The sequence below is a fragment of the Strix aluco genome, chromosome 13 (genome assembly GCF_031877795.1).
Source record: "Strix aluco isolate bStrAlu1 chromosome 13, bStrAlu1.hap1, whole genome shotgun sequence".
NCBI classification, from domain to species: domain Eukaryota; kingdom Metazoa; phylum Chordata; class Aves; order Strigiformes; family Strigidae; genus Strix; species Strix aluco.
Window position 1 is genome coordinate 6,854,270 of NC_133943.1, and position 132,290 is coordinate 6,986,559.

At 57.8% G+C, this 132,290-nt stretch overlaps 11 protein-coding genes across 21 annotated transcripts in view; 6 read left to right on the forward strand and 5 right to left on the reverse strand.

Annotated features, from left to right (window-relative positions):
• The first annotated feature begins 9,298 nt into the window (after positions 1–9,298).
• On the forward strand, positions 9,299–23,162 carry SYNPO (synaptopodin). The gene is made up of 7 exons (XM_074838355.1): positions 9,299–9,543; positions 9,685–9,866; positions 9,975–10,171; positions 10,549–10,742; positions 11,075–11,358; positions 17,633–19,530; positions 20,835–23,162. Exons 1-7 carry the CDS (start codon positions 9,299–9,301, stop codon positions 21,612–21,614), a joined length of 3,780 nt encoding a protein of 1,259 aa, XP_074694456.1. The 3' UTR covers positions 21,615–23,162.
• Positions 23,163–23,539: 377 nt separating this feature from the next.
• On the forward strand, positions 23,540–30,999 carry MYOZ3 (myozenin 3). 2 transcript variants are annotated; one of them, XM_074838858.1, is made up of 7 exons: positions 23,540–23,828; positions 24,799–24,885; positions 25,296–25,450; positions 25,724–25,798; positions 25,899–26,046; positions 26,318–26,489; positions 29,334–30,999. In XM_074838858.1, the coding sequence occupies exons 2-7, from the start codon at positions 24,855–24,857 to the stop codon at positions 29,494–29,496; spliced, it is 744 nt and encodes a 247-aa protein (XP_074694959.1). In that variant the 5' UTR covers positions 23,540–23,828; positions 24,799–24,854; the 3' UTR covers positions 29,497–30,999. The 2 variants fall into 2 exon arrangements, with proteins under 2 accessions (XP_074694959.1, XP_074694960.1); XM_074838859.1 differs by having other exon boundaries at positions 26,318–26,434.
• A 405-nt stretch (positions 31,000–31,404) lies between these two features.
• On the reverse strand, positions 31,405–39,588 carry RBM22 (RNA binding motif protein 22). Of its 2 annotated transcripts, XM_074838127.1 has the most exons (12): positions 39,448–39,588; positions 38,717–38,770; positions 37,742–37,771; positions 36,566–36,698; positions 36,186–36,286; positions 35,874–36,046; positions 35,115–35,315; positions 34,435–34,599; positions 33,934–34,022; positions 33,278–33,409; positions 32,422–32,578; positions 31,405–31,626 (listed from the first exon to the last, which is right to left on the reverse strand). In XM_074838127.1, exons 1-11 carry the CDS (start codon positions 39,499–39,501, stop codon positions 32,448–32,450), a joined length of 1,263 nt encoding a protein of 420 aa, XP_074694228.1. In that variant the 5' UTR covers positions 39,502–39,588; the 3' UTR covers positions 31,405–31,626; positions 32,422–32,447. The 2 variants fall into 2 exon arrangements, with proteins under 2 accessions (XP_074694228.1, XP_074694227.1); XM_074838126.1 differs by having other exon boundaries at positions 31,405–32,578.
• A 245-nt stretch (positions 39,589–39,833) lies between these two features.
• DCTN4 (dynactin subunit 4) lies at positions 39,834–53,048 on the reverse strand. 2 transcript variants are annotated; one of them, XM_074838131.1, is made up of 14 exons: positions 52,716–53,048; positions 51,058–51,128; positions 50,465–50,643; positions 49,529–49,572; positions 48,673–48,780; positions 48,048–48,068; positions 47,026–47,099; positions 46,560–46,672; positions 45,093–45,202; positions 44,072–44,145; positions 43,794–43,848; positions 43,210–43,317; positions 42,720–42,817; positions 39,834–41,999 (listed from the first exon to the last, which is right to left on the reverse strand). In XM_074838131.1, exons 1-14 carry the CDS (start codon positions 52,848–52,850, stop codon positions 41,786–41,788), a joined length of 1,404 nt encoding a protein of 467 aa, XP_074694232.1. In that variant the 5' UTR covers positions 52,851–53,048; the 3' UTR covers positions 39,834–41,785. The 2 variants fall into 2 exon arrangements, with proteins under 2 accessions (XP_074694232.1, XP_074694233.1); XM_074838132.1 differs by lacking the exon at positions 48,048–48,068 and having other exon boundaries at positions 52,716–53,036.
• A 2,293-nt stretch (positions 53,049–55,341) lies between these two features.
• Positions 55,342–57,221, forward strand: SMIM3 (small integral membrane protein 3). Its single transcript, XM_074838133.1, has 2 exons — positions 55,342–55,466; positions 56,180–57,221. The coding sequence occupies exon 2, from the start codon at positions 56,181–56,183 to the stop codon at positions 56,358–56,360; it is 180 nt and encodes a 59-aa protein (XP_074694234.1). The 5' UTR covers positions 55,342–55,466; position 56,180; the 3' UTR covers positions 56,361–57,221.
• A 5,250-nt stretch (positions 57,222–62,471) lies between these two features.
• Positions 62,472–65,530, forward strand: GPX3 (glutathione peroxidase 3). 2 transcript variants are annotated; one of them, XM_074839037.1, is made up of 5 exons: positions 62,472–62,749; positions 63,886–64,039; positions 64,258–64,375; positions 64,526–64,625; positions 64,723–65,530. In XM_074839037.1, the coding sequence occupies exons 1-5, from the start codon at positions 62,663–62,665 to the stop codon at positions 64,960–64,962; spliced, it is 699 nt and encodes a 232-aa protein (XP_074695138.1). In that variant the 5' UTR covers positions 62,472–62,662; the 3' UTR covers positions 64,963–65,530. The 2 variants fall into 2 exon arrangements, with proteins under 2 accessions (XP_074695138.1, XP_074695139.1); XM_074839038.1 differs by lacking the exon at positions 62,472–62,749 and adding an exon at positions 63,631–63,801.
• Positions 65,531–66,186: 656 nt separating this feature from the next.
• On the reverse strand, positions 66,187–82,412 carry TNIP1 (TNFAIP3 interacting protein 1). 6 transcript variants are annotated; one of them, XM_074839031.1, is made up of 18 exons: positions 82,298–82,412; positions 74,680–74,850; positions 73,542–73,664; positions 73,160–73,242; positions 72,874–72,942; positions 70,625–70,816; positions 70,353–70,447; positions 70,193–70,274; positions 69,862–69,951; positions 69,550–69,615; positions 69,257–69,388; positions 69,046–69,174; positions 68,605–68,727; positions 68,181–68,306; positions 67,789–67,869; positions 67,430–67,624; positions 67,066–67,156; positions 66,187–66,709 (listed from the first exon to the last, which is right to left on the reverse strand). In XM_074839031.1, the coding sequence occupies exons 2-18, from the start codon at positions 74,810–74,812 to the stop codon at positions 66,645–66,647; spliced, it is 1,875 nt and encodes a 624-aa protein (XP_074695132.1). In that variant the 5' UTR covers positions 74,813–74,850; positions 82,298–82,412; the 3' UTR covers positions 66,187–66,644. The 6 variants fall into 6 exon arrangements, with proteins under 6 accessions (XP_074695132.1, XP_074695130.1, XP_074695136.1 ...); XM_074839029.1 differs by having other exon boundaries at positions 69,862–69,954; XM_074839035.1 differs by having other exon boundaries at positions 66,187–66,714; positions 82,298–82,411.
• A 5,907-nt stretch (positions 82,413–88,319) lies between these two features.
• Positions 88,320–106,030, reverse strand: ANXA6 (annexin A6). 2 transcript variants are annotated; one of them, XM_074838093.1, is made up of 26 exons: positions 105,868–106,027; positions 103,424–103,484; positions 100,230–100,314; positions 99,843–99,937; positions 99,571–99,684; positions 99,395–99,485; positions 99,205–99,284; positions 99,072–99,128; positions 98,797–98,890; positions 98,618–98,713; positions 98,319–98,377; positions 97,923–98,045; positions 97,641–97,699; positions 97,147–97,225; positions 96,170–96,251; positions 95,817–95,911; positions 95,270–95,383; positions 94,609–94,699; positions 93,797–93,876; positions 93,564–93,617; positions 92,240–92,257; positions 91,183–91,279; positions 90,179–90,274; positions 89,844–89,902; positions 88,971–89,093; positions 88,320–88,685 (listed from the first exon to the last, which is right to left on the reverse strand). In XM_074838093.1, exons 2-26 carry the CDS (start codon positions 103,439–103,441, stop codon positions 88,626–88,628), a joined length of 2,019 nt encoding a protein of 672 aa, XP_074694194.1. In that variant the 5' UTR covers positions 103,442–103,484; positions 105,868–106,027; the 3' UTR covers positions 88,320–88,625. The 2 variants fall into 2 exon arrangements, with proteins under 2 accessions (XP_074694194.1, XP_074694195.1); XM_074838094.1 differs by lacking the exon at positions 92,240–92,257 and having other exon boundaries at positions 105,868–106,030.
• A 3,978-nt stretch (positions 106,031–110,008) lies between these two features.
• On the forward strand, positions 110,009–115,440 carry LOC141929177 (cationic amino acid transporter 2-like). The gene is made up of 11 exons (XM_074838356.1): positions 110,009–110,381; positions 110,495–110,650; positions 110,914–111,082; positions 111,348–111,484; positions 111,816–112,038; positions 112,513–112,649; positions 113,039–113,141; positions 113,262–113,404; positions 113,790–113,956; positions 114,609–114,717; positions 114,990–115,440. The coding sequence occupies exons 1-11, from the start codon at positions 110,009–110,011 to the stop codon at positions 115,106–115,108; spliced, it is 1,836 nt and encodes a 611-aa protein (XP_074694457.1). The 3' UTR covers positions 115,109–115,440.
• A 1,134-nt stretch (positions 115,441–116,574) lies between these two features.
• Positions 116,575–125,915, reverse strand: CCDC69 (coiled-coil domain containing 69). Its single transcript, XM_074838095.1, has 9 exons — positions 125,583–125,915; positions 120,290–120,359; positions 119,724–119,869; positions 119,411–119,486; positions 119,153–119,226; positions 118,825–118,926; positions 118,349–118,468; positions 118,004–118,101; positions 116,575–117,815 (listed from the first exon to the last, which is right to left on the reverse strand). The coding sequence occupies exons 1-9, from the start codon at positions 125,628–125,630 to the stop codon at positions 117,647–117,649; spliced, it is 903 nt and encodes a 300-aa protein (XP_074694196.1). The 5' UTR covers positions 125,631–125,915; the 3' UTR covers positions 116,575–117,646.
• A 4,657-nt stretch (positions 125,916–130,572) lies between these two features.
• GM2A (ganglioside GM2 activator) overlaps positions 130,573–132,290 on the forward strand; it is a 4,956-nt gene continuing 3,238 nt past the window's right edge. The window contains exon 1 of the mRNA XM_074838727.1: positions 130,573–130,879. Within this exon, the coding sequence (XP_074694828.1) occupies positions 130,796–130,879 (84 nt within the window). The 5' untranslated portion in view covers positions 130,573–130,795. The remainder of the gene's footprint in view (positions 130,880–132,290) is intronic.

Sequence of the window (132,290 nt, forward strand, 5' to 3'; positions counted from 1 at the left end):
CCATGACAGGGGCTCTCTTGGCTCCTCAGTCCTGCCTGGGACGGGTGTCTCCCTGACAGTATCCAGCCTGCCCTTGGCCGGGGTGGGCTGGGGGGTTGGAAGGGGGAGCAGCCCTTTTCCCCAGGATCCCCCCGTAGCTGCTGGGGAGAGGATGAGCTGCTGTGAGACTACGCTGGAGGGGAGAGAAGAGGTGAGGAAAGAAAAGGGAGAGCAGTGCTGGGCAGGGAGCTTGGTGGCAGCAGAGCCACCCCAGGGAGGCAGCCCGGTGCCCTGGGGGGACCCAGGCACCCCATCGGTGTCCCCTTGCAGGGACAGCCCTTCCCTGTGGCCTGGGGGTCCACAGGGTTTGGCTCCAGCAGCTCCCAGGGCTGCCAGTGCTGGTCCCCTGGGCTCCTGAAGGGGTTAAGAGAGGAAAGGAAAAGCAGAGAAAGAAAACAGAGTTGGGAGAGAGCGGGTCGGTCAGGGGCTGTTTGCACTGGCTTGGATGTATCCTCGGCATGTTTATTCCTACTGCACAAGCACTTTTGCCAGAGTGAGAGCCAGACTGCTGAGCACGCTGCACACACACGCTGCTTCTGTTGCTCACGCATGCACAGCCCCATCCTAAAATGCTTCCCAGTCGCACCCTTCTTCTACCTTCTGCCCATTTCCCCATGTTACAGATAGCTTGGGGACCCCTCTGAGGAGCGATGGCTGGTGGCTGTGCCCCAGCCTCAGGGACCCCCAGAGCCCAGCCGAGTGACAGGGCTGCTCTCCTGCCCCCACCCTGCCTGTCCTGGCTGGGCTCGCAGCCTTGGGTGAGCTGGATGGAAGCAAACCTCATGTCCCAAGGCCACCAGCCCGCTGTGCCGCTGGAGCCAAGGCCTGGGAATGGGCATGTGCTGGGGTTTGGCTGCTTTCCTGGGCTGGAAATAAAACACCCCCCTCCCCAGGATGCTCTTTGTTTCCCATGGACTGACCCGAGCTCTGCCTGTGGGGCTCAGAGGGGCCAGACCCTCTGCTGGGGTGCACTCAGTCCCTGTCTCCTCACTGTGCTGCTAAAATGTCCTTGATCCTCGTCGTGGTTGTCCCCAGGCTGTGTGCATCTCTCTCTCCTCTCAGGTCCCATCCTGCATCTTTGGGATCAGAGCTGGGCACCAAGGGACTGGCCAGGGCTGCGGATGCGGGAGCTGGTGGGCAGCTGCTCCCCCTCTCTTAGCAGCACCATCCTGTTCCCCATCCGCTTCCTCCAGGTTTTAGGGCTTCAGGGATGCCTGGGGGGGGTGTCACAGTGGGGAGGATGGGGCTGCCAGGGCTCAGCAAACCTCGGCTGAGCCGCTGGCTCTGCCATTGACCTTACATCTACACGTGGGCAGGTCGAGTGCCGTGATCCCGGCAGCCCTGGGTCGTGGCCCCTCGTTTGTCTGCTTGGGGGAAGCTGGGGGGGCTGTGACAGTGGCAGACATCCTGTGAAATCAGGCAGCAGCTCACGCTGTGCCGCCCCCGGGATGGCCCGGGAAGCTCAGCAGGCCCTGGACCCTGGAAGGCTGAGATGCTCTGGCTGTCAGTCATCCCAGCTCAGGCGGCCCCGAATGTGCAGAGGTTGCTGAAACTGGCTTTTCAAGCCCCTGTGGGTTTTTCTGCTTAGTTAATGGGTCCTGTTTTATGTCTGCTGAGGCTGAGCTGCCTGGGGCCAACGCAGCTGCAGGATGAGCCCCAACCCCACTGCAGTATGAGCCCTAACCCCACTGCAGGAGACTGTCCTGCCCTCCCCAACCAGGCAGGTTTTTGGCACAACCGACAACATACACCCTGACAGCCGGGGGTGACCCCATCCCCACCATGCTCGCCTCCAGGAGTGGGATTTTGTTTAATCAGCAAGCATTCATCATCACTCCCCAGCAAATGTTCGGCAGTGTTGCTTGGGAAAGGCGTGAAGGGGCAGTCATGCCAGCCCTCCCTCCAGCATCTGCTGCTGGAGCTCTGCGGGGAAATCTGGGTGTGGGACCTGCTGTGCCGGCGAGCCGGTGGCTGCACGGCCGGGGCTGTTCCCGCGTGATGGGTTATGAAGATGAGCTGCTTGGGGCAGGCAGGGATGAGCAGAGGCAGGGAGCCAGGAGCTGCCTGTATCCATCTCACCAAGCAGGCTCGTTGTGGCATGGTTTGGGTCTGCTGCGCAGCCGTGGAGGTGCCAACCGTGGGGAGAGCCGAGCTGCACTGCCAGCCGGACCACTGGACCCCAACCAGAGTGAGCCTCCCTGCCCTCCCTCCCCCCAGGCCGGCTGCCTCGGCTTCACATGTCCCAGGGCTGGAAGGAGCCCCCAGTTCATCACTCAGCCTTGAGTGGGTTTATAGAAGTGGAGATGGGCTTCCCCACCCCGGCTGCCCCCAGCCCAGAGCTTGGTCTTTAAGGTCGTCTTCTCTCTCAGATCTCCCTGGTTTTACATTTCATTTGAGCTTTGAAAAGGCCGAGATGCATTTCATCCCCGGCTTCCCATAGCGAGCTGACAGGGCTCCAGCTGACCGCCCTGTGTCCCCGAGTTGTGGTGGCCGTGGGTCCCTGGGAACAGCCACCCACCTCGGTGGCACCTTGGGCTTGCACTGGGCTGCAGCCGGTGGGACCCGGGGTCTGCAGCACTTGGCAAACCTGGTGCTTTGCTCCCCAAAACTGCACCGAGAAGGGCTCAAGGCAGCTGTGACAGCTGGGCTGGGGCTGTCCTCAATCCCAGAGACACAGCAGCTGAAGCTGAAGTCAGGGTCCAGGATAAGCAAAGGGCAGGATGGGCTGGGACCTGCCCCGCGCAGGGCTGTGTCGTGCAGCCGGGGTGCGGGCAGCTCCCGGGATGGTCCGGATGGGTCCCCCAGGTCAGATGGCCCTGTTAGGTATGGTGGGAAGGGGTAGACTGACTTCTGAATCCAGCCGGGAGGGCTGAGCAAGGTCAGTGTTGCTCCGCTGGTATACACAGACTAATGTTTGATGGATGTAAATCCCTGTGGAGCATCGGGGTTTGCTGGAGCCCACCCCAGCCTGGGGCTGGGAGGTGGTTTGAATGGTGGGAGGAAGGGAGCGGGTTTGCTGAGTGCCGTAACCTGCCGAAAAACACCCCTGGGAACCAGGGCGGTGGAGCGAGTGCAAACACCCACCGGGGCTTGGTACGGGATGTTTGTGCCAGGGTACAAAATGCATTTCACCCCAAGTCCAGCTCAGCCTGCACGGTGCCGCCCTCCAAGGAACCAGCATCCCCCCAGCCCCCGTCCTCCACCCCAGCCCTCTCTCAGCCTCCTCGGTGCCTGGGAGCAGAGAGGTGAGCTGCCCAGGGCGACTGCTCTCCTCCCGGAACGTGGAGGGACAAGCCCAGGGCCTGCGTGAGGAATCCTACAGCGGTGCAAAGGGCTGCAGAGCAGTGCAAAGGGCTGCCCCTGCAGCCACTGGAAGTGTGGGGTGGAGGAGGGAGAGGACATGGTCCAGCTGTCCGGGATGCCACTGTCCTCCTCTTCCCTTTCTCTGCTCACTGCTTAATAAGGACAATTCCTCTGGTGCCCTGCAGCCCCCGTACCATCCCCGGGCATTTCTCCTGCCGCTTCTCCCCACCAGCTGTGGGCAGGGGATGAGGGCACAGCTTGGTGTGGGCACCCACGTGCCAGGACCAGCAGCCCATGTCCCCACAGGCAGGCTGGGGCGCTGAGGGCTGCGGGGGTTGCACGGGGACAGGCGCTCAGGAATGTTGTTTTTTCCATCCCGGTTTCCGTCAAGGTAGTAAATCAGTGCCGCAAAAGGCTTTTGTTTTTTCCCCAGCACGCTGCCGGCTGCTGTGCCTGCCAACCCCTGCCTCGCCCACAGGAGCCAGGATGCGGCCACCCTTGCCCACACTCCCAGGGCTTGCTCCGGGGACAGGGTCTGTTCTGGCCTGGCAAGGCTGGGGACCTGTCATGCCAAGGGAGGTGACCTGGCATCTCCTCTCTCATCTTGGCAGGGATTTCCAGGGAAGCAATCACATCACATCACATCCCAACTTCCTTGCACCCCTTCCCTGGGTGCTGGATGCCTCACAGAGAGCCCTTGGCCACTGTGGAGAGGGTTTTTCTCCATCCATCCTGCACAGCCCAGCCGCATCCCTCCCGTTGCCATCCCCTCCCAGCTGGGACCAGTCCCATTTTCCCATGGAAGGATGTTGGGGTGGCACAGGGTGACACCGAGCTGGTCCCAGCCCTGCACGGCTTTGGGGTTTAGTGGTGAGGTCCTCGGGCAGTGGGGTCACCCTGCAGGCAGCTTGGCTGTGCCTCCCCCCAGCACGTGGCTCGGCAGCACATCCCGGCCAGGTACCCGGGGAGCTGGGGGGGATATTGGATTGCAGCAGATGGGAGAGTGTCCGGGCACAGGGTGACTCAGGCGCGACTCCAAATGCCTCTGGGTGACAGCTACACCACAAAGACGTCTCCTGTATCAGTTGCGGAGGCAGTGCTCCCTTAAAGAAACACGGGGCCCCCCAGGGACAGGCGGTTGCCCTTCGGGGATGCAGCTGACCCAGGCTCCTTGTCCCATGTAGTGTCACCAGGGGAAGGTGCCACGGGGGGGGAGAAGGTGCCACGAGTGGAGAAGGTGCCCAGCTTCCCCAAGGAGACATTCAGCTGCTGGCACGGGAACGGTGTAAAGATCCCCAGATGTATACGTTGCAGTTGAACTATTTTGGAAAAGGACGGAGTCGATCTTGTGACCAGAGCTGGGGACTGCAAGTCTGGACAGCAGGGTCCTGCCTGAGTGACAGCAACCCGCTGCCTGACCTCGGGGAAACCCGAGAGTCCCCGCTGTGCTGGGGACAGCTTTCACACCCCTTCCCGCCTCCCCGTCCTGACTTGTTTAATGATGATGAAAACCAAGTGTTGGGCAGCGCTGTGGCTGGGGACAAAGCAGGAAACTGGGGACAGAGCCCAGGCTTGGGTGCAAATCTGACCTCCGTGCTATGGCATCCCTGTGGCTGGGCCACCCGTGGTCCCCAGGGCCGTCCCGGAGATGCACCCCATTTTTTTTACAGCTGTGCCACCTCCTGCCCCTGTGCTGTGGCTGGGACAGGAGCAGCCCAGGCCACCATGGTCCCCTGGGTCCCCCAGGCGGGTGCCGGGAGCAGATGGAGACGAAGACTTTCTGCAGGCCCTGTCTCTCTCGGGTTCGACAGCCTGAATGCCAGCAATGCCTGCCAAAAATATTTGTGTGGGAGGTGGAAAGTTAACTTTAGTTTTCCTTTTTTCAATGGTGGGGGGGTGGCAGGGTGTGAGAAAGGCAGGCGGGGGGGGGGGGGCTGCTGTTCATCACCCGCTAGGGAGTGGGCAGGGAAAGATAGCCGAGCAAAAGGTCTCCCTGCTGCCAGATTTCAGCACTTTATGAATTGAAGGATTTTTTTTATTATTCTTCTTCCCTCCTCTGGCACCCTTTTGCAGCTTCTCATAGAGAGTCTCTCTTGCCAGGGAGCGTGAGGTACTTCCCTGGGGGCGCACGGCCACGCAGTGGCTTGTTGGGGCTGTGAGCTGAGCACCAGTGCTCAACTCGAGCATCCCTTGCTCCCCAGTTTGGTGCTGTGCCCCTGAAATGGTCCCTGAAATGACCCTCACGCCCCTTTACAGCCTCATCTTTGCAGGCAGGGGTCTGCACAAGTGAGCACCTCAGCCTGATTTTGTGGATGTGGCTGGTGATGCTGCTCCTCTTTGCTGGTGCAATGATGCATCCAGGGCATATATCCCCATCCTACCCCGCTGGTCGTCTATCAGACAGGGTCAGCTCCACAGCATTTGCTAGAGATGCACATTACCCATAAATATTCCCTCCCCGCGGTGCTTGTGGAGCCCAGGTCTCCGTGTGGTGTCCTGGGGGGAAGGCAGCTCCTCCACTGGCAGCTCAGTCACCACAGAAGTGTGACTCGGTATTTGGGTGGTGTGGGTGGCCCCACGTCCTCAGGGAACGCTGCCGCTCGGGTCTCACCGAGGAGGGGTTTGTCTGGGGAATGCTGGAATCGTGGGCGCCCGTCCTCAGGATATGCCCATCTGCAGAAAGCACTCCCGAGATGGAAGGGGGCGGCTTTGGAAGATGGTTTGCAGGGGTACGGGCTCGCCCAGCAAACTGTCAAGGCAGCTCTGGTGTAGGATGGACAGGAATCGTGCTGCCCGAGAAACCTTCTCCCTACGGATGGGGCAAGGGGGTGGGAGCAGGGAGGTGGCAGAGCCTCTCCCAGAGGATCTCTGCTGACCCGTGCTGGGGCTATTTTTGGGAACTTTCTCTTTGTCCTCATTTGAGATAAGGCAGCACCCTCCAGCTCCCACAACTTGCCGTGTTTCTAAGGAAAGATGTGGGTGGCTCCCCACAACTACTGGGGCCCTGAATTACATAAAGAGCAGGGTAAGATTCCTTTTTCAGAGAGAAACATTGATACTTCCCCCCCCAGGATCTCTTTGCAAATCCATGTTGAATAATTGCAGCAGAGCAAGGCAGAAGGAAGGATTTCAGAAAGGGCAGAAGATTTCCTTTGGGCATTCTCAAAAAAATGCAGCCTTGCATTTGGGAAATGCCCGAGTGCCTGTTCAGCAGCAAAGCTTTCACTGGTTGTTTTCAAATCTGCCTTCGTTTCCAAAATAACCTCGCTAAGGGCAGGAAAAGTTTTGCAGAGAAGCTGTGCAAGCCCCAGATGAAGCTGCAGGGTGTATTCCTGCCCGAGATCAACTTGCAGAGTTGACCTGACGCATTTTTTTTCACTGAAAAACCTTGCAATAACTCAGGGTGGGTTTTGGGTTGAGCAGAAACCTCTTTTCCTCCTCAGCTGGCTTTTAGGCTGGGAAATCCACCTCGGTCCATGTGCCATGGGCTCCGTGGGTCTCCCAGCAGCAGTGATGCCCAGCAGGGGTTTTCCTGGGACCCAGCCCTGCAGCGAGAGGGGCTGGGTGACGCTGTGCTGAGCGACCGCGGAGAACTCACGGCACAGGAATTTCCCTGTATGCTGTAACCCGTATCCTGTCCCGGGAGTGATGAGATCCCCCTTTCCCAGCTGATACCTCGCCTCTCGGCTGTGTCGGCGCGTGCATTCGTCATTCAGCAGGATTTATGCTCGGCAGAAGGGAAGCGGGTCTGTCTGCGCTTGTCCTGGCGCTGCGTGAGTCACTCAATGGTTAAACACAGCTTTGTTAGCTGGATGCTGGGAATTTTGCTTTCCAGTGGGATGGAGGTGAGAGACAGGGTTCCTGCTAACCCTGAGCAAACCCCGTCTGCAGGGAACGGGCTTCTTCCCCAAACGCTCCTACCTCCTGAGCAGCAAGTGTCCCCCAGTGCTGGCCACAAAGGGGGGTGTCCACAGCCATGTCTAGGCTGCAAAAGCAAAGGGAGCTGGGCTCTGTGCTCCAGCCCTGGGTGCTGTCCCCGGCGTGAGGACAGATGGGAGAAGGTGTTGGGGTGGTGAGAGTGGTGCTAGGGGGGCTCCTGGGACGGTGGGGCATTTCCAAATGAGCTGTTAGGGAGCGTTTACATCTCAGGGGGTCCTTTCTCGTGGGGAGCGGTGCTGGGGCTGGAGCCGAGGCTGGGGACACCAGGAGCTGCCCCGCTGGCTGCAGCCGGAGGAAATCAGTGCATGCACAAGCATCCTCACCACTGCCCCTTCCCTTTGCACAGATCTTTAGATGCTGCTCCACTGCCCACCTGGACAAGAGAAATTCCTGCAAATTCCTCCTTGGTGACGCGTGTCCTCCAGGCAAATCCCTTTGGCTGGATCTCCGAAAGCTGCCTGCTCCCGTGGCATCGCGCCTGGTCCTCCTGCCTGCAAGAGGAGTAAAGCTGGGCTCGTGCCCGGCACGTGGCCATCTTCCCTCTCGACGCTGCCCGTCCTCTGAGGGACGCTGCCGGGGAGGAGCTGCCCCCCCGGCGATGTGGAGCGGGTTTGAAAGGCCGTGGAGCGCCAGCCAAGGAAAGTGGCACAGATGCTGAAGGCGAGGCTCCGGCAGCCCTGCCTGCAAACCCAGCCCGGCTGCCCCGCAGCTGGCCAGGCTGCACAAAACCCGTGTGTCTGCGGGATGGCCAAAGGGGACACCGAGGGGGGCACCGGCTGTTGGCAGGAGAGGGGGAGCAGAGGGGGGCAGAGGTGCCGCCAGCTCCAGGATGCTCCTGACTCTGAGATGGTTGACCAGGAGGGATGGACGGGGCTGCTGGGAGGGAAGGCGAGTGAGAGCTGCCAGCGGGAGCCAGGGAGGCTCAACGGGGACGTGCTGGGTCCCTTGTTGGATGACAGGAGCCTGGCCTTGGCGGCTGAGCCTGCAGCCCCCCAAGAATGTCCCGGCTCTGCCCCAGAGCTGCCCCCCACAACAGCCAGCCCCACAGCCGACCCCAGCCAAGAGTGGAAAGTGGTGAAGATCCAACGGGTCCTCATCAACCCTGCCAGCGAGCCGAGGAAAGTGGGTAAGAGAAACCCCCTTTGGCCACTGTCCCCTACCCTGAAAAGTGCTGCTGTGCTCCTGGGGCCGGGGCTGACCACTGCCCAGCCCAGCGGTGGGAAAGCCCGGTTCTTCCCAGGGCAGGACCTCCACTGGGTTAGAGGTCCCAGGCTCCCAGCCGAGCTGCTGGGACTTTTTTAGCTTGATATGATCTCTCTGGCCTTAAAAATAAGGAGGAATTTGTGGCTTGTCTCGGGAGGAGGGTGGGAAGGGAGCAGGCGGGTTCCTGCGGTCTCCAAGAGCTCAACCAAACCCCAAGCAGGGCATGAGCAGGGTGGGCTTCCCGGCCCTCACCCTGGCCATGGGGCTTGGCGGGACCCTGCCAAAATGGGGGTGATCAGGGCCAGTTCCTGAGGTGCTGTCTGGGACAGGGACACCTCTCCCCAGTTGGTCAGGATGGGGATGGTCACAAGCATTCGTTACATGATTTGGGGCCATCTGTCTTCCAGCCCCTGGTTTAAAAATTAAGCGCTTTATTTCAGGCTGGTTGGTTCCTCCGGTCTCTGCCATTCACAGCCCTGTTTCACACCCTCAGTGACTGTCCCTTTGTCACAGTGACACAAATACAGGCACATATCTAGAGTCACCACAGACCTCCCCACCCAGGGGAGATGCTCCCGCAGGATTCGACCCATCCTCTTACAGACACTGGACACATTTTTAATCCCCGCTTCCACCCTTCTTTCTATTTTGCTCCTGCCCAGCTGTTATCTCAGCTGCCATGTGGCGCCGAGGCAGGTGTGTCCCTGTCCCCATGGGATGACGTTATCGGATGCTGCTGCTCTGCTCAGAGCCTGGTTTTCCCAAAGCAGCCCCCAGGATGGGGAGGACGTGGGACCTTCTGGGGATGCTTGACATGAACCTGGTGTCCAGAATCCATCCCCTCCGTTTTGGGGTGTCAAACGTCCTCAAAGCCAGCAGCTCCCTGAACGGGATGAGGACTGGGAAGCTCAGCCAAGCTCCTTGGCTCACTGCTGCCCCAGCAGCTCCCCCGGCCGTACAGGCGTCGTGTTTCAGAGCTCAGCACACAAACCAGATGGACCCAAATAGTCTTCCCATTTCTCACTCTGATCTGGGATGGCAGATCTGTGGCGGGGAAAGGTCAGGCCTGACTCTGTCCAGGCTCAGCATTTTCCTAACCCGCACCGCCATCCAGCACTTTTGCTGCCAGCCTGGAATTTTAAAGTAACTCAACAGGTTTGCTGGAAAGAGTTTGTCTGTCCCGTTTCCTCCCCCTCCAAGTGAGATCACCACCAGCCACTGCCTGTGGGACCCGTCAGACTTTCCAGAGCCTCCAGGCAGGATGTCGCTGAGGGTCCTGAGCGCCGGCAGCAGTGCTGGGACCTTGCAAAAACCCTGCAGGTTTGCAAAGAAGAGGTTTGGTTCAGAGCAGGGATGGCGGCAGAGGAAGGAGGGAAGCGCAGGTGGCATCGGGGCTGCCTCTGCAAGCAGGAGCATCCCCAGAAGGTGTCAGCGATTTGCTCCCCTTCTGCTTATCTGGCTGGGGGTACAGGACCCCCCACCCCATACAGTTCCTGCAAGAGAAAGGGGTGCATCCACCTGCACCCAAAATCATGCAGGGGTGGCCCTGAATGCTGGGAGCCAAGTGGGTGCCCCCCTGAATGGTGCAGACCCAGCCAGGCAGGTCCTAGGTGCCACTTTGGTCCCCATCCAGCAGCCCAAGGCCAGGCTGGCTGCTCCCAAATATCTGGCACAGCGGCCCAGGCTGGTTGGCACCTCTCGGGGCAGGCTGGGGAGTGCAGGAGCCCCGGGTAGAGGCAGCAACTGGGAGATACAGGAGGCAGGACTGGTTTCTCTGTCTGGTGTGCAAATAAACGGAAGGTTTCACTCCCTGGGGGCTGCCGAGCCAGCGCCAGTCTCCCTCAAAAACCAGAAAAGCACAAAAAAGCAAAGAGGGGCAGGAAGAAAGGAAATTAGAAAGGCAAAAAATAAAGCCAAGAGCTCATCCTGCGGTGTGGACAGGCACGGGAAGGGGGTGAGGCTGGTCCCACTCGCAGCAGTGCCTGGGAGCTCGACAGCCGGCGAGGGCTCTGCAGCCCCAGCAGGAGCAGGGGGGCGAGGCGGACGGTGATGCCGGCTCCCCAGGAATCATCTCACCCAGGGCTGTGGTCCCCCCGTCACTGGGAGCAGACCATCCTCGGCAGAGGGCTTTTGGTGCCCTTCCCAGCGGGTCCCCAGGGTGCTGACACTGGTGCTGGATTTTTGCCCTGCTCCGAGTGCCCTAAGTTTTTAGGCACTGGGGAAACTGGCAGCAAGGGGACGCCCTGCTTCCCCCCCGGGTAAGGTGCTGCAGGTCCCCAGCAGTGCTGGGAGGAGAGGAAGGGGGTGAGGGGTGGGGTAAGAGGGATGCTCAGGGCTGGGAAAAAGGGATGTGCTGGACTGGGAAAGGGGGATGCGCAGGGCTGGAAAGGGGGGATGTGCAGGGGTGGGAAGGGGGCATGTGCAGGGGTGGGAAGGGGGGATGTGCAGGGCTGGAACGGGGGATGTGAGCGGCAGGGACAAGGGGGATGCACAGGGCCGGGAAAGGGGGGTGCCCCGGGATGCGATGAGAGGATGCCCCGGTCGGGGTGAGGGGATGCCCCGGCTGCGCTCCCCCCGCCCCCGGGCTCAGGGCAGCCCCAGCCGGGACGGGAAGCGGCGGGCCAGGGCCGCCGGGGGCAGCCGGGGCGGCTGCCGGTGCCGCCGGGGAGGGGGACCCGTCCCGTCCGGTCGGTCTGTCGGGGCGGGCAGGGGCAGGGCCGGCGGGACCCGCCACCCCCCCGGCCCCCGCCCGCCGCCCCCCCGGGCCCGCTCCGAGGGCGGAGCTGCCGCAACTTTCCTGCCCGCCGCCTCCTCCCCGGTGCAGACGGGCTGCGAGGGGCGGCGGCGGCACCGGCACCGGCACCGGCACCGCGGGTAGGGCTGGGGCTGGGGAGGCGGCGGCTGCCCCCGGGCGGGGCTGGGGGGGCCGGGGGGGCGGGGGGGCAGCCGGCCGGGAGGGGGGGCCAGGTCAGGAACCGGGGGGTGCCAGTGAAGAAATGGGGTGGGGGGAGGTGGGAGCGCAGAGGGAGGTGCAAGGAGGGTGGTGGGAGCTGGGGATGTCCGGGGGTGCCGCGGGCTGGGGGGGCACGGGGGGTCCGGGGGTGCACGGGGGGCTGATGGTGGGTGAAGGGCAGGCGAGTGGAGCCCCAGACAGCCCGCAGCGGGGGAGACGAGGGCTGAGCGGGGTGTCTCTCTCTCTAGAAATTATCTGGGCGGGTGTCGGTTCCCTCTGCCCACACGTGGGGTCTGACACGGGGTGTGGGAGGCACAGTGGGGGACGTGGGGGGACGTGGGGGGATGTGGGGGTCCCCCCCAGCGCTCGGCAGGGTCACACCTCCCAGCTCTGCAGATCATCTTCCCAGGCCATGTCCCCTGTCCCCTGCGGTGGGGACGTGATCTCCCCTGGCCGTGCCACCCCGTGCTGGAGACATGAGGTCTGTCCCTCCGGCTTGGCAGCCAGCGGGATGGATCCCTTACGGGTTGTGCAAGGGGCAGGCAAAGGCCTCGTTTCGTGCCGCTCCCCTCCCCACTCCCTCCATCCGACGGGGACAAGCTGAGCCAAATGACCTTTGGTCGCCAGGCCACCGCCTCCGGCTTGTGGCACCAGTCCGGTGTCACCAGGGCCCTGGCAGCCTGGGATGTGTTGTGGCAAGTCCAAGCACCGGTGGGTGTAGGGGGGCTGGGACTCACTTGCCAGGAGGGATGGGGGTCCCCGTGGTACCCAGCCATGGGATGGGCTGGCTCTTCTGTGCTGCGGGTGGATGGATGACAGGGCAGCCTGGAGGAGGTCTGCCTGGCTCTAGACTCTTTTTGCAAAGCTAAAAGCTTAATTTTGGCTGGCTGGGGGAAGGTGCTGCCTCCACTTTTGTGGTAGCAACAGCCTCTTCTTCCCCAGTGTGGATGCACGTGGGGCTGGGGCTGCTCGCTGCACTCCCTCGGCTTGGCATGCCTCAGGAAAGCGGGGCTGGGGTGGGGCAGCCAGCCCCTGTCAAAGAGCAAAAACCCCCCAGCACCTTCTCCTCCTCCCCTTGGGTATCAGATGGGTGCCCCAGGGCTTGATGCTTGGAGACTGTGGGGTGATTTTCAGTAGGATTTGGGTGCTGGGCAAGGCAGGGGCATGGCTGTGAGCTGGGAGGACCGTGGGGAGGCAAACAGCTCCAAATCCAGCAAAGCCTTTGCGAACTGAGCACAGGGAAAACTTGCAAGCGCATCGAATTTTCTCGCTGTGCCAGATTTTGTCACTGGCAAAGGCGCCTGCGAGGAGAGGCCCAGCACAGTGTGCCCTGCCAGGCAGGAGAGCTCGCTCCCACCATGGCACCCACCGCTTGAGCCGGGGCTTTTCGGGTCTGAAGGGCCAGCACGGATAAAAACTTCATGGAGGTTTTATATCTGGGGCATAAGAGGGTTGGAAGCTGGGAATGAGGCAGAAATTTGTCATATTTTTGTCCATATGTTTGAATCATATCTGTTTCTAGCTAGCTTGACTGCCTGTCTGTGCTACCCGCCTTGTTTTCCTAGCAGCAGATTATTTGGGATAACTCTGGGAGCTGGAGGGAAGCGCAGACTTAAATGTGTGCGAGTTAGTGCGCATTGTAAAAAATCCTGCACAGCTGTAGTTGGGGCAAAAGGCCAGTTGGCTCCTCTGCCAAAAAACCTGCTTACATTTCCTCGGTGTCCAAAGCCCTCAATGTTTGGGTGAAAACACGGGATTGCTCCTCCCCAGCACCGCCCGGCTGTAGATGTGCATTTGGGTTCGTGGCAGGGCGGTGGCACGGCGGCAGCGTGTGTCCCTCTGGACAGATGGGGTTTCTCTCGGTTTAATGCTGGGTTTTGCTGGTGGGATTTTGCCAATAAGAGGCACCGTTTGGGTTGACTTGCCTCAGCCCAAGAAATGGTCAGAAGGGGAAAAGTGCCTGCGTGTTACGGACGGTGGCTGCTGCGCTGTGCAAAGGTGGATTTGGGGTTTCAGGTCCGTGCTCTGCCTGGCCCTGGACAGCCATGGGGTGGGCGGGAGGCCTGGTGGGACATCCTGAGCATCCTCCTGCGAGCTGGCCAAGGTGGGCTGTGATGTTGGGATGGTCAAGCGTCCGACCCGGGAGCAGGCTAGAGCCCAAATCAGAGATTTTGGCGTCGCCTGCCAGCCCTGAGTCCAAGATTTCACATGGCCTGTTGCATCCCACCAGGACTCTGCTACCTCTTGGCTTCTCCGCACAAGGACTTGTCACCACCATGCAACAGCCACCCACACCTGCAAGGTGGCAGCTTCCAAGTCGCTGTTTTTCTTCTTGTGACATCCTGGCCACATCAAGACCAGCAACTTCCACTGAATCTGGCAGCTCAGAGAGCCCTGGGGTATCTCCCCTCCCTGCAATTTGGGGCCAAATCCTTGTCTCATTCCAGCTCTTGGAGTCCCTGTCAGGGCCGGGTGGGCCACAAGCAGGGTCTGATAGTTCCTTCACCATCATTTGGGGTCGGATGGTGACTCCAGCCTTTGCTGGCTGGACTTCAGATGCTCTGCAGTAGCGCTGTGCAGGGGGACCCATCCTTTGCACGGAAAGCTGAGCTGGAAGGATTTTTTTTTTTCCCATCTGGCCAGGAGGGGAGAGCAACAAAAATGCCTTTCATCACCCTCGTCATCCTCACTCTGGAGGAGAGAGCACAGTACGTGCTGCGGGAAGGATGACTGACAGCTCAGTAAGAAGCTGTTAAGCCCTGCACTTGGGGGATGTTGCTGGAAGTCACCCCTGGAGCAACAGGAAACCTACAGAGCAAGTGCCTATATAAATATAGAGATCTATAGGCTCCCCTGGCCAGAGCTGAAGTGCTTTGCACTGAAACAGCACTCGGGGGCTGTTGGCCGGCTGCTCACGTGCACGGGGGGTCCAGTGGTCCTGCGGGGCACAGGGAGCATCTCCTTCTCTGGCATCCCTGGACCACAGGGCTGGGGGCTGCCAGGGACCACCCGACGTGGGGACATGGCAGCAGAGAGGGCTGGCGGGGCTGGATTCATTGTTCTTGGAAGAAGCCAGGACATTTGGAGAGGGGAGACATTTCCTTTCTGAAGGGCAGTGCAGTGGTGAGCCGGTGTGTGGCGTGGGAAGGAAGGAAGGAAGAGTGGAAGAGCGCGAGAAGAGCTCGTCACCCTTCAGAGTTTGGACTGGACTCCCGTTAATGGGCGGAAGCTGGTTTCCAGTGCTGTGTGAGCTCCCCGCGCCCTCAGCCACGCGTAGTTTTTCTTTTGCCTCCTCCCCACGTTGCTCAGGCTGCCTTCAGCCCCACGCCCCTCCTCCTCCTCCCCAGCAGCTGAACATTTTCAGCGTGTTGAGCTCCCTCCTGTCTGCCTGGGGCTGGGGGAAGCACCCAGCCAGAGCTTGCCCGAGGCTCCCCGGCTGGCAGAGGATGGCGGGGAAGGATGAAGGGATGTCCCCTGCGGCCAGGAGGAGAGCGAGGGGTGCAGGAGTCACCCGGGGTGACGGTGTCCCTCCGGCCACCACGGCAGATGGCTAAAGGCTCTTGTGCCAGGTTGAATAACCCCATCCCACGGCTCAGGCTGGAGCAGAGGAGGTGGTCCCCGTCCTTTGGCTGGGGATGGCACATCACCCCTGGTCAAGCGATGATGAGCGACTTTTGCAGCGGTGCCTGCAGAGCCGGGTTGCAGGGCTGCAGGGTCCGTCTGTCCGTTTGTCCGTTTGTCCGTCTGCCAGGCTGTGTGTGGCTGTGCAGGCAGGGTGGTGTACGGGGTTGTTCTCTGCAATTTCCTCTGACCTGCTAGAGGCTTCAGTGCTCTCCATCCGTGTGATAAACATTGGATGTGAAGAGCAGTTACTACCCCCAGAATCCTCATTAGTATCCTGAGGGATTCCTTTCCAGCAGGCTCGGGTGGAGCAGCCCAGGAATGGTGGGTACCAGGTGGGCAGTGGCAGAGGGGCTGCTGGAAGAGCATAGGGGATGGGGGTCTGCAGGGCAATGCTGGGAGCAGACGCCAAGCAGGGGATTTCAGGCGGGGGGCTCCCACCTGGCGACACCCCCTGGCCCGGAGGGAGGCCTGTGCCTGGGGCGACAGCAAGGGATGGGGATACCTGGGGGCAAAATCCCCCAGGGACAAATCCCGGCGCTGGTCCTGGCTATGCAGGAGTGTATCCGGCGGCTAGTCCAAGCAGGAATGGGCTGGCCAAGAGCTGAGTCATCCCTCCAGCATGGAGGAGATCCCCCAGGGCCCCTCAGTTGCTGTTAAAAGGCAGTAGCAAGAGCGAGAGGCTGCGAAATGGCTCCGCCGAGAGCTCGGCTTCTTAGGCGGCCTCGGCCTCCGAGGAAGCGGGGATGCTCGGCTTGGAGCACGAAATTCACAGACATCTGGAGCCTGTGGCTTGTTTCTCAACGGCTCCTTGGCTGTATTTCTTCTCCGTTTCAGAGATAAAGGCGGCGAGGGCGACCCCGTGGAGTGGGAGCCGCGGTGCTGGCCGCCCTCCAGCCAGCCCGGCCGGAGGAAACCGCGGCCCCGCTCTGTGCCGCCGCCAAAGCAAATAGAAATGGGGCGTTAAACAATGCCGGGCGCTAACCGGGGGAGATGTTGGCCGCTGGCGTTGCCACTGCAGATGGGCTCCTTGTCTCCAGGAGAGAGTTTCCACTGGCATCTCTGCCTCCTCTCCCCCATGCCCAGCCAAAACCTTCCTGTCAGGCAGCCCAAAAGCTTCATCTGCCCTCCTCCTCCTCTCTGCGGGGAGGCAGGGCCATCCTGCGTGCCTTGGCAGTGCTGGGGCCAGGACAGGGACTTGCTGGATGCTGAGGGAGGCGAGAGGGATGAAGGGTGAGGAAGAGGAGATGCCCAGCTTGCAGCAGCCCTTCTGCTTCACCGTGGGCTTGCTGGAAGGATTTGGTTTAGTCATTTCATCCCTTCCCTCGCTGGTAGGCTGAGCCACTGCTGAAAATATCCTGGAAGGCTCCCAAGCGGCACAGAAGGCAAGAAAATGAGAAACACATGAAGGAAGGGAAGAAGGGAAGGGATGGGAAGGGAAGGGGAGCGGGTGCTGGCAGCGCCCAGGGAAGCAGGGCTCAGGGTGGGCGGCCTTGGCCACCCACCTCCCTGCTGGGGCTGGAGCAGGGACACCCCATCACAGCCATCCCGGCAGCGCCTTTGGGCACCTTTGGGGAGGGGGCTGCACCCTTGTTGGGTGCTGGGGTGATGCTGATGCTCCGCACTGGTGTCTGTCCCCCAGCAGTGGCCTCTGTGGGGTTGAGGATGCTGCCCTTCCCACGGGCGCTTCAGGGCGAGCTTGTAGGAAATTGCTTACCCTGAGAAAATGCATTCCTGGCAGCTCCACATCCTTTTGGCCTTGGGGAAGGGCTGGTGCCCTGACCTTTTGGCCAGCACACGAGAAGCCCAGCGACACTCTGGCTTATGGCTGCGGGGCTTTCGCCGGCTTTTAGCACTTTGCTTTTAGCACTTGCGTAGGCTTCCGAGGCATGAGGTTGGTGCCTTGCTGAAGGCTGTGTCTGTGTCCAGCAGGTCAGGATCTGCACAGTTTCTGTCGGCTGCTGCCATCTCGTGTTGCTCCATAAATCAGTCCCCAGATGGGGCTGGCCACTGGCCTGGCCATGATGAGGTTGTGGCGGGCTGGCATTTCTCCGCTGTCGCTGGATTTGCTTTCCTGCCTGCTCGGGGCTGAGCATGCTGGGACTTGGGGTAAGGGGCTGGGGGACATGAGCTGGCCCCTTCTCTGCCTGCTGCCTCTTTGAGCCGGGGGCCAAAACCATGTGAGCTGCAACCCGAGACCTGCCGAAGCCCTTGGAGAAATTCCTTTCCCATACAGTCACCGCAGCGCAGACCCCAGCCAAAATATGGGGCGGGACAGGAAAGGTACTGAATGCCCCTGGGTGTCCCCTGGGCTTTTCTGTCTGTCCCCCCAGCATGCGGAGCTGCAGCTCAGCATCTCGGCGGGGGCTGCACTGGGTCCCCATCACCCCTGGACTGCGAGATCTCCCCTGTGTACCCCAGCCCCAGAGCATCTCTCCTGCCTTACTCCAGCTGCCAGGGAAGGGGTTGGGATGCTGGGGGATACCTGGAGGAAGGGCTCCGGTCCTAGGTGAGGAAGGCTGAGATCCCACATGCCTGCTGAGCCCCCCCTAACCCCCTCTCCCCTCTGCCCAGGTCTGTCCCGCAGCGCCAGCCTCTCTGAGAAGGAGCTGAAGGAGGCGAAGGCGCGGAGCCGGAGGATCGCGGCGCAGCTCACCACGGCACCCAGCCCCAGCTCCAAGGGTGTTCTGCTCTTCAACCGCCGCAAGCAGCGCGTCGATGGGCTCGCCGAGGCCGGGCACGGTGGGGGGCTGCCGCTGAGCCCTGTGCCCCAGCCTCGGCAAGCAGCCATGGAGGAAGGCAAGGGACAGGGGACAAAGCCGGCGCCTGACCAGCCCAGCACCCTGGGAGAGGGACTGCGGGTGAACGCCTCCACGTGCCGGGAGGTGCCTGCCGAAGCCCAGCAGGTCCCACTTAGCGTCTACCTGAAGGAGAACATGACATCGGCCACCACCAATGGTGTGCAGGAGCGGGCGGCCAGCGGGACGGAGAGCGGGGTGGGGGGGCTCAGGGATGCGGGAGCCCCTGCGGGGCTGAGCACGGTGGCTCTTGTCCTGCCACAGAGCCCCAAGGAGGGGAAGAACAGCGAGGTGCCCAGCGAGGTGCCCAGCGCGCCAGCGGGGACGGCCACAGGGACAGCACCCCCAGCCAGCCAGCAGCAGAACGGGGCGCAGGGCCGGCAGTACTATGAGGTCCATCTCACCCTGGCCAAGCCCAAGCCTGTGAAGAACCGGACGGCTAGACCCTTCGGCACCCAGGCGTCCCCCACCAGCGGCCAGCCCATGGAGGGACCCCCTGCCACCGAGCTGCCCCCGCCACCCACCTACGCAGAGACCCTGAGCAGCCCACCACCGCTCACCCGCGTCCGCTCGCCCCCCGCCTATTCAGCCCTGTACCCCCCCCGGGAGCAGAAGATGCTGCCAGGTCCCCCCCTGAGCTGTGGGGTGAGCGGACCAAACCCCCTGCCCAAAACAGGGATCCTGGAGGAGTCAGCTGCCCGGAGAGCTGGCAAAAAGTCCATGTTCACTTTCGTTGAGAAGCCAAAACTGGGCCCCAACCCTGATCTGCTGGACCTGGTCCAGAGCGTGGACAGCAGGAAGAAGCAGAAGGAGCAGGGGGAGCCCAGTGCTGAGGATGAGCCCTTCGCCCTCGGGGCTGAAGCCGCCAACTTTGTCCCCAACAGTGCACCCAGGGGTGGGCAGCACCTTCTGCCAGCCGACGATGCACCAGCGTGGTCCTCCTGCCTCAAGTCTCCCACCATCCAGCCCAAGCCGAAGCCACAGCCCAGCCACAACCTCAGTGAAGCGAGAGGGAAGGGGGCCGAGCTCTTTGCCCGCCGGCAGTCCAGGATGGAGAAGTTCATCATCGAGGCTCCCTCCCAGCCTGAGCTGCTGCGGTCCCCATCACCTACCATGTCCCTGCCTCCCTCCTGGAAGTACGATGCCAACATTTGCCTGTCACCCATGGTCTCCAGACACCCCTCCAAGAGTCCCTCCAGGCCCTCCAAAACCCCCCCAGCGTCTCTGTATGGCGGCAACCTGATGGAGAACGAGGTCTCCCAGAAGGAGCTGGAGATCTCCAAGCAGCAGCCCTACCAGCTCCAGTCTTCGCTCTTCATCCTCTCCCCATCCAAAGGGCCGGCGAGGTCCGTGCCCCAGGAGGTGCCTCCACCCAGACCCTCTCTCCCTGACGCCTACCCATACTCCCAGCAAACCTCCTGCCCGACCTCTCTGTTGCCTCCTTCCCCCGTTTGGCATCCCCCCACCGTGCCCAGCGCTGGCCAGACCACCTCCAGCCCCTTCCCCAGCACCACCGAGGATCTGCCCCTGACTCACGGCAGCCGTGCCGGTCCCGGAGCCCCGACTGAGGTGCTGCTGGCCTCCCCGTGCCGCCTGCTGCCGCCCCGAGCGAAGGGAGGCTTCCAGGCGCCCCGGCCCTCCTACTCCACCAGGAACGCCGGCATTGAGCCGCAGGTGTGGAAACCTTCTTTTTACTACAAGTAGCCGTGGCGGAGAGAAAAACATGGGGGTTTTAGGCTTCCCTCCGCTGGCCGAGTCCTCCCTATCTGCTCACGGGTGTGCCAAAAGCCAAACCAACCACGAAAAAGGGGGAAAAAAAGAAAAGGAAATAGAAAAAAGAAGTAGCTGGGAGGCTGCAGTGCTGGGACGGTGGGTGAGACAGGTGCTGCCGAGTCCCTGGTGTAACGGGAGCCGAGGGGTCCTGGGGAGGCAGCAGGAGTCGGGGTGTAGAGCCCGCAGGATCACAAAGAGCCGTTGGGATCCTGCCCGTCCCACGGAGCCACCGGCGCTTTCTCTCTTCTCTCACCTGGAAGCTGTATGGAGCATCGCATCTCTGGCTCTGCCCTTTCCTCGCCTCCTGCCTTTCCAGCTCTCACAGCCGGCGGCTGCCGGTTCTGCCCACACACCCACAGCCCCTCTGTCCTGCCGGCTCCTATCTGCCTCCTACCAAAGCAAACCCAGAAGGGACACACGGCCTTCCCGCCTCACTGTGCCTGCTCCTCTCTCTTTTGCTGCTCCTTTGGGATCTGTCCTCATTTGCTTCCACGCTGCAGAGGAAGAGCCACATCCCTGGGGAACAGCAGGGCCCTGTGGTGCCAGGGCTGGGGACACCGTGGGGTTCCTGTCCCTCCCCACGCTCGGTGCTGGAGCTGGGGATGGGCAGCGCAGCTTGGCACGGCCAGGAGCGAGGGATGTGCTGGCCAGGGCTGCTGGGTGATGCTCAGCTCGTGGTCCAGCCGTGCCTCTGCCCATCCCTCGCTCCTGCCACTCTCCTCACAGTAACGAGTTGCCTTTTGACTGTGCTTTTATTTCTCCTGCGTTTTTCTTTTTTTTTTCCCCTCTTTCTGAATACACTCTCTGCGCTGTCAGACCTGGCTCTTCTCTTTCCTGCTGGCTGGGGAGCAGCTGCTGGGCGATGGACCCCTGGAGCGGTGCAGGGGGGAGTCTCCGTGCATCACCCAGAGGGAAGCTTTAGGAAGCTGCAGGTAGTGAGAAGTCCTGGGTCATATTTTGGGCAAGGATGATTAATTACAGGCTCAGCCTGCCCGGACCTCCTTGTCTGGTGGGGGGTGAAGAGGCAAATGCATTTTTGGGGAGCCCTTGCCGGAGGTGCAGTGCATGAAGATGCATCCCCAGTTCCCAGAGGGCTGAGCCAACACAATCTTGCCCCGGCACCAATCCTGCTCCTGTGCCTCTGCTCTGTCCCCTTCATCCCGCCGAGCGGTGCCGGCACTAACCCGCTCTCTGTCCCCCTCCAGGAAAGGCGGCCGTCCCTCCCCGCCTCGCCCACCTGGACACCCCGGTTGGCGCGGCGCCCCGGCAGCCTGGACGGCTGGGCCAGCCCGGCCTCGGTGCCTGAGCTGGACGAGGGACCCCCCATGTCCCCTCCATGGAGCGAGAGGTCCCTGTCCCCGCTGCGGCAGGACGCCGACCCCCGGGCCAGCCGGCAGATGCAAGCGCGGCTCGCCAGGAACATCATCAACGCTGCCCGGAGGAAGAGCTCTTCTCCCAAAGCCGTGGGGCCGGAGGGCTCCCGGCCCTTCACCCCCATCCCTGCTGGCCCCCCCAGTCTGCCCCAGTCCCCCCGGCCGGCACGGCTGGAAGGTTCCAGAGCCCCAGCACCGCAGGCTGCCAGCAGCGTGCTGGGGAGCCTGGGCAGCCCCTCGCCCACCCACAAAAGCCCCCTGCGATCGCCGCGGGCTGACGGCCCCCAGTTCTGTGCCTCCCCCGGGATGCCCCGAGCCGCCTGGGCAGAAGGTCGCCGGCTCCTGCTGCCACCCAGCATGTCCTCCTGCCCCGTCCCCGGGCTGTCCCCCAGCCCCAAGAGCCCCCTGCCATCCCCCGTGGTGGGCGGGCGGTCCCCGGCCAAGCGCTGCACCTCCCGGTCCCCGACGGACTCGGACGTCTCCCTTGACTCCGAAGATTCGGGGACCAAGAGCCCGGGCATCCACAGCTTCAACCTCTGCCCCCGGGGCTGGACCGGCAGCCTGCGGCTGAAGCCGGGGGGGCTGTCCTCGGGGGCTCCCTGCACCTCCTAGACGAGCCAGCCCCGACCAGGTCACCCTCTCCCCAGCCCTGCCAGCCCGGGTGATGCCACCCGCTGACCTCCACACCGGGAACACCCCAACCCTCGGGGCTGAAGCCCCCCAAAAAACAGTGTCCCCGCTCCCCGAGGGAGCTACCACGATCCCTTGGCATGCCAGCGGGGTCAGGTGCCTCCCGCCTGCCCGCCATTCCATGGCCCCACTCTATTTTTACCACCCTAACCTTTTGGGGCAGGACTGCGTGGTCAGCAGGCAGAGCAGGCAGAGCAGGCAGAAGGGGGGAGCCAGCCCCCAGCACCCCCCCACTTCCCTCTGCAGCCCCTGCCCGCCAGTCAGCCCCATGCCACATAGCCAGGATGGGGATGGGCTCGGTGGTCCCCTGCGAGCCCCCTGTCCCCAGCACCAAGGTGTCACCCCGGGATGTCACTGTAGCTCTGCTTTCCTGGGGGTGGCACAGCCAGTGCTGCTGCCCATGGGGTCACGGTCAGGGGTGGGCAGCACCGAGCGGGTGCCACGGCCGGGGACCCTCTCCCAGCCTCCAGATCTGGCTGGTTTCAGTTGAAACCAGATTTTGGGGAGGAAAAGTTAATTTTTTTATTCCAGCCCCACAGTTCCTCATTACTGGTTTTTTTTTTACTTTTGACCGCTTCTTAAAGAAATTCCCCACAAATCCTTCCCTGGTGACCAAAAAGAGAGCCAAAGTTATTTATTGCCATGTCAAGGGGAGTGTTTACAGGTGCCCTCCCGCCCTGCCCAGGCAAAGAGAAACAGCCCCATCCTGTACCCTGTCACTGTCCCCATCCTCAGGCTCACCCCATCCCTGTCCCCACCCCTGAGGGATGGAGGGACACACAGGGACCGGCGGGTGCTGTGGCAGCCAGGGAGGGTGGGGGGCTGTGTTGGGGGGGGTGAAGGAAGTGATGCAGGTTGCAGAGGGTTTGAAGGAGGTGTCGGTGCAGGAAGTGATGCTGAGAGTGTCTTGGGGACAAGCTGGTGTCCCCATGGGGAGCCCCACAAGGGACTGGAGGGGCAGGCAGAGGCCCCCCAAGGGCAGCAGTGTCAGAGGGAGGTGGAGCTGGGGTAATGGGGGGAGGAGGGCATCAGGGTGGACACAGTTATGTTGCAGAGCCTGGGGAGAGCAGTGGGTGCCCAGGAGGGCAATGGGTCCCCAAAGCACTTGTCCCCACCCAGGGGTGAGCAGGAGCCAGTTGGGGTGCCAGGAGGTGCTACAGCAGTGACTGCAGCCACCCCCCCTGAGGACACAGCCTTGGTGCTGGTAGGACCAGCACCGAGAAAGGAGGATGCGTTTGGGCTGCCAGGGCTCTGGCACGTTCCCTGTTCAGGGAGCCCCTGTCACCCCTTCTCTTTCCTTGGGACACGCTGTCGGAGCCAGCCCACCCCTGTTCCCGGGGTCCCCCACCCTGCAGCTTGCCCTTCCCAGGACACAGCGCCCCCCCCCCCCCCCCCCCCCCCACTCCACCAGCCGCCACAACCTGCCTTTACCACACAGTTGTAACTCAGAAATAAACTGCCGTTATCCCACCCGGCCTGGCCTGCCTGGCTCCAATCCGTCCCTGAGGTGGCCTGGGCACATGTGCCACATGGCTACCTCCTGCTGCTGCTGCATGGCCACCATCCTGGTCCCTAAGTGTCAGCCCCGCTCCATGCTGGGGTGGTGGCATCCCGGTCCCCAAGTGTCAGCCCCACTCCGTGCTGGGGTGGTGGCATCCCGGTCCCCAAGTGTCAGCCCTGCTCCGTGCCGGGGTGGTGGCATCCTGGTCCCCAAGTGTCAGCCCTGCTCCGTGCCGGGGTGGTGGCATCCCGGTCCCCAAGTGTCAGCCCTGCTCCGTGCCGGGGTGGTGGCATCCTGGTCCCCAAGTGTCAGCCCTGCTCCGTGCCGGGGTGGTGGCATCCCGGTCCCCAAGGGTCAGCCCTGCTCCGTGACAGGATGACAGCTTACCGGTCCCCAAGGGTCAGCCCCGCTCCGCCCCCTTTCTCAGCCAGAAATAACTGCTGTCCCGTGGCCGGACCTTGGCATCTGGGCTGGAGACCAGCACGGGTCGGGGCGAACAGCAGGGAGCCTGGGGGTGCCACGGAGGGCCAGCTAGAGCCACCGAGCGCTGGTGGCTGCAGCTTGGCGTTGGCCTCATCCCCAGCACAGCAGGAGAGCATCTTCGGTCCCTGTCGCCGGGGCCATCCCCTGGCCAGGTAGGGGAGCTGAGGTCCCACACTGGGGTCAGCAAGTGGGTGGTGCATGGGGCTTGGGGACATCCCAGCCTTGGCGGTGGGGACACTGCCACCGTGGGGGTCAGGGTATGGTCTCCCCAGAGCAGGGGGTCCAGGAAAGGATGGGGTGCAGGTCCCAGGCTCGCCGTGCGGAAGGTTAATGTTGAATTCAGCTGGCAGGGAGCTGCATGCCGGGGACCTGTGGGGACCCCCTGCTCTCCAGGGCTCTTCGGGGAAGGTGCACAGCCTCAGCCTGAGCAGAGGGACATGAGATGCGTCGAACAGGGCTGAGCCTAATGCCGCAGATGTGCAGGAGGGTGCTGCTGTGGGTGGGCAGCCCAGGGGGCTCAGGCCAGGGCTGGGCTCCAGCCGCCTCCCCCCCATAAAGCTGGAAGCTAAGGAGCAGCCCAGCCCTGTAAGGGGGGACAGTGACCCCGCGCCCCGTCTCGCTGCTGCCTGGGCTCACCAGCTCTCCCCGGCAGGGTCAGGGTTGCAGCCCCCGCACTCAGGGCCAGCGGCTGAAAATAGCTCTGCTGGGGCGGAGGTGCTGGGGGGGGGGCAGCCAGGGCCTCTGCTCGCCCAGCAGGCTGCAGGCAGTGGGTGCTGCTCCGAGGGGGCTCAGGATGTGAGGACACCGGCTTGCTGTGGGCAAAGACAGAACTGGGGATGTTTTCTGCCCTAAAGAAAGGCAAAGAGGAAAGATGATAAGCAGGGGCTGACGGGTGGCATGCTTTGGATATTTCCCTACATCTACTGAAGGGAATGGAGAGTAGCGTAGGGATGATGCTGGGCGGGGGGGTGTGTTCAGGGATGATGCTGGCCAGGGGAGGTGTTCAGGGATGAGGCTCTCTGGGGGAGATGCTCAGCCAAAGCCCGGTCTCTCCCTGTGGCACACCTGGGGCTGATGCATCCCCATGCTTGGTGTCACTTCGGGGCTGCCTCTCTCTTCCAGCCAGGAACGATCCATCCCCCTCCCACAGAGCTGCCCCAGGAGCGTGGCAGCAAGTGATGACCATCATGAGACCGGGCCCTGAAGACGGTAAGGGGGGCTGGGGGTGCTGCCGGTCCCAGGGCAGTGCTGCCCCTGTCTAGGGGCCAAACCCAGCTCTGGTTGAAGCCACTGGTCCCACTCCCCAGGGCCACTGTGCCTGCTTTCTTGATCCTCTCTTGCACTACAGCCCCAAGGGGCAGCAACTGCACATCAAAGGCTGGAGGGGTCTGTGCACAGGGGCAGGAGAGGCTGTTTGAGCCTCTGGAGCTGAGAAACTCCCTGACAATTCCCCACACCGAGGAAACACCAGTCCCTGGTGCAGCTCTTGGCATGGGCACATGGCCAAGCCATGCGACAGGGACCCCGGCAAGGGGACACGCTGTCCTTGCGCTGGGCACGGGGGTCCCCAGCACTGCAGCAGCCTCAGCTGTGGCTGTGCTCTCCCCCGGCCTCCCCAGTGCCCCAGCTGGACCTGGGCAAGAAGATGAGCACGCCGCAGGACCTGATGATCGAGGAACTCTCCCTGCGGAACAACCGCGGCTCCCAGCTCTTCCAGCAGCGCCAGAGGCGGATGCAGCGCTTCGTCTTTGAGCATCCCAGCGGCTACAAGGAGGTGGGTCTGTGGCTCATCCCCTGGCTCCGAGCAGGACAGCCCTTCCCAGCTCTCGCAGCCTTTGCAGGGAAGCGATTCCCAGCAGGGCTGGGGGTCTCTCAGCAGGGCCGCCATGCTCAGCTGCCTGCTATGCCGAGATGAAGGGAGAGGAGAGATGGCTTGGTGGGCTGGGCATGGAGATGGGCAAGCGTCAGGTTCAGCATCCACTGAAGAGCAAGGGGATGGCACTGGTTCCCCTCTGCACCCACCAACCCCTCTCCTTGCCTCCTGCAGTTCCCAGAGCCAGGGACGGGTGGCTCACACCGCACAGAGAAAGGTGACCCAGAGGGAACAGCAAATGAGTGGACGGTGAGTAGGTGGAGGAAGCTCCGAGGTGCTTTCGGCAGCCCCCCAAGTCCTGACCAGGGCAGGGGGAGCTCCCTGTGCTCGCTGACTCTCCCCCCCACAGGCAGGGGAGGATGCTGATGGCCAGCAGAGTTATCACTCCGAGCTCCACGTGGCAGCATCGCCCCAGGGCGGCCCCCCTGCAGTGCCCAAGAAGACAGAGAAAGTCTTGCAGATGAGCAAAATCCTCAACCCTGATGCTCTGGCCCCGGGTAAATGCCACTTACACCCCAAAGCCAACGCCGTTGTAACCTCAGTAATGTGAGGCTGGAGGCAACGAGCTGCTGCCTGCCGAAGGGTCCTCTCCAAAACCCTCCCACAGAGTTTTTATATATATAAATATATATATTTATGTTATATATATGTAACCCTGACCCCAGCAGCATGTCCTTCATGTGTTCCCAGCCCCCTCTCCCCTCCTCAACACATTGCCCCAGCCCAGTTGCAGCCGCAGCAGCCCACACTGTCTCTCCCCCCGTGCAGGATACTCAGGCCCCCTCAAAGAAGTTCCCCCAGAGAAGTTCAACATCACTGCCATCCCTAAGGGCTACCGATCCCCATGGCAAGATCTCCTCAGTGACAAGGACAATGCTGTGCATGGTGAGAACCAGCTCCTCATGAGACCCTCTCCATGGGACTTCAGGAGCTTCAACAGGTAACAGTGGCTGAGAGCAGGCACCGCCAGCCTGTCCAGCCCCTGGCCAAGCCCTTCAGCCTCAAGAAGCACCAACCATCCTGGCAGGGAAACGCGATGGTCCATGCCCGCTTTATACAGCACAGGGGAGCAGCAAGGGCTAAGGTTGCTCTTTTCCTGCTCAGGAGCTCCTCCGTGGCTCCTCTGCAAAGGTCCCTGCCTCCAGCAGCTCCCCAGATCTCTTCTCAGCTCCACCACTGGGCCCGCACAGCCCTAAGCATCTCGATCTCACTGGGTAGCCTCAGGGATGAAATTTGGGAGGACTAATTCTCATGCACATGGTCCTGGAGAAGGAATGGCTGCTGTTTGCAGCCGGGCGCAGCTCTGGGCCGAGGGGAGGAATGGCACAGACACTGCCAAGTCTCTCTCCTATCTCCTAATTTCCTTAAGGTATCCAAGCAGCTGCTGGAAGCAGTGGGGGTATAAGGTTAATCTTCCCACAAGGTGCTAAGAGGTCACCAGATTCCTTCCAAACACCTGCTTGAGATTGAAGTCTCCAGGCCAGGGAGTTTCTGGTGGCTCAGCCTGGCAAGCTCCATGCCCTGCAACACCTCCAAATTACACTGGGGTCAAGGTTGGGACCCTGGCATGGAGACTGCCAAGGAAAATCTCCTTTCCAGGAGATGGAGATCTGGTGGTAGCAAAGCACCAGCAGCCCAAAGTAGAATAATGAGAACTGAACGTTTAAGCTGAACATCATCCCAGGGAATCTGCAAACTGAGGTTCTGGCTCTCCTCACTGAAAGCCTCTTTCATGAGGATGAAAGTACATTAGCCTCGGTGGCCTGGCCAAAGTCACCTTCCCTTAGGCAAGCTCCCACTGGAGCTCCTTAGTGGGACACAGCACCGCTCCCCATCAGACCATCTGCCGCTGCACCTCTGCAGACAGCAGCTTTCCTGAGCCCCCGTTGGGGTGAGATTTGAGTCGTGAGGGTCAGGACTTCTGCACTTGGAACACTTGGCGGAAGGGGGACCCCAACCCCTCCGCCTGAGAACGGCATCCCGAAGGGCAGAGACCAGCCCGACCGCCGGCGGAGCAGAGATGCTGCTGCCACCGTCCCTTCGCTGCTCTCCTCTCCCTCGGCCCGGGGGCTTTGCTGGGCGAGGGGCACAGCACAAGGCTGCTGCACACTCAGCCCCACTGCGTTTCCCCTGCTGCACCAGTGAAAGCATGATAGCACACTGGTCCTCACTGGAGTGGGGCTGAGGCAGAGAGGGAGGAGGTGGCGGGGTTAACAGAAGGGACAAGAACCCACAGGCAAGCATGGGGAAGCAAAGGGGCTGCGTTAGCTCTTCCCTCGGGGTCTCCTTCCCAGCTACTCAGCCATCTTGAGCTTTCCTGGAGCAGTCACATCCGAGGAGGTGCCGTAGGAGGAGAACAACGAGCTGCTGCAGACACTTGGCTCTTTTCTTCCAAAATTTAGCCATGTTCCTGCCTCAGTATTTATTTATGGACAGGGACTGAAGCAAGGGCATGTTTCTGAATAATGCTTTACCCCGTACCATTTCTCCCCTCTCACAGGCTGCCTTTCTATTTAAAGTCTTGAACTGTTATTTAATACAGATGGATGCTAATTTAACACCAAGCCTCTTGCCACCTCCTCTAATTCTTCACTGAGGCATGAAGATTCAGAGAGCCAATCTGCTTTTAACTGGGCTTTTCATGATCTTCCAAGCTGCTGGCTTTTAAATCACTTTGCAGTTCATCAAATACCAAACTGCAGAAAAACAAGCTTTTTGGAACAAATGGGCTAGCGAAAAGCCAGCAGTCTTGCCTAAAGCTAGGTGAATCCCCACACAGCTCACATGGGTCACAGGGCAAGGGCGAGTTCACCATCTCAACAGCCACTGCATTAAGGCAGACTGATTTATTCCCAACTTTAAACGTTCAGGCTGTGATGCAAAGACCTTCAGCTACCTTGCTACAGTGTGCTGTCTTATGAGAGAGTGAAAGCCACGCTTTGGAAAGGACTGTCTTTTTCCAGAAGGGAGAAAGTTTCTGGAACAAGCCTCTCTCATTTACCTTTCCCCTCTTATTTCTCCTCTGTTGCAAAACAGTGCCACGTTACTCATGTTCGAGCAGTGCTTCCCAAAGCAAACATTCCCAGCTCTGCCTCGTTGATAGCTCAGTCTCCATGTGCTGCTCCAAAACCAACATTCTTGGCTTTTTGGGGGCTGGCACTCTCTTCCCCAGTCCCTTTCCACATTTCTCCAGAAAGGGATGGCAGTTCTTGCTCCCACACTGCTCCTTCTGTTAGTCACAGTTCAAGAGAAGCTGTCCCAAAAGGCAGCCTGGAGCCAGGGCCAAGAGAAAGACATTTGCCTGCACATGTGCTAGAGCGATCAGGAGGCAGCACCATCAGCCTCGGCCCTCTGCAGAGCACATTAATTGCAGACAACTCACTTTCTAAAGACCAGGAGGTTGTCACCATCACCTGCTCTCATAATCTAACCCCCTTCATGTGCAGCACACCCCTACTGCTGTCAGCAGAGCCCACCAAAAGGCGACAGTAAAGGTAACAACAGGCTCCCTCCCTCCCCGGCACAGCCCCTGATGTGCAGGCACCAAGCCCCAGCCCTGCCAAAGCTTGAGCTGCGGTTGGCTCTGCACAGGAGAAACACCTCCCTGGGCTAGCAGAGGCTCTCACGGCATCCTGGGGAGGAAGAGGAGGGTTGGCACTGGCTGCAGGCATTGCTAAGTTGCTGCTAGGCTCGGTTAGTAAATCCAGACTTGTTTTTTCTATCACTTTTACGAGACGCACAACTTCTCCTCGTGACGTGGTTTCTGCTTCTTCCCGTGCCGCAGGACTCCCACCCCGTTTGACAAAGCGCTGCTCAGCGACCCGTTCTCGGTGCCCACCATGGAGCTGGATAACCTGAGTGTCCTGGAGGTGATCGCCCACAGGCCCAACTTCAACAGGGTGCCACAAGGCTGGGTGCGGGTTCTACCGGAGAGCGACGAGCTGTAGCACACACACGCTCCCTTCGCCATCGCCACGGATGCTTTTCTCGCTAGATTCCAACATACTTCGCAGGGTAGGGGAGAGGGGAGGGAGTATTCTTCCTGAAAACTAGTGGTCTCAGGTTGTCTTCCTCAGCAGGATTCGAACCAGCTCAAGTCTGGGACCATTTTGAATTCCCCTCATCCCAGCCATCATCACAAGGGCATTTAGTGCTAAGCTAACCAGCCAAGTTCTCGTCGTTAATGCAAGCAGATCCCCATAAGCTCCCCTACAAAACATCCCGTACAGCCTGTCCTCTGCCCTGCCTCGTGGAAAACGGCAGGACCACCAGCTGCCACACACCAAGCTGTCTCCCTGCTTCTTCACACACAACCTGCTCTGACAGCTGGTGCCTTTGCAGAGAAATTCCATCTTCAGGCTAACTCTACATCTGTCATTTCAGTCGGGATGGCGAGAGGAGGCGATAATTGAAGAGCAGCAGCAAAACAAGTTACCAGAGGCATTGGCACGTTAAAAGCACTTACCCTGGGCTTGGCTGGACAACAAAAATGAGTGAGGAACGGGGAATCTGCCTGTTTACCAACACAGCACAACCAGGATTTATGGGAGAGGAATGTTGGGAGTTGGAAGCTTGTGCCCTGTTTCCACAAGCTACTGGCTAGCCCTTGGCAGCTGTATTTTCCCCTTCCTACTGCTATTTGCATGCCTCGCTTAAACATCTAAGCCCTCGGATTGACTTACGCCAGATTTGCTTCATAGAACTGGTCACTAAGGATCAGGCCCTGCCTGGACTCACTGCAGAAGGGCACCAGTCTGAAGATCCTGCCAGCATATTCTGACAACGTCAGCAGCAGCGGGAAGGAAAAGCAGCGCAGCCGGGAGTCCAGAGCAAGGGCAGGCTTCCCCGGGAACACAAAAATCAGCAGTGAGGATTCAACTACACAAAGGTTTTCAGCAGTGACACACAGTGGGACATGCCACTAACACCAGTCTTCAGGACAGTCACCAGAACATCTGGAAAACCCTGCTGACAAAAATCTTTAGTTTAATACAGCCTTTCTAGAATTGCTTCTGTCAGGTTCTTAATGTCACCTTTATTTAATCTTGCAAAAGCAGGAGCATCAGGATAAAAGTTTATTTTTCTACCACTGTGGTTAAACTGGGCAAGTAAATTTGGTGGTAAAAATGCAGTTAAACAGCTGCTTCCCTTGGGAAGTGTATTTGCCATGCCGTGCAGACAGATGTGCAGAGCAAATCCCACACAGGGATTCTGCTGCCACAACACACCATTCAGGCAGGAAACTTTCACTGCTGTGTTCTTCCCCCAGAAGCAGGAGGGGACAACCAAATGGAACGAAAAACGGTCTGTTCCTTAAACATTAAGAATTGCTGATGCTCAGCTGCTGTCCTGTTCCAAACCCATCTCTCTCCTCTTTGTCCATCAGCTGAAGAACCCGTGTACCCCTGGGGACCTGGCTCAAAATAATAAATAAATTGTGGTAACGTAAAGGCTGCTTGCATTCGAGATCGGTCTGCACGGTGCTCACGGGCCCCAGCGGCAGAGACTCGGGGCCAGAGCAGCGGCAAACGTTGCGGCGCTCCCCCATCCACCAGCATGCCCCTGCCTGTCCTCCAACACTGCCCGGGGACGGCTCTTACCCGACAAAAGCTAAACTGATCCCCTCTGCCCCCAGCCCAGCTCTCTCTGCAGAGAAAGCCAGCCTGCCTGCCTGCCAGCCATGGCCCCGCCGTGCCACGCCACCTCCAGCAGCACGGCACAGCCCAGCTGCATCGCACAGAGAACTAAAAGTGGACCTGCTGGCATTGCCTGCTCTGCATCTCGGCTTTGGCAGCAGCCAAATAAAAATCAAAATCCTCAGACGCTGGGCTCCAGGAAGCAGGGTCTAAGCAAAGTGTTGAAAAATTCAAATATTTTAATGTTCGGGGTTTTTTTTAAAACAAGCAAATGAAGCTTCAGAACAGGTCCCATCATGTTTTGCTTTACAGAAAGATGTCCACAGATCCATTGCATGAAAGCAGCTGACATACAGATAAATTAAAATCCTCCAGACACGCGTACATACATCTTACTCAACGGCAGGCTCCATGCAGGACACGGCTGCTCCTGGGCAAACACTATAGTTGGAGCACAGAAAGAAAAGTTTCATGTCTTATCGAAACAGTTTACAGTTTGAGACTGTATCCACAGGCCTTGAAAGCCCCAGTTATGCTCCAGTTATGCTGCACCGTGTCCTCCCCCCGCAGCCCTCACCAAGCAAAAAAAGGCAACTGCTAACTGCCACTGCACTTCAGCCTGTGCTACCCAGGGGCTGCTTGTGTGACCTAACACTTATCTTGCTCAGGATGTGCAGGATTAGAAGTGAAGCGTCAAAAAAGGTTGGTTGTTTTTTCTTTAAGCAAGAAGTCGGGCAAAAGGAGGGAGGAAAATTCTGTGGCAATAGTAAGGCAAAGCCATGGGTTTGGCACATCTGATAAGCTTGTTTTTCAACTCTTATTCAGTCCTGGTTTAATACCCCATTAGAATAATAAGTCATTAGTTACCTGACGGAGTCTCTGGTTACATTTAAATAGTCCACAGTGTTCAGACTGAGGATATCAAAGGGGCTTGAAAAAGGTTTGGTTTTGTTTTTCCAGACGTTTATTTCAAAAGTGTGCCAACGGGATACACAGATAGCACTGCGACTCTGGTATACCTGATCCACAGACCCCCGACAGCCCTCCTGTCTGTGCCCCGCCCCCCCAACCCCCCCCTACTAAATGAAAGACCTGGGATGTATCAACAATCCGATCAGCTAGTGGAGACACGGAGCTCAGCTTGCCCGGTGTCTGCAAGCAGGGAAATAAGGCTTCTCTAGCTCACCCACAGCTCAACATATGGTGCTACCATGGTAACTAGAAAATAACATTTACTTTAACGACGAGGGTGGCACGACGTGCTAGGGGCTGCTGTGCTTTCCCGCGTGGGCACCCATCCTCTGGGGATCTTGAGACGGGTAGTGAATGGGCCCCGGGGCTCTCATGAAGGGAGGCGGGGGCCCCATGGCGTGGAACATGTGTGGTCCGAAACCTGCAGAAACAAAGTTGGCAGCTTCAGACAAAGCAACAGAACAACCAGTGCGGATGTGCTACTGCTTGAAATTACTAGCAGAAAGCAGCTGGCTTACAGCTGTGCCTTTGAAAGGTGGACATCTCCCATGATTCTTCAAATCCCCAAACTCCTTCCCCTCTTCCCAGTACAACTGGGGGCAATCCTCACCCAACACACATCCTTACTCACAGATAAAAGCGGGTGGGGGGACTGGACAGGTGTCTGTAATGAAAATCTAAATGCTTTCTACTCAACCGTGGAGCAAAGCAAATACATCCACAAGAGTCTGACATCCCATAAAAAAAAGGGTCTCTGGATAGATATACACATGCAGCCAAACATAGGCTGGCATTCAACCAGCTACAGAATTACCCTTTGAAGTTCAGGTTCATGTGGCATTTACACAGCCAGCAAAAGCACTGAGTAGGTCTCAGTACCAGTAACAGGGATCTCGGACATGCCTGAGAATTTGCAAGTGAATACATACCACAACAGGCAGCTCAGCGTAATTAAACTGTGCTGACAGCTCATTTTAGATCATCGGTTTACACTGTATGATCAGGGATGAGGAAAATCAACTCAGGGCACGCATCAGTGCTACAGCACAGCTGAGCAAGGAGGACTAGATCGTCTAACACCAAAGTCAGACACCCCCACTTGAAGGGGAAACACAAGTACCTGGAGGCGGTGGTGGAGCAATGCCAGGAGGAGGTGGCAAGGCAATGTTAACCACGGCTGGAGGGCCACTTGGAGGTAGGTTGAAGTAATTTGCAGAAGCCTCCTCTTCTGCAGCTGGAGGAGGGGGGAGAGCTGCACAAAAGGTACACAGTAGTTATGGAAAATCGGAGAGCAGGCACAATCAGTTCTTCTACAAGGGCAAACTGCTGCTACTCTCACACATATGAGCCAGAGCGAGAAGCAGGACCACACTGAAACTCTACAACAGTCACTGTTTCTCTTCACTCAAAACCAGTTTTGCTTTTTCCATCTTACAACGCTCAGTGGATTAGGAAAACATAAACCAAGCCTTGAAAAGTGTGGGTTGCCAGTATCTCAGACCTAAACTTTAATTCAGTTTTAACTTTTCACTCATCACATTAAAAAAAAAAAATTAAAAAAAAAAAAAAATCTCTTCACCATGAATTTGCTTCTCGACAAAGCTCACCCCCCGTCCCAGCTGGATCTGCTGCAAACCTACTGTACGTAACTGCTCTGGGCTCACCAGTGCCTCTACTGTCCTGAGCTCTGCTACTGCTCTCAGAGGTTTAACACCAGCCTCTCTCAAGGAAGCAGGTCAGCATTAAGTGTTTCAGAGATGAAAACAACCCCTTTACCTCCAGGAAGTCCTGGAACTGGCTCCAGCTTTATCCCGGATTCTGTAGTACCTTCCTTGTCCTTCTCCTTTCCTCTTGCTGCCTGGGACCTAAATTTGAGAACAAGGATGAGAAAAGGCAGGATAAGCAGATATTCACACCACGATAATTTCACTTCATCTAATCCAGATTCATTGCTTCAGGTCAGAGATAAAAAATTCACAGGACATCAGACACAGCTGGTACAAAGCGTGCAAACAGCACCTACAGGAGATGGATTAGAAGCAAAACTACAGAAACTCATCCATAACCCTCAACCTGGAAATCCGTTACACAATTTGTGCAATCTCCAACCCAGATCCCACTGCAGAAAGAAAAACAAACTGTAAAAGGACCCCATTTACCAAGTCAGTAACTGGAGTTAACTCCAGCGTTAACACCCACTCCTGCTCATCCAGACTGCACCGAGCGGAGAACCTTGTGGCAGTACCCTCATGGCTTCCTTCCTCCCCCCACACTCACCTTCCCCATTTGACATTGAGCCTGCGACCGTTGACAATGAGTTTGTTGAAGGATTTTTCAGCTGCCACTTCCGCAGCTTGCCGGGTGGCAAACTGGATGAAAGCACACTGTTGCCTCTGTACTACAGTTATCGTCCGAATCTCCCCAAACTGGTAGAAGTGATTTCTGTGTGGGGGAAAAATATGGTTATGAAATCCCACTCCTCCTAGCAGCAGGGTACATGGCAGAGTAGGGTCTCATCACATGCTGGAATAGATATGTTCAGATCCTTTCTTTTCTCCATCATCGGTTCAGACTAATCATTAGGAATCAAAGTCTCTTGTCCTTCTGTGCAATTATGGAGCAATAAAAACTCTGCAGCAGCCTTCCTCAGCAGCTAGCTAGAGAAAGGCTGTGGGACTTTCTCGTAAAAAGTGTAACACAGCATCCCCAACAGCTCAGAAGGATGAGTCGTCTTTAAAGAGAGAAATTTTAATCAAAGCTTTTGAAATATGCCTGTTTATCTGTTTCCCAACAAGCTGGCACTTCTCTGCACTTGCCCACCAACTAGTTCCCCACTAAGGAAAACAGAAAACCAGGTTTATTTTTTTTCCTTGCAAGGGAGATTTCCTCACTTGAGGATGAGCAGTAATCAAAGTGTGAAATAAAAAGGCAAGGGCAATACAAATTCACCAACACACCTGAGATCTGATTCAGTGATAGTATCTCCAAGCCCTCCAACATACAGTGTAGTAATAGTCTTGTCATCAGGGGGGTCTAGACGAGGCATGGTTGATGCTCGTTTCAGAAGTTTATCAGCCACAGGATCATTAATTCCATAGTAACGATCTTTGATGTTCTGATCAGCCAGAGGATCGTCTGGATCTGTCGGTTTCTCATGTCTAAGGTTCAGCAAACAAAGCGTTTCATAACACCAGTCACAGCTGCATCAGATTAACACAACTGCTACCTTCCCTTCTAAAGGCCTCTGGTCTTTACGCTTCACTTAAACATACCAAAATGGAACAAAAAGCCCCAAGAACTTAAGTTGCAGCCAGGACTGCCTCACATTCCGAATGAATGGCACTTCTGACAGCTCAGCATTCAACACTACAAAATACAAGAGCTGGATTTCAAATGGCCTCTTGTTTAAACACAAAGATCTCTGATTGAGGGGACTGATGCCACGAAGGGGAAAAATGAACTACGCAGGAGAGGAGCTGCAGTCACTGCTGCGGCAGGCAAAACACTACAAGATCACACAGCTAATTCCTCACAAACGAACTCGCCACAACAAAGATTCATTCACTGGCGCTGCGTGCCAATGGAATGCAAGTTCCACACTGACCCCAGTCACAGTGTTGTCTCCTGCCCACTGCAGCATTTCCCGTTCTTCGAACCCCAAGGGGAGCTGTATCTGACCACGGTGAACGGATTAACTGTTTAAGCTGTGTCTGTACCTGTAGGGACACTCCTCTCCTCTCTTGCATTCTCCTTTCACCCAGAAGGAACAGATGTGAGGGCGGTTACGTTTATAGTAAGGAGTGGTCCGAGCCAGCTTCAGCAGCATGTCGCTGGTAGAAGTAGCTTTTCCTAGCGCACCAACTGGTCTAGTGCCATCAGAATTGGATATCTGAATGGTAGTTAAATCACAAATATTTATGTATATATCATCTTTGAAAACTAATGCACAGAGTCAGAGCTAACAAATGATTTTATGACAAGCTAGGGCATTCCTCCCCTTGCCCATGATTATAACTACACTTTCTTACCTCTCGTTCCATGTTCTGGGTGTAGTACTCTTTATTGACGTCAGACTTAGGCATTTCATCCTTAAGGGAGAGTCCTGCATCCCGGACTTGGATAGGCAAACCTAGAATGAAACAAACAAAAAAGCCAACAAATTCATATGAAAGAGCAGAAATAGTTATTGCAACCTGCACTAGCCCGAGATAACAAATTTACTGCTCAGGTATACCACGCTGCCCCTGATCCTCAGAAGAGATGTGATCATCAAGACTTGTTCTTCTCAAAGACTGTCCAGAGACAACCGTGCCAATTACACGCACGCATTTAAAAACATTTCACCAACTTTCACTTCAGAGGTAAGTAGACCAGCTTCTTCTCTTAGTTTACATTTTTTGGTACACACCATATTCCAGGTCAAGCAGACAGGTTTGACAGACGTTCTTCAGCTTGCTGCATGTCTGGCATACTTCTGTTTTCTTGAAACGCATACGAACACCAGGGCACCAGCGGAATACTGTGAAAGGCCTGGCACAAATCTGAAAGACAAAGTCAACACTCGTATCGCTGTCACACAGCAATGAAGTTACCATTCTGGTTCTTGTGCGGAAACTTAAACTTCAAACACTTCTAGTCTCTTTAAACCTTAAACACAATTTCTTCATCTTAGGGCTCGGATTCAGACCTCAAGAAATATTTGTTTCTATTTGGTGCCTTACGTTGACAGGAGAAAGTTTTAGGAAGGTTTTTTCTTACTGTTTTTTTTTTTAATTTAATTTATTACAATCACCTGAATGCTGAAAGCAGATCTACTCAAAGGAAAAAGAAATTCTCCTTCATTCCAGACGATGTCAGTAAAGAGCTATTAAAGACAAACGACCAATTATGTGTAAATCGGTCACCAGCACACCAACAAGCCCAGTGAGAGGGTATCAGACTTTTGGTCCAGGAGACAACTACTGCTCTCTATCTTATCTGGTGGAATGATGCATCTGCTTCTGCTGCACGTACAGTCTGCAGAAGGGAAGCATGATTTCAACACATACCTTCTCCCTACCTCAGATGACAATCGATAAAAGGGGCAAAACACTCCTTTAATTTCCCTCAGTCAAGACAACACTAAATATTTTGTGTGCTCTCAGAAACAAACACAGCTTATTTCTCAGACAGCTAACACAAATCACCACACAGCCATGAATAACATATTCATAATAAAACCTAAACTCCAGTTATTTATACACCACTAAGGAGTAAAAGCAAACTCACAAGAGAAAATAGGAGATCATTTAAAATGCTGAAATAGAGCACAATAATATTTTCAAAACCTAATTCTGATAAACATGAGCCAATCCTAAGTCTGTCTGAACAGTCTTGAATAATTTTACTATTTTAAGACCAACTGACTTTGTCTAACAAAGCACAGAGTAATTGACCTAAAAACTGATGTAGTTACATAAACATTTTAAGTTGTTAACCCAGATAAGCATTTTTCTGAAGCTGATAGGTTTTTTAACATTAAAATGTATTATTCCTAGATGTGCATCAATTTAGACTTTCTTTCTTCAAAAGACAACAAACATACCTTGCATTCTTTTCCATATTTTTCTTTGGTCTGAAATATAATTAAAAAAAAAATATCATTAATTCAACACAAACCATGAAACATATCACTGACATTATAGCACAGTGGGTTTTTTCCTAATTATGCTGCATTTAGACTCACCTACCCATGTGTTTTGGGCTTACGCCTTGGCAGGTCAACAAGACGAAAAAAAAAAAAGTCTAAAAAACTCTCAATCCTTTTTTGTTTTAGAAACATTCATTAAAAACACAGTACTGTAAGTCCCACCTCATGTACTGATGAAAGGCAAGAATGAAATGGATTATTAATAGCTATTTTTAAACAAAGATGATGTTACATGAAATAAACCACGAAAATAAGCAGCTTTTGAAATATCACCTAGACTGGCAGTAGGGTTATGCTTCACAAAAATATCCTAATCTCTGTCAGCAAACTTGGTGTAATGGAAACGTGAAGAAAAGATAACATACACGTAGGTCATACACAACTAGACTGAGCACAGAGAAAAGCAACATAAAATGGACTGACAGAGGAAACCAAGGTAAACAAACAAGGATTTAAATTACAGTTGGGCAGCCTTCATAAGACAGTTTTAACTTATTTTTACAGGTGCATATTCTTCACATTTTAAAAACTGGGCTAAGCTATTCAGTATTTCAACAGCCCACTGTTCTCCATGTCGCTGATTTACCAGTACCAAAAGTTCTGTCTTCTAGCATTTCCTACGCTCTGGACATTGGACTATATCATCTTGCTCTCCTTTTTGACTGATTTATTCTTAAATCACGCACATAATGCCATATCATCACAGACCAAGAACGGCTGAAACTAAATTCTGTTGTGCAGAACCAACTAATTAGGAGTGCACGTCCACCTCAGCATCCCCTTCTGTAGCCAAGTTTATTTTAGTCCCCAAAACCCAACAGTTCATGGCCAACGCAGAGGAAAGGACCGCACAGTCAAACAGGCACATACCATTCGAATATATGGATTTTCTCCAAGACATGTCTGGCACAGAATAGGGAAGTCCTGAATTGAGCAAGAAAAAGGAAAATCAGGAATTTGCAACAAACTCTATCATCACAACAGCATTCAAATCATCCTCCAAACTAACACTACTGAGTTAAACTAATCAAAATGTTTGAAAGATGCAAAAAAACTCATTCAAAAAGAGTCCAAAGCCCGTATTATGGAAGAACCACAACCTGTTAGCTGTTCCGGTTTGAAGTAAAACTTGGAACAAACAAACAAAAAGCATGTTCTTGAGATCTTCGCTCTTCAGCGACCTGAGTGCAGCAGATGACACCCCCCCCCCCCCCCCCATTATCCCTCAGCATCTATTGTTTGCACTGGGCCCACCCAGGAAAGGCCTCAGCTCTACGGGAGGCGGCCACGGGCACACGACGGGCCCAGCTCAGCCCTCCCAGCTGCCAGGAGCCTTCCCCAGCTGCCAGACACCCCAAATCCCGGCAGGGAGACGAGGCGGGGGCACCCCACGCTTTGCCAGCCAGCGGTGCCCATAAGGAGGGCCCGGGTAATCGCGGCAGCCCCTGCCCGGGCGGGGGGACGGCAGGGACACAGCTCCCCGCGGCAGGTCCCCGCACTGCCCAGCCCCGCGGGCCGCCCCAGCGCGGTCCCCCGCCCTCCTCACGGCAGCGACGTGCCCCCACCGGCCGAGACCCGCCGCGCTCCTCCCCCGCGCTCACCGCGTCCTCCCAGTTCTGCCGGTTGTAGGTGTTGGAGCCCAGCGACGTCGACATGGCGGCGGGGCCCGCGCTCCGCTCCCCTCAGTCACCGGAAGCCGCCGCGCCGCTCCGCCACGATCCCGGCAGGCGGCGGGAGACGGAAATGACGCCACTTCCGCTAGCGACGTACCGGGGCGGGGGAGAGCGAGGCGACGCGGTGACGTCAGCAGCGCGCCGCGGGGGGGCGCTCTAGGCACGGCGAACCGTAGAGCTCAGCTCAAGGGGCGGGTGAAACCCCCGGGAACGGGGGGAGCTGGGCGAGGCCACGGGGAAAAGGGGGGGCGGTTTGCTTTTTTTTAAAATAATTATTTTCTAACGAACCGCAGCGTAAGAACCAACGCAAAGAATCCGAGAGCCACGTTTGCTTTATTGAAGGTCACTACACGACGTCAAGCAGTAAGGCAACAGGCGCCTGTCAGGAAGGGGCAGACAATGGGGACAGACGCGGGGACACACCGACACCTTTCCTATCGCCTACGAGCACCTACGGGGAGGGGAAAAAAACCCAACAAACCTCACCGAGCTAATTTTACCGCTCACAATATCCTAAGTCAATGCACCTTTTTGTTTTCAGTGAGAAACGGAGCATTGAGGAGCAGGACACCAGCCCCAGCATGACCCCGGGCGGCAGCTCGAGGCCTTGGCCAGCCACCGTCCTGTCCCCAAAAGGCTCTTTTCCACGTTAGTGTCACAAGTGTAGCAGCTATTTTGGCTACCGAAGAGAAGTCACAGCCAAAAGTTAAGCACTTTGTTATCTGGACAGGTAAAGCCGCAGCAGGCGCTAGCACTAGACATTAACTACGAACTACAAATCTTAAACTCATGCTGTACTCTGCGTGTAACCTACACGAAGTTGTAAACGTGACGCCGCGCCGAGACCCGCTGCAGGATGTAAGCTGTAAGGCACGCCTCCGCCCGGGCACACCGAGGCAGGTTTCTCATGCTATGGGAGATGTTTTTGGGTGCCACACCACTGCCTCCCCAGAGAGCAGGCAGCCCCACGCCGCCCTCCCGTGCAGGGGGTTTGCAGCTCCGGGCCGGCAGAGCCACGGCATGAGTGTCTCCAGCAATAGAGAGGTGGCTGGCTGGTATATTCAAGCCTTTCCCAGCACATCAAAGCCCATCCAAAACATTTAACAAAGGTCAATGTCTGAACCGGGAACGCTCTGCAGGGAGAGTGATCTCACTCACGTGCACTAAGCTCTGCAGTTAATGGCAATTCAGTATCCTGGATACGCTGCGCTTAATTACTGATTTTAGCTTGGACTACAGCCAGATTACACCCCAGATAAATTACCTTATGGTACAGTGTATGCTAGTTAACATGTAACTGTCTGTCCACCTTTATACCTCCCTCCCACCCTAACTGGAAAAAGACAAGAGTACGAACTCCACCAGCCTCTGTAGTTTTATGTCTACCAGACCTAATCTTAACTCTCCAGGTTTCATACTCTGATCTCTACCCTTATTAACACACATTAATAGATCTGAAGGTTGCCAGGCAGCCTCTCCGGAGCATCTCTGCCTCAGTCAAGAGCTGTAGCAGAACCTGAATTCCCAGCTTGCAGGGCATCATGCTACCACAGCCACCCGTGACACGGCGGGCTGACAGCGGGCTGGGTTGCCAGTCACATCCATGGACACTACAGGACACTATGTTTTTAGTTTAAAGGCAAACTGATCATTTCTTTTGTGAAAACAGATCTATCACCTCAGCTAAGCAAGCTACATACGCCGAAGCAGTAGGGTTGTATGTTCCAACCCCCCACAGCTGAGGTATCCTACGAGGAAGCAGAAAACCAAAAGAGAGCATCGTGCTGCTGCCAGTAACTTGCCAATAATGCAGCAGACACGGCCACCTCCTCAAACGTTTGTTCGGGAAGGGCAGAGCTCTGTGAAAAAGAAGTTGTTCATATGAGTAGGTGACACATCAGCTTTGTAGGCTGACATGAAAAAAAACAAAAGGGTTCTTTTCTGTTGATAAAATTCAGCCAGGTGTAGTGCAAATCTGGAGAAAGCAAGATCTTTCTCTGTGCTGAAACACGTGCTGCAAGTTAAAACGAGCCTGTGGCGGTGTGGGGAAGCAGAGCGGTAGTAAGTGGGCACTACGACAAGAGGAGAGAGAACAAATCATCCCAAACCACAGCACCCTCAGCCACCTCCCTCGCGGCCCGGCTGGGGCCCGTGGCGCACACCCACACATCACACGGGAGCCCTGGCAGAACGTTTCAGCGGGTGCTCTCCTCACTGCGACAGTCCGTCCTGCGGCCAGCCGTCGGGGCACAAGCATCGGGAGCGTTTATGGGAGCACTGGACCGAGGCTGAGCTCCACGTGATGGGTGAGCCAGATGACCTCAGAGGTATGATCGCCTTCCTCGCTGGGCCGGATTGGAGCAGCAAGGTTTTTAAACTCGTGCTTCATCTTGAAACTCACGGTCACTTCGCCCTCTTCTTTCTGTGGGGTGACCTTGATGAAAACTCCCACCTTATTGGCTTTTCTGAAGGCAATAACGCTGCAAGGCAGAAAACAAAAGAACACTGGGTCAGCCAAGTTCTCCCACAATTGTTCTGAGAGATTTATTCTGACATCACGTAAGAGGGATGCTCAGTTTATGGCCTGTGGGCTGAATACGCCCCACCAGAACAGCTGCCTGGGTTTGTAACTTACTCCCTGCTGCTCTTTCTGCAGGGGGCCCACAGCCCCTTCTGCCTCACGATCAGAATGTGGGTACCCCCCTCTATGCTGACCGCTGCTGGCTCATCCATCAAACAAAACATGCTACAGGTGTTATGTACCCAGAGCGCAACAGGGAAGGGCCAGAGTGCACAGGTCTAGCTGCTCTGTAAGAGGCTGCAGGACATATTCCATTTTGAAGGCTGGAAGCAACTCTGTCACACACCCTACTGCGTAGTTCTCACTGCTGCCATGAACCCTCTGCTTGCAAAGGGAAGGATTACAGAGTATTCCTGGACAGAATGAGTACCTCCGTCTATAACTCACACCTTGCCTCAAAGGGAAAAATGTCTCCTGAGTAGTCCAAACCACAAGCAGAAAGATTTGCAGTGCTGATCTCTGACCCCCCCCAAAAATCACCACCACCCCCATAAAGAAAATCTGAAAAAACCCCCAAACCCAAACCGAAACATGCTGAAGACAGAGAGAAGAGTGAGTTACTTAGTTGAAGTGCCAAGTTTTTAAGGGACAGGATCCCCACGAGACAGACAACACTCACTCAGGGTCATCCTGGAAGTCTTGAGGCTCTGCCAGCTCATCATATTCTGCCGCAGCATCTTTGCCAGCCAAAATAAGCTCCTTGGGAGGAACTGCCACCTGGAACAGAGCACGAGGAGAAGAACCTTTCAGCACTGATCACCACCTACACTGCGAGCAGCAGAGAGCCCTCCCCTTCTGCTTTACTATGGCTTAACAGAGAAGTGATTCATCCGCAGTTTCCCTCCACCCCAGTACCACCTGCTTACCCCTCCACCAGTGAAATCATGTATTTCTCCCTTGGGTTCTGGATCTCAATGAACAGACACGATTTCAAAATACTTTATGGGCTGATGTTTACATTGGTGTGTGTCATTTAAGCTCCAAGGAGGAAAATGCATCATAGCCAGCAGGGACTGAAGCACACATAAAAAGTGTGACCTGTGGCAGGATGAATGGGAGTGGAAAGCCTTGGAAGAGGCCAGGGCTCACACAGCAGGAGGGTACAATACCTTGGCAGTGCTGTTGATGTTGTCAGGGTCTCCTTCCTCGCACTCCAGCAGTGTGACATGTGTGATGTTCTCCACTGGATTGGTCAGAGTCAGAAGGACTTGGCTCTCCTGGGGAGATTCAGGAATCACAGTTCAAGAATCACTCTTAAAATTCATTGTTACTGTTAGCACCTCCATCTTCTGTGACTGATCAACACCTTCAAAAATTGCATCACATACACTCAAGGGATGGATAGTGAACACCCCCAGTCTGCAAGAAAGGTGCCAATGCCATGCAGTACTCTTAACATAAGAAATGCATATCTTTGGAATCTAGCCAAGATCTCAACTCCATACCTTTTATTCTTCAGATATTGGCATGTGCTTGTGATGTCAGACGTCACACTGCACACTAATCTACTCACACATAGTGACAAGTACATGCAGTGTTATTCCAACCACTCCCTTAAACCTTGAACTCTCTCTAAATGGAGTGAGTGAAGCCCTCAGGCAGCACCGCACCACGTCATCTTCCAAAAAAAATCCCACATCCACACCTCCCAGCTGTGCCTCACCCTAAGACATTTCTAGAAAAAAGTACTGACCTTCATGTAGCGCAGGTTGGGAATAGACATGATTCTCACTTCAGGGATATAGTTACTACAACAAGAACAAAGCAAGTAACCATGATGGACATTTTAGAAGACCAGGAAGCAAACCTACTACAGATAAGCTGAATAAATTAAAAAGGTGATTACACCACCCTAAGAGATGACACAATCATACAAGAAATCAAATAAAGAGTACAAAAGAAATTAAAATAGAAGGCATTAACTAAACAGGGATAGGTGGTTGTTCTCCCCAGTCCCCATATCTTACTTACACAGCAACCAGCTGGATCTTGAATTTGATAGATGTTGGATTGAATTCTGGTTTGCTCAGGTTATGTTCACATTTCTAGACAAAAAAAATACATTAGTCAGCACCAAAAGACAGTGTCCAGTCACACACCGAAGAATCAGAGCTGCAAGCACCCTGCCACTAGCCATGGCATTACCAGTCTCTAGCACAGTGCACATAAAAACTGCCTTGGGGTGCGTGTAGCCATAGCTGTGTCAAGCTACTGATTTGGAACCAGGCTTAAAAACATTTCGACACTGACTGCAGCAGGAAGAAGGCACAAATACCTGCAAGCCCTTTGATTGACACTCCAGAATCCATTAAAAAAACCCCAAACAGCTGGAACTCAAGACCAATCTCATAGGCTACTCTTCAAATACAGGCTCAGCCTGACATTACTTATTTCTGAGGAAATATCCTGCATTCTGCATCTTAAATGCTTGTAAGATTATTGCTCCATTACTCTGGGAACTAGACAAATATCCCTGCTTCACTGAGAAAGCAAGCAGCTTTTTGAAGACCATGGAGTAAGTCAACAGCAGAACCTGGATTTAATTCTTGCGTATCTTTGCTTCTCAGCCCTCTGCTTTTCTTCTCCAAAATATCCCCTTTCTCTAAGGGCATCTTCAGTACTCTGCACTGCCTCTCACTAATTTTGTTTGTTGACTTGATTTTTGTCTTTAGTAATAGCAGAAATTTTAATTCTGACTGTACTGGCAGTCTTCTCCAATTCCTTGGCTAAGCAAAGCACAGACCCCTATACAAACCCACCTTTCTATCTTTATGCATCTTTGACAATGTTGTCCCCCTTTCACAATCTTCATCACATCAGAGATGTGAGAGCCTCCCTCATCTCCTAGTGCTGTCACCAGTAATTTGGTTGAGAATTTTCAGCAACCAGAAGCATGTGAACAGCTTCTTTTAAAAATACACAGCCCATTTCCTGCAACCCAAGTTCTACGAGCCTAGAAAAAAAGTGCTTTTTTTTGTATTTAATTAGCTACCCGACAGCGCAGCGAACGCTTGATCAGGAGGTGCTTATGACGTGGGTAGAGCTGGGAAGCGCAGATCGGCTGGAAGTCAGGCTGCAGCAGGCGCTGACGCAGAGTCGTCACTGGGTGCACAATGGAAAGCAAGACCAAATTAATGTCTCACTCATGCACTGAAACTCGAGCTAGATTGTACATATATGCTGGCCTAAGAGCAATGTGCCATGCAGACATGCTACAATCTCCAAGAAACTTAATTTCACCTGCACCCAATAATTCAGAAGCCACCTGCAAGCATCACCATATCTAACAGTGAACAAATGGAAGGTAAAAGTTGTATAAAGGACTGCCCTGACTGGGCACAGTAACACGAGAGCAACGTCAGTGCCAGCCCAGGAGAAACAGGGGGCCCTGACCTCTATTCAAAGCTCAATTGGGGTGGAAACAGAATTCTGTAATCATCCAAAAAGTAAGTTCTTTCCCGCCAAGGGCAAATAGTTTTCACAGCTTTGTTACCCTCACAGCTGGGTGCTGCACGAGTAGAGTATACAGCCTCCCAGCAAGGAGTTTGCATAACTCAGTCTCGCACACAGAATTAGTGACTACATAGTTCCCAAGGCAAGGAAGTCCCAGCAGCCAAACTTCCCATGGGTTTCTCCCAAAAAATCAGGCTCCTCACTGTTCCCAGTGTCTAAGAGGCAGTGAGCCACCTGGCAGCCTTTCCCTCATTGCAGGGAACCACGGAAGTTATCTTCTTTACCAGCATCGTACTCTCACAATGCTGACAGTCTCAGGAGAAAAGGAGACCAAGATGATCTACTCCCTTCCATAAACCTTTCATGAATTAATTAATACTGTCAGACTTTGTAGGCCTGCAGGACTATTGAGAACATCTGTCCCACTTAGAGCCACCTCAGCAGGAAGTCCACATTGCTTCCTGTACCTGCTGTTTTATCCCATTTGCTCCCAAGTTTCATTGACTAATTTACAGTATTTGTGATTAAATCATGAGTCAGCTAAATAACTGGCAAGTGTACACAAGCTGTTCCAAGCTGATGTCAATGTAATGCGCAATTGTTACTTAACAGGTCAGTTTTGGTTCCAACTCCCCAGCAGCTCAGCTATGTCCTTGTTTCCTGCTATTATTTGAAAAAGGACGTCAGCTCTTTTCTCCATCCAAAAGTTGACATTTCACATGCAGAAAAATTAAGGTCAGTGAGAAAATGAAACAACTGTTAAGAAGCCTGATGTATTTGGCTCTGAGCTTTCCACATACAACATGAAGCTGAGGGTGCATTCAAAGTTACCATACAAAAAAAAAAAAAAAAAAAAAAAAAAAAATCACAAATTTCCCACCATTTCAATCCCTGCATAAAAATGACTAAAATCTCAGGCCATTAGGAACCCCACAGACAAGTTTCCAGGCACTGCCCATGTTATAAAATGTAAGGGCAAAAAGTGGCAGAACATGAAGGTGTTTACCTTCTGTCAGATTGATTGGTCTTGTGTAGTAATCCTCAGGAAGAGGCTCCACTTCTTCCACTGCATCAGCTGGCTCAATCTTGATCTCCTTCTGGTCCTCTCCTTCTTTCAGGCTGAAGTAAAGTGAGGGACAACTCGGTCATAAAATATGGCACATGTGCTCTGACGGACAGCAACGGCAGCAACCGCATTATAACACAGAAGGCAGCGAGAGCTGAGACTGCAAGACAATACTAACTGCACAGGGACGTGAGCAGTCACTCGTTTCTCTTAGGAGAAAGCAAAGCATCTGGAGCTGCTGCACAGAGACACCCGAGGATCTGACATCTCCCTAACCTCCAAAGAAGAAAGCTCCTTTCACTGCTATCTGGCAATATGTTCATTATCTTTCTGAAGTTGCTTTATTGCTCTCTTGCCTACACCTCCTATCCTTTCCACAAAGGTTAATCCCAACCTTGATACTCACGAGAGTCCAGCGAGGGCACTGATAGGTGCTCCGGGCCTCTGGCGTTGAAGCCTCGTTCCAAGGCCATATTTGTCCTACAAGGAAAAAAAAGCCTGTCAGCTTCAGGCCTGCTTCCTGCAAGGACAAAAAGACCTACTGCAAACTCATCCTTTGAGCTGCATGACAAGCATAGGGAGACAAGCAAAGGAAAGCAAAAAGGGAAAGGTATTCAATGCTTCCCAAGATTTTTTTTTTTCCCTGCTCAAACTGTTAGTAAGGAGAAAGCAATTACCACCGCGCTGCAGACAAGGAGACACAGATGTATGTGGCTACCACTTATAAAGCTTTTGCTCTTTCCTTAAATCACCAGCCTGCACTACTGACACGTTTTCCCTTGATCTTCTCTTCGGAGCAATCGCATGTCAAAGTAGTGCAGAATGAGCTCAACTGCCAGAAGAACTGGGTCGACGTGGGTACGCATCCATCTGAAATGCCCTGTAGCACTACTCGAAGCAGCTGGAAGGTTCAGCCTCCTACAAACCTTGTTACCTACAGGTCTCTCTTGCCAGACAACACCAATTGGCAGGAACAGCTGAGCTGCTCCTCAGCTTTCTACAGCTGAACTGTACACAGGGTGCTTGGAGGCAGAAATCTTCCCTCTGGGCGGGACTGAAAACCTGAATTCTCACCAAACGAGAAATCTGAGCATTAGCCTACCCTGGTGACTTTTCAAGGATCAGAAGATTAATGTTAGTGCCATTTGCCTCAGGCAGACAGATGGCTGTGTCTGAGCCAAGCTTTGTGAAGGACTGCTTTTCAAGTGTACATTACTTACCCAAAGACACTGCCCTGTTTGTAAACTAACAAAAAATACTTTTTTTTGTAACAAATGCTACCCTCTAACTAGTTAGCCTTCACGTGCGTTCGTTCTAGGCACATCCAAGTCAGAGGCCCTGAGGCAAGGTGAAGAGTAGGATCTGTTACTCCCCTTCAGTTGGTACCATGAGAGCTTTAACACCAGCAGAAACTGTGAAAAGACTTACCACTACGTGTATAGTGTGTTGCTGCGGAGAGCCCCCAAAATAGCAGCAGGTAGCAACGGAGACAAAAAATGCAGCCATAAGACACAAGCAAGGGCACAGAGCAAGCACAGTTAATTGAGAAGTAGCAAGCATATGCAGAGTCACCCAGCTAAACAAAGTAAGTAAGCATTTACCTGCCAGTTAAAATAAACAAGTCATTCAGGCCACAACCAAGTCTTAAGGTTAATTTCAGTTGAGACTTCATGCAGAAAAGTGCCAGACAATCCTGATCTAACTGTTCCTGAGCTGTGGCATGCAGCTGTCCTGAGAAAGAGCTACCACTGGTATTGTGAGTGCAGTTGCACTGCATTTCAATGCTGGATAACATACTCCTTTGCACGGCAAGGGTAAAGCCTGCTGGCGTTATCAGAGATGACATCAGAGAGTGAGACAATGTAATACACAACAATGGGTGTAAAGCTACTTGTCCCTAAAGAAACCCATGTGTCCTAGCACATTTTCTTCACACTCTTCTCAATTAAAAAAAAAAAAAAAAAAAGCTGAGCAGCCCTATCATGCTACCAACTATCTAGCTGAGGCTGTTGTGAAACACTTCTGCTCAGAGAGCACTGTACTCCCAGCTCACCGAAAAGGCCAGGGGCATGTAGTTTCGGCGTCGCACCAGCTTCTTCCGGTCCCGCTCAATCTTCTCCTTCTGAGCCAACTGCTGGTAGTATTCAACCAGTTTGTTAATCTGGAGGGATGAAAAGGAACAGATACCCAGTGAATGGGGAACAAATGCCAGACCAGCTGCAGTATTTGTTTGTGAACAAGCTGGGGTTCCTGCTACTTGTTTCACTCTGTTCCTAGAACTAGCTCTATTTTGAAGGATAGACATTAAAGAAGCCTGCGTGTCTTAACCCACACCGTGGGTGACAAACTGACCCTCCTTTGGGAATGACGTCTACCAGAGAGCAGTGTCCAATTCTCACCTTGCAGTTAGGCAACTGAGACTTTGTTCACACATTTGCCATGACTGGACAGAGTTATGTCACGTGGCCAAAACCAAGCAATTTGCATTAGGGGAGAAAACATCATTTCCCCCCCGCCCCGAGGGTGATCACATTTAGTGTAGAGCCTTAACTGGTGACAGGGAAGGGTAGTAAAGGTGCAGTTCTGTTTTCCAGATCCTAGACACGCTCTTGGTCGGAAAACAGCTTCTGTTCACATACATACGCAGCATATTCATTGGTGTTGTTTTAACAGCACTATTAGATATGATGTCTGCAAATGAGTTTCTTCTGAAAAGGAGATTTTATACTACGACATCCATGGGAGAGCCTCTAAGAGGCCTTTCTTCCACTGAATTCAGTCAATGTGGAGATTAAGAACTGGAACTGGTATCTGAAGGATTATACAGACGCAGAAAAAGTGATTGAGAGGGCCTGGGCTCTTCTTAGCTGATTCATCTCAGCCTAAGCTCAGCTTTCCCCTTCACTCACCCTCTGTGTGTGAGGATTCTCCGGCTCCTGCCAGCCACCACTAGCTGCACAAGAAAGAGAAAATAAAGAGTCCTCAGGAGAAGATTTCCAGACTCACACAGAAATCACATCTAACATCCAACTATCTTGGTTTTACTCGTGAAATATAACATTCCCTATTTTTGCTACACTTACCATTGCCATTCTTTGGGTTCATGCCTGCACAAATACACACCTCTGAAAGCTTTTCACAAGCAGGTTTGGGCTAAAGGTGCTTCACCAGCTTTTATACTGTGTTTTTAAACAACTGCTGTTTGAGAGATACTCAGAACAGCACCTAAGAGTCACTTTAGCAGCAGATACATGAGTTTACAAGAACTCTTGTTACTGGCTGTCCATGTCCCTGCATCTTCAGCTCCCAGTCTTCAGTCACATCAACACTGCTTGGTCTACTCAGCCCCATTTCTGGAGACCAACAGATATTTTCTGCATGTCTTATGCACCAAATAGATGAACGCTATGTTCCAGTGCTGTTGTGAAGAGAAAAACCAAGTACACTCACTAGCAACTCTGGAATAAGCCTAAGTGAACACAAGCGACAGAAAATAAATTAGATATTGATGCTGTCAGACTGAGCGGCTTCAAAGACTCTGAAGGTATACAAACAAGATCTCAACTGTGGGAGAATGCACCAACTAAAAAAGCCCTTTGTTTGACAGCTTTATCACTAGTCAGGTACGAGCATGGAAGTGGGTCACATGTTCCACTAACTCATCTCAGCTCTTCAAAGGAAAGTTCAGCATAAACCGTTTTCCTGTGAATTTCAAACTGTGACTCCAAACCTAGACCGTATTATGTATATTGTATAGCCAGAAACTAATCTGATTATCCGTTGCCTTCAAAACACATACTGGGCTCCTGCTGTCACGCAGTTTTCTGTCTTTGACTGTCACTTACCAACAGACTTGTCTGCCATGCCAACATCCCGGGAAGTCCAGCGGCAAAATCCACAGGCCAAATAATATGCTTTCTTCATGGTAGTCTTGGCTGGGTCGTCAGGGAGCGGAGCAGGAATGCTCGTGGCCCGAGTGGAAAGGGTGTGCATGCAGCAGGGGCAGTCAAAGCAGTTAGCACACCTGTAAAGAGGAAGGTCTATAAGACAGTGCTCTGACAAGGGTCCCAGGCTGAGGATAATGTTCTCAACAAGCAAATCAAGATTAAACCAACAGACTTTTTTATCTTATGCAACAGCATTAGGAAAAGGGCAACAGAGCCATCAGTGGGAACAGGAGTGAACATAAGAATGGCAACAGTGAGAAATACTGGGTGATACTAAAAAATCCTTTGTATTATGAGAGCAGGTCATCAAAAAAACCTAAAATACACAAGATACCTCATGGGAAGACACTTATTCCCCAAAACAGACTAAAAGGTAATAAGAAGTGATGTAATTTTTGAAGAGAGTTTCAGATAAACACCGTCAGGTGTTGATTAAAGAAGGAGCTGTATAAAATAGGGAGTCTTAACGAAAAAACCTAAAGCAACCTTACCTATTCTTTTTCAGCTTGGCTTCAGCTGAAGGCATGTTTTCCAGGCAGCTAGGGCAGTAGTGAGAGTCCACCTGATGAACAAGACAGTCACATCATGCTTCCTGGCACACATTTGTCTAGACAGCATGCTGGGAGCAGCCTGAAAGTCTGCCGCACGATTTAACAAGGCTTTCTGTCTGGCGACAGACAGGTGAAGTCAGGGAAGACTTGAGACATTTTTTGGTATCTGAAATCTTAGCCCATCTCAGCCAGATTTTGATCTTTAATAACGTAAATCAGAAGGTTTCTTAAGCCAGGATAGATTAAACTATTCTGCCTAGTAAATGAGAAAAGGATAACTGGGTGTGGACCTTTTGCAGTTACCAGAATTTCATTTTTCAGCTTGAACAACATGCTGTTTTCTATTTATGTCTAAATTTATGCTGCCCTTGTAGTTACACTGGTCAGATACCCAGACATTTCAGAAAACGTTTTGTATCTGTCTGCTGTCACAAACTAATTTTGTCAATTAAAACAGTAGTAAGAAGGGGGTCCTCTTCTTGAAGGGGAAAATAAATCAATTATTAAACATGGAAATGCACAACGACTACACTCCTCACACTATAGCAAATTCACAATGGATGCAGCGTGGGGACTCTTTGGGGGCTTTAACACTTCCAAAGAGATATCTCGTCTGAGATCTGGGTTCCATGGTCATTCTTTTAAGGTTTTTCAAATCTATCATAATTTCTTAATTCACCCAGACTTCCACAAAATCAATTTTACCAATTTCAATATGGCAGCACTCCTGGCAGGCCCCCGCGCACTGGCAGCCTGATGATATTCTGCAGCTTAAGGCTCCAGCCATTCCTGGACAAGGAACAAACCCTCCACAGCAGAAGTCCCACTGTATAACCTGGGGAAATGCTTGTCCAGGTGGAAATAACCTCACACCAAACACTCTCAACCCCGACTCCATTCTCAAAAGCAGTACGATGCTCTCCAGCCTCAGCACACCGCCTTGCCAGAAGCGTGGGTTTTGTTACTTTGCTGCGAATGCCACCACATCCAGCAGATCTCGGGAAGCCTTGGGGGCCGTCCGAGAGCAGTTCTCCCCCCGTGACACAGCACCAGCCCAAGCCCAGTTTTTTTCCCCACGGAGGGGTGTGGGTGGATGGGTGGGTGTCCCTGCCCCTCCCCGGGCGGGCCCGATGGGGATGTGTGTGTGAGGGGATCCTTGTGCCCCACCGGATGGGCCTTACTGAGGGCTGGGGGGGCGGCAGTGTGTCCCTGCTGCCCCGGGCGGGCCCCACGGACGGGCGGCTTCCACCCTACAGGCCCTATGCGGGGGGGGACATCCCCTACGAGGGGAAACCGCCCCTCGAGGCAGCCCCCACCCCTAGGTCGCGCGCCTCAGCCAATCACAACCCGAAGTCCACCGACGGACAGGCGTGCCGAGCCAATCCAACGCAAGGCACCGCCCCTTCCCTCATCCTCTGCCAATCGCCCCGCTCCATGGAGGCACCGCTGTGCCCACCCCTTAGCCGCACCACCGGCCAATAGGAAAGCAGACAGCGCGTGAGCGGCAGAAGAACAACCCAATCGATGCGCGCAGAAAGGGCAACGTCCCGCCCCATCCCACCCGGGCTGCGGGCGCGGCGCGGCCGGGCCGCCGTTACCTCGTGCGAGACGCACTCGAGGGAGCGGAGCTCGCTGCAGTACCGGCAGAAGTACAGCTGCGACAGCGGCGCCCGCATCTCCTTCTCGCCGCGCACCAGGTACAGCACCCGCTCCGACTGCAGCAGCGACGCCATCTTGGGAGGGAGGCGGCCGCCGCCGCGCCGCCGTCAGGCACCGCCGTCAGACGTCACCGCGCCGCCCCGCCCACGTGACCCCGCGGGAGGGGGCGGTGGCTGCAGCCTGTAATGGCGGTCGGTCGGCGAGGGGCCCGGCGGCGGGAGCTCTCCGCCCGTGCTCCAGCCGTCCCGGCGGTCGTGCTTCGCCCCCTCCGCAGCGCTGCCCCTCGGCTGCCCCAGGGCCTGGCGTTGCCCGTGCCCGGGAGGAAGAGCAGCCGTGCCCTGGGCCTGCCCGTGGCGGGGTCCTGGGCCCCTCCCCTGCGAGGCCGAATGCTCCGCCCTGGGCTGGCAGGGGGAGCTGCTGGGCGAGCGGGGCCGGCAGCCTGGCTGCTTCACACACCCCAGCACTGTTTGTAACACCCTTTCCTGCGCTGTTCCTGTTCCCTTTCCCTGAGCCTTTGCTCGCACTTTCTTCGCTGCCCACATTCCCCTCTGAGCCCACAAGGTGCCAGGCTAATTCATACCCCAGAGGTGTCTCACGGTTGCTAAGATGGGATCCTCACAAAAACAAACATCCTTGTGCAGTGGGATCAGCAGAAAAGCATGAGTTCTCCATGCAATCCCAAGCACAAATGCAGGCTGGGTGATGAGTGGATTGAGAGCAGCCCTGTGGAGGAGGACTTGGGGCCATCAGTGGATAGAAAACTGAGCCAGCAATGTGCACTCGCAGCCCAGAAAGCCAACCGTGTCCTGGGCTGCATCAAGAGCAGTGTGGCCAGCAGGTCGAGGGAGGGGATTCTCCCCCTCTTCTCTGCTCCCATGAGACCCCCCACCGCAGTGCTGTATCCAGCTCTGAGGGCATCAACATCAGAAGGACACGGACCTGCTTGAGCGGGTCCAGAGGAGGCCACAAAGATGATCAGGGGCTGGAGCACCTCCCCTGTGAGGACAGGCTGAGAGAGTTGGGAGGGTTCAGCTGGAGAAGAGAAGGCTCCAGGGAGACCTTAGAGCGCCTCCCAGGACTTAAAAGGGCTACAGGAAAGGTGGGGAGGGACTCTATCAGGGGGTGTAGGGATAGGACGAGGGGAATGGTTTTAAACTGAAAGAGGGGAGATTTAGATTAGGTATAAGGAAGAAATTCTTTGCTGTGAGGGTGGTGAGACACTGGCACAGGTTGCCCAGAGAAGCTGTGGCTGCCCCCTCCCTGGAAGGGTTCAAGGCCAGGTTGGACGGGGCTTTGGGCAACCTGGGCTAGTGGAAGGTGTCCCTGCCCACAGCAGGGGAGTTGGAACTGGATGATCGTTAAGGTCCCTTCCAACCCAAGCCATTCTATGATTTCTATGCTGTGCTGTTCTGTGTGTCCAGAGGGCAGAGCCTGCATTAGCAAACCACTCTGGTTTGCTCCTAGGCATGCTGCCCAATCGTCTGTCACGGCCTGGCCTGTGGCATTGTTTCTCCATTCTCACCCCCATACGCTCAGTCCGCACAGAGCCTCAGGCCTCTGCCCGCTGCTTGCCTGTGTGGCTCCAGAGGAAACCCCTGCCCACAAGGTTCCGCTCTGCTTGCGATAAAAACCCCACGTGCTTTTTATCCAATAGCAACAGCTGGAGGGGGACACACTGTTGGGGTGTCAGAGAGGAGGCTGCTGGCTGGCTGCCTGTGCACTGCTCCTGGGGGAGCGGGGAGCTGCATGCCCGGGAAGTGCCCAGAGGCCAGGGGTGTCTGAGGGCATGTGGTAGTGGTTTCTACCACTGGGACTCTGGCAGGTTCCCCCAGGAAAGGCAGGGGTGAAGGGTGCAGTGCATGGGTCCCCCTGCGGGTGACACCAGGCGGGAAAATCAGAGCATCCCACCTTGCTTCCCAGGGCCAGTCAGGAATTGCTGCTGCTGGCTTTGCCCTTCAGCATCACCGACAGAGCAGAATCCTCCACTGAGCAGCGGAAACACCGTTCCCAGCCGGTGGGCCGAGGTCTGCCACGTCCCTGGAGGTGCTCTCTGCTCGTGTCCATGTGTATCAACCCTGCCCCAAAGCCCTGGGGAGCGCTGGCTGGCCCCTTGCTGCTGGGGTTTTATGGAGGCTCTCGGCGTTTTGCTTTTCCCTCCTGCCCCGGGCCTCGGAGCCAAGTGGGTGCATGTGAGCGCTGCTGTTGGTGAGGCAGGAGGGGAACGGGGCAAAGGAAAAGCCCTTTATTCAGCTGTTATGCTGTGAAATGTCCCCACGGTGCTTCCCTGGCACCTGAGACCTCTGGGTTTGGCTCCAGATGGTCTCCCCCAAGTGGGACCCCGTCCTGGGGCGGGGGGTGGGGGGGATGAGCAGGAGTGTGCTCTTGCTTTAGCCCGGTGCAGAAAAAATGGCCTGCCCTGCCCTGCCCTGCCCTCTCCTCTCCTCTCCTCTCCTCTCCTCTCCTCTCCTCTCCTCTCCTCTCCTCTCCTCTCCTCTCCTCTCCTCTCCTCTCCTCTCCTCTCCTCTCCTCTCCTCTCCTCTCCTCCCCCGTCCTCCCTTCCCCTTCTCTCCCTCCCGTCCCCCCTCCCCTGCCGCCCCCCGCGGGCGGGGCCGGGCGAAGGCTCCCTCCCCCGGCGGGGATCCTGCGCTGCCGCCGCTTCTCGCCGGAGCTGGAGCCGGGCAGCGCCGCAGGTAGGGGGGCGCGGGCAGGCAGGGCAGGCAGGGCTGGCAGGGCAAGCAAGGCAGGCAGCTGCTGCCGCCTCTCCCCCGCAACGGGGGCTCGTCCCCCCTCTCCCCGGGCTGCTGGAGCCTGGGGCGGGCGGGGGGGGTGCTCACCCCGGTGCTCTCGGTTGTTTCATTCAGCTGCCCGGCCCCCCCGGCCCGGTGGAGGGCGGTTGGGACCCGTGGAAGGGTGGTGGGAGGAAAGGCAGTGAGGAGAGGTGCCCAGGTCTGTGCCCTGCTGCTAATTAAGTCATTAACACCGTGACTCAGCAGGAGGCACCGCGGAGGGGGGACAGGAGGTGCGAGGCTCCCCCGAGGCGAGGGGGGCTCAGGCTGCCCCGGTCCCATCGTTTCTCCATCCGATGACCCGCTGGTGAGTGACCAGCAGGACGCCCGGTTGTGGCTTTGCTTTATCAGCTCCTTTAACAACGGTAGCAATTAACAGGGAAGTTTTTCCCTGGGCTTTTATCCAGCTGCATCAAAGCACTCTATAAATCCTGGGGCTTCTCGAAGGAGCCTTTACCAAAGCTCTTTGCTCTCAGAGGAGCCCAAGGCCAAGGCTGGACGTGGCCGCAGGGGTCTCCCTGGGGAGAGCAGCGGGGTGCTCAGAGTAATGGGGGGGTTTCTGGCTATGGGAGGGATGGAAGGAACTGCCCCATCACCCCTCTGCTTCTCCCTTGCAGGATGCACCTCCCTGACCCCGCAGGTCCTGCCGCCCTCCCCAAGCACATCCTGGACATCTGGGTCATCGTCTTGATCATCCTGGCCACCATCCTCATCATGACAGCCCTGGTGCTCTGCCCGGCCACCGCCGTCATCATCTACCGGGTACGGACTCACCCCACACGCAATGGCATCGTGTGAGGTGGAGGTGGAGGCAACGAGGGACAGCCAGCTCGCTGGGCAGGGGGCCACAGCTGTGGGACCCTGTACTGGGGACCCCGCAGAGCCCAATGGGGCACCCCGAGAGCTGGGGAGAGATGGGCAGGAGCTGGGGTGGGCCAGTACCCAGCCGCCTGCCCCTGAACCTGGCTCTCACTGGGTGAACCTGTTGCCTCCTATTTACCCACCGCGCTCATGGGGACCGTCAGGGAGATGGTGGCCTGGGCACCAGCAGGGAGATGTGTGACTTTGCAGATATGTTCGGCTAGAAACGACTCGTTCCCATGAGGCAGGCAGGCTGGTCTTGCCTTCACTGGTGACCCTGTCTCATCCCAGACAGGCAGCAACAAGTGGAAATGCCTGGCAAAGTTATTTCTTCTTTGGAGTCCCAGCTGTTGGGGTGGTTGGGAAAGAAGGGTCAGAGCAAGATGGATGTGGCTTCTGGTTGGGCATTCGGAGACTCGGCTAAAAGCATCGGTGACAGAGCCTGTCCTGACTGCACAGCAGATGTGCAGCTGGCATCAGTTTCTCCTCTGTCAGATACCTGCTGAAATTGTACGAAAACACTATGGGATGTTTGGTTCCTCTGGGTCTTGTGGGGCAGACGAGTGTGGGCAGCTCCTGCCAGCTCCTGCCAGCCTGCCTGCCCACACGCCGGCTGCGCTCGCTGCTCCTGCCGATGGTGAGGGCCCACATTGCTGGCCCTGTTGGGGGGGTCTGTATGCCCCTTGCCTTGGTAGGCAAAGCAGGAGGAGCAGAGGGGCTCATGCCCAGGCGGTGGCAGGGGACCATGTGAGCTCCTACATTGCCCCTTCCTATGAAATAAATGGACTTTATTCTACATGTGAGCGAGTCGTGCTGCTCTGTCCACACTGCGGATGGGTCCGGGTGCCCATGTGTAGGATCCAAGATGCTTTGCAGCCTCTCCAGAAACCCTCCCCGTGCTGACCTCCTGCCACCACCTTGGCTCGAGGCCCCCGGGGTTCTTGCCCAGACTTTGAGCCTGCTGGCCGCAGCCCCGTGGGAGGCACACTGCCAGCCCGGCCCCAGCTCCTGGGGTGCAAACCCGAATCTGGCTGCGATAGTGGCAGCAACCGTCAGACAGTGAGCGGGAAGGATCCACAGGGACTTTCTGACAGCAGTGACAGCTGATTTTCTCCTGCTCGGGTGACCAGAATCGCTCCCTCCCTGCCAGCCTCTTGTTCCGGGCTCTGGTGTGCAGCAGGAATCCTGGGGCTGAAACAGCGTCCAGGTGACTCACGGTGATAAGTGTCATGAATAATGCGATGAATATGTCTGGGATGTGGGGAAACACTATGGTGATGCTGGTGGGAATTGTTTAAATTCTCTGCTGGTGTTGGAAATCCTGCGTCCAACCCCTGTACAGCTTGTTCCATGACAGCCGGCATTAGGTTTGCTTTTGGCGTTGGGCTGGAGGGGCAGACGATTCCCAGGGAAGCAGGACCTTGGGCGAATGCCTCCCGTCCTGGGGAGGGAGCCCAGCACGGGGATGCAGCCCCTGGAGAACAAAACTGCCTGCGCTGGAGCCGTGGGCTGCGGTTGTGCTGGGGAGGAAGCAGACATGTATTCCTTGCTTGGCCCAGAAACAAATTTCTGTTTCGAGCTGTTGTCTCTCTCTTCCCCTCTCAAGTTGCGGAATTTGAGGCAAATAACCAGAGTTATTGTCCTGTTGTTCCCCCTCTCTCCCTCCCTCCCTGGCACGGCACTGTGGCGGCAGCTGGAGGAAATTAGGGCTGTGCTGGGTGGGAGCAGCCCCAGCTCTGCCTCCCCCCGCCGTGCTCCACCCCAGCGTCCCTTCCCCGGGGACACCATCGCGTGTGGGGACAGCCAGTGGCATCTGGCACCAGGAACCGGAGCTGAGCCGCTTCGCTGTAAGAGGAATAGGGAAGAAACCACAAATATTGGAGTGGTTTGAGAAGGAAGCCTGGTTTGGAGCAAAACACCCGAGGAAAAGCATGCAATCCCCCCCTGTGCCTGCAGCCATGCCCGGTGGCTGTTTCCACCTCCCCATGCCCCTTGTCATGAGCAACCGGGGGGGCAAGAGGTTTCCTTTCACTGTAGGAGTTTTCTGGGAAGTTTCAAGCCCATGGCAAACATTTCCAGGAAAGGTATTGCAAAGCCTTGGAAAGACGAGCTTGCTCATCACAGCAACAAACTGCATGGAGCAAAACGGCAGTTGGGGGAGAGAGCAGGGAGAAGCTGGGACATTTTTAAAGCATGGAAACTGGGTGTACGATTTAGACTGACGTGCACTGTCGAGTTGGAAATTTGTCCTCCAGGACTAAGCAAGATAAGCAAATCCCCCCGCGGCCCTGACTTTGGTGCCTGAACAGTGCTGGAGCTCAGAGACAGCATTTTGCGTGGTGTTTTGCCGAGGAAAAATGCCTTCTCCTGCCCGTTGGGGAGCGGGTCCTGCAGTGGTGACGCTGCGGCGGGCAGGCGTGATGTGGGTGCTGGGGTGATTCAGCATCCTCCAGGATGCTTCCCTGCCAGCACTGGCGGGTGCTGGAGCGTGGTGGGAACCGGGCGCCGGCCCCTGGGGGCTGCTGCTGGGGGAGGCCGATGCTGGCTGCCCCAGCGGGGAGAAGGTGATGCAGGGTGCTGGCTCTCACCTCACCTCTGGGCAGCGGTGAGGGCCATGCCACGGATGTGAACACCCGGCTCGGCTGCCTTATCCCTGCTGGATGGGACATCGGGGACCCTGTGGTTCGTCAGGAAGGTTGTGGGGAGCCCCAGTGGCAACTGCGCAGCAGGAGCCGACCCTGAACATCTTGGGTGCTGTGAGGGAAGTGTTGCCTGAAGCAACTGCTGATATAGGACCCAAACACAAGCCCCATGGCCCCAAACGGAGATTTGTGGGGTCCCAAACCGCCCTCTGCACTCCAGGATGCAGTGGGGGTTCTGGGAGCACATTGCAAACATTATGGCTGGTGGGCTCATCCTTCCCCAGCCTCAGGGAGGAGCAAATAATTGCAGGAGCACTCAGGGGGGACTTCTCATGTTGGAGGGGAGAGCAGCAGCACTCAGTGGGCACCCATCTCCCCTCCCCTGCTCAGCAGCAGGGGGTCACAGTGTGCCCCTGTCCCCTTTGGGTGGGGGGCATTGGGCCAGGGGCATTTCTGCAGGGAGCAAATCTTTTTCTGGGAGAGGAAGGGATGGGGATGCTGGAGGGGGCAGCACCTGCAGCCGTAGCCAGGGGGGTGCAGGGGCATTTGGGGAGGGGGGATCCACGCTCCAAAGGGCGCTGGGCACCGTGCCCAGCAGGGAGGCTGCCGCCAACCCCAGGCAGCACCTGTGGGAGCACATGGGGGCTGGGGCAGGGTGGGGAGCGCTGGGCGAGCTGCGGAGGTGGCAGTGTGAGGGAAACCTGGCGCTGGAAGAGCTGGGGCCTCTCGCCCGACAAAGCTTGTTTTGCTTTCGCCTCCTGTTGCACACCTAGAACAAAAGTTCAGAGGTTGCCCCGGGATTGATGCCATGCCAGGCTGCCAGAAGGAAAGCAGCGCTGCTGCCAGCTGGGGTGATGCTGCCTGCCGCTGCCTGAGCCCCTCCCTGCCATCCCTGGCATGCTGCTGGCACTGTGCCTGTCACTCTGCATGGAAGAAGCTCCTCACTCAGCTCTGGGCTTGTATGTACCACCAGTACATGGTTCCCACCGCTGGTTTCATGTTCCCTGTGCTCACCATGGCCCTGCAGCCTGGCGTGAGGTCTCTGCAACCCCCGGCCTGTGGTTTGGGGACAGCTGGGGAGGTTGGTGGCAGCGGCAGCATGGCGGCCAGGGGGCTGGAAGCGCCTGACCTCCCGTCCCCGGACTCCTGCCAAACATCTGCAGCAGGCGGGGGCTGGCTCCAGCCCGGCTCTGGTGGAAAAACAACTGAAGAGGGAGGCTCGTACGAGGGTCAGCCCGCCCAGTGTGCCTGCCGTTTGGGGTGGGGGACCCTGATCCATCCGGGTGGAGCAGCACACTGCCCTCGGACAGTCTTGCTGGAGCCCCCGGCACCCTCGGGTCTCCCGTGCTGCCTCTGGCATGGCACGGCATAGCGGGGACACTGGGTGACATGCCCAGGGTCCCATGGAAGCTCAGTGGCAGAGGTGGGGTCCATTGACCGTGTCTTGTTAAATTTTCCCTCGTTCCCCAACTCCACCAAGGCCAATTTGGCACCAGGACCCAAGGAGAGGGGTCTTGGAGAAAGGGTTCCCTTATTTTTATTTTGGTTTTACAAAAACACAATTCAGAAGTGGCTCAGCCTTTTGCTGCGTGTGGTGGGGGTCAGGGACACGTGGAAGGGACACAACTACACTGTGCCACCATTCCACTTGCCGCACTGCTCCTCCTGGCCCCAAGTCCCTGTTAACCACGGGAAAGCCACCAGAGCCCCATGCAGGGAATTAGGGGATATAATTACAAGGGGGTGGCTGTTTCCATGGTGGGAACTACGGGTGGAGGGAGCACAGCCCCAAGCAGCTCCCAGGCTCTGTCCTGGGAGGTGGCTCAAGCCCTGGCCGGGGTCAGCACCGTGAGCTCGCTGGGGAGCATGGCACCGTGCTGAGGAGCGTGGCACCGTGCCGGCCACACACCAGTCCCTGTCAGATGCAAGATGCAGCGAGGTGCAGGCAGCGTGTCAGCCAGGAGCTGCAGCCCCATGGCCCTGTAGCCCTAAATCTCTCCAGAGTCTGGGAAGTGGGTGGGGAGGGTCGAGCCCCTGGTTTTGGCTCCCACAGGCTCCCCGGTTTTGGCAAGGAGCCACCTCATGCCACCCATGGCCACATCTGAGAGAGGGAACTGAAGCATCCCTGCGGCCAGCCCAGCCGTTGACGTGTTGTGTTGGGCTCAGGGCAATCCCCAGGCAGCAGCTGAACATCTCGGGGGTTTGCCTGGACCTTGGGGAGCACCCCATACCACCCGGAGACCCACGCCAGGGCAGGGCTAAGCCACTTCTCCAGTAGCAATGCAGGTTTAAAGCTTTGGGAAACACTGCCCGTGATGGAGGGACCTGCAACTCCGCCGTTCTGTGGGTTCCCCGGGTGCCTGGGGGATGTGCCCGATCCCCAGCCCTCCCATGTCAGCTGAGGCTGTACTCGGAGCCTGAAAACATCATCAGCCTTTCTCAGGACATGGTGTTCCTGCCAGAGAAGGACACGGGATGGGAGATCGCTCCCAGCCTCCCCCAAGCCCACGGCCCCACTCCCCTTCCCTGGCAGCGTCCCCAGCAGCCGGCTCGGTGACAGCGCCCTGGCAGGCCTGGCCCTGCTTTCTAGTAAAGCCAAACCTAGTCCTGGCACCCATGGTCCCCCAGGGGCTCACCCGCTGCCACCCCGTCCTGCCCTCTGTCCCGCACCCAAACCACAGCCTCCCCCCAGCTCTCCTCCAGACAGTTAATTCTCCTATCAACTAATTTTTTTGCAGCATTTCAGGGAATTTACACCTCACCACGGATATTTCCCTTGGAGCCAGCCCAGGGTAAATGTTTGCATTCCCCGGGTATGCAAACAGAGCCCTGGAAACTCCTGCCCCTGGGGCCACCAAGGGCTAAGGGACAGCAGTGCCCTGCCCTTGGCCACAGCGGGGTCACCATGGGGCTACGGCCCCCCCAGCCCCAGCACAGCCCCCCACCCTGGGAGGGATCCTACTCCAGGGGTGCTTCTAGGATCACCCTAATTTTCTGGGCTGCAAAGGACCGAAGCTTCACCAACCCTTCCCCACCTGTGAGCAGCACAGCCGTGGGAGGGGGGGACACCGGACCCCAGCTCAGCCTCCCCAGGGATGCTGCAGGTTTGGTCCCTGCTCCTCGGGTCCCAGCACCCCATTCGGGGTGTGGGGGGGATGTCACCTCATCTGGGTGCCCTGCGCAGGGAGGGAACATTGCCTGGCACCTCTCCCACCGTGTGGGTTTAATCCCCAGGTGCTCAGTTCATAGAACACGTTGCATAAACCCCGGCACATGCGGCTGCCCCGTGTCTTCGCGGGTGTCCCACGTCCCTGCCACGCCGAGGTGCCAGCATGGCACTGTCACCCCCCTCCTCCCCTCACTGCCCCCCCTGTCCCCGCCGGCGTGGTGTCCGTCCCAGGGCCCACACGGTTAACGCAGCCCTCGGCCCGTCCTTCCTCCCGGCGATTGGCTCCCCCCCGGCTCAGCCCAGCAGCTATTTCTCGGCTGTCGGGCTCGGAGGTGGCAGAAGGCGACAGGGAGAGGTGTGTCCTCCCCCCCACCGCTCTCCCCCGGGGGTGTGAGGAGGGGTACCTGCACCCCACGTCCGCCCCGGCCATGGGGGGCTGGTCCCGAAACGCCTGGATTTTGCCCCTTTTCTTGGCTGGGCTCGTCCAGCCGGGGCAGAGCCAGGAGAGGGAGAAGGTAAGAGGAGACGGGGGGGGGAGACCCCCACGGGGGCTGCGGGGAGTGGGGAGGGGGTGTGTGGCACCCTGGGGACCCGCCTGTCCCCAAGGCTTGCTGCAGAGCTCCCAGTGGCAGGAGTGGGGCACGGTGGCCCTGTGACACCCCCCTGGTCCCGGTGCCTGGATCACGGGGGGGATTTTTCTGAGCTAATTCTTGCAAAGGGGGAATTGCTGTCCTGGGGTTGGGGACAGAGGGGGACAGAGCCTTGTCCCCGCCTCCAGTGACCCCCATAGGGGCAGAGCACGGGGCTGTTGTTCCCTGCACAGTGTCCAGGGGGGTGCACCCATGTTTGGAGGGTGCGGGGGCTGCTGTGTTCCCCACAGCCCGGCAGGCAGTGGGCAGAGGTGACTGTCACCCCTGGACCCCCGGCCAGTGAAGCAGAGCCCTGCCACCAGGATCCAGCCCCATGGAGGCTGAGCTCCTCGGGCAGAGCCCCTGTGGCTTTATCTCCTGCCAGCTCCCAGAATAGCCCCTCGGTGGCAACTGGGTGAGCCTGGGTCCCCTGATGGGAACAGGAGATATGGTCCCCTGGGTTAACCCCTGCAGCACCGCAAGCAGAGGCTGCTCCACCCCGGCCCTTCCCTGCACGGGTCTGACCCAGCCTTGATCCTTCTCTTGCTTGGGCCCGGCTTGGCCACAGCACAGCAGCCGGTGCTGCTCCTGGGCACCCCGGGAGGGGTGTGTGCAGGGGTGGTGGGGTCCTGCCAACCCACGGCCCCAGGGAGGCTGGGGCTGGTCTCCCCCTGTGCTGACACACCAGCTCAGGCTGTTTTCCAGCCTCTCGCCTTCCTGCCTGACCCTGGCTGGGTAAACATCCCTCCAGCTGCAGCCAGCCCCCTTGGCCAGGCGTCCACATGTGTGTACACGCATGTGCATGCAGAAGCCAGCCCATCCCACCACGGCGATCTTGGCACGCCGGAGCCTGGCTGCTGCCAGCGGCATTCGGGGAAGGAGACACAACGCCGGCAGCTGCCACCTCAGCCAGCACCAGGGCTGGACCCACGGCTCCGGTGGGCGTGGGTGGCTGTGGGGCGGGTGAGTGGGGTGGTTGGAAGCCCCCAGCTTGATCTCATGGGATGCTCCTCGCCCCACAGGTGAAATGCTACGGCTCGGTGCAAGGCACCATCTACGACTACGGGGCCCTGACCATCGACGGGGACGAGTATGTCCCCTTCAGGAACTACGCGGGGAAGATGGTGCTCTTCGTCAACGTGGCCACGTACTGAGGCCTCACCCTGCAGTACCTTGGTAAGGGTCCCATGGGACACAGGCACCCCGGAGGGACAGGGCAGGCAGCCAAGGAGCAGGCGATGTCACCCAGGCGTGCACCCATGGTCTGTCCTGCCCCGGGGTGCTGGGGGAAGGGGTAATGCCTGCTCCCCAGGGGATGCTCCGAGGCTGTCGGTGCAGATGTGGGGGTAAGGCCAGGCCCCTGCTGACCCATCCCTGGCTCTGCTTGCTTGCAGAACTGAATGCACTACAAAATGAGCTGGGGCCCTACGGGCTCGTTGTCCTGGGCTTCCCCTCCAACCAATTTGGGAAACAGGAACCCGGCCAGAACTCAGAGATCCTCCCCGCGCTGAAGTGAGTACTGTGGCAGGGGCTGCAGGGCACCTGACCCCCCTCCCAACCTGGGGCTGTGGCCCCCAAAAGCACGGGGGACTTGGGGTTCCCCCACTACCCCTGTGCAGCATTGAGCTGCACGTTGCATGACAACCTGCTCATCCCTTGCAGGTATGTCCGGCCCGGGGGTGGCTTCGTCCCCAACTTCCAGCTCTTCCAGAAAGGGGACGTGAATGGGGCCAAGGAGCAGAAGGTCTACACCTTCCTGAAGGTGGGTGCCATGGCAAGGTGGGGATGAGGTGGCAGCACCCAGCTTATTTTTTCAGGGCGGGGGGCACGGCAGTGATGCCCTGGCCCCCTTGTTGCAGAATGCCTGTCCCCCGGTGGCGGAGGAGTTTGGGAACCCCAAGAACCTCTTCTGGGAGCCTCTGCGGAACCACGACATCAAGTGGAACTTCGAGAAGTTTCTGGTGGGCCCCGACGGCGTGCCCGTCATGCGCTGGTACCACCGCGCCAACATCGCCGTCGTGAAGAACGACATCATCGCCTACATGAGGCAGCAGCAGCAGCAGCAGCAGCAGCAGCAGCAGGAGGACCAGGACCAGTAGAGGCTGGGGCCACCAGCCTGAGGGGTGGCTTCTCCCTCCTGCCGGCCTCCCCCCCTGGTTGCTGCAGGGCTGCTCGCTGTCCCATCCCCACCCCAGGATGCTCCCCAGCAGCAGGAGGCAAACACCAAACCCCCACGCTGCCCCCTCCATTGCTCCCATCTCTGGCACCCCCCAGCCGGGATACTGGGCTGGGCAACCCTGTGGCAGAGACCTCAGCAATGGGAGGGGGACGTTTCCCAGTAATCCTGTGTCCCACCTCCACCCCCAGTGCTGACATCTCCTCCTGGCCCCCAGCTTGCCCCCCTGCTCCTCCATCCCGCCTTGCCAGGCAGCGGGAGGACGCAGGGGCTGGCTGCCCCCGGAGCAGACGACCATGTCTCCATGAAGGCTCGGCCCGAAAGCCCCCGGTGTGGGGTGGGCCTGGCCTGATCCTGCCGGGCACGGAGCAGCTCTTCAGTGCATTCAAGCTGCCCGTAGTCCTGGCCCAGAGACGTGCTCCTCTCCTGGCCAGGGGCAGCCAGCCCCTCGCTCCCCACCATAGAAATACCAAATAAAGGCTCTGCAAACACACAGCCCCACTTCTTGGGCAGGGATGGGCGGGGGGAAAAGAGTGGGGGGCAGAGCAGCCAGCCTGGAAAAACTTTTTTTTTTTTTCAGGGCAACTGCAAACAGGGGTTTATCATCACAGCCCAGCCTTTGGGGAGAGGATGGGCAGGTGGTGGGTGCAGAGCACAGCAGGGCAAAAGGGGCTGGGAGGGGGAAGCAGGGCCCAGCCCCCTGTGAGTCACATGCCAGGGTGCTGTGGCTCTGGCTGTCATGCACGTGACAGCCACGCTTACAGAAATAGGGTGGGTGTTGTATTTTTTTCCCCCTCCAGACTTGTTTTCCTGGAGCAAGATTTGCTCTGTGCAATTTGGAAGATGGGGCCTAAGGCCACTGCTGCAGGGCAAGGCAGAAGGGGGAGCAGGGGTTCCCCTGGCCTGGCAAAGGTGGGGGGTAGGAGAGGGGAGGGTGAGGGAGGGATCCCAGCACCCAGTGGGAGATGAGGGGTCTGCACTTGGGGCAATAGATCCTGGGGTGCCCTGGGGTTCTCACTGTGCTGAATCTGGCCCTGCGGCTCCACCTGAGCACATGGGGAGCAGCAGCCCTGGCATCCCTCCCCGTCCCCACACAGAGGCCACCCCTGGGAAAGCAGCTTTGAGGATAAAACCAGAGAGACTCAGCTACACTTCAGTCCTTAAATAAATACAAAGACACCAACCACCCTCAGCCCGGGCCATGGCTGCGGCAGGCACACGCCTGCGAGCATAGGATCTCCCACTGCCGGGAGAGCCCCCGCTGTCACCCACTCCTCCAGGGGCTGAACCGAAGCCTCAGGACAGGGGCAGCTCCTGGCACACTCCTGGGAAACGCCGGCTCCTCTTCCCTTAAGACCTGGCTCGGGTCTACAGCGATGTCGGGCCTGATGCCTTGTTGGGAAGGGGATGGCCGCAGGGGAGTGACCCTGCATTGGCCACCACCACAATGGCACCTCCGATCCCTCCTTCACACTTTCCTCGTGGGGATGCGCTGCCAAGCTGCTCCAGGCCACAGGTGTGGCCACGTCCACTGCATGTCTGCGCACAGGGGTAGGCAGCCGGAGGAAGCTCCTAGATATATACACACGGGCACACACACACACCCTATTCCTCTTCTGCTGGTATGGCAGCGCAGCCGGTCCTTGGCATTAGGGTAATCCGGGACCTGCCTGTTCTGAGACACAAGAGAGGGGCGGCACAGGGTGAGCACAGCTCTTCGTGCCCAGATGAGCCCCATGGGAGAGATGCCTGCCATGGGATGGCTGTTATCCCCGAGCACCGACTGCCATAACCCCACAGGGTGCCAGGGCTCAGGCTCACGTCTGTCTTCACACGCTGGGGGGATGTGACAGGGACCAACCCTGCAGCAGAATCATCCCCTCGGCTGATCAGAGGTGGGGGCTGAAGGGAAATGGCCACTGACTGGCAAGCTGTCCCCCCATCCCTCCCCACAGTGTTCATCCAACCACCCAGGTCTCAGGGCGAAGGCCAGGGGCACTCCCCTCACCGAGGGTCCGAGCCTTACCCAAGTCCTTGGGGACTGGTTTCACCCCGGCCACTGCTTGGGCATTCTGGCTGCGAGCCATGGCACAGGGCGGGCGCCACGGGTACTCGGGCTGCAGATGGAACAGACACAGCAAATTACCAGGGATGTGAATTATGAGGCTGCGCTCCCTATTTGATCACCAGGGCGTGAGGAGGAGGAGGAGGAGGAGGAGGAGGGAAGGAAGAGGGCTGAGCATTCACGTGGCAACAGGACACGTGTGCTGAGCTCCCTGCTCCGTGAGTCAGTGGCCCTGGAGGAGCCCGCGCTTGCTCAGCAGCGAGCCCCAGACCCGCTCACATGGGACCCTCTGCTCCCTGTCGTGCTGGCACAGGTAGACACTCACCGGGGGAAAATGGTGGAAGTTTTGTCCTGGTGTGTGCTCGCCCGGCATCGCTGGCGGGTATCGGATCTGCTGCCACTCGTCGAAGCCGTGGTACATGGGGTGAGCCACAGGGGGACTGTACTGGTACTGGTACATGGGGCAGGCAGGGCCCAGTGGCCCCGGCAGCGGCTCAGGGTGCAGCCTCTCTCCTGAAGCCTGCGAGGAGTCGGGGATGATGCTGGGGAGATCCCCAAGGGTGGCCGCCCACCACCACCCATCACCCGGCTGAGAGCTGCCCCTCCAACAGGAGACGAGGGGCTGGGGCCAGGCCTGCAGCACCCAGGCCCTCTGCCCAAGAAGGGATTTTCCCCCATTCCCACCTGTTTGTGCTGTTTCAGCAGCTTCTTCAGCTTCTCCTTCTCCTCCTTCTCCCTCTGGCAGTCGTCCTTGGAGGCTCGCAGCTGGGAGTAAGGGGGGGGTTAGTGCAGAGCCCACCCCGCACTCCCTGTGTCTGTGGGTGAGGGTTGCTGCAGTGCCCTGCAAGAATGTCTGCACTGCTCCCCCCATCAGATCCCCAGGAGAGGGGCAGAAGGAAGAAACAAGTGAAAGGAGATGCTCTGGCAGGGACCAGCAGCAGCAAAACCACTGCTCTGGCCTTTCTGTCCCTGCTCTGAGATGGGTACGGGGGCTGTGACACTGGGATGACCACCTCTGACACACCCAGGGTGGACATGGGGCTCCTAGAATGCTGGTGGCACCCAGCGCTGCTCACCTGGTTGTTGGAGAGGACCAACTGCTTCTGCAGCTTTTCCAGCTGCTGCTTCAGCTCTTCCTTCTCCTCATTCATCCTTTCCCTGTCACTCCGCTCACGCTGGAAATCCTCCTCAAAAATTTTCACCTGGCAGGAGGGAGGGACATGGGTGCACCTGACTGAGGGCAGACACCTCCCCCAAGCAACCCCCATCGCTGTGTTGCCATCCATGACCCCACCAGGTACACCAAGCCCCAGGCACGTCAGCTGACACAACAGCCCACGGCTGTGGTCCTTTCTGCTGAAGGCCTGGAGGATGCTGAGATCTGGCACTGACACCCGCCACAGCTGCTGGGCTCCTCCTGGCCATAGTGGGCCCTTTGCCGGGGAGGTCCAGGACACGTAGCTCCCTCCCTGCCTCCAGTGGCTCCGTGTCCTGCCCTACCTGCTGCTTGAGTAGCTCATTCTGGGTCAGCAGCTCCTGCTGCGGCACCTTCCCCACTGGCTCCATGGTGCTGGCAAAGATGGGTGGTGGAGAGGCCTGGACGTTCAGGGCCTCCTCTAGCGCCTAGAGAAGAAGAGGAGGAGCAGGGAGGGGGGTCAGAGTGAGGTGCTGTGCCCGTGATATCTCCGGAGGACCATGGGCATGTGCTCAGCATGGGAAGTGGGTACAACTAGGCAAGAGCAAGAGGGACTACAGATCTCCCCCAGACCCCCCTTCCTGGGAGCCTAGAGGAATGTGGTGGGCATCGTCTGGCACAAGCTCCTGCCTGGGCAAAGAGCTGGGCAGGAGGGGGTTGATTAGGGTCAGTTTTGGGTTTGAGAGAGAAGAGGCTGGAGAACATAAAACACATTTTGCAAGGAGGGGTTGTGCCCTGGCCCCCACCTTGTTCAGCCTCTGGATCTCCTTTTCCTGGTATTCCCGCTGCCTGGTGACCGGGGCCAGCTGCTCCTGCAGGAACCGCATCCTCTGCTGCAGGTCCCTCACCTCCATGGCCAGCCTCTCCTTCTCCGCCTGCAGGACCCCGGTGGGAGAGATCAGCCAGGGCAGGGCAATAGGGCCAGCAGCTCCCCACCACCCTTCCCAAGGGACTCGCCTCCTCCGTTTCAATCCGGGACTTGGCCAGGAGTAGCTTGCGGTCAAAATCCCGTTGCTTTTGCTCTCTCTCCGACTCCAGCTCAGTCAGTGCCCTGCGGGCCTCGGCCAGCTCCTGGTGCAGGTCTGTGACCTGCCAGGAGGGAGCGGGGATGTTGGCCTGCCTGGAAGGACCCACACTAGGGAGGTGAAGGAGGAGCAGGCAGCCCCAAAACCTTCCCCTGCACCCAGTTGCCTTCAAGTCCCCCCAGTTAGCACCCAGCAGAGATGTGCCCCCCAAGCACCCAGCCCTACCTTCTGCTCATACTTCTGCTTCATGGCTCGGAAATGCTGATCCCATTGCTTATTCACCTCCAGCAGCTGCGGGGAGAGATGGGTGGCTGAACAGGAGCCCAATCCCTGCCCCAAGCCAGCCATGGCAGTCCCCAGCAGCCCCCCATCACAAAAGCACCTCAGGGACCAGCTGGATGGAGAACCTGACTCCAGCAGCGCTTCCCTGCGGCTCCGCAGCCCTGCCCCAGTCTCCCCGTGCTGTCCCAGCCACGTGTCCCCACTGCCCACTCCCCCCGTTCCTTGGTGGTGCCTCCCTCCCAGCCTGGTCCTCACCTCCCTGCGCTGGTGCTCCAGGATCTTCACCTTCTTCTCCTTGGCCTCCAGCTCTCCTCTGCCCGGCGCCTTCTCCACCGTGGCCCCGCTCTGCTGGACGCGCACGGGGGGGGACCCTCAGGGCTTTTGCGGAGGCTGTGCCCGAGGCCAGCTAAACTCGAGCCAATTCCCCTCCCATGGCCTCCCCCATCCCCTTCAGACCCTGAGAAGTCCTGCTGGTCATACTGGAACAAACTGGGGGCTCGATTAAAATGAGGCCACCTTTGCTGATGTGTCAGCAGGCTCCCCGCCTCCTTCCCAGCCCTCTCCAAGGGCGATGCTGCCTCCTCACCTGCTGCTGCTCGGCAGCTTCCCTCTTCCCGCTGTCCTGGCTGCTCAGTGTCACCATCCTCCGGAGCTCCTGGTTCTCACACCTGCGGGCAGGGAGGGACGGGTCAGTGGGAAGAAGCACCCAGGGCAGCCACGTCCCCCTCCCCACTGCCCACCCTCACCTGAGCTTCTCCAGCGCCTGGTTTCTCTGCTCCAGGTCCCTCTCCAGCTTGGTACGCAGCTCCTTGTTCTCACTGTGCAGCGTCTCACACAGCGTCTGGGGGGTGAACGCCAGGAGCATGAGGAGCATAGCCAGCCCCAGGAGCCTGCCTGGCCACCCACCTCCCACCAAGCCTGGGCATGGAGGTAGGTGTCTCTCTTGGGGTGGACAGAAAGGGCTTGGTGGGAAAAAGGAAAAACAAAAAGGGGAAAAGCCCAGCCAGCCCTTGCTCACCTGCAGGAACGATGTTCTCTGCTCGTTCTTGTGCACCTTGGAGGCCAGGCGCTTGAGCTCGGAGGCCATGTAGCCCATGCGCACGAAGACCTGGTCCTTGCTGGCCTCCTTGGCGCAGCCGCTCAGCGTGCTCTCCAGCTGCTGCAGCTGGGGCAGCAGGTTGGCATCCTCGTTTGGCGGCTGCTCCAAGTCCTGGGGATGGGGAGGGGATGAAGTGGGGGTCAGATCAGTTCAAGGAGCATTGCAAAATTCCCTCTCGGGGCAGATCAGCCTCGTCTCCCATCCAGGGCTGTGGTGGGGACCTGGGCCAGCACTGAGACATTCTGAAACGGCTCTCAGTATGCTGAAAAAATGTGCCAGCTTTGTAAAGGTTCGACTCCCAGCCGCTGGACATGGGACACCAAGTCCCCGGGCAGAGGGGGACATTAAGGCAGCAGGTTCTCCAGCCCATGGATTCCCCGTGCCTCTTGGCAGTCTGAGCAGACCATGCTCCCAGCTTGCTGACAGCAACGGAGGCATCTCTACCCCTGGGGTCCCTTCTACCCCCGAGCTCTTCCCATTGGCACCAAGACTAGAAATCCCAGCTCCTGAGACTGCCCTTTCCACATACACCCTAGTCTGTTCGAGGAACTGAGGTCTGCCATGTGAGGGATGGTCTTACCCCCATCCCCATCTTCTCCTTCCTCCTCTCCTCACTCTGTGGCTCTCCTGCTGCCATGGCACACCAGGCACCAGGATCCCAGGCTCTTTGGCAAGCAGCAGCCAAGAGGGTGATACATGGGATTTAAATAGTGGCTGGGAGAGCCCGGGTCAGGGTGCACCCACCAGCGTCAGGGCGCACCCCCATCCACGCATGAGGGGTGTCCCCAGCATGCTTGTCCTCCCCTCTGTGGCTGGTTAACTCCTCCATTGCCTAGGAGACACTGCCAGCACAACAGAGCCCAGCCCGGCACATGTGGCACTGCGCTGGCACACCTTTGCCTGCCCCGCTGACTCAGCCTGCTGCCCGTGGGAATGCCCCGGGCAGCATGGCGTGGGGCCAGGAGCCCAGTGTGTCCCTGGCACCCCAGTCCTGGGGTTCACAGCCCCGAAACTGCCATGGGAGGGTGTGTGTGGGGCACAGCATGGCCGGCTCCTCCCATGAGCCAGCTGGCAAGGGGAGGCAGCAAGAACCAGAGCCCAACTGGAGTGCCTGGGTGCGAGCACGGGACTGGCACTTGGCTGAGGTGCCAGCACCTGATTGTCAAGCAGATGCCACCTCATTCTCTATCACCCCATGGCTGCACCCCAAGAGGGTCCAGCAAGACTCAACCCCTCCTGGAGCCTCTCTGGCCAACGCAAACAGGGATGCACAACAAGAGCAAGTCCCCTTAGTGGCACTGCATGGTGCAAACTGGTGTTCGTCCCCCTTGGGCTCCCCATCCCTCCTCCTCTCCCTTCCAGCACATGCAAAAAGCCAAAACAGAACAGGACGTGGCAGTGCCAGCCAATGGGACATTCAGGTGGCAGCAAACAGAGCACACGGAGGTGCCTTGGCTGGGGCAGACCCTGTCAGCAATGATGGGGGTTGGAGACCTGGTCCTCCCACCCAGTGCAGGTGTCAGGAGGTGAGCATCAGAGCACCGCTGACAGCTCCTCGGGTTGTCACAGCCTTTCCTCTCACTGCCACATGGCACCTGGAGACACTGGTGTCCCCATCTGGCTGGGGCTGCTTTGCTGGCCCCATGCCCAGGCAGCCTGGCCAGGCCACTTGTACTCAGGAGCCCTTGCCCTTGGAGGGCAGCCTGCACACTGTCCCCTCTCCTTGCCTCAGCCAGACAAATGGATTGGGTACACACTGGGGCACACGTGCCATCACTCTTGAGCCCTCCGGCCCCGGTGAGACACGGGGAGAATCAGCCATGGGTCTGTGTGGTTCCCTCCTGCCTGCAGACCAACCAGGTCCCCTCATCTTCATCAGTGGTGGAGACCAGGCATGAGCTCTGACTGCAGCACAAGCTCTGTCCTGGGAGCTGTACATGGGGGGCTGGCTCTGCTCCCCTGGAAACACCTGGGTGCAGTTTATCCCTCCCGCTGCAGTTTGCCCAAAGGCCACCTTAGACACAGGTCCCTGAGCCCTGCCTGTCCCCACTGGGGCACGCCGCTGCCTGTCTGCGCACCCTCCCACACCCCCACCGCCACCACCGCACCAACCGGCTCGACTCTCCACCCGCCGCCCACCAAATCCCGCAGGCACCGGGGCCACTCACCGCTCTCCCGCTCTCCTGGGGAAACCCCTGCGCTTCGACAGCGACGATCTCAAACTCCGAGGAGGAGCTCTGCAAGGGGAGGCAGCCAGGTCAGGTCTCCCTGGGGAATGGCAACCCAGGACGCCCACCGAATGGAGGCAGGGACCGCAGCACAGCAGGGAAGCTGATCCCTCCTTTCAGATTTATGCCCATTTCTAGAGGTTAAAGGCTGCCTCCTGCTTTAACTAGATGGAGAGTCTCTCCCTCCAGCCATGCCAGCACTGCCTCTTGCATTCACCAGACTCACACTTGGAGGAGATTTCCGTGCTTCCGTGTCCGGCTGGGCGCTGCCCGGGGCAGCCCGTGTGGAGCTGGGATCAGGGCCGACGGCTGCAGAGAGGGGAGAGGACGAAGCCATGAGCAGGGCCCTTCTCCACCTGGCGCAGGGATGCAGAGAGCAGATACTGCGCAAGGTTGGGCACTGATGGATGGTTTCTACCCCAGTTATGAGGATAGGACAGACATCTCCCTCCAGGAGAAGGGAGGATGGCAGTGCTTTGATACACTCCAGAGATGACAGGGCTGCAAGAAACCTTCATGAAAGTCTCCTTCACACCCTCTCCCTTCCCGTGAGCTCAGGATCCTGAGCCATCAGGTTATCCCTCCCCAGTGAGCCTTGTGTCTCCTACCTCCAGTTTCTACCAGGTCCTCTAAGGAAGATGATGCCATCAGCATTTTGTTGTCCTTCACGAGGTCCTCTGCCTTCTGGCGCAGCTTGGATGCCTCCACCTGGGACTCCTCCAGCAGCTCTCCTGTTGTGGGCAACCAAAGGATGCTCACCCTCCTTCCCCAAGTGCCTGCCCTGCAGCAGCCCCATCCACCAACACCAAGCCCCCCTGCTCAGGTGAAGTGCCCAACATGGTCCTTCTTCATCCAGAAACAACTTTTCTTGGCCAAATCCAACAGCAAAACTATATCAGTGGCTCACTGGCTGTGCAGTCCTCCATGCTGACACACAGAGGAGTGGTTACAGGAGACAGAAGGGCATCACTGCATCCCTCAGAGGTCTCCTCGCTTCCCAGAAGAAATTAATTTAAGCCTAGGTGGTGGATCTAGGCTCCAGCCTGCCCACTCTTGGGTCTGGCACCAGCAGAGCAACCCTCTCCTCACCCTGGGTAGCTGCCCCCACACCAGCGGGTCTCAGTCCCAGGTAGGGGCATGGTGACACAACAGGAATCACGAGGCAGGTGGAAATTCGGCTGCAGAAGCAGGACTTGAAAGCGGAAGCTGGGTCACGAGACCGAAAGCAAAACCGAGGGCGGGTGGGGGAAGGTGGCCGAGAAAGGGGGTGACACAACTTGGCTGGAGCGTTTCAACCCCAACATGTCCCTGCCACTTGCAGGGAATCCCCAATGCAGGGGTCTTTGAGCAGCACCTGGGAAAAGCCCCTGACCCAACAGGGGTTGTGGGAGGTGGGGGCTTTCATCAAAAGCAGAACAGATCCCGGCATCTGTGACCTGCCACTACAGGACTCCGAGGAGCTGACCTTGCTCCATCACTTGCCTTTTTTTTCCCAGCCATTTATCCTACCGTAAAGTACCCCAGGAACTCAGCAAAAGCCTTCCTCCCTCTGCACCCCCATGTGAAAATGCCCAGACATCCTGCTTGACCCCCCAAGACGGGGAGAGCTTTACTGCTGCCCCAGTGCCAAGACCCCCAGCTTCTCATAGCACCTTTCCTAAATAGAGCAAGAAATCCCCAGGCTCGGTGGGCACAGGCTGAGCTGCCCCGAAAGCAAACCTCATCCCCCAGCCACGCAGCAGTTACCAATAGACTTGATTCCCTGCATCTTCTCCTTCAGCCGGGTGTTCTCCTCCACCAGCCGCTCAAAGGCCGTGGATGCATTCTCCTCCGAGCCCCCGCCGGGGTCGTAGATGCGGTAGGGTCCCCTCCCTTCCATGCCCGCCGTTCAGTCGCCTACCTCCCAGCCAGGCATCCCTGTAAGGCAACGGAGCACAGTGTCACCTTCCTCTGGCTCCAGGCGGTGCCCAGGTCCCCACCGCCCGGGGTGCCATGCCTGCAGCGCTGCCTCGCTGCTCGCCAGCCAGAGAAGAAGTGTCCCAGGTGAAGGCACTTCCCCCTCCAGCCCGGCTTGGGGTGAACGTGCTGGGGTGACTCAGAGCCATGAGAAGTGTCACACGAGGAGGCATCACCAGCAGCCCCGCTCAGGACGGCTCTCACCCCTGTGGGGTGTGGGAGTCCCCGAGGAGGTCGCAGCCACCTGCCACTGCACCCTGGCAGGGATGGAGATGCAGCCCAGGAGCATCGACCCACACCAGCGCAGACCTGGGCACTGTCACCAGGACATCCTGCTCACCGCAGGATATTTTTGGGGAGCTGAAAAGGTTGTGGGAGGATGTTTGGGGAGGGGCAGCATCTACAGCTCCAAAAGCCTTAACCTCTTAACCTGCAGCTGGAGGGTGGTGTGGGCAGCACCAGGGGGGACGAGCCCCAGTAGCCAGGCAGGGACCTGCTCTGCCCTCCAGCTCAGCCAGAAAAACCGGCTGCCAACAGCACAGCTTCCCAAATCGGGGCACGGGGAACAGCCAGGCATGTGCCGGGCCGGAAGCAAAGTACGAGGAGAGGAAACACCCGTACGCAGCATGCTATTTGCTTTTTTAATTCCTTGCATTTGTGGGTGGCCTAAGGCCTCCTCCTTGCCAAGGTCTGGCCTGGGAACGGCTGGGCAGGATCCTGGCTCCAGGGCTCACCCATCTCCTGGGGGTGATAAAGCTGCTGCTGTGAATTACAGCACAACTTATCAAAAATATCCCCCCTGATGCCAGCTTGTTATAAAGTGGAGCAGTGCAGCAGATGAGACAGCCCCGGGGGGCGATGCCAGGAAGAGCTGGGGTGCTGCCTGAGGGCACAACAGGAGCACCCATGGACACCCCCAAGTGCTCTTCTACTCAGCCAAGGCAGCTGGGCGTTTGTGAGAGGGAGAGGGCTGAGGGGGGGGGGGCATTTTGAAAGGAGAAGGGGGGTAGCTCGTACCCGAAACCGTCTCAACCTCAGACTAATGCTCATGTCATGAGCTATCTGGGTTGATCACCGGTTTAGATGACCTGCCTGCCAGGGAGCAGCAGGGACTTTCCAGATGACAACTGCCACCTGGCAGCATCCGCAACTGGAGCAGCAATTAACGCCTGCCTCAGTAGCAGGTAATTAAGCATGGCCTCAGCAGCAGTCTCCTTTTGGGAGATGCATCTGTCAGTAGGTCTCACCATCCTCAAGCTCTGTGGGTACCACCAAGCCCCTCATCGCCTGTGGCTCCCCACAGGGAGCCATCAGCCCTGTCCCAAGCAGCTGGAGGTGGTGACACCAGGAGCTGCCCAGCTGTGGCACAGGGCAGGCTGAGCAGTGGCTATTTCTGGAGCCCACAGCAGCTGACAGGAAGCTGCAGAAGAACCGGGGCAGTTTTTGTGCCATGGGTCCTGGTGCCGGGCAGCATCGTCACAGCCAGTATGAAATCCCCCTGCCACGGGATGGGGAAAATTCCCAGAGCAGACCTGCCGGTGGGCAGGATGGAGCCCAGCGTGGTGGCACACACGTGGCCCAGGGACTCGATGGCACCTCCACCGTGGGGAAATGCCTGTGGCCACGCTACCTGCCCAGCCGAGGACAGGGACAGCGTTGCAGGCAGCCTGGGGACCTGAGCCTACTTCTCACTGGTGTCCGGTCACCACATGCTGCTCCAAATCCCAAACCTGGGGCTCCGGGAGGAGCTGGGTAGCAAAGTGATCTTGCAGTGAGCATCTTGTGGGGTATCTGTGTCCTCCACTGGGACAAACCCAGGTGTAGGTCAGGGAAGGTGGGGAGAAGCTGTCCTCTCACATGGCATCCTTTCCCCGTGTGGCTTTGCAGCAGCCTGAAATACCAGCCCCCATTTTCTTGCACTTCAGATCCAAACCAGGAGGTTTTCTGCCTTGCCCCACAGCACATGTGGGAGGTTCCCCGCCCTTGCACAAAACATTCAAACCTGAGCCAGCTGTACCAACCACCCTGCAGACCACAGAGACGACTCATGGTGACCCCATATTCTTCCAGCTGGATGGAGCCATGAAAGCCTCTGCTATTCCCAGTTCTCAAGGTTCTATAAAGGATCTTTCTACCCAAGGTCTGCACTCCACCATGGAGATGGCAGCAGAGGAGCCACAGGAGTTGGTTTCAAACAGCAGCCGGGGAGAAGAATTATCTCCAGCTGACAGAAGCACAGACCAGACACAAATTCACCAGCAAACAAGACCCAGCAAGAGGGGAGGGTTTCCACAGCATCTGAGCCCATTGCCGGGGTCAGGGTGGGTTTGCCCAGGGTAGAAGAACAGCCCCATTTCTGCAAGGAGCTGCTGGGACTGAGTAGTTACCCTGGGGACAGGACCCTGAACCTGGTCACTGTTCCCAGTACTCATTTGTTCCCCCCCCACCCCCCAAGGTTCCAAAAGGTGATATTTGCAGTAAAAAAAATCTCATGTTTCAATAAAAACACCAGGGGAGGAGGGAGAGGACTACAGACCAGCACCTAACGATGGTTAGAAATGCAAAGAAAACACAACTACCACAAGCTCCAGAAGAAACCACTGAACCACCAGAAAACACTTCTGCCAGTCAACAGTTTCTAAACTAATCTGACTATTTCACGGCCCCAGGGGTCGAGGGCCAGCCACAGACTATGGCTGCTCGGCTATAGCTCACCGGCTCCATGCCCAGCCACTGGCAGAGGGTGCCAGACGCTGCGGTCACCCGTGGGCATTGCTGGTTGCAAGCGGGGCACCGAGACCTTTAGGTAGTAAATTTTTATGACAACTCAGCAAAGGGAGAGGATGAGAGAGCGAGGGGGCAGGGGAGACTCCCAGGCAAAGATGAAAGCAGGGTGGTATTTAAATAGCTGTGCTGCAGCTTGGGAGAGAGCTGAACTACGTAGCCGTGGCCAGGCTGTTCTCTGCTGTCACCCAGGAAGATGTGCATCACGGCCACCAGCACCGCAGCCATCGCTGCACCGGCCACACAGAAGCAGCAGAAGAAAATGATTCTTACTTTAAAATTCCCAAACAGCTGAAGAGACAAAGGCGAAGGATGAGAATCCTGTGCAGCAAGTGGACTGGCACCACTGGAGGTTTCCTTTCAGGAACGAGCCCCCGGGTGGAGACCAGCCTTCCAAAGCCGTGGGATCAATTCCCATCCTGTGATCCATGGTGGGGGCTTGGCCCAGCCCTTAAGAGAACGGAGTTTTCCTTACCCTGGCATGCAACATTTCCAGGAAGTCTCCTCCCCACCAGGATCACAGGAGGCAAAAGCAAATCCCTGCAGGCTGCCAGCATCATTTTCCCATGACCAGGGCTGCCGGGCCCCCAGCATCCCTCCTCCTCAGAGGAAAAGCAAAAGCCACTCAGATAGACACCACAGAGGGATTTTTTGTTTGATCATTTTACTGGAAATCAGCAAAATGCCACAGCACCCAGCCCAGTTTCTTTTCCTCTCCAGAGCTCCAGCAGCTCCCCAGACCAGGGACAACAATTCCTGGGCTGCTAGACTGGTCTTACTTGCACGGAAGCAAAAGCAGAGCTGGCTTTAGGAAGAGCAATAATAAGGAGACTTTCTGGGCACTGCAGTCCACTGGGCTGGGAGTAACAAAAGAAGAGGAAAGCAGGCATTGCAAGGCTCAGGTCTCAAAGGGAAAGATCTGAACCTGCACTTGAAGCATTTTTCTTCCCAGCCTAGCTTCCCAGTTAGCTGCAGAGAGACAGTAGGAAAGGCAGGAGCCCCATCTGAAACGCAGCTGATGCTACAGATGTCCTCTGGCCTCGCCTAAGAAATCCACCTCCCACAGAGGCTTCACAAAACAACCTGCTTCTGATGAGGTTGCTCACAAGGAAAATAAAGCATTTCCCCATTTGGAGCCAGGTTTACAAACACAGGTAACCACACGCAGCTGCAGAGCTCCTCACCACGGGTCCAAGCTCCAGTGCAGGCAGGACAGGCTGCCAGGCTTGGTAGCAGTGCTCCCCTGGGCAGCACGGTGGTGTTTTATGCAAGATCCTGTCTTATGCTGCAAAGATACCTTGTTCTGTGCTGCCTGCTTAGTTTCTTCCCTATGCAGAGCTCAGTAGCATCATGGCTGCTCGTCACAGCAAAAGCAGAGCAAGGCACAGCCACCCCTTTCCTTGCAGCTCCAGCACAACCTGGGCTACTCCTGTCCAAGCTGGTGCACTTCAGCCAGGCAACAACCAAGCAGCAGAAGACAGTGGCACCACAAAGCTACACCAGCAAAGCTACCTCTGTCACCCAAAGCGTAAGAATTATTGCTTTAAAATAAGATCTGCAATGCCACAAGAGTAGATAATTCAGCCTCCTCCACCCACAAGTGTTTTTTGTACCAGCTGCTGGCAAGCAACGCCCCACGGCCCTGTGCTAAATAGGTCTGTTTGGCATAGGTCAGGCCGAAAGGGCGTCCTGGGATTTCTTGCAGAATGGAATGATGCCAAAGGCTGCAAAAAGCCTCTCCTCTCTTCTTGCTTACTTTGCCTCATCACAGAGACAGCTCTGCAGGATGTGCCTGGCTGGAGCCTTCCTGCCTCCAGACTCACCCCTGTGCCCAAAGTCCCTTCCCAGCTCCAGCTCGCTTTGCCAGCGCTCTCAGTGAAATTTGCACTCCAAAAGAGCTTGTGGCAGCAGAACAGCTCCTGCTCACCCAAGCAGATGGAAATAACAAGCTAAAGGGGAAAGGTTGCATTTGCCTCTCCTGATACAGGGAGCAACCTGTGCCCAGGGGCACTGAGGAATGGGACTGCCACATCTCCCAGAGGCTGCGGGTCCCCGCCAAGTCCCATCCGGAGCTATTCTCACCCAAAAGCTGGGCAGACAGGCAGCATCTTTTTTCCCTCTGCCCTCAGTGGGAGCCTTAGTCTGGAATTGAAGGGGGTGAGCTGTGCACTGCACCCCAAAGGAGGAGGGGAGGCAGGTGGGGATGCTGCCATCCCCACCCCGGCTATTCCAGCCTCTGGATCCGCACCTGATGTGGACACGCACCGCCAGACCAGCGGCGGGTGGGGAGGAAAAACGCGAAGAGGGAGGAAAATAGAATCGACTGGAGGTTCCTTGGAGCCACGGCCGCCCGCAGCCCCCCGGGGTGGGACCCACGCACCGCCCCTGCCCGAGGGAGGACCGCAAGCCCAGAACTAGTCAGAAGGCAGATGTGCGGGCCCGGGGAAGCACCGGGGGTGTGTAAGGCAGGCGAGGGGAGGAGAGAGCCCGGGGGACGGCTGCGGTGCGGGGCTGCCCGGCCCCAGGCACCCCCCGCTTCCCTCCAGCGCCTCTCCGAGCCTTTCCCCGCTCCTCCCCCGGCATCGCCACCGCCGGTGAAGCCGGGCTCCGCTGCAACCAGCCTGTCCCTCGGGGAGCGGCGAGGGGAGCCGGCAGCCCCTGCCCGGCCCCGGGAGAAGGGGAACTGAGGCACAGCACGGCCATCGCGACCCGCCCGCGGCACCCGGGCCGGCCCCAGAGCAAATCCCCGGGGGACGACGCGGCCCCGGCCCCGCTCCAGGGTTTCACCCAACCGCCCGACAGCCCGGGAACCAGCCAGAAACACCCACCTCGCAGCCCCGAGCCCCGCCCCTCTCCGGCACCCTTCGCTGGGGCGGCAAAACCCGGGTACCCAAGCTCGGTGCCCGGTAAGCTCCCGGTACCCAGGCTCAGTGCCCGGTAAGCCCCCGGTGCCCCAGGCAGGGCCCGGTACCGCGCCGAGCTCACCTGGCAGTGCCCCCCCGCGGCAGGGCCGCTCCCGGTGCCGGTACCGGTACCGGTACCGCTGCGCTCCGCCGCCAGCACGGGAGGAAGCGGGGCGGGGGGCGACGGTTCCGCCCCCGGGAAATTCCCAGCCTGACGGACAGGCGCCGCAGCCAATCGGCGCGGAGCGGAGGGTATAAAGAGGGAGGGCGGGGAGGCGGTTTGTTATGGCGGAGCGGGTGTTCGCTGTGCTGTTGTGTTCTGTGGGGGCATCGGGGGCTGTGAGAACCCGCCCGCTGTAGCGGGGCCTCGAGGGGCGGAAGGGGCCGTCTGCCTCCGCCTTAGGGGGGGTTTCCGCTCGTGGGGGAGCGGCAGGCCCGAGCCCAGCAGCGGCTCCCCCGGCTTATCGAGAGACAAAATGGCGGAGGGGAGGGCAGGGCCCGGCCGCGGCACCATCCTGCCGGCGGGTGGAGGAGCCCCCTGGCACCCCCGGTGCTGCCTGTGGGCTGCAGCCGGTTTGGGGTGTGGAGGAATAGCTGGGGGGGGCTGTGCTGAGGGGACGCCGGGCCCGCGGCCGCGCTGGCAGATGGGCTGGGGCAGTCGCGGGCTCTTCCCTCAGCCCCGGGAAGGAGGCTGGCGTGCTCCTGAGGGCTGCTCTTAACAGATCTTACAGTTCCCCACCGAGCCTGTGTCTCAGAGATAGCGTTAGACAAAGGAAATAACACCCCTGAGCTGGAGCATTTATTATCGGGGGTCATTTCCCTCTGTGCTGCTGCTTTGATAATTCTGCATTCATGAACAACAGAAATCAGCCAGAGGAGCAAGAACCACAGGGAGCACCTTCTAGTTTCGTGTAGCATTCTGGGACTCATTCCACAGCTACCTGATTGTCTTTCTCATGTTGGTTTTGCCACGAGGAAGGTGTTTTTTATATATATATATATATATATATAAAACAACAAACCAGAAGCAAACAAAGCCTGCTGTAAGCAGAGGTGCTGCTTGCTCTCTGCCTGTGCTCCTGACGTTCCTCCTTAGGTGACTGCCGCTGGGCTCGCAGGGGTGTCCTTCACTGGTGACCATGCCGTTTCCAGCTGTCCCACCCCGGCTTCCTACCCAGCTCTGTTCAGACAGTTCCATCGCTTGTTGGTGATTTGATATTTTGGGTTGTAAAAATTAAAAAAAGCCCCAAACTCCTTTTCCTGACTGCCTTTCACTCCAACCAGGATGTCACCCTGGCAGCCTGGCTGGGTGATGAGACAGCTCCGTGGGTGCTGGGACCCCGACGTGCTCTTTGGCTGTGCTTGTGTCTGAGGTCTCAACGGGGGACGAGATGGCAGGACCCCACGCACAGGCAACATCTTCCCTTTTGTTCCCTGAAGGGCTTGTTTTACCCCAGAGGCCCGGTGCTATTCTGCAAACCCTCGGAAAACCTGGCTTCAAAGCTCACTGCCGTCCCACAGAACCAGAAAGCGTCTTGTTTATAAGATAATGTCTCAGTCTGCAAAAAATAGCCAAACCCTGCTCTATTTCTGTGAGGAGAGGAGGTGGGGTGGCATTGTTTGGCTTTGCAGCGCTCCAGGCTGACAGCTGAAAAGCTGCCTGGCTTCCCCTCGCTCTGTCTTGGGCACACTCGCAGCGAAAAAAGCATCGTGCTACTCACCTGGCTGGGTCATGGAGGGGCTCGGGGTGGTGAGAGCCCTTTGGGCCAGGCACTCTCCGGCTGCAGTCCCCAAATGCAGGAAGACCAGCCCAGCTGAGCTTACTTTTAGGCATGGAGAAGGGGAATTCCCCATGATGGAGGTCCCAGACAGCCTCTGTGTGGTTTTGATAAGGAGCCAGGCACCGCTTAAAGGGCTCTAGTGCCGTTCCTTCCAGGGGCTGCCGAGCCGTGTCAGGTATTAGTCAGCAAAAGGGGGGAGGTGGGGGGCTGTTGTGGAGGCTGTGATTCACTTTTAGACAACTGGAGAGCCTGGTTACATCATTCTCCTTGCCTGGTTTCTGAGCGACCTCACCAGGTTTACAACCATGTTGTGATTCTGTCCAAGGAAACTGCTGCATCTTGCGAGAGGCATCGTGGTTGTCCCATGTGTGTTTCCATCGCATTCTTGTCCATCTCTGGAGTCAGAACAGGATGTGTCTTCCCGGGAGAACGGGGAAGAGCTGGCGCTGCTGGTGGAGCTGGACTGGTGATGGTGTGCCAGGGTTGCAGGTAGTCCCTAGAAACCATCCGCCAAGACAACTGATGGTCAGAACCAAGGCTGGAGCGAACTGATGCTGGAATAAACACCAAGGATTTAAGTGTTTCTGTTTTACAGAGGCTGATTCCAGCTCCCCAGCTCCTCACTGGCAGGCACAAAGTTGTACCTGGCAGGGTGTTTGGTCTACACTTGCCAGGCATGAGCTGTGAGGCCTGAAAAGCGTCCTGCTTTAGTCGAGCTGGTTTGGGGGATAGCAGCATGGGTGCTTGGCAGGAAGGGTGAGGAGCCAGGGGGTCTGGGGCCTTCCTGCAGCCAAGGTCCCCGCAGAGGTGGTCAGTTGATGGTGTGCTCTCACCCACTGCCTCTCCACCTCTCTAGCCAGCTGCTCTTTGTGTTTCTACCTGAGGTCTCCAGCTCGGGCTGGCCCAAACACCAGGATGAATTTCACTACGAAAACCAAAGGCTTTTGGTCCTGTTGGTCCTTCCTCATTCCTTTGGTCCCAGTGTGCTCCCAGGGGAGAAAACTCACCTGATGGCAGCTGTGATTCATGAGCACGCCTGCATGGCTGTGAAGATGTGTTCACGGCTGACACTTTTACATGTGTCATGGGATTTTTTTGGCACGGAGGCTTGGGTTCCGCACCTTCAGTGGAGGCTTGTGCACATGAAGGCACCCTGATTGCTTCCGTGTTTGTGGCCATGCTATGGGAAATGGGCCAAGAAGGAGCACAGCCCACGAGTGAGGGTGGGGAAGCTCTCCTGCCCTCTGCTCCTGCTTGTTTCAGATCGGGTCTGGCTGCCTTTGGGTTGACCCCCCATGCAGGGCTGAGCAGGGTGGGCCTTGTGCATGTCCAGTGGTGTGAATCCTGAATGGAAGTGGCCCAGCAGCCCAAGGCGCCCAATACATCCACCTGCACTCCGTGCTGCTGGGCGAACGGGGCGCATTGGAACCCTGATGGGGCCAGCCAGGGCCTGGCTGTTGCGGGTGGCTGTGCTGGGGAGCTGGCCCCGGAGCAAGGCGGGAGCAGAGGGGCAGCTGCAGAGCAGGTGATGGGTGCAGCTGGTTTGGCGCAGCACCCTGGGGCTGCTCATGGGCTTAGCTCTGCAGGGGGCTGTGGGTGCTGGTGGGTGCTTCTTGGCATCGGAATTGAGTTTCGCTGGGGGCTGCTGCTTGTGCTGTGCTGATCAAATGCATCCTGGTGTTCTGGCAGTGAAGGGAAGCAGAAGGCCGAGAGTGACGCTGTGAGAGCGAGGAGGAAGCTCTGGCCGCGGGAGGGGATTTCCAGAACATTGCGATCTGCTGCCTATGCAAATCAGGAACTCAAATTAACCTGGCAGGATGGGAGGGCTCTGGGATGGAGGGCAAGGGAGAGGCAGGGGAGGGAGCCTGGGCAGGTGGGCTGCTGGGAGAGGGAAGGAGGGAGCGTGGAAGGGGTCAGCGTAGGCAAGGGGTCAGCAGAAGGATAGAGGAGGGAGGTGCTGGGGAGCGATCTTGCTCCCCCAGAGCAAGTGCCTTTGCAGGGGTCGGAGTCGCACTGTGCCTTTCCAGGGATGCCGGGCTGCTTTCGCTTTGCTGGGTTTACCGTCTCACTGAACGAGAGCTCCATTCTCCCTCTGCCTCTGGTGTGTGAGGCAAGGCTCAGTGTCACCCGCTTCACAGGAGGAGATCACCACCTCCGGCCTTCCTCCACAGCCTTACCGTCATCCCCCTCCCTCCTCCATAGTCAGCAGGGGATGGGTTGTGGAGGGACCTGGTGCAGCCCCACAGCAGATATTCCAAGAGCTGTGGGAACTGGGTCCGGGAGCGCTCAAAGGATTTCCTTGCGTGCCTTAAGCTTTGAGTTATTCAGAATCCAAATTTGCAAGATCAACAATAGGCACAGAGGGGATTTTCCCCTCTTCCTTCCTCGCCAGGCCATATCTCATCCAGTTGCAATTCTTGAGAAAAGGGCTCCTCAGCAGTCATCATGTCCTGGAAAGCTGACTCCAGGGATGATGGTGTGGAGAGAGCAGCCCCGGTGAGCTCAGCCATTTCCCCAGCTTCAGCTTATATGGATGTGAGGGACAAGGCTGCTCCTTTGGCTGGGGGAGAGGAAGAGCTGAAGAAGAAACCTCTATCAGCTCCCAGGATTCAAGGCTGAGTTTCTCCCCTCCGAGGGAAGGGTAGGATGGCGGATGGGATGGAAGTGGCTTGCTGGTGTTGCAGCATTGGGCCAAGGACCGAGACCAACATCCCATGTGTCTCTGCACCAGATGCAGCTCCTCCCAGGGTCTGGTAGTAAAGAGGATCTGCAGTGGCCTCTGGAGCTGACTCAGAGGGAGAGGTCCGACCCTCTGCACACCATGGGCTCATGGGGTTTTTTTGGATGTCGCAACCTGTGAAATCTGGCATTGGCTTTGCCTGGAAGCGAGTCCTTGTCTCCAGCATTGCTGGTCAATGTATGAAACATCCGTGAACCGTGTGCTGGTTTGTAAATCCCAGACCCTGGCAGCAGCTTCTTTGCGGCCACCCTGAAGGCTGAAGTGTGGGTGGCCAGCGCAGACCTGCCTCCAGTCCTTACCCTTCTCACATCCTTCTAATTCTTCCCCTTTTTTGTGCCCATCATTTTGTCCTCCCCTTTCATTTCCTTGCCTTCCTGGAGCCGCTTGCCTTCTTGTTGATCACAGAGGCTAGGCATGAAATTGGCGACCAACTGCCCTCGAATTGGGCTGGTTGGAGCCTGGAGAGGGGCGCTCTGAAGTGTATTTTCTCTAGAGACTGGAATGCTACAGGTATGAAGCCTCTTTGTCTGAAAAGTCTGACAGGTCTGTGACGTGCCCACATATAGAGGGTTTCATGGGCAAAACAGTCCTCACTTGGGGAATTTTTATTTAATTTATTGTCACTTAACACAAATGCTAGTGAGTGATTTGGACATCAAACGAAACAAGTGTTCTTCCTTCCCCAGGCTTGGCTTAGGCCAAACATGTTCTTTCCTCTTCCTAATCTCAGCGTTCCCTGCTTCACCACAGGTTGCACTCGCTCCGTCCCAAATTGTTTGGCAAGGTGACAGGTCACGTGTAACCTTCTGGCTGCCACTTTTCTGTGCTTCTTACTGGGTTTGTTCCACTCCTCTGTGCTCTTCCATGTCCCAGGGTCAACAGCCTGTCTTGGTGCTGCCAGTCCCAGGTTCCTCTTGGTTCACTTAGCATCCTTCTAAAGCAACACCCTTGCCCAGCGCCTCCTCCTTCCTCATGGCTGCTTTTATCTGGAGTGTCTCATTTCTCTGGGCCTGGTGTGGAGTCCTCAAGCTCTCCAGCATGGGAAGGCAGCAGCAGTTTAATTTGGTTGGCAATGGGAGATGAATGACACCAAACAGGAGCAGGTCTCCAAACAAGAGCTGGCTGCAAATTCATCAACCTCTGCAAGAAAGCACAGGGGTGAGAAATGTGGAGAAAATGCCCCAGGTGCAGAGTGAGTCCCAGAGGCCATGCTTGTGCTTCCCAAGATGCTGTCACCCTCCTGGCATTGCCCTCAGGGTGGGCAGCTTTGCTGAGCCCAGTCCAGTTCGTGGTTCTCCCTCATAGGGCAGCCCACCGTGCATAGCCCCAGGTGTGCTGCCAACCCCAGCAGTGTGGGGACACGATGCTGAAATAGCCTGTGCTTAAAGAAGATATTGAGTGTGCTTAAGTGTTTGCAGTGATTAAAATACCGCTGGCTGTTTTCTGCTTCAGCTGTAGCAACTGCTGCTGGAGATGGATTACTACAGCGCTGGGAAAGATGAAGGCTTTTCAGCAGCAGGACTCTTCCAGGAGAGGGAGTTGCTCTGAGGAGGAAATCCCATCTCGATCTTCCTCCCTGTCCCTAAACACTGTGTGACTCTGGTATCTTGTCCTCATCGTAGGAGCAGCTGGCAGCGAGTGCCAGGGAAATTCCTGGCCTTGGGACCGGTGTGCTGGGGTCAGCCAGGCTTCCTGGCAGCAGCATCACCCCGAGCTGGGCTGGGGACCAGCCCTGAGGGGCTGCCTGGTCTCACTGCCATGCTGTGCCGTTCCAAGGCAGCCGGGCTGTGGGTGACAGTCACCGGTTACAGGCTTATAGTGATCGTGGTACAGCCGGAAAATTCAGTGGATTGTTTACGCCTGTGCTCAGGGAGTACACCTCCCTGTACATAGCCCAGGAACATCTGTTTTGGCAACAAGAAGGAGGCAGGATGATGGCTCATGCGTTGCGTCCCTGTGCTAACACCGAGCAGATTTCCCCTCTGGCTCTGGAGGAACAGAGCTCCACTGCCCCAAATCTGGCTTCCCAGGGGTGCTGGGCTGTCTCCTGAGCCTCAAAACTTCCTTGGACAGTGCAGCTGGGTCCCCGAGAGCAGTTCCCAGCTGTGGGGACGTGGCCAGCTCTGCTCCTGCAGTCACTGTGCCGTGCCCGGCTCTCCGGCAGCCTCAAGCCTCTGCTGCGAAGCTGCAGGAAGAGACAGGCAGATGAAGATCAGGGTTATATCCTCCCTTCAAAACATCTTCTGCATCTGCTCAAAGTCTTTGCAGCAGGTTTCTGGCCAAGCAGGTGACCTGTAGGCGGCTGTGGGCGTGGGGTGGGTTCAGCCCCCCCAGATGCTGCCTGGACAGGGATGCCCATTCCTACTTACACACAGGGGCAAGACAGAGGAGCCCAAATCTCTGTGGGAAAGGGTGCAAAAGCTTCATCCAGGCTGTTTTCCCCCCAAGAAAGGTGATTTTGTTACGGGGGGATGTTTTACAGGAAGGCATCAAGGGAATTTTCAGTGGAATAACACCCAACTGAGTTGTTTCAGCTTCCCTGGTTTGTCTCTACATGTTGCTGCTTCTCGACCTCAGCTAGTTTTGAAGTGTTATGATAATATTGCGGTGTTATTCCTAACGCTGCTTTGATATTTTGAAGGTGAAGCTTTCTTCACCCAGCTGTTCTGAGGAAGACTTGGGTATTCAAGGCTTTTTGTTCTGACTTGGAAACAATTGAAAGTGCTGGAATTTCCCACTTTTGGAAATTCCAGTTCTTTTCTCCTGGGCGCTGGGGGAAGTGCAAACATAAACTGTTTGGGGGTGTAGCCTCTATGGCATGTGCCTTTCGACTGCTTCTTCAGCAGCTTGAAAGCACAGGAAACTGCGTGCGAGGACAGATGGATGCCATAAAGTCCGATTTGTATCTCTGGTTTATAAAAGCATCATCCACCCAACGGCACGAACCCTGATGGGGGTTTTCAGAGACATGAAGTGGAGCTCCCAGTGAAATCCCTGCACTGCTGCCAGCCCCATATGCATTTCCAGCCCCTCTTTGTCAGTAGTGGGGGACCCTAGGAGTGTTTCTAAGAGGGGCTTCAGGGTCTCCAGGGCCCTCCCTGGGGCTGGGGCAGGGTTCCTGCCTGCGTTTGCCTGCAGGAGCAAGGAGACACTGAGACTCCTCAGCATGAGTTCAGTCCCACCCAAACTTGCCCTAATAAATAGACTTCTCTCACCCCAGGGTCAGCAACAATAAGGTTTTATTTATGAGATTTAAAATTGTCTTCTCCATCTGGGTAAATTCCTGGGTTAGTGGCATGTTTGGGTATGAATTATTTTGCACCGAGACAGACAATCTCCCTACCCAGACCCCTCTGCTCCCCTCCCCGAGACTCCCCGGCTTGCAATGTGGTGCCGCTTTCCAGCGCAAAGTGAGTCGTCCTCTGCAGGGCACCGAGCGTCCCCTGAAGCCCCCGAAGCTGCAGTGACATCAAGGCGGTGGGTGCGTGCGTGCTGGCTCAGACACGAAGAAGGGGCTCCCGTGGCCGCCTAGTCCTCCCCCCCGCACAGGGCCAGCAGAGCCTTGCGGTAGTCGCCGGAGGTGTCCTTCTGCAAGAGGGAGACCCATGTCAGAGAACTGCCCGCTGATGCAGGCCCTGGGGAAGCCCAGTTGAAGGCGCTGGGGCATGGGGAAGGTGCCCACAGGCATCCGTGCAGCAGTGGAAGATGTCAGCACATCCCCTCTACGGCCAGATCTGCCAACACCAGGGCTGGTTGAAGCATGTTCCCCCTCCCCAGGCGATGCTCAGCCCCTGCGCGGTCCCTGCAGGGCTCAGGGACAGGGTTCAGCCAGACAAGGTGATGAGCTGGGGAGGAACACCCGTGTCCCCTTACCTCGATCATGTGGTGCAGCGATTTGTCGAACAGGTCTATGAACTCGCCGCGGATGTTGAGCAGGTCGATCTCGCTCCGGGAAATCATGATCCGGGTGAGGGTCCTCTCATCCGTGCCGGCACCCTGCAAAGGGGAGCTTGAACATATAACCCCGGAGGGACTGGGGCTCCCTGGCGTCTCCAGCACAGTCCAAACTGGGGATTGGGTCCAGAGGAGGCCACAAAAGTGATCAGGAGGCCGTGAGGACAGGCTGAGAGAGTTGGGGTTGTTCAACCTGGAGAACAGACAGCTCTGGGGAGACCTTAGAGCAGCCTTCCAGTACTTAAAGAGGCTTATAAGAAAGATGGGGACAGACTTTTTAGTAGGGCCTGTAGCGATAGGACAAAGTGTAATGGTTTTAAACTAAAAGAGGGTAGATTCGGACTAGATATAAGGAATAAATTTTTTACAATGAGGGTGGAGAAACACTGGAACAGGTTGCTCAGAGAGGTGGTAGATGCCCCATCCCTGGAAACATTCAGGGTGAGGTTGGACGGGGCTCTGAGCAACCTGATCTAGTTGAAGATGTCCCTAACCATGGCAGGGGGTTTGGACTAGATGACCTTTAAAGGTCCCTTCCAACCCAAACTATTCTATCATCTCCCCTGGACATGTGCTGGACTTGCTGCTGCCAAGACACAAGCTTGCTGTGTCTCTTGCTAAGCCCAGAAAGCTGATGTGGTATTGGTTTGAGCTCAGCCCTGCCCTGCTCCCTCAGGGACGGCTGGCAGACAAACCCCATCACTGCTGTGAGGTTAAATCAGAGTCCCAAAGGGTGTCTGCCCAGAGCATAGCCCCCTCCCACAGCCCAGCCCCCGGAGAGCCCGTCCACACCTTCATGGACTTGTAGAGCTTGTCAGCGAAGAAGGCCGGCTTGTTCTTCACACTCCGGACTGCAACACACAGAGGAGAGAGAAAGTGGGCTCCTGGCTCGCAGCACCCAGGGGACACGTCGCAGCAAGGAGCTGTGCCACCCATTGGGTCTCCTGCAAACCCTCCTTGGCCCCATAGGACACCCTATAAATGCCCCGACCCCGTGCCACACTGGGAGTCTCCCTGGCCCAAAGGCAGCAGGAATCTGCCATCGCGTTGCCTTGGCAGAGGCGGGTGAAGGCTCTGCCTGCCCTCTGGGGAGCCCTGCCCCGAGGGAGCACCCGCCAGGCACTGACCAATGGCTATGAAGGCTTCCCTCACGTCTCCCGACATCCGCTTCCTGATGGCGTGCTCCACGTCGTGGTTGGTCATTTTGATGAACTCCTGAAACACTGGGGATGGGGCGAGAGGAAAGGGTCACCGCCGAGCCGCTCCATCCCAGCCCTGGGCACCCCGGAGACTCGAACCTCAGCCATGGAGACCTCAGGACCAGATGGGACCAGAGCAGGCTTGGGCGACTTCAACAGGCTCCTGTCCTGGTTTCAGCTGGGGTAGAGCTCATTATTTTTTTCTTTTTAGTAGCTAGAATAGTGCTGTGTTTTGGATTCAGTATGAGATTTGGTAAGAGAAGAATGGTGATAATGCACTGATGGTTTTAGTTGTTGCTAAGAAATCAAGGACTTTTCGACTTCCCCTGTCCTGCTAGTGTGCAGGTGCACAGGAAGCTGGGAGGGAGCAGAGCCAAAGCAATGGACCCAAATTGGCCAATGCAATATTTCATATCGTACACCATTTTGCTCAGTATATAGATGAGGGTTGACTGGGAAGCTCCCTCTCGCTTCCAGGATTCTCTCTTCTCTGGGATCGCTGGCCAGGAATGGGCTGGGCATCACTCAGCAGGTGGTGAGCAATTGCCTGGTGCATTACTCATTTGTATTTTCTATTATTACTGTTATTATTTTAATTTTATTTTACTTCAATTATTGTTTTTACCCCAACCTACGAGTCTCTTTACCTTTACCCCTCCAATTCTCACCCCCATTCCCCAGGGTGGGGGAGGGTGAGCGAGCGGCTGTGTGGTGTTTGACTGCTGGCTGGGTTTAAACCACAACACCCCCCAAATGCAAGGCCATGCCCTCTCCTCCCACTGGCTCATCCCCACCACTGCTGGGGAGACAGGGCTCAACCTCAGCCTTGGGGAGACCCCAGTCTCCTGCTGCCCAGGGGTCCCATCCAGCCCAAATCAATGCACTTGTGTTGCAGCTGAGGTTCCAGCAGAAGTGGAGAAATGTGGTCCTACCTCTGCGGAGGTGGGGATAGCTGCGGGTGCAGAGGATGCTGAGGAAGCGGGTCTCCAGGGAGTCGCTGGAGTCATTGCTGGAGACGTCAGCAAGTTTCTAGGAGAGCAACGGAGGGTGAAGAGGGAGGCAGCGGGACGGGCATAGGAGAGAGGGACAAAGATGTCAAACAGCTCTTCCTGGGACAGCCAGTCCTGAACACTCTCTTGCAAAGACCGTGGCCTCTTATAAACAGGAAAATAGTGGGGTTTCTTCCCCCTCCCAAATGGTATTTTCTATGCATGGATGTGAAGGTGCACAGCTGCACACTCACACATTGCCTCTGAAAAAAGATGTCTAGTTTTTATGAAAAAAGCTTTGCAATGCTGATGGTTAAGACTTTTTTTTGTCCTTTGGGGAGGATGTTTTCACAGAATCATCTAGGTTGGAAAAGACCTTGAAGATCATCTAGTGCAACCATTAACCTAACACTGACCATTCTTAACTTCACCACATCCCTGAGCACTATGTCAGCACTTTTGGAGGTGACCAGTACTGAACAGGGAATTCAGAGCTGCCAGACACAGGAGCCACCCTCCACCCCAGGCCACAGCAGTGCTGCCCACGGGTGAAACAGCTGCCACCCCTGCTGCAGGGCTTAGCGGGGAGGCTGTACTCATCGCACCCATTAGTCTATTGCAGTAGAAAGCTGCCCCTTCCCCAATTCCCACTTTCAGTGAGCCAGGGAAGCCAGCCCCACATCCCACACTGCCAGGAACATGGGTCCTGCATGCAGGCAGCAGGCAGGATTAATCCCCAGCCCTCCCAAGGGCAGGAAGGTGGCTTTTTCTGTCTCCTGCCCAGTGGTGCAGAGCAGTGCCCTCATGCAGGTCCCATCTGTCCCCTTGCCACCCATCCTGATGCAAGCACCCTGGAGCCCCACGCAAGCGAGCACAGCCTGTGTTGTCAGAGGAACCCGGCATGTGGGGCTGCTATTCCCAGCCCCAACCCTGCACCCGAGAACCGCAGCGTCCCCTCAAACATACAGAAGGACTGAGGAGCGAAAGGGCAGGCACTCACCAGGGTCTCAGCAACAACCTGGTGGAGAGAAAGAGAGAGACAGGAAGACAACAGGGTCAGAAGGTGCTGCTCAACCTTTATCCTTCCCTGACAAAGCGAGGGAAATCTAGCAAAATCCCTTAAAATGACCTGTCCCCAGCTCCCCTGCTTCCCCGTGAGTGGGTCTGATATTAGGACCTGTGTCCTCCTCCAGCTGGGCCTCTACACCACTGCCTGGGGTGGGGGTTGGTCTTTGACCAAGCACAGTGAGCCCCCCACCCCTAGGGCTTGGGTACCAGCCCGTTGCTCCTTGGGGAGCATCCTTGCCTGGCCCCAGGCTGGCTGATACCAGCCTGCCTGCCTCTGCCAGACGCAGGCAGCAGGAGGAGGAGAAAGGCAGCTTTGCTGACAAAATACAGCACAGTGCCAGGCCGGCTGTCGCCCAGCTGGCTTGACCCTGTGTTTTGTCATTCCTGGTTCTCTCTTTCTCTGCAGCAGGTCGAGGCGAGCGGCAGAGCATGCGGCAGGGCGCAGGCAGTGCAGCATCCACTCCCTCTGCCGGCAGCAGCCCTGCCAGGAGAGCTGCACCTCTGCACGCTGCCGGCATGCGTTGGAGCAAGCGGTGCTGGGGCAGGACAGCCAAGCGAGAGCTCAGGTTTGGCCCTGCACCGAGCTTCCCAGCCCCTTGCAGAAAAGACTTGGCCCGAAGGAGCAGGAGGCCAAGGTGCACAGCCCGAGGATCACAGGTCTCCTGGGTGTAGGAGCTGAGCCAGGCAATGGGGCCCCAGCACCCCCCTGCACCATTTTTGGCTGCTGCTCAGCTTTCCCCCTCCAGTCCTGGCTCGTGGTAAGCCAGTAAAGATGAGGCAATGGTTTGGGGGCTGGGGCTGGCATCCTGGCACGCTGGCAGAGTGAAAAGCAGCTTAGGCCTCACAGCTGCCCTAGGCACAACACCGAGAGGTGGGTGGCTCCTACAGACCAGCCCAAAGCTGCCTTTGAAGCTCCAGATTTCAGCATCAGTGTGTGTTACTGGACCCCAAAGTGGCAGCTCTGCACAAGAAATGGTGCAGTCCCCACTTGGGAGCTCCCTGGGGCTCGTCCCCAGGGCTGCTGTCATGGTTTGCAGCTTCCCCATGCGTGCAGCAGCAGAGCCCAGGGCACCAGAAATCAGTCTGTGGAGCTTTACCTCCATGGATGTCACTTCACCTGGCATCTCCCCCTGTAGATTCCAGACACCCTGCCCCAGCAGCATTTGTTTCCCCGAGGATGCCATTTCCAGACCAAAGGATGCAACATCCTCATTATTTTGTATGCAGAACCTCAGCACTGCCAGAACGGTTCTTACCTTGGCATCTTCATGTGCCTGCGTGAGGTTCTCTGGTCCTTCGTCGCGGTTGCCCTGTGGTTCAATACAAAAATCATGGAGCTGGGGAGAAGACATCTCCTGGGAGAGCCCCAAGCAAGGCAGTGGCAGACAGGGTCCAGCAGCGGTGATGCTCCATAGCCACTGTCCTCACAGACCCCCACTGCTGCCTGTGGCAGGAAGGGGACAATCCCCAGCGAGAGAACCGCCCTTACCAGAGCGAGAGAGACGAGAATCCTCTTGAAATGCCCTGATGTGTCGGAGCTCAGGTCATCTTCCAGGCGCTTGTTGTAGGCTGTGGAGAAGGGGGACGGCTGAGCCCTGCACCCTGCCTGCAGCTCTGCTTCCTACCCTGCTCCCTGCCTGTTGTGCCCGTGATCCCCGTGGGGCCTGCGGATGGTGGCGGCCATCCTCCAGCCTTTGCATGGCTGAAGCAGATGCCTCCATCTGCTATTTTCAGGCCTGGGGAGGAGGGGATCACCTCAGCAGCTCTAATGTTCTGGGCATGAGCACAGCCTCTTGCTCCAGGTGCTCCTGAGGAAGACGGTTCATTGTGAAAGAGCTCTCAGGGGAGGAGACATTGGTGGCAGAGCTGGGGCATGTCACCGTGACATGGAGAGAGGCCAGGACCAGTGCTCTGCTGTGGATGACCAGCCACAGAGCCATCTGTTTAGAACCATGAGCTTTCTGGGAGAGAAGAGGCTGAGGATTTAACCTGGAGCTTGCAGCTCTTGTTCCTAGGGAGAAGGCAGCATGGATGGAAGGGAAAGACAAATGCAGGGCCTGGGGGTGTGAGAAATCGCAGGATGGGTTTGAGGACTCGTGCCAGCCTCATCCCAGGTTTTCACTTCCCTTTAATAAGGTATTGGACCTGGGGAAGAGCTGCTCTTGCCTGAAAGGATTAATAGCACCAAGCCATAGACCCAACCCAGAGACAAAAATTGTACCCTGGGCTCTGGAAGGAGCCTTGCACAGCGTTAAACATGCCCAGGACCTGGGTGCTCCCCACGTCCCTCCTGTGCCGTACCTTGCTGATATGCCTCGTTGATAGCTGTGATCTCCTGGTTGTTCCGCGTGGCCATGATTTCAATGAGGACGCTCTCGTCTGTGCCGGCCCCCTGGAAGAGAGTGGCATGGTGGGGTGCTGCGGGTGCCAGCACTGGATGGGGACACGGTGGCATCACCCCGCCAGTGCCAGGCAAGGAGGGGCTGCTCTAGACCCAGGGCTACCACATATCAAGAGTCCATGTCCAGCAAATGGCCCCAAGGGCTGGTAGGAACCAGCATGGAAGTGTCTAAGTGTGCTGCTAGTGGGGGTCCCAACTGGTGTGAATGGTGGATAATGGTGCCTGCCACTGGTTTGCCCCTACCCTGGCTCTCCTGTGGCTGCCTGCACCTGGCAGGACACTGCTCTCACTGCAAAGTGGGGATGCTCTGTAAAGCAGTGGGAGGCCTCCCTGAGAGGCTTTGTGTACGAGCTGGCTAGAGCGTGCTGGGCTGCAAAGGGGCCAAACTGGGCTCCCAGCAGGTCTTGAGTGCAAACTAGGTCTTTGTCCTGGTGCTTTCTGCTCTGCTTTCCTTCTGTATAGGAGATGAGAGCCCTGGGCCACCGACAGTGCAGGTACAGCCACAGCAAAAACCACCTCGTCCCCACGCGCTGCAGCTGATACCACCAGTGTGGCAGTTACCTCCACAGCCTTCCTCAGCTGCTTGGCGTCGTACTGCGCTGGCGTCAGCATGAGCCCGAGGATCAGCTTGGCCAAGCTGCCAGACAGCTCGGATTTCAGGTCTGCCATCAGGTCCTGCAAAAGCATTTGAGGGTTCAGTCCCTGGCTCCTTCTGCAGGGACGGACCAGCTGAGGCAACACCGGGGAGAAAACAGGGGAGGAGAGTGTGGAAGTGGGAGACATCTGGGAAGACTCTTGGGGCAGTTTAAGGTCATGTTTTGGGGGGTAGCTCTGGGGAGATCCTGGCTCTAGAGTCCTCTGTGCGGGAGTGAGGATGGGGTGAGCGAAGGGGAAGGGACACCCTGCCCTCGGGCTGGTGGTGCACGTGGAGTGGGAGGCTGCTTTGACAACTTGGTCTTCCTTGGGGGAGTCATGCCGGGGCAAATTGGGGTGCTCTGGCTGCCCCCCGCTCCCTGGGCAGGATTTCTTTCAGTGAGGGGCAGATCTCTGCGTGGGAGGGGGCAGGATGTGGGCAGAAGGATGGAGCCAGGGTGAAGGACTGCAGTACCCTGCCGTAATGAGCCTTGTAAGCCTTCAGGATCTGCTGCCTCTGGGCGTTGCTCCTCTGCGTCACCACATCGATGATGGCCCCTTCGTCTGTGCCTGCAATGACAGCAGTGATGCGGGGAGAGCAGAGGGGGCCCAGCAGAGTCACACTATGTCACCCCTAACTGCAGGCTCATCACCATCCCCACCCTGTAAATGGGAGATGGGGAAGAGGGAGCTCCCACAGCTCCAAAACTGGCTCTTTTCCCCCTCCCTGGGGCTTTCATGCAGCCCTGTGTGGGTCTGGGTGGGTTTTCTGCTTAAGGAGCTGTTAAGGAGCAGCAGAAAGGGGCTGGGCGCGTGGCCCCCGCTTACCCAGGCCCTTCATCGCCTTCCTCAGCACCTGCGCGTCCCCGTCATCGTTGAAGCTTCCCGCAGGCTGTATGGTTCCTCGCAGCTGTGGATGCACAGAGGGGTTTGGGTTCATCCCCAAGCTGGGTGGGATGGAGGGAGGGATGGAGAGAGAGAGAGGGATGGAGAGAGGGATGGAAGGAGCTACCCGGCAAGCCGAGGCCAAAGCAAGTCGTGTGTTAGTGCAAGCACCTGGGGCTCAGTGAGAGTGTCCCTGTCACTGTCACCCCTTCCATCGAGGGGCAAACCATAGCCAGGGCAGCAGAGAGCGGGGAGAAGACAGCAACAGACAGTCTCTGGAGTCTCGGTGTCCTGCTTGGTGTTACACCCGCCTCCCCTAGCGCTGGGACACCTCGGCCGAGGCTGGCCACATCATCTGAGAGCCAGAAGAGGAGTCACTGAAAGGGTGCCTGCTCCTGCCCTGTAATTCTACCCTCCTTGCATTCTTACAGCTCCCAGCACAACTCTGTCCTCCCCTGTGCACATGCATGTAGGGTTCAGGGTGTCCTTTCTGCACATCCCAAAGCACCCTTTTGTGGGTGCCTCCAGCTGCATGCAAGGTATCAACTCGCCATGCCCCGGCCAGCCCTGGTGTCGGGGTGGGCTGCCCCGGGGAGCAGGAGGTCTCTGGTGGGCACCGGAGCCAGGGCTGCACATGATGCATTGCAGACATGCAGGGCCTGCCTCCCCGAGGGAGGGAGGGAGGCCTCAGAGAGAGGAGGGGGTTAGTGGAGCCCGTGGGGGGCAGCCAGCCCTGCCGGGGTTACGTCCCGCCAACCTCGTGCCCCAAAACCAGAGAATGGCATCAAGAGAAGCTGCAGAGTGGGAAGCAGAGCAGAGGTGCAGGGCTGGCCATGCCCCGTGGCAGAGAGGAGCAGCTGGGGGTCCCAAGCTGGCAGGGAGCAGAGAGGGGGTACGGGGGGGGCTGGGGGGTTGCTGACCTCTACTTTGGCCACCGCGCTAAGCTCCCACATCCGATAGGCCACCTGCGCTGCCTCGGGGAAGAACTCACCTGCGGCACTGCAACGGGAGGGCAAGGACAGGGGACAGTGAGCCAGGGGGGCTCCATGCCCTACCAGCAGCCACCCCCTGCCCCATCCTGCCCCTCCTTGAGGGGTGTTTTGTACCTGCCGGGTGCCGGGCATGGGGGCAGGTGGCAGGAGCCAGGTGGGAATGGAAGGGAGCGGGTGGTAAATCTCAACCTCCCCCACCAGAGCATCCTCCCTCCAGGTGTTTGTCTCTGCCCCCATGTGCCAAGAAGGGACGGACGATGGCATCATGGTTGGCTATGCAGAGGGGCCACAGGGCACCCTGTACCGAGCCACTGTCACTGCGGGTGCTGCCGGTCCAGGTGCCCCACCAGGCTCTGACCCGGAGGTTTGTACCCAGCACCAAGGGGATGAAGAGGGACAAACGGGGTGACAGGCGGTCTTACTCATCGTCCCCTCCGCACAGCTTCAGCAGGGCCTTCTTGTACTCTCCAGAGGTGTCCTCCTGAAAAGACAGATGGAGATGGAGAACCATGCGGCAGGGAGGGTCAAGGTAGTGCCGTGGGATGAGCACATGGAGAAGGGTCTCCCTGAGCCTTCTCCTCAGAGACGGACACCCAGCACAGGGTGTCCGGGTAGGGGGCTCAGCCCTCCCACAGGAGCTGGCATCACAAGGGAGGCAGCACTAGCAGCTGCTGGAAGGGTGACCGGGGACTCCCCGCACTTACCTTTATCATGTTGTAGAGAGATTTCTCATACTTGGTCCTGAACACCTCCCGGATGTCCAGCATGTCGATCTCGCTGCGGGACACCATGATGCGGATCAGCGTGTTGTCTCTTGTGCCCAGCCCCTGCAACGGAGGAGCCCCCGTGTCAACCCTGGCAGGGCCAAGCGACCCCGCTCAGCCCATCGCATCTGGGACCATCTATCAGATTTCTACCCAGCCCTGGTTCTGAAGGAATAACTCCTTTGGAGAGAAGAGCAGAGACCCCAGGTCGCATAGGTCCTGTCTTCATGGACTTGCGTTACCCTGCCCTTCAGCAGCACCCCATGGCAAGGGGACCCCTCCTCTGGCTGACTCCCTGCAGCATTGCAGCCCCTGCAGAAGGGGAGACCCACTCACCTTCATGGCCTTGTAGAGCCTCTCAGCAAAATACTCTGCCGTGCTTCTGACACACTTCACTGTGGGGAAATTGAGGCACAGTGAGGGACACTGACACCTGGCTTCACCAGTACCTCTGAGCACCCATGCCCCTTGGGCACCACATTCAGCATCCCCCCCCCCCCACCCCCCCCCAAAGGAGCCTCCCTGAGCTCTCTGCAACTGGGTACAGCCACAACCCCAACCCCGCTGGCTCCTGCGCTGAGCCCTCCACCCTGGCAAGGCCAGCCACGTGTTTTCACACGCAGGGGCTGACTTACCCACGGCCAGCATCAGCTTCTCAAAGTCTCCAGAGAGCTCTCCCCGGATGCTCCTCTCAATCGGCTTCCCAGAAATCTTCAGGTACTCATCAAAGACTGCGGGATGACAGCGAGATGATTCCTGGAGAAGCTGCCAGGATACCTTCAAGCCCCACCCCGAGCTCGCAGGAGATGCTCACCCAGGCGGAGGTGCTGCTTGCTTCGCCGGCCAAGGATGTAGATGAACTGGGCCTCATCCGTGCCCCATTTCAGCTCACCAGCTTCCAGCAGCTCCTTGTGGGATGGGGAAGGTGGCAGAGCCCGAGTCAGGGTGCTGCTCATGTGGGGCTCTGCCCAAGCACGGGCGCCCTTGGCATCCACCCGCCTTTCACAGGTCTAAGTCCGGATGGTCCCAGTGCCACCAGCCATGTCCCTGCCCAGATGCCACCCATCCCAGTGACCTGCCAAGCCTCACCTTGGCATCCTGCTCCACCAGGTCCTCGCTCACCACGTCATCCTCCTCCCTGGTGCCCTGTGGGACAGAGACGGGCTCAGCCCTGCTGGGTGCAGGCACCCACCACCCACAGACACTGGACAGCCGGACATACCTGAAGCAGAACAACGAGCATCTTCTTGAAGTGGCCTGACGTGTCTCCAACGATGTCAGCCTCCAGGTCTCTCTCATAGGCTGGTGGAAGAGGGAGAGGTCAGGGCCTGGAGAGCTGGATCCCCTCACCTCTGCCCCTCATCCTGACCCAAGGGGACTCAGGGCAGCCCCTGCCCTTCCCCAGCCCTCACCATCTTTGTAGGCAGCCACCAGGTTGTGGATCTCCTTGTTGGTGCGGGAGGCGAGGATCTCAATGAGGCACTTCTCATCCGTGCCGATGCCCTGGGGGCAGAGATGCAGACCCATGAGCAGCGGGACCAGCCGGGGTGTCCTCAGAGGGGCCCCGGGGGGGCCGCCCACCCCTTACCGCGATGGCATCTTTGATCTCCTTGGCGTCGCTGTAAGCTGGGGCCCGCATCAGGCTCACGATCAGCCTTTCAAACTTCCCTGTCAGCTCATACTTCAGGTCTGCAATGAGGTCCTGGTGGAGGGGAAGAAAGGGGCTGGGGGACCCTTTGCTCCACAGCATCTCTGAGTGGGTCCAGGGAGTGGTGGGTCCCTGCGTGGGCTGGTTGGTGGCAGCCACGGCCACCTGCATCTGCAGTGGGGACACCCACCAGGGAGCATTTCTGCCATTACCTTCCCATAGAGGGACTTGTAGGCTTGGCAGATCTCCACTCGCTGCTTGTTGCTTCTGGATGTGATGAGGTCGAGGATGGCCTCCTTATCGCTGCCTGTGGGAGAGCCGGGAGTCACATTTAACCCCATGGCTGGGTCTGATCCCCCACAGCTGGGCTCAGCATAGCCATCCTGCCCTGCCCAAAGCTGCTTCCGACTTGGGGCCGGGAGGAGAAGCAGAGCCAAGCTGGCTTCAGGGAGGAAAGGGGAGCTGGGAGAGGTCCTGGCACGCTGCTAAAGCAGGCAGCTGAGAAGGGGGGCGATGCAGGATGCTCAGCCATGCAAGGGTCAGCCAAAGGAGTAGGAGTAGGGTGGCCACGGGGTGACAGTTCGGAGGAGTGTGCTTACCAAATCCCTTCATGGCATTGTACAAGGCCTCTGCATCCTGGCTGGCATCAAAGCCTGGGAAATCCTTCACTGACCCCCTGTAAACCTAGGGGAAAGGAATTGAGAAGGTGAAAGGGGAAGGAGCAGCCCCTGGTGGGATGGGGGGAAGGAGAAGTTGAAGTTGAGAAAGACTGGGGTGAGATCCACTCCCACTCAGGCTGGCCAAAGGCAAAGCTAAGCCTCAGACATAAACATTTGTTCTCCACAGTTGTTTCCTTTGCTGTTTGCTCTTCCCACCGTGAAAATTGTTTGTGTGCCGGGTCACTGGAGTACACAGCCTTCCCTCTCATATCTTGCTGACATCGCTCTCTGTTTGCTGTTTGTGCCCTGTGTTTAAGTTGGATACAACCCTCCCCGTCACGCCAGCAGGAGCTGATGGTTTGAAGGGAGGTTTCTTGAGCACATTTGGGTTCCCAGCTCCATTTTGGGGGGTTCAGCAGGAAAAGGGGAGCCTCCAGGGGAGCCTGGACTCCCTGAACACAGGGGAAGGCATAGAGGGACCAGGGCAATCCCTCTGCAACACAGCCAGGCTGAAGGGAGTTATGGGGGCTGGATTGGGAGCAATGAAGGAAGTCATTTTCCTACCGCCTGTTGTGAGCAGGGAAACCCTCTGGATGCTGAGGATGCCCAAGCTCTGCATGGCCTCCGAGGGAGGAGACAAATTTACAGGCACAAAATCATCGTGGTCTGCTAAGTGGATAGCACTGAGAAGTCCCAGAGCTGCCAACAGCTTGTCCTGCCCCAGCGTGTGCTCCTGCAGGGCCCAGGGTGGTCCAAGGGGTTAGAGCAGGGATCCTGGATACAGGGAAAGACTTTCCCAGGAGCCCAAGAAATCCTGAGGGTTGGCATGATCCGCTTCTGTCTGCTCCTCTGCACCTCCAGGCTGCACAACTAGGAGCCCAGGAGCAACACCCCCAAACAGACACCTCAGGAAAAAACAGGAACCTGACGTCCCCTCCCCAGGTCAGCTTTGTCTGGGAGAATTCACCCTGGGGGAGCCTGGAGCCAGACTCTGAACCAGATCAGTCCAAACCTGGGTGGAAGCAGATCTGAAACTGGAAAAGGAAGGCCCAGCCGTACGTAAGTAACCGAGATGCATCCCTGCCGGGGTCACAGAGTGGGAAGAGCTGAACAGCAGAATTTCCCCAGCAGTTTTGCTGGGGAGCGGCAGGACTGGGAGCCAGGCTCAGCTGTGTCAGCACCCTGAGAAACTCAGAGCATCCTCCCTTGGCTTGGCTTGTAGCACATGCCAACTGGTTACGTACACCTCCCTGGGATCACTTCCTCAGGATCTGCTGCAGGGCTTGTTTAAGAACCCCAGGAGCTGTACAAAGGGCTGTTGCCAGCGTGCAATTTTAAAGCCATTTAAAGCCAACATGTTCCCAGAGGAGATGGGCTTCAGGCAGGCAGCACCAGCGTCCCTGAGCCAGCCAGTGCTTCCAGGAATGAAGCCGAGGGGATCAACATGGGACAGCCCCATACCTGCTGCTCACCTGGGTCCCAACCCAATGCCATGGCACAACAGCTCTGCTGCACAACTCACCCAGTGCCTTCAGAAAGAAACTCTGTACCCCCATTTTCCAGAGAGAAACCAGTCCGGGCTGGGCACATCCCACAGGCCCTCTTGAGAGGAGCTGCTGGCACTGGTGTCCCACGTGTCAGGGACCAGGTCGGGCAAGAGGAGACGCTGCCCTTCGAGGGAGCCAGGCGGGCACGGGGACAGATCGTATTGCAAGTGATTCATTGGGAGCTGGATTTAGCCATGCTTCCCGGCAGCTGCCAGACCCTCCTGGCTCGGTACAAGCTGCTGCCCACACATATGCCTTGCAGAGATGTAAATAAGAGGTTGCAAGGCAAAAGAGGTGCCCGGAGGCAGCAGGAGAGAAAAAGAGTGGCCGGAGGGTCTGGGGTTGCACGGGTGGTGTTGGGGAGACATGATGTTGACCCTGTTAAACAGGGAGGAGGAGCAGCGCTGTGTTCCTGCCTGCTGAGCTGTTGAAGCATGAGCTGCCTGCCTTGCCACAGTGCTGCCGTGGCAGGGGCAAGGGAAACTGAGGCCTGAGCTCAGCACCGTACATCGCCCCACGCTCCCTGCATTTTTGTGGGAATGAGCCCCAGGGAGGTGCAGAAACGTCACCCAGGAGGGAAACAGCATTCTGCCCACTGCACCCTCCTCACACCCCCATCCCCCTTTCCATGCCTCGCTTCAGCTGCCGGGGCCCCTGGCCTCCCCTCCTCCAGCCTCTGAGTCATCCTGGCCTGCCTGGGACCTCCCAGCTAAAAATAAGCCATGCTGGGGCCGGGAGGGTGGAAGCAAAATTCCTAACATGGCTTCGCTATCTCCCACCACATGGCTGCTCGGGATCCTGGACCACTGCAGGGGTGATGCTCACCCACGCTGTGCCTCAGTTTCCCCACCCAGAGACAACCACGCCTGCGGCTGGGCAGGAAGCTGTGGGTAATTGGGCTTGAGGCAATGATTACTCGATTTCTAGAGGGAATGGAAAGTGGAGCCTGGCCCCGAGCAGTGGAGAAGGGAGGCTCTGGACTTGGGGTCCTCCCCTGCCTAGCACAGTGCCCGCAGGCTGTACCCCACAGGCAGGCTGTACCCCGCAGGCAGGCTGTACCCCACCAGCCACAGCTGCCGGCCGAGGCAGGGTTTTCCACCCACGCCGAGATGTTTTCCTGGCTGCGAGGGAGCACCTGCTCACCCAGCTGCCACATTGCACCAGCCCTGGCTCGGAGGGGGGAGAAATCCAGGCTGGGGTGGGGAGAGGCTAAAGCGGGGCTGCACGCCTCGCAGCAGGCTCAGGTGGGATTGCTCTCCAGCGAAAGCCCAAATCCTCAGTGCAACGTCTCTTCTCCTCCCCTTCCCACAGCCCCCCTTCTCTCCCCCATCCCACTGCGGTCCCAAAAGGATTTTTGCTCCTCGCTGTCCCTGCTCTCCCAGCTCCCCGCCCCAGCACTTCCCCCATCTGTATCACATCCAGACAGCGCTGGCTGGAGAGGCAGGAATGTAAACAGGCTCCGGGCAGCGTCGCTCCCTGTGCATGTCGCCACCATCTTCGCTGCACGATGGAGACGCTGCCCCAGCTCTGGGATCTGCCCTGCAGCACCCCCAGTACGCACCCCCATCGTGTGTGGGTCATCCTTACCTTTCCTTTAGGTGCCATGGCTTCCCAAGCTGGAAATCACGGGAGCGAGGGTAAGGAGGAGCTGCGGGAGGAAACAGAAAAGCCGACGTGAGCCAAAGCCCCCTCTCTGTGGGCTGCGTTAGCTAAGGGAGGCTTTGCTCCCTCCCTTGGGTGCTGCCGCCAACCATCGCCGCGGGTGCGGTACCCGGGTGCTGCTGGGGAGCCCTTCGGGCTTTCCTGGACACCCTGCAGTCACCAGAGCTGAGATCCTTTGGTATCTGGCACCAAACTGGGGACCCCATGGGCCAGGGGGAGCGGAGATGGGGCCCCTCACGGCTTCCTGGCAGCACTGAGAGAAACCGGGAGGGGAAGAAAACGCTGAATACGTGGAAATGGGCTGAGCATCCTCTGTGGGGCTGATGCTCCTTGCTGCACCCCGCAATGTTCCCTCTGCTCCCCCTGCAGTCCCCCAAGCCCTGGCACCATCCCAGCTTCAGCGGGTGCTGGGGACGCCCCGTTGTCGCATGGTACTGGGGCTGGGCAGCCCCCACAAGATCCCACCAGCTTTTATCTGAGTTTCTGTGCACCGAATCAAGGCTGCCATCAGTCCCACACATGCAGAGCCCAGAAAACACAGCCGAGTTTCCAGGGTAACTCTCAGGTTGTTTTCTAACACCAGCACCATTTATAGCTGCAACTCGCTGCGGTGTGGGCTCTCCCCACCCCCCCCGAGAAAGTCCCCAGACAGCCGTTTGCTCTGAGAAAGCTGACGGAAGGAGAGAAACAGCTGGAAAATGGAGCCCAGCCATGAATGAACCACTGAGCGTCAGCTGAGCTCCAGCCATGAGGAACAGCCGCCTCCTTGCCAGCACTCGCCCTCCCTCCGAGACACGTTGCAGGAAAGCTTAAGGCACAGCAGGGCCGTCCTGGGGGGATTTCTGCTCCCAGCTGAGCTCGGTTTCATGCTGTGGAGCGAGCAGGGGAAATCACACAAACTTCCCTGGCTTGGCCCCGCATCCCTGTGAGAGCACCCATGGAGGGGGAGACCCAGCCCCGCAGCTGTCAGTGAGGCTGGGTCACCCCGCTTGGGTGCAGGAAGCCTTCTGTCACCCGTGGGCATCCTTGCTGAGGGAAGGAAGTTTTGCACAAAACCAGAGCTGCCTTCACCTCCCCTTCCCTTTTCAGCTGGGGAGGCTGCAAGCCTTGACCATCCTTTCCAGGGCGCCCGGGGATCCCAGCCCCCGGCCCATGCAGCCTTTTAATGTCACTCAGGAGCCTGTATATGAAGCTGTGTACCCTCCAGGGAACAGAGAAAGCCCTGCGTGGCACAGCCCTCCTGCCTTGCTGCGTGCATGTGGCAGCCAGGCTGAGACCACCCAACTCATCTCAGCAGTGGCAGAGAATCACTGGCCACACCCAGTCCCCATCCTCTCCCTGCAACGTGCTGTCCCCCGCTGCTGCTGACACCTTTGCAGAGGCTGGGGGAGCAGCCCCAGCTCTTGTCCTGCCAGCGGGTGATCTGGGGAGGATGCCCGGACAAACACACTGTATCCATGGGGCAGGTGGTGAAACCTGGAGGCTGCAGAGCCCTGACATGACCTGCCCCCCTAAATGATGGAGAGGTTTGGGTTATGGGTGTCCCTGGACAGAAAATGTCATGAGAAATTCTAAATGATGTGCACAGCCCATCCCTTTTGCAGAATGACCCACCCTTGCCAAAAAGCCTCTGTCCCCTCAGCAGCGTGTACCCCGCCAGCCTCTCCACGGCCCCACCACGGCTTTGGGCTCAAGGCTTTCACCCCAGGAGCCTGGCAGCTATTTTTGCAGCCTGGCAGGGCTCTCCCGGCACAGCCACACGCAGCGGAGGCCACGACACACCCAGTGCCCCACTACACATCCTCCCGCCCGCAGGGAGCTTTGCTGGGTTGAAAAAAAGTGGCATCCGTCCTCCCTGCAAGGCAGGGGATGTCCCCAAAGTCCCCTGCCCCACCCCAGTGCTAAAAAGTCCCCTTGCCCTTCTAGAACTCCGTGCCTCTGGGGTGCCGTAGGGTGTGTTCGCCTGTAGAAAACTCAGCGGGTACCGAACCGGGGGGATCCTCTCCACTGAGCCCAGCTCGGACCCCTGTGCGGAGGGATGGGCGTTTCCACGGCCGCCGCAGCACCGGGGCACGGACAAAGACATATCCTGGCCAGGACACACCCATGGGCCCCGCAGCAACGCCAGCGCCCACCCGAAAAAGCAGCCTCCGGCAGTGCAGCCCCCAGGCTTTTGTTAAAAAGGAAGGCTTTTTCATAAAAAGAAAAAACAAGGATCCCCCCCTGCAGCCACCCCATGGAGGGAGCCTCTGCTTGCACAGCTCCCCGCCCGGCCACGGCTTTCCTCCCCTCGCACACCACCGCTTCGCACACCAGCTCCGTCCCCTCGCACACCAGCACGGTCCCCCCAGATACCAGCACACACTTACGAGCAGCACCGAGGCCTGTCTGGGCGCGCTTGTGGGAACAGCCGGCCGCCGGCGCGCTCGGTGCGCACTTGTGGCCGTGCGCTCGTCCTTGGCGTGTGGCTGCTTCCTCCAGTGAGACGTCACCGCTCGCGAGCCCTCCAGTCCCCGCCTGCCATGGCACCGGGGTCAGGGCCGCAATCCCACCCTCGCCACCACACCAGACCTCAGCCCCTTGGTTTTGGGTGCCTGCGGTGCAGGGGGACCCGATGCCACCCGCAGAACCTCTGCCAGGGTGTGGGGAAGGGGAGTCACTGGGCAGAAAAGCCCCACCGGTGCGTGCAGGGGCTGAGTGCCAGCAGCGGTGACACATACAGTGCAAGGCGATAATGGTGATTGCACTTCGTCTGTGGAAATTTCACCCCCTTCTGCCCCCCCCCCCCCCGCCTCGGTTTCCTGGTGAAGGCGTGCAGGGTACCCCACTGTCTCCGGGGCTGGTCCTGCTACCGGCCACCTCCGCCCGCACCAAATCACCCCTTTCCCTGGTCATGGTTGGGAAGAATCCATCCCTGACTCTGCAAAAGCCAAGGGGGGGGGTTGGCCCCCCAAGACCTGCTTAAGGGGGAAGGTGCTGACCAGGGCTCTGCAAGCAGCATCCATGGAGCAGGAGCTGAGCTGGCACAGGGGACTGGGGAGAGGCAGCTCACTGTCCCCCCCAACCTTCCTCCCATGCTGCAGACACAGGGATGAGAAGACCTTGCAGCAGAACCGAGGGTGGAGATGCAGGCTGAGTCTCTCCAAGATGCTGCAGGCAGGCTGTAGCTGCCTGCAGTGCCCCGAGGCTATTTCCTTCCCCGCCTCACCCAGGTTAACGCTGCTTCTTATTTACCACGACGCTTTGTCCCCAGCCAGCACAGAAGTTGCAGAAGGGCTGGGGGAGCTGGCAGGGCTCCCCAGGAGCCATGGGCAGTGATGTCTGTGCTCTGGCTGGTTCCAGCAGGAGAAAATAAAACCAAGGGCCCCCTCGAGATGGTGAAGGCTGTTGGCATGTAACCTCTCAGGCATCCAAGCCCTGGTGGTACCTACTGGCTAGAGCATTTCTCTGGGGCTGCAAGGCAGCTGAGCTGCTCACCCCTGACTGTGGTTCTGGGCAGCAGGGACCCCAGGCTGGGTGTGACATTCCCGATGGCTAGCATGCTGTCACAGGGCTGTGTCCCCCGCAAGGGACTGAAGATACCCTGGGAGGGGGAAACCCTCATGGCCAGCTAGTACCAGCTGCTCCTTTGTGCCCTCTTGTTCCCTCAGGACAACGTTCCCTAAGGCTGGCGTTGGTGTTTGGAGACCTCGCTCATGTGAGATGGCGTGGGTGACAAGCACAGCTTTGTTCACCCTGCACTGCAATGCTCAACAGCCCTGCTCTCCTTCTGGTGCCCTGGCTGTGTCATGTTGTGCTAAGCCCCCCTGCCCCAGAGGTGCTAGCCCAGCAGCTCACAGGGTGCCCTGGGGCTACCCCACACACCCAGGACAGGGCAGCCTTGTGGTTAGAGCATACACCTGTGCTTCAGATGCTCTAGATCCTTCCTTTGTTTCTGTATGACTGATATCCCCTTCCTCTCTTCCTTGCAACCTGAAGGATGTGCTGAACTACCCGAGAGGTTTTTGTCCCCAAATACTGTAAGCAGACTCATCCTGAACACTGTCTACAGTAAAATCAAAGTTAGTTCCTCACCTCAAAATACCAGCTCCCAATCTCTCCTCAGACCTGGCCCTCCTCTCCCAAAGTACTGAAGACCAGCCAGGTCACACCATAGCATCCCCCATGTCTTCTCCCCACTAGAAGCAGCCCTACCAAACAGCTAAGCTCAGGCCTAATGGCACTTATATGCCTTACTGGCTCTGAACAGCCTCACCTGGGACTCCCACCCACACACCCCTGGGACCCCATTTAAGCCCAGCCCTGGACTTACCCCAGTACCTGCTTGTACTTTGCTGCTCAGCCCCTGTGGGCTGCACCCCAGGAGGGAGGCACTGTGTCAGGGTTATTTCTGGTACCCATTTCATTCCCCAGGAATGAACACCTAGGTATTGTTGCATCCTTGCAACCCCCTAGCTAGGATAGGAGCTGGGGACTAGGATGGGGTTGGTGTTGCTTGGGCTGAGAGCTGCAGCCCCAGCCATGCTCCTAGGGCCAGGCTGGATGGGTCAGTGGTGGATGGTGCTGCTACCTGCCCTGTCATGAGCTGCACTTGAGCTGACTGTGTACTTCTTCACCTAAGACTGCTGTTTCTGTGCAGTGGGGCTGTGACAAGGTGTGGGCAGCAACTGGGGTCTTGGTGTCTAAATACTAGGGAAGTGCAGACAGCCTCAGGACTCTGGTTCTGGGAGCTACATCTGGATGTGCTGCTGCAAACATCCCATGGAGCTGGGTCTGTGCTCCTCTGCCTTGCTGCTGCAGTCAAATCTTGGACCTGCTCACCTCCCTTTGTGTCCCCCTGGGAAGCTCAGCCTGGATATGGACACAGCTGTAGGTGCATGCACCTCTGCATCCTGACCTGGCCATGTTTTTGCTCCTCTCTGCTTGGATTTCCTCCAAAACCTGCTCCACAGATTGAGATGAGGGTCCTGGTGTGAGGGAGCAGGGACAGAGGGAAGGGGTTCCCCCTTTTATCTGCACAGGCAACATTGAAATGTTAACTAAACTCCCTCAATAATGCCTCTGAGCCTATTAGCATTGCAGGCTTGTGTGTATGATTTGGAAGGCGTTGTGGGAAAAATATTTCTGCATAGATTTCCCATTGTGTAGCTCAGAGTGGTGGTCAGCGGGAGGAGGGCCAGGGCTCTCCCAAAAGGGATTTAAGGGGAGAGTGTAACTGGGGCTGCCTGGTGCTTGCTCTCCCCATCAGCTCACAGCTGGAGCAGTTTGCCCAAAGGATGGCCGGAGTAAGTAGTTTGTTTTCAGAAGAAGGGAAAATCGTCAGGTTGAGATGCCCTGGGTGGGACTGGTGTTGTGGAGTGGGTGGGTGCTGCTGGGGGGGTTGGGAGGCAGCCCCAGCTGGCCTGGCCTTGGGCAGTGGCTCTCCAGCCCCCAGAAAACACAGCAGTCATCCTGGAGGTTGGGGTTCCCTGTGTCACAAGGGCTTACAGCACCCCATCCTGCGGGTCAGGGTGCCAGACACTGCCCCAGGGCGATCCCTGTCCCCTCCGGGCTCCACGCCACAGCGGGGACTGCATGGCCCTGTGATCCTCGGGGCTGCTGAGGTGGGACATGCCAGTGGGCAGGGTTTCCTGGTTCTGTAAGTAGCACATTATGGGATTTGGAGCGTGCAGCGTGGATTTTGCTTTGCTTCAGGGTAACCCAGAGATCCTGGCAGCACCATGCAGATGTGGAGGCATGCAGCCCCCCTTTCTGCAGTCCTGGGAGCTCCTGGGGAAGGACGGGCAGGATGGGGGCAGGCACACAAATCCCAGGCATGCCATGCCAAGCGTCTCACTTGCCCCAAGCACAAATATCACACAATTCTGGGTTTCTGCTGGGCTGATGTCCCCATCGGTGACTCAAGCAAGCCACAGCATTACTGTACAGGCTGATGGCTCAGGGGACCAGTTTCTGTCTGAGCTGTGCCAGTGACCCGCAGTTATGGGTGCTGTGGGAGCATCTTCAGCTGAGCAGATGGGTCCTTCCTGGTGCACTTCAAGGCCAATGGCTGCTCCAGGAGCAGAGCATCTCCCATCCCTCCTTTTCTGGCCTGGTTTCTGCATTTCAAATAGTGTCAGTGTCAAAGCTGGGACAATGCTGGTTCTGTGTCCCTGCTGAGGATGCTGCTGGAGCAATAGGACTTTCTGAGCTGTCAGGGGGACAAGCAGGTGTCCTTGTCCCCTCTCACCGTAGCATGAATCTGACAGAGCCCAGCAAACCCCAATCATGCATTGCTCCACTTCTTGCCAGGAAGATAGAGCAATGCAGCCACTTTAGCTCCATCTTGCTCCAAAATAGGCTGCTTTTCTGGCAGAGGCAGAAAACAGGCAGCACCCAGGGACTCCAAGAAGCACCGTGTGGACAGTGGGAGCTGCAAGGAAAGCCTTCAGGCTGGGTTTGGGTCACATCCCCAGGGTGGTGCCTATGGAGTAGCAGCATCCTCACGCTTGCTGCTTTCCTCTCCGGCAGATGCCGTGCTGGGGCTGCCTGGTCTCTGTTTCGAAGATGCTTTCCCGCAGAAAGCGAGTCCCGGCTGGCTCAGAGGGCTCCAGCCTTCGCCGCTGCCTCTCCACTGTGGACCTTGTCGCCTTGGGAGTGGGCAGCACGCTGGGGGCTGGCGTCTACGTCCTGGCAGGGGAAGTGGCTAAGACCAGCTCCGGCCCAAGCATCGTCCTTTCTTTCCTGATTGCAGCCGTGGTGTCTGCTCTGGCAGGGCTGTGCTATGCCGAATTTGGGGCCCGCGTGCCCCTGGCTGGGTCTGCCTATCTCTACAGCTACGTGACAGTGGGCGAGCTGTGGGCATTCATCGCCGGGTGGAATCTGCTGCTGTCTTATGTCATCGGTATAAGGCCCTTTTGATCCCTCCACCTTTGCTTTGCATTAGTGGCTTTGATGGGTGTCATTCCCAGACCCCACGGGGCCACCATCACTGCCCCAGCTGCCACCTCTCCCTAGGTACCGCCAGCGTTGCCCGGGCCTGGAGCGCTACCTTTGACCAGCTCCTTGGCAAGAAGATGGGGAGGTTTTTGGGTGCTCACGCAGCCATGAGCTCTGCGGGGCTGGCGGAGTACCCGGATGCCTTTGCTGCTGGCCTGGTGGTCCTGCTGGCAGGTAGGGTGCTTCCCCCTGTGTCACCCTCCATCGTGTAGGATGAGCTCCTCACCCCACCTTGGGCTCTTCAGGCTGGTGCTGACCCCTCTGAGGCTTTGCTGTTTCCCTGAGCAAAGAATGGGGAATACAAGGAGAATGTGGGAAAATTTGCAGATCCTCCTGACTGTACCACTGTCCCTCCTTTTTCACCCTCCCCACTAATGTCTACCCTGGGCCTGGTGACATCCAGGGGGCTCGGCCAGTTTTGCTCTTTTCATCCCCAGGGCTACTTTGCTTTGGAGTGAAGGAGTCCACCACAGTCAACAAAGCCTTCACAGCTCTCAACGTGCTTGTCCTGCTCTTCATCACAGTGAGCGGCTTCATCAAAGGCGACCTGAGCAACTGGAAGCTCAGGGAGGATGATCTGCCATGGGCAGCTGCCCACGAGACTGGGTATGAGGGGCTCTGCTCTCCCTGCACTGCCTTCAGAGGTGGATGGGGATGGCTGGGTCACCCCCCTAACACTTTATCCCAGGAAATCCCACTTTCTCCTGTTCCTCCCTGGTCTGTTGGCAATGCATCAAAGAGCCAAAGTCCTAAACCCTGCTGGGTTGATGCTGGAGGGGTGAATGGGTTGAGGGACTGTTCAGCCTGGGCCCATTCTGAGACGCCATTGCACTGACCCCTTGCACTGCCTGACTCTTCCTCCTCCTCTCAGGAACCAGTCCGTGGCTGACAACATGACCAGCGCCTTTGGGGTGGGAGGCTTCATGCCCTATGGTTTCACTGGGACCTTGGCTGGAGCCTCTACCTGTTTCTATGCCTTTGTTGGATTTGACTGCATCGCTACCACGGGTGAGGCAGGGAGAGATGCTGGAGGGACCCTTCCCTGCAGGCTGGGGGGCTGTGGCAGTGGTTCTCCCCACAACTCCGGGAGCTGGTGTGGGGCTGGGCTGGGAATGGGCACATCCCGGCTCTCTCCTGCCCTCCGTGCTCAGAGGAGGAACTATGAGTCCATGTGGCATGACTGGGCTAATCCTGAAGCAGAGACAGTCCCTATCCCCATAACCCTGGAGCCCAGGAGGTCTAAGTGGTCCTTGCTAGAAGGCCTCTGTGTCCCCTCTCGTGGGGGGCTATGGGCTGTTAAATGAGAATCTGTCTTTACAGCTGAGCTTGTCCTCCCCAGGGGAAGAAGTGAGGGACCCGCAGAGATCCATCCCCATAGGCATCATCCTCTCACTCCTCATCTGCTTCCTCGCATACTTTGGGGTGTCTGCTGCCCTCACACTGATGATGCCCTACTATCTCCTGGACACCATGAGCCCACTCCCAGTGGCTTTTGAATACGTTGGCTGGAGCAGTGCGAAGCACGCTGTGGCTGTGGGCTCACTGTGTGCCCTGACAACCAGGTGAGGGGAGTCCTCTGATGGCAGCTCTGTGGCTCAGAGCGAGGTGGCACTGGAGCTATAACACATCCCCAACTCCTTCCTTCTGACTGCCCTGCTCGGCCAAAATCCCTCAGCCCTTCCTCACAAACCCTGTTGCTCCCAGCCTGGCCCCTCATGATCAAGAAGAGCAACCAAATCACAATCGCTTGATATGCCACTTCTGGCCCAAAGCTGGAAGAAGTAGTTGGGTGGCACTGTGGCTGCAGGAGCAGGCTGGTGTGCACAGGACTCCTGGTGACCCGTGGACATCACTTCCCCAATACTGTCCCTCATCTGATGGGGAGGGAGGTGATGGTCTTTCCAGTGTGGTCTTGAGAAGGTCATGGACCATACAGATGAATGGGAGCTCCCTTGGCTCCCAAGGAGGCCCAAAAGGCAGGATGGCACCTCCTGGATTCTTGCCCTCTTCTCCCCCACCTCTTCCCCTCTCTGCAGCCTCCTGGGCTCCATGTTCCCCATGCCACGGATCCTGTATGCAATGGCTCGAGATGGGCTCCTCTTCAAACCTCTGGCCAAAGTTAGTTGCCGTCAGTGTCCAGTGGTGGCAACGCTGGTGTCTGGAGGAGTGGCAGGTGTGTGAGTGACTGGGCTACCCCTTACTCTTGAGCAGGGTTTGGTGGATGTCCTCTTTCAGCAGGACAACACAGACCCCCTAGCTTGTCAGTAGCTGTTTAAGCAATATCTCTCCACCCAGAGAGAGGTCTCGTCGCTGCTGGTAAAGACCATTTGGCCTCAATGCTGTCCCAGACACCAGTTCAGCCTCTCTGAGCTGCCAGGCAGGAGGTGGCAGGACGCTTTGCAGTAGTGACTGAAGCATCACCAGCTCATTGAGGTGCTGGGGTCCTGTTGCAGTGGGTGTCAGGGGGACCCTGGGTGGCAGATGGAGAGCACAGCTGAGATAGGCACAGCAACAGGGCTGCCAGCTCTGCTGGGAGGCTGAAAGGGCTTCTCATCCCCGCAGCTCTCTTGGCCCTCCTCTTCGACCTGAAAGCCCTGGTTGACATAATGTCCATCGGCACGCTGCTGGCCTACTCGCTGGTGGCTGGCTGTGTGCTGCTGCTCAGGTGAGACTGCTGGGGACAGGGCTCACCCTACTCCTGATGTTGGCCATGCCTGGGACAAAGCACTAGCCTTGGTGCACTGCAGGTGCATCTTGAACTTGACATCCAATATCTTCTCCTCAGGTATCGCCCTGGACCCAGCGCTCAGGACACTGCTGTGGGGAAGGTCCCAGCTGTGCATCTCTGGTGGGACCATCTTATCCGGCCGCCTCCTCATCCCACCCCACGATCCTCTGCCATGGTGGCCTGGGCTCTGACAGCCGTAGGTATGCCAGGAGCGATGGATGGGCTTTACGGGGAGCTGGCATGGGGGGACCCGTGGGGACATTGCTGCTGTAGCACGGGCTGGCAGGTTCCTGCTCGCTGAAAACCACCTGGCGGGATGCAGGCAGGGCCTGCCTGGATCCCTCCTGCCCTCTCCTGACTGCCGCATAGCTGGCTGCCCCAGTGGGACCTCGGGAAACCTCCCACTCCCTCCACTTCCCAGACTGGAGAGAAAAGCTAAACCCACCATGACAAGCCACCCAGTCCTGTCTCCTGGTTATCCTTTGTCCCTCCCGCCATGGCAGCCTGGGCACTGCACCCCAGGAGAGGGACGGGCTCAGCCCCAGGGAAGTGCTGCCCTGACACGCCACCATGGTCCCTCTGCAGCCGCCCTGGTCATCGCTGTGAGCTGGGTGAGCACCGCCGGGCTGCCCTGCCTCCAGGCTGGGGGTGTCTGGTGCATCACTGCCCTGGCTCTGCCTCTTCTGGGGATCCTGGCGGCAGCTCTGCTCATCTGGAGGCAGCCTCAGAGCCAGGAGGGAGCATCCTTCACGGTAAGCACACAGCCCTTGGGGACCATCCCCAGGGAGAAGGACCTGGGGGATGGAGGGGAGGCAAGTGCCCCAGCCCTGTGGGGAAAGGGTTATGTTGCATCAGGGCGGGTGTTCCCTCTGCTTCAGGTCGGGCAGAGGGAACATCCATGTTGAACAAACCTCATCCATGTTGAACAAAGTGCTGTTGGAGGCATCATTGGGCAGCTCACGGGGTTTTCCGTAGGGACTGTGAGTGCTGCCTGGTTCTTCCCCCCGTTTCTCACAGGCCAAAGAGGCTTCTCTTGCAGCCCCAACTGAGCCCAGTGCCTGCTGCACGAATCAAAGCTGCTCTTTAGTAAAAGGAAACCTGGTCCTGACACCCTGGATTGGTTTTGCTAGTGGTTTACTGCTTCCCCCTTAAATCCTGCAGCACCTCCTGCCCCAGTGCAGGACCTGTCAACCAAACCACCCTCCACGAGCATCCCTCTCCAGCACAGGCTGCAGTCCCAGCTCAGGTCTCCAAGCCTGACGGCCAGGCTGGGCTTCCCCTTGCCTGTCAGCAACTAACCAAAGCAGCAAACAGCCTAATTCAGCTGTGAAAGCCCTAAACTATGGGCCAGCCAGTGCCGGAGGGCGAAGGCGTGACCCCATTCCTTGTGCTTGGTCTCCGCAGGTTCCCTGCCTGCCCTTCCTGCCGCTCCTTGGCATCACCATCAACAGCATCCTGATGGCCCGGCTCAGCGTGGCCACCTGGCTACGGTACCTGCTCTGGATGGCCATCGGTAAGCCCAGCCACTGTCAAGGTCCCAGAGCTGGCAGCAACCTTTTTGGGTGAAGCAGAGCTGGTTTGAGGGCCCAGGGCATTAATGCTGACTGCAGAGCAGTGGCGGGCAGATGGAGGAGATGCTGAACTTTAATGTCAAAGGGTGGCGGGAGCACTCCATCCTCTGATGTGTGGCCCAAAGGAGTGGGAACTTTGCAGCTGGGAGGGGAGGGAAGAGAATGGACACGCTCCCCCCGCCCCTACACACACACCCTATTCTGCCTTTCCCAGGTTTCCTCATTTACTTTGGCTACGGGATCCGTCACAGCGCTGAGAGCCACTGGCCCGAAGGGGTGGCCCCCCGGGAGCCACCGGGAAGCACGGCCAGGGAGGTGGCCCCGGAGCCCTGAGAGACTGTGCTGTGCCCATCTGCTCCAGGCTGGTCCCTGAGTGCCTGGCTCCCTCCACCCTGTGCCCAAGGGGAAAAGGGGCTGAAGGTCCCATCCCGTGGAGGGGCACAGCCCTCACACGAGCCTGGGAGCAGTTTTCTCTCAAGTCTGGTGAACCTTCCTGAGCAACCTGACTCCTCATGGCAAGCCCCTGCTGAAGGAGTTTTGTTTGGAGAGGATAAAGCAGACAAGTGTTTTTGCTGCTGTTACTGGGTTGTGGGTATTTTTCTTTTTTTTTTTTTTTTTTGCTTTTGAAACCTCTCCTTGCTGCCTCCCAAATTCCGCCTGTCCCCTTGCTTACCCTGTCCCTCAGCCACTCATGTCAGAGTGGAGTCGAGGCTTGTCCTGCTGCCCCAAGGCACCCCGAGGCAGGCAGGGCTGACCTGCCTGTCCCCCTGTGACCACCAAGGTACTGCCTGTGCTGGGCTCTTTCCTCTTTATTGTGGGCAAGTCCTTTTCTGGACTCATTTATTCCTCCTCCTCGGTTCCCAGCACTCCCCTTTCCCTGAGCTGGGCACATTCCTCTGGGTCCCACGCAGGGGGAGTGGGATGCAGTACCAGGTGCCCAGAGCAGGATGCTCAATGCTACCAGCATCATCTCCCTTTGCTCAGCCATCCTTCCCCCTTCAACTACAGCTGGGCAGGACTTGTGGGGCAGCAACCTGCCCCATGACCCCTGCTCTGGTGCTACAGCATCTGGCATGTCCCCCCACATCCCTGAGGTCACTTTGCAAAGCTGGAGGGTGTCCCACCATCCATCCCCAGAGCTGTGGGGATGCGTGGACAGTGGGTGCCCTGGGGGGACACAGGTGTGACACAACAGACACCCCCATTTCCCAGTTTGTGCACCCCATGGAGGTGCTTGGGTGAGAGCTGGACCCTGCATCCACGTTGCCTTCCTGGCTGCCTCGTTTGGTTGCTATTTTCCCGATAAGGATCGGCACAAAGGATGGAAGCAGCTGTTGCAGTGGCTCTGCCAGCTTGGCAGGGGTGGAAGGGTCAAGGTCTGCCCTGTGCTGGGAGCCCATTGAAATGAATGAAACGAGGGAAGGAGCAGGAAAAGGGGGGACTGGCAGCAGAGGCCTCCTCTGGGGCTCCCTTTGTGTGATTCTGTGGCGCCTGCTCCCACCCCTCCTCATCCTCCCCCTGCCCTAGGTGCGGAGCACACGGCCGCACTGTGAGATACGCCTGCACCGGTCCCCAAACATGGGATTCTTGAAGCTGTTGTTTCTTACAGACTTGTACTTGTTACAGCCAGTAGCACATTGGCCTGGTGCACGCACATACACACACACACACACACACACACACACCCCTCCCTGGCTAAACAGCCCCAGGGAGGGGACAGGCCCAGTGACAGCCCCCGGAGCAGTGACCGTCCCACCACACTTGTGCGCCCAGTGGAAAGTGCTTGTGTGCATCCAGCCCTGACCCACAGCCATGCTGGCAACATCTTCCCCGATGGGGATGCACTCCCTCGGAGCAGGGATGTGACCTGCTGGCAGATGCCACTGAAGCCTGATCCCCCTCGGGAGGATGCTCTGCTCCCCAAACGTGCACCTCCGGGCATGCAGCCTCTGCCTGGCTTTGGGGAAGAAGGTGGGGCGGGTGGTGCTGCTCTGGGCAGCGAGGGGACAAGGAGGGCTTGGCATCTGTGTGGCAGTGAGCAGGGGCACGCTTGGGCTGCAGGACCAATCCCTGGGAGCTGTTTGCTGAAGATGGAGGAGGCGATGGGGAGAGGAGGGTGTGGGTGGGAGTCCCACCTGGCCCCTCTCCCCAGGGAGTGAGGCAGGTCCTGGGCAGGGGAAGCCCTGGACTGGAAATGGCAGGAATGGGCGGCATCGGCTCAGAGCAGCCTGAGCAGGAGGCCAAGCCCCGAAATGGGACAGGTTGACATGGTCTATAGCAAGGGCGTTGCAGGAGGTGGCAGGTATACCCAGCTGCAGCCGTCCCTCCTGCCCTTCACTCCGTGAAAGCTCCGTGGTTCAGCCCTGGGCTTGGCCACCCGCTTCCCAGGGATGCTCCCCAGGGAATGAGGTACCTTAACACCATCATGTCCCCATCACCCTCTTCATCTTCCCAGTGGTCAACCCCATACCAGTGACTGCCTTGTCTTCCTCGCCTCACGCCCCTGGGCAGCCTGATGCTGGTTATGCGCTGGGTCGGATCTAGCCCAGTGCACCTCTGCATGTCCTGGCTGACCCCTTTTACCCCCAGAAAGCTCCCCACAGCCTCCCACCAGAGGAAGGGGTGCAGGGATGGCACAGGGGGGGTGGCTGGGATCTCCCTGCAGCCCCACACGGGCTGGGGAAAGGCCGGCGCAAGTGTCCTGTGAAATGCTCCATCACCCCAATCGGACGGGGCTGCCCCGAGGGCTTGGCCGACCCGGGGTCCTGCCCTGGCAGTGGGGGCACTTGTGAGAGCAGCCCCGGGCTCAGGCACCCAGAGGAGAGCCCCGACAGCCCCCCCCGGCAGCGCTCGGTGCCGGTCGGTGGCATGCTACGTGGCGATGAGGGGCACCTCTCCAGCAGCGATGGGGAAGGGGGAGCCATCCCCGCCGTTGAGCACACGGTACAGCAGCTCCTCCTTCTCACGGTGAGCCTGCTCCCGCAGCTGCGCCTCCTTCTCCAGCGCCCCACGAGCGGCCAGGAGCTCCTCCGACAGCTGCCTGTGGGCAAACAGCACCGCTGCCAGAGACACTGGGCAAAGCGCCCGCGAGACCCCTCCGCTCCCCGCAAAGCAGCCGGTGGCACCACAGGCTGTGATGTATTCCCCCCTTCCCCGCCACTGCTGCCACCTCTGTCCCCATCGGAGATGCCACCGGGGAGCCGGTGGGCACATGAGACCAGCACTTACCTTGCCATGACCAAGTGGTTCTGGGTGCGAACTTGCAGGTCCTCGTTCTCCTGCTGGAGAGTCTTCACCTTCTCCTCCAGCAGAAGGTTCCTCTCCACCTGGAAGGGGGGGCATGAGGGTAAGGAGGGAGCTGGAAAGCACCTCTGAACCTCCCCCCCTCCCTCTTGGGGGGAGTGCTGGCTTGGTGGGAGCATGGTGGCACTGCACCCACGTCCCCTCCTCACTGCAAGAAAGGACCCGGGCCCCATCCACCTCTGCTTCAGCTGCAAGTTCTGGACAGGATTCAGGTGGGGAGAAGAGATGGAAAGAGGAGAGCCCACCTGTGACCCCCTCCTTTCAACCCACCACGGTCTCCAGGTTCAGCAGCTTCTTGTCCAGGCCATGGATGTGTTCATTTTTCATCTCGATGACAAAGTGCAGGCTCTCCAGCTCCTGCTCCCAGAAGGGGCTGGGGCTCCCGTGCTCCTGCGAGGCACAGAGGGGTGCAGCAGCTGCAGCAGGGTGGGCACTCGGGGCATCTGCCATGGTTCACCCCCTCCCATGACCCCAGCAGGACAGTGCTCTCAGCTGAGGCCCTGCATGGCCCATAATGGGCTTGTACCCACAAGACACCATGTTTCACTCACCACTTGAGTTCAAGGGACCCCAACAGCCCATGCACCTCCCAGAGACAGGGCTTTGCTCCCTGCTTCAGCTTCTCTGTGTCCCCCTCCCCAGCTCCAGCCTCCCCCACCCCGCTCTCAGGGTCCATCAGAGAAGCACTCCCAGCTTTGGGTCAGCACCCCAGAGGAGGGTCCCCTCCCTGACACCCCTCCCTGCACCTGGATGTGCTTCTTGTAGTCTGTGCTCAAGAGTGACTCCTCCACCCGCTTCATCCTCTCCTGGAAGGACTTCAGCTGGGAATTCAGTGTCTGGATTGTCCCCTAGGGCAGCCGGGGAAGAAGCAGGATAAGGGGTGTCCAGGATTTCTTCCTGAGCAGGGGCACTGCTGGGTTATGGCACCCCGATAACCCCAGGGCTGGAGGAGCCTGCGTGGCACACCAGGGACTGAGGTGGCCACCAAGGAGCTTGGGGCACCATGGCTGAACCAGCAGATGGTCCTCAAGCCCTCCATAAGCACCCGCTCCCCAGGGATTTCTCCGCGGGTACCTGCAAGGCCGCCTGGGACCTGTGGTGGGACTCAGCCAGCAGCAGCTTCTCCTGCTCATGTGCTCTCTGGAGCTCTGCAGCGAGGACACGAGATGAGCGTCACTGGTGCAGGGACACCGGTGCAGTGAGCCCCACCTGAGCCCCACAATGCCGTGGAGCAGCATCCCCATGCCCCCACACAAATCCGGAGGTGTACTGGCAGTTGGCAGGGGGAGCAGGCAGGGGGGCTGTGGGGAGCCCGGCTGTCCCGGCACGCACCTTGCAGGGTCTCCGTGTGCTCTCTTCTCAGGGCATCAAACTGCTCCTCCAGCTCCAGGTCCTTTCCCTTTTCCACCTGGGGAGCAGGGAAATGACAGACCAGGTGTAAGGGATGCTCTGGCCCTCCCCACCTGCCATGACTCATTACCAGACCCACACCGCTCCCGGCTTCCTAACCCCCTCCTAACCCCTTCCTTCTCCCAAAAAACGGGAGAGCCCAGCCCAGCGTGTGCCAGGTCCATGATCGCTGCCTGGGAAGTCCTGGCTGGCCACATGCTCCCCACCCCCAGCAGCACCTGCCTTTTCAACCGACCTGGATGTTAACGATTCCCGGGGTTCCTGCCTGCAGCCGCTCCTTCTCCTCCTCCTCCTGGCTTTGGAGGAGACTCCCACTCTCCATCCACTCCTCTCGCAGCGCTGCCTTCTCCTTCCCATCCTCAGGCAACAGGGTGACATTGGCTGCAACACAAATGCGTCTGAAACGGCACCAGCCGCATCCTGCTTGGATGTCCTGGGCAGCCGACCTGCCAGCGCGGTGGCCTGGGTTCAGCCCCTGTCCTCTTCCCACTGGACAAATACCACCCCCCATCACACTGGTGTGTGTTAGCACTAATTGGGATGGCTCTGGCAGGCTCAGAGAGAACACAGCTCGTTAGGCTTCCTGCCCTGGGGACAATCTGTCTGCCCAAGAGGATGGATGCCATCATCTCTAGGATGCCATCACGTCTGCCGGCCTGCACCAGCACCATGTGGAGGCTGCAGCCACCATCCCCATCCTCCCTGGCCCTGGGGCAGGCTGGCCCTGGGGTCTGTCCTACTGCTTTCTTAATATCACACTGAGAAAGCACAGCAGGGGGGAGACACATATTTTCTTCTTACCGTTCTCTGTCTTCAAGACCCTGAGCTCCTGGGAAGCCGGTCCCCTCTGCTGCTGGACTTTTAGCTGTCTCTGGCAGAAAGAGAGGGGGCTGGAGCAAGGGGGGACAAAGGGGGGCAGGTGGCTGCAGGCAGAGGACACCCTGCAGCCAGGCACACTGCACTGAGCCCTGCTAAAACACGGGTGCTCGAGCAGCAGTGGTCCCTGCCCGACCCGCCGCCCCCTGCCAGCCCGAGCACCCATGGGTGCACACATGTCACCTGGCAGGCAGCCCTGAGCTTGTGCTGGTTCCCTGTGTCCCAGAACATGCGGCATTGCCAGCCACTGGCTGGAAAACCTGGGGGATGCTCACCCCTCCGCCCCCCCCCCCCCCCCCCCCGACATGGTGCTGGTGCAAAATAGGCTCCAGCAGCAAAATATTTGGTGGGAGAGAGAAGGGAGCACTTGTCAGGGCACCAGCTATGGCGATTCCTTGCCACACTGCTCCTGCCCTTCCCTGCTGCCCCGGGATGCTCAGGGTCAGCCTGGTCCCTGGCACCTTGCAGCACCCCAAACACACCCCTCCGCTGGTGCTTTACACAGCTGGGCTTTGGCACAGCCCATGCCGGAGCAGGAGTGAGAAATGAAAAATAACCATAAATCAGAGGCGATGCTGACCCCGTGCAGGGCTGTCAGCAGGCGAGGGCTGGCGGCAGCACAAGCAATGACCTCAGGAGTGCAGGAATGTGCTGCTCGGCCCCGCGCACTCCCGCATGCTCCCACTGTCGCCACGGGGCTGACATAACCCAGAGCCGGGAGCTGCCTTCAGCAGCACAGCTCCACGGGATGCCTTCCAGCCCTGCATGGGTTTAATTTAGTCACTTGGAGGGGAGGAGTTAAAAAAAAAAAAGAGATGGATATATTTTTATCTGTTGCTGAAAGATAGAAACAAAGCTCGCCGGCTCTCGCAGCTCGGCCTCCCCAGTGTGGGGCAAATCTTGCCCCAGGTGCCCGTCACTGGGTCGTGTTTCTGGGCAGGGCTGTGGAAGTACTGTGGGTGAGGGAATCCACCTGTAGACCTGTTGCTGCTCTCCAGTCCCTGGCAAAGCTGCCCCTAAAAATACTGGTCCCTAATGAAACCAGCCCTGCAGCCTGCAGGGAGCCAGGGACCCCGCTGTGCTGGCTGCACCCTGGCTTGGCCCCGCTGTCACAGCGGCGTGGCCAAATACAGACCAGATTAGGGAGCCTGGCTTGGGAAAAAAGCGAGGCAAAGCAAACAGGCATCCCTGCCTCCACCTCCCCTGCAGCCCCCCTTCTGAAGCTGGAGGGAAGTGCAGTTGCCAGAGAGCGCAGGAAAACTCTAAACCTCTGGGAAGCCACGGCTTTATCTTCCCTTCTATGGCGTGAGCGGCCGCGGCGTTGAACGTAGCCCAGGCAGCGGGGCAAGGAGGCACCAGACGGTTGGGATTTGCAGGATTTGTTCTTGTTGCCACCACGGCTCGCCCTGAAAATGTGGGGTGCCCTGGGATGCCACCGAGCCCCAGCAGCTCTGCCTGCAAAGGGTCCCCAGGGTCTCCAGCCTGACTCCTGCACCCATCTCATGCTGATGTGCATCCCCCTGCTATTTAATGTACCCCGTGTCCCGTGCTGGGTTTTGGAGTCTGATGGGGGTGGGTGGATGAGATAGTCAGGGCTCTGCAAGCCTGGGGGCACCATGGGAACCTCAAAAGCTCCTCCCCGCTTTGCGACAAAGCAAAGGCTGTGCAGGGGGACGGTCCTGGCAGAAGGGTTTTGGATGATCTGAGCTGTGCCAGCAGCAGGACGCAGGTATCCTCCTCCAGGAGCGACCCCCAAACCTCAACCTGCCCAAACCAAACCTCCTCTGCTGCATGTGTCCCACTCGCTGGTGAAGGTGATGACCAAGGACAGAGAATCCAGGGCTGTTCACACCTGGTCACCCCCATAACATGGGCAATGTCCCCAGTGTGGACCCAGGGCACTTACACCTCTCCCCCATGCCCCAAACCCAGCGGGACAGGGCCTCAGAGACCCTCCTTGCTCAGGGAGGATGATTTGAGACAACTGCAATTAACTCAGAAATGGCTAAAGGGCGCAAGAGGTATGCCAGCCTCAGCAGACAAATCTAAATACCTGCCTCGAGGCTACAAGAGGCAAACCTCCTATCTCTAGGAGCAATTAAAACAGTGTCTGGAGCTAATTTTACTCCTAAGCACCCAGTTGTCCTTTGGGATGAGAGCTCTGCTGCCAAAGCCAGGGTGAAAAGCAAAATGTGGCTGAAAACTGAAATATGGAGGCACCTTCCGCTGCCACTTCCAGAGCAGCATGTGGCACCCGTGTCTCCGGTATGGCCCGGCGCATTTTGAAAAGCTGGAAGACAGCCCCGGTATCTGCTGCGTGTGAAGGGAGCAGGCTGGGAGCTGCTCCAGCTGGAACAGCTTCGGCGCAGGGAAGAAACAGCCCGAAATGTCCCACAGGTGCAGACCATCGGCAGCGCTCCTCGTCCTGTAAGGTCTCAGCATGGAAACCTCTGGCTTCGGCTTTGAGGAGGTTCGTGCCAAAAAATACCTTCTAGCGATAAAAAAGGAAATGTATCCGTCTTCTTAGAACTAAATATTTCTAAAGGTCTGGAGCAAAACTGTTTATGGATGAATTAATCAGGATTTCCAGCAGAACCAGAGGCATCTCGAAAGGTGCCAGGGGTGGGGAGCACCTGTGCAGAAGCAGCCGGCACGGTGCGGGCAGCTTGGGTCAGCTGAAGCCTCTGCTTCAGCTTTTAGGCTGAGGTGGGGTTTTGTACTGTATTTTTCTTCCTCTTTTCCTGTTTTACAAGTAAGTTAAGCAATTAAACCATGCAACCTTGCGGTCAGCAAACAAAATCACAAAGAGGCAGGAAACGAGCATTTAAATCCAACTCTGCTCCTGGGGACTAGGTTTTGCTTTTTGGCTGTGGAGAAGGGGGGTCAGGATTTGGCCCATGACCCTGAAACCTCCCCGGGACCCTCAGCAGATGCTCAGTGCAGCCAGAGCAACGCTGGCACATGTCCGTGGAACCTGTCTTTGACTCTGCTGTTGTTTTTCTTCCGGCGTTGGTTGTGTTACAAGATGGCAATCACCTCTCGTACAGTCAGATCTGTGCCACAGATCGTACGCAAACCCTTCATACCGCTGACAGCCCCAGGGCTTGCATCCTGACCTTTCCCTGGCTCCTGCTGCTACATATAGTTCCTATATCTCCAAAATAAATTCACCCCAGCCCTGGAAGATGGCCAAGCCTCAGTCCTGATCTTTCATGAAGGCGTCTTGGCCTCTCTCACGCCAGGAGCACGACCGAAGGGAAAGCAGTGACCACGAGTGGCCAAGTGTGGGTGGATGGAGCTGGAGGGGAAGGGACCCCCTGGGGACAGTGCCCCCAGCTCGGGGCCAGGCTCCGGCTGTGGCACTTGTGCCCATGGCTCCTTATCGCCTCACTGCCCGCAGCCCGGTGACGGGAAGGACAAGGCTGCCAAGCCACCTCCCCCAGGGCACGCAGAGGCGCTTGGTATGCCATCCACCCACCGGACCCAGCCCAGCACGGGCTCCCCAAGGTCACCTCCAACCTGGGACCGGCCCCAAAAACTCCGCAGCCGTCAGCCCCGTGACAGCCCCCAGCCCTGTGATGTGCACCCGGGGTCTGCCTGGGCTCGCCCCTGGGGTTTGAGGGCTCCCCCATCCCCAAGGGACCATCTCTGCCAGTCCAGCCAGCAGCAGTGGGAGGGTGAAGGTCTCCCACCCCACCTTTTGGTAGCCTGGACATGAGAATGTGGGCAGGAGTGGCTCAATGCCCGCCCTTACTCCTTTTTGCCATAAAGGGGATTTTCAGTGCTGCTTTCGGAATTAACGTGCAAGTCAGTCACAGACAGCAGCAGGGCTGTTTTATGGGGCACAAATCATGGTGAGCAGCGCTGCAAGGCTGAGCAGAAGAGCTCAAGAGCGGGCAAGCACAGGAAGGGAGGCGTCTGTGGGTAAATGACTCTGACTTAAATTTCCTCATTTCGGTAAACGTGTGACTCTCAACACCTGGGGCCTTGGGGCTGCCATTTCTCCCTGTCCCACGCCCATTTGTGCGAGCTCTCAGAGTCACAAACCAGCCCAGAAGTGTCTGATCTTATGATACAGAGAGAAGCGGGGTTTTTTTTTCCATGATATGGAGAAGCAGCCAAGCCTTCAAGTGCTGTAAATAAAGGCACTTGCTGGCTCCAGGGCTGTGCAAGCTCCGCGCCGGCTCCCCCCACACATCCCAGCAGCGAGTTGTGCTTCGGCCGCGTGGTCCCGGGCAGCCGAGCTCCCACAGCTGCCTCTGCAAAGAGCCACCCGTGTAGGGGGACACGCTGGCACTGCGGGGCCTTTCCGACTTTCCTCCTGTCCCTGCCACCCTCCAGCAACCCCGACCCACCGATACCAGCACGCACAGCACATTCGACTTCACAAACAACTCCTGAGGCCGCTGGTGGGGCACTAAGGCAGCATGAGCACGTCAAAAAATAATAATCATGAGCAGCAGATAATTTTTAGACCTTAACTCGCAGAAGAGCTCTTCAGTGCAGAGCGATGCACCGACATCTGTTGGGGACTCAGAATGTTCCTCAGCAGAAGTGTCACCTTTGCCAAAAGGGGGGACCCAGCACAAGGGGGGACCCAGCTTTTGGGACAAGGGAGGATGCTGTAGGAGGCTGGCAGAGGTCTCGTTGGGGGAACCCACCTCTGCCCTATATGGGACCTGCATTTCCAACAGGCTTCGTCACCCCAGATGCTGCACCCCCTTTAGTCTGGGCTTCCCTGTGATGTGGGGGGAGAGCCCGGAGGGGTGCAGGAGGGTGCAGGAGGGTGCAGGAGGGTGCAGGAGGGTGCAGGAGGGTGCAGCAGGGCAGGTGGCTGCCAACTCCCGCTGTGCCCGGTGCCGGCTCCCCCCCACAACGCTGGTGGGGTCCCACGCAGCCGGGGGCAGCCGGGGCAGGGCGGGGAAGACGATCCATGATGGGTGCCCCCAGCACACCTCCACCCCAGTGGTGCAAGCCGGGCTCCACGCAAACCCCATCCCCACGCGAACCCCATCCCTACGCGAACCCCATCCCCTGCGAACCCCATCCGCACGCAAACCCCATCCCCACGCGAACCCCATCCCCTGCGAACCCCAACTCCACGTGAACCCCGACAACACGCACACTCGGTCCCACGCGACCCCAGACCCCACGCGAGCCCCGACCCCAGGCAAAGCCCAGCCCAAGCCCAGCCCAGCAAAGCCCCCGCAGCCGCTACCTTGCCGCCGGCGGGGCAGCACCGGAGGGCGCTGCCGGTGCAGCCCATGGAGCCGCGGCCGGGAGCCCGCTCAGCCGCGGGGCGCGGGGTGCTGCATCCCCCCCGGCGAACGGCCTCCGCTGCCCGGCGGGACCCGCCGGGACGGGACGGGACGGGACGGGACGAGCTGCCCCAGCTGGCAGTCAGGGGAAAAAAAAAAAAAAAAAAATTAAAATAAAATTAAAAAAAAAAAAAAAAAGTCCCCGCAGCTGCTCGCAGGCAGCGCCAGGAGAGGGTGCTCTGCACCCCCGAGCCGCGGGCAGGGCCCCCGGCCGCAGCCTGCCCGCCCCCGGGGCTGGCCCTGGGCTCCCGGCGGGGGAGCTCCGGCCCGGGGCACCCTCCACCCTAGGGTGTCCCCGCCCTGGGCGCTTCCTCCCAGGCAGGGTAGTGGGACGCCCCCAGCCCCGGGAATGCTCTGTCCCTTGGGTCTCCTGTGCTGAGGATGCCCCATCCTGGGTGGGGGGAAAGGGGAGCTGGACCCCCGGTACCAGGGCTGGGGTCCAGCTGGAGCAGGACTGCCTTGGGGGGGCTTCCATTGGTGAGCCCACCCAGCCCCTCTGGGAGAAGGGATGTGAGGAGTGAAGGCAGGATCCATCCTGGCTTTTGCCATCACCCCATGAAGTTTCAGCCTGTGCTGGGGTAGTTGTGTAAAAGTGGTGGCTTTGGGGTGTTTTCTTCTGGCAGGGGGTAGCTGTGCTGGCTGAAGGGGGCTTTCAGTGTGGTCCATACTGTCGGGGGGGACGGCATCCTGGCAATGCCGCCCGCTTGAGCATCCCAAACACCCCAAATGCTGGGCCTGGAGCCAGGGTGCCCTTTTCCAGGAGTAAATCCTGCACTTTGGAAACGGATCCTGAAGATGTAGGGAAACACAATGATTTGAAAGTGTCCTGTCTAAAAATTAATGTGAGGAAAGGCAGGTTCCTCCAAATGTTTTGGTTTTGATGATTTTTTAAAATGCTCTGAAATAATAGACATTTCTAAATCAACATACATTCTGACCTGAAAAATCAACCGTTGCCACCCAGCACTGCTGAAATAGGAGTGTTTCAACCTGGTCACGAGGCCGTACCCGTATGGAAACACTGCCAGTTTTTGTCAACAAGTTTCTATTCTGACATTTTCCAAATATCCCCTGGGACAAGTCCAAGCAGCCTGCGGCTCGGGGGCTGCCAGGACGCTGGTGTTTCGCCACCGCTCCGGCACCGCCTGCCCGGCCAGCGAGGGAGCGGAGGTGTGTGGTCACCCCATCACGTGCGACTTGAAGGTGTTTTTTCTGCCTCGGTAACCCTGGGACCAGGGAAATTGTGAAACATCACTTGGATAGGAGGGTGGGGAAGGTGAGGGGCAGGCCCACGGCTGCCCCAAGTCTCCCAGGGAATGGTGGGACCAGTTCTCTGCGTCCTTGTGGGTAGGTGCTGCTTAAGCTTCATGACGTTTTGTGAGTCACAGCAGCTTCCTGGCATCATCTCCCACCGCTCGGAAACCACCGACAGCGTCTGTTCTTATCTCTCCCAGCACTTCATACATGAGGCAAGTCTCCTTCCCTGCCTGAGAGTACTTATTTGGGCTGAGTAGATCCTCTGTGGGATAAAAAAGCTCATCAGGGCAAGGTGCTGGTCTCCACCTCTCCAGGGTTAATTAAAAATCCTGGTCCAGACTTTCGAGACTGAAGCCATACAGGGGCAAGCACAAAAGCACATGAGTATTTCCAGGCTGAATTTGCATTGCTGAGGCTGTGGCTGTGAGCAGAAGCAACTGTGTGGGCAGCTGACAAGGAGCCTGTCCAGCTGCCATCACGTCTTGCTGGTGCACGAAGGTCCAGCAGTTTGCACGTGTGCTTGTGATAATTTCTGGTTTCAACTACGGGGCTCTGAGGGGGTGCCCCTGTGCCATGAAGTGGGGCTCTGGGTAGGGTTTCTTTTGCTAATGGTGGAGAAAAACCAGAGGGTTTGGTCACATCAGGCTGAGGCATCAAGCCAGCAAGGCAGAGCTGGGGCTTGGGGATGGGGTTGGGCAGCAAGAGTGGCTCCAGCACCCCGCTCCCCAGCCCTGCACCCCGCAGGGCCGCTGTGGGCTCTGCCATGGCAGCTACAACCCTGCACTGCTATAAATCACTAACTTTCGGAGAAGGGGCACACCAGATCATGTTACATCCTTCCTTCAGCCTGTAGGCGCATCTGCGAGGCTGCCTGCTGGAGGCCCTGCCTGTACTGCCCCAAAGCTCTCTTATTTTAGCTCGATTTTAGCAATTTCTCGGTTTCTGCAACCTTTCCTGTGCAGGCTGCACGAGATGTGTCCCTGCTGGAGAGATCTCCCATCTCAGCCCTGCTTCATCTTCCTCTGCCCCAATACACTGACTACATGCTCCCTTTGCAGGGCAGAAACTTAAACAGCCAGAAACTCTTCTGCTGTTTTCGAGCAAAGCAGGGGCTTTCCATGGTGGTGTAGGGGTGGGATTCATCACTGCAGCAACTCATCCCCCTCTCCCTAACCAGAGGAGCCTGGGGACCCGGGCAGCACGCGGGGCTGGGGCTGCTGGAGCCTGCTCACAGAGGGCTGGAGACACGGGGACTGTGGCAGCGAGGGGATTTCTGCCCGTGCAGAGACAGGAAAGTGGAGGCAGTGTGGGGCAGACCCACCTGGGGCAGCTTCGGCTTGTTTTGAAGTTTGCCCAGATGTCTTTTTCTGTGTTATCACGATCTCTCCCCAGGAACGACAGCGGCTGGAGAAGTCTCGAGGGTTTTGCCTGGAAAAGCGAGCCTAGGAGGGTTTATCTCATGCTCAGCTGAATTGCCGTAAATGGGGTAACAGCTGGCTGAATGTCGAGTTAATTTGTACCGATGGTCATTTAAAGTGTTTGCAAAAGCTTATGGATAAGAGAAGTATTTATGCAAGCTGTTGAAGTGTCTCAGCTCTCTCTCCAGTTCCAGCTGGTAAGGACTGGGCAGGACAGGGTGGGTACAAGGCGAGGTCGGTGCCAGCGTGTGGGATTTCCACCTGGGACCCAGCCCTGCATGGTCTGTGTGCGGGGTGGTCCCGTGAGCACAGGTAGGGTAATTAATTATTTTTTGTTTCTTTTATCTACAGAAACACAGTCTGGGAAAAAAAAACAAAAAAAAAAGGAAGAAGATTTTGCTGGAAGGTTTTTTGGGCAATGAACAGACCCGTGGTGATGCCCAGTGGGTTCTGGTGGAGCGGGCAGCCCAGGCAGTGGAGAGAGGGTGGTCTGTGGTTGCATCCTCAGCCCAGGCATCATTTGCAATCTGTTTGCTTTTGTAAATGAGATCTAAGGAAGTTATTAACGCTGTCACCCATCTGCGCTGGCTGCTCTGCTTCAATGCAAATCGAAGGTGTTCAGCCAGATCTGCGGAGAGCTCGTGACTTGGGCTTTGCATGGGTGTGATAGCTCAGAAAACTGTTTGAACTGCAGAGAATCTTGCATGTGTTGGAGCCCAAAAAAGGGTCACAAATTTGTTTGGTGGGGATCTAGGTCACGCATGCTGCTATCTTGAGATACAGCAGTGATTTCAAGTAATTTCTGCCCCTGCCTGTGTTTTTCCAAGCAAAAATATATGGGTTAACTTGTCCTTACTGTCCTTTATTCTCTTTTTTCCCCCACAGCAAAATGGAGGGGGGAAAGATGGGAATGGAGGAGTGAAACCTTCACCCACAGTGGTTGTGAGTAGCAGGAAAGCACGTGGTGCCAGGGGCTTGAGGAGAGGGGCTCTGCTCCTCCCCCCCAGCCCTAAACACAATGCTCTGGCCATGCCTGTGCCTCTCCCCACACATCGCTGTCCCCACCTCTGTCCCTCGCCTGCTCCGGGGCCTCAAAGTGAAAACTAATCCCGAGGGATAACTTTCTGCTCTGCTCCTGAGTGGGAGGAACAGGGCTATTTATTCCTCACCCTTAAGCCTCCGCAGCGGATCAGCGACGCAGTTGTTGCTGCCGGCGCAGGGTGGGCAGCAGCATCCGTCGGGGCCTCTGCCTGCTCCCGCGCCCTGCCCGCACGCTCCTGGCCGGCCTTGCTGCTAAATAAGGATGAAAGGCTAAAAATAGAGCTGAGGCTGGAGTTTGGCTAAGCCAGGCAACCCTTCCCAGGGTCAGGAGTGATACGGGGAGGCCAGCAGAGTCAGCATGTGAGGGGGAGCTGAGCTGCCTATGGGGAAGGGTCCTACAAGTGGGTCGTAACTGTGCTGAGGCGGGGGGAAGGTCTGAGCCCTGCCACACTCGTGTCCTGGGTGCTCAGCTGGCTCAGCCCCTTCCAGCTTTCCACAGGGAAGAAACATCTGTTCACCAAAATATATGGGAAAACCCACTCTCCTGTGCCATCCGTGACGGTGGGGTACCGTGGGGCCATTCCAGCACGATGCAGGGGGCTCTGGCTGGAAAAGGGGCACCCGAAGGGGAAAGGGTGCAAGAGGAGGGTGTTAAATCTGAAATAGAGGATAGGTGGGTGGTGGGGTGCTGTGGCAAACAGCCCAGTTGGGGACTGCCCAACACCCGAGTGCCCCCACCCCACCCGCAGCACACACACCATCGGGTTCAGGGTCTCAAATTATCTCTGCTCTCCAGCTGCCGCCTGCCCTGTGCCGAGCGCGGGGGGGTCCCGGGGGTCCCGGGTGACGGCCCGGGGAGGGTACAGGCCCTTTGCCAGACACCTCGACCAGCCAAAGTGGGGTGCAAGAAGAGATATACCCCTGGGGGGGGGGGGGGGGCGGTGGGTAGAAGGTCTGGTCTCACCCACCGAAGGTGGTGTGGGGGGGGCCTGGCCTGGCGTGGTGGGCGCACCCCGGCTTCCCCCCCACCCCCGCGGGCAGAGGGCAAGGCTCTGGGTGCCTGGAAAAGCGCAGCTTCCCGTCCCGGCATCCCTGCTACTCCAGTCCTGCGCTTGGCAACAAAACCGGGGGGGGGCGGGAAAAAGAAAAAAAAAAAAAGGAGGACGGGAAAATCTCTGAGCGTACACAAGAGGAGGGAGGGGAATCGGGAGCTGGGCCGGGCTCGGAGCTCGCAGGCTGTTGTCCCACCGCGCCGGAAGGCTCAGTCCCGCCGCTGCCAGCCCCATCCCGGCCGTGGGGGAAAAGCCACCGGGTGCCTCCCCCGTCGCTTTTCATCCTCTCGGGCCGTTTCGCCGGCGGCCGGCCCAGCTCTCCGCACAGCGCCCGCGGCCGGAGGGATGGTGGGAGCGGGGCTGGTGCTGGCGCTCTGCGCTCTGCAGCTCTGCCCGGCCGCGCTCGGCAGCTCCCGCAGGCTCAGCAAGGTGAGAGGCTCCAAACCCTTCACCCCGCTCCTCTTGGGGCAGGGAAGGGGCCGAGGGGGGTGCTGAGGGGGGGGAACACGGGAGATCAGAAGTATTTTCTGGTTCTGGGCGCATGTCTGCGGCTGGGCTGGGGGGGGGTGGGGGATCCCGTAAACCTGACCGTGATGGGGGAACGCGGGGTTTAGGCTCGGGTTCAGCCTCAGAGCGAGCGGAGATTCCGGTTTTGACAAGCCGTTGGGAACCAAGAAGCCCAGCGGCCTCTTCCTTCGGCTGAGCTTGCCCTGCAGCCTCCCAGCACCTCGGTTCTCTCCTCCCGTTCCTGAGCATTTTCCAGCTCAGGCTCCTGCCTCCTCGTTCCCACGCAGCGCTGGGCCGGGCTCATCAAGGCGCACTGATTAAGATACAGCTGATTAAGATGTGTGACTCTCACGAGGTGCGGAGGGGAATATATTTTCCAGGAAAGCTGCTGTTACCCGAGGGAAGGGGGAGCGGGTTGGGGAGGCTGGAGGGGGCCCTGCGGGACAGCACAGGGTCTGTGGCACAGCAGTATGCAGCCCCCCACGGGTTTCACCTCCCGTGGAGCCTCCTTGACTGCAGACCCGTGGGCAAGGGGCTCCCAGCTCTTGCTAAACATCGGGGCGCGGCTTGCCCTGAGCCCCACGTCCTGCCCTTCGCCTTGGGCCACTCCTGGCTGGCGAGTGGGATGGCGGGATGGGCTGCTCGCCCGCGTGGGCAGCGCTGCCCGCCGGGGCCGCCGGCTGGCACCAGGTAAGACAGCCTGCACCGGTTCTGTGGCTGCTGAGCAGGCAGGGAGAGCCCCGCGCCCGTGGCACGGGGACACGGGCTGCCCCGGCCAAACCTGCTCGGGGTGTGCAGCCCAGGCGTCCTCCTGCCTCCCTGCCAGGGAAAGGCCTGCAATTAGGCTGGAGCCTGCTCAGGGAGGGAGCTGGGGCTGGGCTCTCACCACCGGCTTGCGGCAGGTTCAGGGGTGGCTGTCGCAGGCAAGTGCCACCGTCCCCCTGCCTTTGAACTTGTGGGAGCAAAGGGCGGCTGTGGCTTTGCCGGCGGTGGCCAGGGAGGCTGGTGGGACTCAGAGGAAACAGGGGAGATCTCCCAGCATGGGTCCCACGCCACATCAGTGATGTCCTCCCATCTGAGTGACATCCGCTGCGTGTGGATTTTCATTATCCTATGGGACAGCGCTGCTTCCCTGGCTCATTTGGACTGAACCAGCTCAGGATCAGGCCCCTGGGGTGTATCAGGCAGGGGATGAGCCTGGCTCATCTGCCCCCCCTGAGCATGAGCAGAGATGGAAATGTTAAGCCATGTTTAAAATGCAATGTGTGAGTGTGATTCCTGCTCCTGCATGGGACCAGGTGGCCGGAGCCAGTGGATGAGGGCTCACAGCAGC

What these genes read in the sequence shown, in the direction of transcription:
- LOC141929177 (XM_074838356.1), top strand. Translation starts at nt 110,009, where the DNA reads ATGCCGTGCTGGGGCTGCCTGGTCTCTGTTTCGAAGATGCTTTCCCGC. An exon ending in TGACTGCATCGCTACCACGG is followed by an intron (nt 111,485 to 111,815) that starts GTGAGGCAGGGA and finishes TGTCCTCCCCAG; the next exon opens with GGGAAGAAGTGAGGGACCCG. An exon ending in CTGGGCTCTGACAGCCGTAG is followed by an intron (nt 113,405 to 113,789) that starts GTATGCCAGGAG and finishes GTCCCTCTGCAG; the next exon opens with CCGCCCTGGTCATCGCTGTG.
- RBM22 (XM_074838127.1), bottom strand. Translation starts at nt 39,501, where the DNA reads ATGTCGACGTCGCTGGGCTCCAACACCTACAACCGGCAGAACTGGGAG. An exon ending in AGTTCCAGGACTTCCTGGAG is followed by an intron (nt 33,410 to 33,933) that starts GTAAAGGGGTTG and finishes CCTTTTGTGCAG; the next exon opens with CTCTCCCCCCTCCTCCAGCT. An exon ending in TGCTCCACCACCGCCTCCAG is followed by an intron (nt 32,579 to 33,277) that starts GTACTTGTGTTT and finishes TTGTTTCTGCAG; the next exon opens with GTTTCGGACCACACATGTTC.
- SMIM3 (XM_074838133.1), top strand. Translation starts at nt 56,181, where the DNA reads ATGCACCTCCCTGACCCCGCAGGTCCTGCCGCCCTCCCCAAGCACATC.
- SYNPO (XM_074838355.1), top strand. Translation starts at nt 9,299, where the DNA reads ATGAACCTGGTGTCCAGAATCCATCCCCTCCGTTTTGGGGTGTCAAAC. An exon ending in TGGCACAGCGGCCCAGGCTG is followed by an intron (nt 10,172 to 10,548) that starts GTTGGCACCTCT and finishes CCGGCTCCCCAG; the next exon opens with GAATCATCTCACCCAGGGCT. An exon ending in CACCGGCACCGGCACCGCGG is followed by an intron (nt 11,359 to 17,632) that starts GTAGGGCTGGGG and finishes CCCTCTGCCCAG; the next exon opens with GTCTGTCCCGCAGCGCCAGC.
- ANXA6 (XM_074838093.1), bottom strand. An exon ending in CTCTCTACAACATGATAAAG is followed by an intron (nt 97,700 to 97,922) that starts GTAAGTGCGGGG and finishes CTGTCTTTTCAG; the next exon opens with GAGGACACCTCTGGAGAGTA. An exon ending in CTGTGCGGAGGGGACGATGA is followed by an intron (nt 97,226 to 97,640) that starts GTAAGACCGCCT and finishes CTCCCGTTGCAG; the next exon opens with TGCCGCAGGTGAGTTCTTCC.
- CCDC69 (XM_074838095.1), bottom strand. Translation starts at nt 125,630, where the DNA reads ATGGGCTGCACCGGCAGCGCCCTCCGGTGCTGCCCCGCCGGCGGCAAG. An exon ending in GCACACGGAGACCCTGCAAG is followed by an intron (nt 119,227 to 119,410) that starts GTGCGTGCCGGG and finishes TCCTCGCTGCAG; the next exon opens with AGCTCCAGAGAGCACATGAG. An exon ending in AACCACTTGGTCATGGCAAG is followed by an intron (nt 117,816 to 118,003) that starts GTAAGTGCTGGT and finishes GTTTGCCCACAG; the next exon opens with GCAGCTGTCGGAGGAGCTCC.
- TNIP1 (XM_074839029.1), bottom strand. Translation starts at nt 74,812, where the DNA reads ATGGAAGGGAGGGGACCCTACCGCATCTACGACCCCGGCGGGGGCTCG. An exon ending in CCCAGGAGAGCGGGAGAGCG is followed by an intron (nt 70,817 to 72,873) that starts GTGAGTGGCCCC and finishes CCCCATCCCCAG; the next exon opens with GACTTGGAGCAGCCGCCAAA. An exon ending in AAGCTGCCGAGCAGCAGCAG is followed by an intron (nt 69,955 to 70,192) that starts GTGAGGAGGCAG and finishes GTGCGCGTCCAG; the next exon opens with CAGAGCGGGGCCACGGTGGA.
- DCTN4 (XM_074838131.1), bottom strand. Translation starts at nt 52,850, where the DNA reads ATGGCGTCGCTGCTGCAGTCGGAGCGGGTGCTGTACCTGGTGCGCGGC. An exon ending in GCCAAGCTGAAAAAGAATAG is followed by an intron (nt 50,644 to 51,057) that starts GTAAGGTTGCTT and finishes TCCTCTTTACAG; the next exon opens with GTGTGCTAACTGCTTTGACT. An exon ending in AGAATCCTCACACACAGAGG is followed by an intron (nt 48,781 to 49,528) that starts GTGAGTGAAGGG and finishes TCATCCCTCCAG; the next exon opens with ATTAACAAACTGGTTGAATA.
- MYOZ3 (XM_074838858.1), top strand. Translation starts at nt 24,855, where the DNA reads ATGACCATCATGAGACCGGGCCCTGAAGACG. An exon ending in GAGACCGGGCCCTGAAGACG is followed by an intron (nt 24,886 to 25,295) that starts GTAAGGGGGGCT and finishes CGGCCTCCCCAG; the next exon opens with TGCCCCAGCTGGACCTGGGC. An exon ending in GAACAGCAAATGAGTGGACG is followed by an intron (nt 25,799 to 25,898) that starts GTGAGTAGGTGG and finishes TCCCCCCCACAG; the next exon opens with GCAGGGGAGGATGCTGATGG.